The 129,509-nt window shown below is 40.1% G+C and overlaps 1 protein-coding gene across 1 annotated transcript; it reads left to right on the top strand.

Moving 5' to 3' along the window:
• The first annotated feature begins 8,105 nt into the window (after positions 1–8,105).
• Positions 8,106–76,889, top strand: ANO6 (anoctamin 6). The gene is made up of 20 exons (XM_058022062.1): positions 8,106–8,246; positions 34,965–35,041; positions 44,212–44,340; positions 52,257–52,322; positions 53,891–54,169; positions 54,524–54,637; positions 56,490–56,605; positions 57,039–57,173; positions 58,457–58,562; positions 59,785–59,845; positions 63,140–63,285; positions 64,707–64,784; positions 66,241–66,466; positions 67,349–67,518; positions 68,064–68,161; positions 68,801–68,931; positions 69,722–69,927; positions 73,960–74,159; positions 74,620–74,725; positions 75,649–76,889. Exons 1-20 carry the CDS (start codon positions 8,156–8,158, stop codon positions 75,853–75,855), a joined length of 2,742 nt encoding a protein of 913 aa, XP_057878045.1. The 5' UTR covers positions 8,106–8,155; the 3' UTR covers positions 75,856–76,889.
• Positions 76,890–129,509: the final 52,620 nt, after the last annotated feature.

Raw genomic sequence — 129,509 nt, 5'->3', positions numbered from 1 at the left:
GGGTAACTTGGTCTGTGGTCCCAGCTTCCTCACATATCTGTCTGTTTCCTTTTCTGCTTCTACCTGGGGAATGAGATCAGTCTTACCCAACTAACACCTTAAGGCTCATATAATCTCACTTTCAATAGAAAATAAGAAAAGCAAAATAACCCAAGGAGAGTAAAAAGAAGCTGCTTAAAACTGACTCATACCTTGAGGTAAGGAAATTCTCACACTCTGTGTATATCTATATCTATCTATCTATCTATCTATATGTATGTATATATGTGTGTGTATATGTATATATAGATACATATTTAATGTTTCGTAGTAAATAAGAGTGGTTTTCTTTCTTGGCATTTGCAAGACATGGAAGACATGTGAAGAAATACCCATTTCTCTTTAAAGTGCAATAAAGATACTTTGCAGAGCATGTGGGTAATCCTCCTGGGGTTCCATACCAGCATACAGCAAAATCCTTTCTTCACATTCTTCAGGAGGACCAAAACTCTCCTTGTTTGCCTGTCAGTGTAATTCCTCCTTGGAGTAAATTTGAAATACAGTGATGTGCAACGTGACATAACAGAGTGGAGGAGGAGGAAGGACTGGTGACAAGATCACTTCCTTTTGCAGCAGAGGGGAAGAGGAGTTGATACAGGAGACACATGAGCTCCTCCAAGTCCTGTGCAAGCATTAAAGCCTGCCACAGAACGCTCTCACTTCATCAGTTGTGGAGTCTACTGATTTATACCACTTCCGTGACCACAAGCCAGTACAGACATAACATTTAACAGTGGAACAACCCAGAAACAGCAGTGTTACTGAAGATTAGATGAAAATTAAAACCATCCTTAGCAGAAGAGCAACCCATCCTGATAGAAGAAGTCTGATTGGAAAATAAAGGAAAGCCATTAAAGTGTTAAGTGTGCAATTATACTCATTCTTCAGCTATAAGTAAAGCCTTATGAAGTTTGTTTGCCAGGTTTTAATTAATGTCAGAAGGTCCTGTTCTATACCTGCAGGAAACAGTTATTGACAAGTTATTTGAAGAATGTTTCATGGCCACAGGATAGACCCAAATTATCTTTAAAATGCTGGGAAGTATTATGACATTCAGTCACTTAATTAATAGTGGAATTTATTTCAGAATTCCTCTTTCTTGCTCTGTCTTCAACTTTTAATGGAAAATCTGTGCTTGCAGGTGGTGGGGGAGATGTACAGCAGCAGTCACTGAAAGCACTTTGCTTACCACAAATAGAGAGCTTTACTGAAAGCATGCAGAAGTAGCACTTGCTTATCCCACTGGAATTGCAGTTAAAATGAACATTGGCTGAAGTGCTGGATGCATCAGCCACCACAATAAGGGGAGATGATGACAGTGAGGGCAGAGGATGTACCCTGCACAAGTAACAGCCAATGACCTTATCATTGGCTAACCTTTCTGACCTTATCATTGATAAACTCCCATATGCATATTTTTCATCAGATAAATCCAGGTTTTTCCTGGAAAATATCTATTCCACTGATAATGGAATGGCAAGTTTGTGACACACATTGCTGAGTGGGTTCTACAGAGTGGATCTTTCTCAGTTGCTCAGGAAAGGTTGTCTGAGTAAGCCAACATGGAAATAGAAAAGTTTAAAAAGTATTTTATTAAAAATAAAATATCATGGCTTCTATTACCAAACTTCTGGAAACATTCTCTTTTTTTAATGTGTGTTTTTGTGGCAACTGCAGAAAAAAAAACTGTAGTATTACCACAATATTATGGTCACTTCAAATTTTCCAGTAAGTTTTATCTCCTTATGTTCAAAAATTCACAAACTTTATCTTTCCAGGACATACAGCTCTTATTTCAGATCAGAAAAACTGTTGAAGACTTTATTGTATATTTTTTGTAGTCTGAACATTCAGCTATGGTTGTGTCATTTGTGTGTTGGCTTAGATCAAACATTTTTCCCAAGTAACTGAGAAAGTGACACTGTAAAAAACACTTAGCAACAAGTGTGGCAAATTATTTATCCTTTACTTTCCCAACCAAAGTGTATCTGCACTTGGACACAGCAAAGATGTACAGCATTATTCAAATTACTTTAACCATTTCAGTGGGGTTTGGGTCTGTTCAGTGGGGTTCAGGTCAGGGCTACCTGCAGCTCTTTGCATTTTTTCAGAGCACAAAGACAAAACCTGTTGGCTGCCCTACAGGTGTGGGCCATAACTCCCCCAGCAGTCAGATGTGATGCCCGGGTACCACAGCCAGTTCAGAGCAGCTCAGTGCATCCCCAGAACCTTCAGAGGTCCCAGCCCTGGCTTTGAAAGGCCTGGCCTTATTAGTCACAGCTCACCTGGACTAACCAACACATGTGGGTGTTTCCTGGGACTTAGAGATATCCAGACAGACTTGGGACATTTTTAATTTTTTTTTTTTTTTTTTTTTGCAAGTAGAATTAAAATATCATAAAACTAGAACAGCATATAGCCAAGAAAATGGCTGAATGTTATTGTTCATAGTTCACCTTTTGAAATAACCTCATTATCTCCCTGAAGTTTAAATATTTTGAACTATATGAGTTCAGATATTTGTGTTAAAAAAATAACAGTACTTGAACTCAATAACAGTACATTTAACTCATGTCTAATATACACATTGGACATGTACACACCTTTCCTAAGAATTAAAAGCTTGGTATTAAACAGGTTGGAAATATCAGACAAAAGGTTTCCCAGATGATTACCACATCTACTTACCATACTAAGGACAGCTAGAGAAAGAAGGCAAAAGGAATTCACAGGTAGCAGTCAGCAGAAGACTTGGCAGCCCTTACGAGACTTCTGCATCAAGTAATTACACACATCACTGCTCTGAGATCCATCATTTATATCCTCTTTTCTGCATTGTAGCTCATATTTCCTTGGTAATTGTTATTACCAATTCACTTCAATAGAGGGCAAAAGAGACTGAAGTTGTCATCTCAGACTAGAGGCTGCATGCAAGAGTGAGAATTAAGAAATCTGTGAGGATTACATGCAATTGGAAACATAACCGAGGTAAAAGAAAAATACTAGAGCTGTACAGAAATTGGGTAATTTAATTTCCCTTAATGATTCACTGCTCTCCCTATCTGTGAATCAGACTGAAATAAACATAAGAGCTTGATGAAACAAAATTATCTCAAAACTCTTCACAGTCATTTCTCTCTAGGCTTGAAGAGATTGCAAGCACCAACTTAACAATACAGGAAAAATACACAATGCAGTGAACTGGAAGAAGTTTCTTCTACATTTTCTTTTACTGACTGTTAATGTAGCAAATTTGTGAATAATTTGGTGCACTTAAGGGAATTTCTTGTGGGGAAATACCATTTTATTAAGTGTATATTATATTTATATATGTATTATTTATTATTTCTTTAGTTAGTTTTAATCTTCTCTCTGAATTTGTTCTTCCATTATAGCAGGGGCTTTGCATTTCAAATGATCTCTTTTCTCTTGCTGAGTTTCAAAGTTTCAGTAATGGTGCTAAAGTCCCCTGCTTTCAGACACAAAGGCACAATATCCCAGCAGTTATTAAAAAGTCTAATGTTTTATGAAATGTGAAATAATAGACTTTGTTTGGTCTCTAGGATAATTATTTCTTTCATTCCAACTGAGAATGCAGAGTAGAAAGACAGCTGTGTTCTCTGCTCTGCAATGAATCCCACAGTGATGAACCACTCCAACTCCTGTATCCTTAAAGAAATCCTCACACAGTGATACTTGTCTCCTGCTGTCTTTCCCAAATTTCATGTGCACTGATACAATATTCCAGTGTGGCCCTAATATCTTTCAATAATTGCTATCTTTCCCACAAAACTCCCTCCAAGGTTTTTTTGGAGCACACCTGACCTACCAGTCCTCCAAATCTTCTGACTGTTTGCTTTCTGCATGCTCATGGACTTTATTCTGCTAGGCTTATGGTTTAGGCCATATGAATTTTGTCCCCCAGCAGTTTGCTGACACCAAGAAAAACACTCATATTCAAAATTATCTTGAAAAATGAGAAAGAACTGATCAAATGAGGAAATATTATAAAAACAAGGGTAAAAATGTCCACTTAGGAACAGAAAATCAACTACAGAAATACAAAATGGGAAACTGCCAGACAAATTGATCTAAGACTTATTGCACAATGCAATAGAAATATGAGTTTACAACTGTGGAAAGACAAAAATGAAAATTGTTGCTGTGGCCATGTTAGAAGGAAAATCATGTCCAAAATGGTACAGCAATAGTATTCACTGTGGATGAGTTCTTACTTGGAATACAGTACTTGTTGTTGAGCACAGTACATTAAAATAAAGGGTGAGGCAATGAAACAAAGTGTACAGAGGTATTGACAGGTAGTAGAAATATTAAGAGGGCAGAAATGAAGGATAAGTGGATATAACTGCATAAGCATGATAAAAATGAACTATATTCTATTAAAAAAATGAACTATATTCATATTGAAGGAAGGGCATAGTCCCCAACAGAAAGGGGGACTGTTTCCTGCATTTACCATTCCAGTCAAATGAGACCACAGATTGCCTGCCAGCAGAAAGCTCTACCTCTAACAAAAGAAAGTAATATCACATCACATCAAATACACTATTCCTTTTATTTCCAGCCCATCTATAACACAGACTCTGGCCTTAAGGAACTCAGGCCAGACTTGCCTAAAATTTATGGAGGTGGAAATAAGCAGAAGTACAATGCAAAAGAATAATGTCGTAGTGATTTTTGGTTCTTGGGTACAAAACATCTGTCCCAAAATTAGTTTATCATTGCTCAGGGGAGATGATGAGGACCTGATACCTGGCATCCCTTCCCGGAATCACAGAATGGCTGAGGTTGGAAGTGACCTCTGCAGGTCATCTTGTCCATGCCCCTTGCTACAGGAAGACCACCTGTGCTGTGTCCAGGTGACTTTTGGGTATGCCCAAGGATGGAGCTCCATGGCCCCCTGGTCCTCTGTGTTGTACACAAGTGACCCTGCCCAGACCACCTGAACATTTGCTTCTTGGTTCTTGTAATTGTGTGGATGTGAGAGTGTAAAGGAATGCAATCACTGAGAAAAGGACTGTGAGTGGGTAAAGCCAATGTACTTAAAAGCTTTTGTAAAATGATATCACCTTCTCTTACCATAAATTCTCACACTGCATTTTTTACACTAACTTGCAACAGAGAGAAAAGCACAGACAGTGATTTGTGCTGGAAAACCTGGGTTTGTGTAATCTGGATGAGGAAAGCTTCAGAGGCAATAAGGTGATAGTTTTCCACGTGTAATATGTCATTATCAAGAGAACAACAACCAGCTGCACTCACAGATGCTGGGAGAAGGACAAGAAGAAAATTTCAAAAGCTGCAAAATTCTTTTGGCTGCGTACCAACAGGAGTGAAACTAGGGGCCTTGTGGACTCCCCACCAGACAATGTGAAGCATGTGATGGCAAATGTTTGTCACCAGTGTCTGGATATGTTCAAACCTGCCTTTCTGCTGGGGGCTGGACCAGAGCAGTGACTGACAGCAAGCTTCTGATGCTCAGTGCCAGATCCTTTGTCAAAGGCCCTGTGACTCAGAGCTCCTGGTGCCAGCCCAGATCCATGCCAGCTAAAGACTTGGTGCCTGCGCCAGAATTTTGTCACTACTGGGCTAAACAATCTCTTTTACTCTCTTCCTGACCTATATTGTTACAGTTGCTATGAAACCCTTACCCGTGGAAGCAATTTTTCCACTGGCTCCACGAACTGTCTCTGTTTCTCACCACCAGGAAGTTTTATTTCTTCAATAAAATTGAATACAGTCATGTGTGAGCCGGGGTGGGGATTACTTAGCCTAACTTTTTCATTTCAGATGACTTTTGAAAAACTTGGCTAGAGTTAACCCAACTGCAATTCTTTGAGTGGATCTTTTGCTATTATCCATCTGACAAAGAGATGGCAGCAGGGTGGTGCTGTTGCATTTTTGTCTTCATTTACTTTTTTTTTTTAATCTGTTTTTCGGTAATAACAAAACTGAGCTTCTGAAGCTTAGGTGTTTTACCAAAACTACTCAAGAAGTATTTTCATCTGGTACAAAGTCAAAAAACAAATAGCTTTTCATTTTCCCAACATACATGCTTTTCATGTGAATTTTGCACACAATATTCTCCTTATTTTTTAAGATACCTGCAAAACTCAGCTCTGTAATCTATGAAATTAAACATTCACATGTTGAAGGCTGAATGAAGCCTACAAAATCTTTATTTGTATTATTACAATCTATATTGTAAAATACTGGGAGAAATCTTTATGCTGGGAGCAGGAGGTAGATCTTCTACCTGTATTTTTAGTAGGATCAAGTTAAAAAAACTCCACATTTTGTTAAAGCCTGGTTTTGAAGTGTTCTTTCTTTTTTTAACTTAGCTATTATTGGATTATATTTTCATTCATTAAATGTGAAAATGGGAAGTATGTAACCAAGGTAACAATGATGTCCCTGGAGAGTATCCAAGTGCACAAATCTCACGTCACCATCCTAAACCAAGCTGTACCTTGACTGTAACCTGCCCTCTTCCCATCATTTGTGAAACAAGATCTCACCAGCCAGGGCCACATTTTGGGGAGGACCTGCAAGAAAAGGGGGCAGCTGAATGTTACACACTACAGGTATGTAAAGATGTTACTGCAGCTGTGTGCCAGGCACATCAAAACCATGACGTGTCTGCAAATGAATCATCTTGGAGTGACCACTCCTGGCTGGAAGCAACATAATTCACTCCCTCCCCATAAGCTCACAGAGTGTGAAACCTGACAAGCAGTCACGGCAGTGAGTGAGGCATGTTCTTAGATGGTCAGAGGCAGATTGGATGTGTCACAGGGCAGCACACTATGCTTCTAACTTAGGACACAAAAGAACAAATCTTGCTGTGCACCATTATCCCCCCATCATATTGCCCCCCTTCTCTGGTTCAGTTCTGTGAGTCTTTCCTAATCTGAGTGAGAAAAATGCAGTGTCAGATGGTGCAGATAACCATAATACCAGTGAGGCATTATCAAGAGGGCAAAACAAGTAGCTTCTGTTCTGATGCATTTGCAGACCACTTCTGTCTTTAAGCAGACTATGACAGAAGGTCTTTGCCAAGCAGAGCTGATTCAAAACTCTGCAATTAAATTTCTGAACTATTTTTTTGCTGAAAGTGCTTGCACTTAGACTTGCTGTAATACCAGGCCCTGCTGTGACTCTAACCACAGCTGCCTGACAACAGATAACCATATTAACAAGCAACAAGCTTATCTGACAAATGGCTTTTCATCCAGTTTTTTGTTTGTACTTTAAACATCCTGAGTCCTGTGAGTCATTTTGGTATCAACAACAGACTGGAGAGTGAAAATAGATTGCTTATAGGGCTTTTACTGCTTTCTGCAGGAAAAAAATGCCTCGAATGGTATCTTGTGCTTCTTATCTTCTCCTTTCCCCAAATATTGCTCCTCCATTTCTTCAATCCATTTTTACAGTCTTATTTCCATTTCTTCCCACTATACCACCTCAGTCCAGTTGCTGTCTGGGCACTCCTCCAGATGTCTTGCAGTTTTAGTATCGCTTTACTTGCTCCTGGAACCAACACATGTGAGTAGATGAGTATATTGATGAGCACTTAAATCCCCTTTTATAAGTACTTCTGCCCCCACAGTATTCCTGCTTAGTGACGATTCATCATTCTCTGTGTTGCAAAATTCCCCTAGGTTGTGTCTGGAGGCTAAGGTGGAGATGACAACAACCTCTTCCCTCTGAAATAATCAACAACGAGTTGAACACATTACTAGAGGTCTGGAGATGGGCTTGTTATTCAGTCCTTGAGCATTCTCCCTTCAATTTCCATTACCTTTTCCAAATAACTCTACTTGTTGCTTTGGAGCTTTTTCCATCCGTAGGCTCCACGTTTCCAGCAGTATTTAGCAGTGGTGCCTGGGTGCGCATTTTGGCACATTTTGAAAGCCCCAGGGTTTCAGAGGGCTCCGGTTGGAGCGGGGCCGGGCCGGGGCGGGGCGGGGGCGGCCGTTCCTGCCGGGAAGGTGCCGTGGCCGCCCCCCGCGCTCCGCCCCTGGCGCTGCCCGGGCTCGGGGCGGGCTCGCTCCGGCGGCGGGGAGCGGGCACGGGGCACCGCAACTTCGGCAGCATGAGCGTGGAGAACCAGGATGTGCTGCTGGATCTGGAGGGGGAGGAGGAGGAGGAGGAGGAAGATGATGATAACGATGATGGGGAGATCGGTGAGTGGGGGCTGGCGCGGGAGGGTTCCCCGGACAGCGGGCTCATCGCGGGCGGTGTCGCTCGGCGGGGCTCGGGCAGTCCCTGCGGGGCCGCGGGCGGGAGCGCACCTGGCCGTGCGGGCTGGGGCCGGCCGGGGCCGGGAGCCGCCGGCAGACAGCGAGCCGCGCCGCTCGCCTCCTTCCGCTGAAACCACTGAGCGTTTTTCCGCGGAAAATTCGGGATGGCTTTGTCCCTGCGGGCGGGTGTGCGCCAGGTGTGGCTGCCTTACGGAGCGCAGTGGCGATGGTCCCGCTTCTATAGCATCGGCACGGCTCAGTGGGCGAGAAGCACCGAAAACTTTGCCTGTTCCTTTCCCTGTGAGCTGAGGAAACGCGTGAGAGGGGGCAGAAGCAGCGCTTTGCAGGGAGCGCGGTGCCGGAGACCTTTGGGGCGGCAGTGACCTCCCAGCGCGGGCACAGCCCGTGTCCCGGTGCCTCGGTCCTTGGGAAAACACGAACGTGCCATCCCAGTGCCTCGGTTCTTGGGAAGACACCAAGGTGCCATCCCGGTGCCTCGGTCCTTGGGAAGACACAAAGGTGCCATCCCGGTGCCTCGGTCCTTGGGAAGACACCAAGGTGCCATCCCGGTGCCTCGGTCCTTAGGAAAACACGGACGTGCCATCCCGGTGCCATCCCGGTGCCTCGGTCCTTAGGAAAACACGACCGTGCCATCGCTCCGGCCGCCGGCGCTCGCAGCATCCCTTTGCTCCCCGCGCTGCCCGACTGGGGTGCCTTAGCTTCACACCGAGCTAAGGAGAAGGGTAATCACAGAACGGCTTGGGATGGAGAGAGCTTGAAGATCGTCCAGCTCCAGCACAGCTGCCGTAGGCAGGGACACTTTCCAGCGGACCGGCTTGCTCATAGCTCCATCCTAGCTGGCCTCAAACACAATCAGGGAAGAGGCATCCACAACTTCTCTGGGCAGCCTCTTCCAGTGCCTCACCATCCTCACAGTAAAGAACTTTTCCCTAATATCTAATCTAAACCTACCCTCTTTCAGTGACACCACTCCCTCCCTGCAGAACAAAACACCCAACAAAACAAAGTAAAATGTAAGGAGGAAATTGGCAAAGCAAAGAAAGATAGTGATTTTGCTGGAGGGAAAAAAAGGCATATTGTGTCTGCCAGAAAAGCAGACATTAAAATGGACAGAGAGTTTTAAATTCAAAGTGTATGTAAGTCTTGTTCCAATGCCAGTAGCCCAGGACAATGACATTGTATTTACTGTGGGAATGAATTCTGTTAAAGTATTTCCAGAAAACAGCCCAAAAGGGGTTGTTTCTCAGCTGGTTCAGACTGAAGGGGTCTGTTCATTTCACTGAAGAGACACAGATTTACTTCAGTTCAGAAGCTGTTTTTCAGCTGCAGTAGCCAAGATATTCTAAAGCCTTTTATTTCTAGTTCACTTGTTAAAATAAATCTAACAAATAAAGAATGCAAGTAAAAGTCAGTTAGACAAGCAAGTAGAAGCTGGGCCTGTACATATAAATTTTAACAAATAAAAAAGGTTTCTGCTCGTTATTTTCCAAAAGGCTGTGAATCTTTTTGCTGAAAAGCACATATTTTGATGATTTTTTAAATATTTGGTCTGAGTTTCTGCATTTGTAAAAAATTTTAGTGACATTAACTCTCTCTTTTTCATTGCCTCCAAATATTAATCCTTAATAATGGTAGATACAGCCTGCCACATTTGTTCAGTTAGCTCACTCCAGAAGTGCATAAAGTTTGAGCCTCACCCAGTGTCTGTGGAAATCAGGGAATGTCTTTCCTCCAACATTATTAGCCTTTGTTTCAGATGGGAGTATCCCTTGACTTACAGTAATAGTCCAAAGACAAATCCAGTTTTCCATATGAAGTGCAGCAAAGGTATTGTTTGACTCCACTCCCTGAATTTAAAGGGTGGATCAGCACTGCAGTGTATTAATCAACAGCTGTCTTTTCCATTCTTCACCCCAGAGAACAACTGATTTTTTTCCTACTCATAACTCTTTATCCAACTTGGGGATAGTTCAGCTCTCAGAGCCAGCAAATCATGAGTTTCATATACTGTATACAACAGTTGGGAACAACTCATACTATGTGGCAAAATTGCCTAAAAATTGTGCAGTGATGATTTCATGAGTTGTTGTGTTATGCAGAGCCTGTTACACAGCACCTGGCTTTGTCACATTTGCTACTCTTCCTTGCAAAATGCATGTAACTGTCTTAAGGTTTTTATATTAGGTATAATTACAGGAGAACTGTTTTATTAGTATGACAAATATATTAATCATCCATTTACCTCCAGTTTTATTTTGCAACTTGCATCTGCAGTTTTCCCAAGGACATCATCCCTGGTTCAGTAAGTAATTTCTGATTTCTGCACTCTTTCCAGTTCTATTCAAGGTTAATCCAGGGTGTTTATATCTCATCAGAAAAGCATTATTATGGAATGTCAAAGTTTGCAGCCATGGCACATAAAGGGAGCGATCTGTCTCGTTTTGGCATACAGTTGGTTTTGGTTGTCCATGCTGATGACCAGCAAGCCACTCATGTCAGAGGCAGTGTTGGGCAGGCATCCAGAGAGAGAGCTGTACTCGAGTCCCCGTCCACAGGGAGGTACCAGAGCTGCTCTGCCTGTTGTACAGAGCTTTGACACTAATTGTTTGGATCAGAGTTGTGCTTAGGGAAGAAAGACTTATCCTAAGGTTAGACTTTTTGGCAAGTTGCAACTTTTTCTTTCCAATGCTTAAACAAGATGGACAACTTTTTTATTTGGACTCAGGCTGTTTTCAAGAGGATTTTTACATCAGTGGCATTTTTCCTCCCCCATAATTTATTCTTTCCCTAGTGCAAACTTCACACCATATCCAAATTGGTTTGCTTGTGTTTGAGGATTTACAGGATATTTGAGTACGCTTTCCAGAAAAATTAACTTGTGCAGACAATAACCAGAGGCATTCCTCCTGATTACCCATCCAACAAGAAATGCTTTTGCTTTTGTCTTCATAGGGATATGTTAGCAACTTGCTTACGCTTTGTGGTCTTGGTTTTACTCAAATATATATCCTATTTGCTTCTTGAGCCTAGAGTCTACATCTTGTCATCTTTTGACACTGCTGCAATAATGACCAGACTGTGCTTTCTAGATGACCAAGAAAAGGATGTTTGTATGTCAGCCTTTTTCTTCTCACACAATGTGCTGATGAGGATTCAGGAGGAATTCCAGCTCTTCTTTCTAAGAAGGCTTTCATGCTGCTGTTCTGGACACATTTTCAGCAACTACAATAAAAATGTACAAAAGTAGTGGTTTATTCAAGCAACATAATAACTGTGGAGCCTAAGACAAGCAGTTTTGTTCAGCCCACTGTACAACTGGAGCCCTGCCCTGAGGGGTGATGTTGTAATCCAAATGGTGTAGAATAGCTATTCTTCACCTCCTTACTTTTGCTCACTGTTATGTTCTCTTGTTTCCTCATGGCATATACTGCATTTAGTCATGCTGCCTGCCCAGAGCTTTTATTTTTTCCATTTCAATAGTTCCAATAACATGATGTTCCTTGTATGACCCTACAAATATTGTTGATATCATATACTGTACTCCAATATGAAAATACAACATACCCACAATGTCCTCCAAATTACTCCATTTTTCCTTCATGATTCTCTGAAATGGGCAGTTCTCTACAGAATTCTTCTAAAGGCAATGGAAAGCCTGAACACTTAAATTCGTTTTCTCAGAAGTATGGCTTTGTCCTGCAATTTATTAAGTATAATCTCCACCTTTGGAAAATTTCAAAGGGGCCAGAACTTATATTTTCTTAACACGCAGGGCTTTATAAGTAGATTCTTTTTAAAAAGTAGTTTTGTTTCTGAATGGACACTTCCTTCCTTTTCAGTCTGCCTACAGTAGTAGGGAGTAAAACTGCCCCAGTTGTGTCTTTTCACACCTGGTTTTCTTCTCTTTTGCTTCTCATACTTGCAATCAACTTAAAAAATGATTGAGGCACATTGCAATTCTCCATTCTCCTGAAGATGGCATGAACTGTCTGATGAGCTGAGAATCAAGAATTTCTGCTCCCTGCACTCTGTTTGGGACCCTGCTCTTGTGTGGACATCTCATGCGTGTATGTTCCTGCAGAAACAAGCAGGAATGTAGACACATGGTCTCAGTTATTCTATTCAATTACTATTGGAGTTACTCTTGGGGCAGCAAGAAACTCCTCCTCGTGAGCTGGGACTTGCACAGGTCCAGGAAACACTGGAGTGTTACACTGGCCAACATCTAAACCACTTTTCATGCCTTCATGTCCTTTCTCTTATATCTGTTACACTGATGGTTTACCCACATTTTTTTTGTCTCTTCATACTTTGTCATTTTTCTCTCCCAAAATTCTGCCACTTCACCTTTGCAGAATCCAGGCCGCAGATGAGGATACAATCCAATCCGCACAATGACACCAACCTTGTCACCAAGTGTGGTCCCATTTGAAAGTACACTGCTGGTACCACTCACTTGTTAAGGCTGATTTATTTATTTTTCTGCAAAACTCTGAAAAACCAAATGCTGAGAATATAAATCTTTAATTGCAATATAATTACCAGTTTGCAGCTATTTATAATTCATAAATTCTGGAGGAGATCAGAGATTCAGGCGGGAATTTAGGAAATTTATACAACCTTCATACATATACCAAATTTAAATCTATTTTTAAAGGGTTTTTACCATACCTGAATTCAAAGTTGTCCATTAAAAACTTCCTGTACTGTGAAAATATTCTTTCTTCCTGTATTGTGAATTTAGCTGTACTGAACATATTCCAGGTAAGTCTACAAACTGTAGGAGGACTAATTTGCCGCTGTATTAGGTTGTGCAAATTGCACAACTTTAATGGTAATAGTTTTGTTTCTTTTCCTAATTATTAAGTAATAAATTTTATGGTGGATATTTATCACATGTCGTTCCCTGAATTTTTTCCTCTATTTACACAAGCCACAATTTCCTTTAAGAGGAGGAATACTCTACACTGTTATGCTCAACAACTTAAGATTTTTTAAAACTACCTTTCAAGCATTACCATTTGTAAAAAAGAAAACTCATTAAATTCAATATGTAGGGAAAAGCCAGAATTTTGTTATGTGGTACAGAACTCCAGCAGTTCTATAATGTTACAGTTACTAAAAGTAATGCAATCAAAAGCTCACAAAAAACTGCCCTAATATCAGTTGATTTGTCCTTTAGGCAGAATATGAAAATGCAGATAGAGAACTTGAATTTGAAGAGATCAGAGACTTGGAAGGGAAGATGTACACATGCCACAACAGATGTTGTGTTTCCACGCAAAAGGGCCTTTCAAGAGTAATTAGAGAAGAATTACTAATAAGATCTGTTACTATATGCCTGGGAAATACTTAGAATCACAGAATGGGTAAGATTGGAAAGGACCACAGTGGGTCACTGATCCAACCTCCCTGCTCAAGCAGGGTCATCCTGGAACACATTGCACAGGATTGTGTCCAGATTGTTCTTGAGTATCTCCAGTGAGGGAGACTCCACAATCTCTCTGAACAATCTGTTACAGAGCTTGGTCACCTGCACAGTAAAATTATTCCTCATATTCAGGTGGAACTTCCTGTGCATCAGTTTTTCCCTGTTGCCTCTTGTCCTATCGCTTGGTACCACCAAGAAGAGCCTGGAAACACCCTCTGGACACCCTCCCTGCAGATACTGATAGACATTGACAAAGTTCCCTCTCAGTCGTTTCTTCTTGAGGCTGAACAGGCACAGCTCCCTCAGCCTTTCCTCACAAGAGAGATGCTCCCTTCCCCTGATCATCTTTGTCACCCTCTGTGGGACCCACTCCAGGAGCTCCATGTCTCTCTTGCCCTGAGGAGCCCAGAAGTGGGCACAGCGCTCCAGATGTGCCTCAGCAGGGCTGAGTGGAGGGGCAGGATCAGCTCCCTGGACCTGCTGGCAGCGCTCTTCCTAAGGCAGCCCAGGATTCCATTGGCCTTCTGGCCACAAGGACACTGCTGGCTCATGGGCAGCTTGCTGTCCTCCGGGATCCACGGGTCCTTCTCCACAGAGCTGCTTCCCTGTAGGAGGACCTCAAGGCTGTCCTGGTGCAGAGGGTTATTTTTCCCCATGTGCAGTATCCTGCATTTGCCTTTGCTGTATTTCAGACACTTCCTCTCTGCCCATCTCTCCAACCTCTTGAGATCCTTCTGCAGGGCTGCACAGACCTCTGGGGTGTGAGCCATTCCTTCCAGCTTTCTGTTGTCCATAAAGTTGTTATAATTTATGCCATTCAATAAAGTTATCATTGAAATCTGTGACGGTGGTCACAGGGGTTCTTGGATGAGGGAAGAGACAAAAATGTTGACTCTATGTTTAGAAGGCTTGATTTATTATTTTATGATATATTACACTATAACTATACTAAAAAGAAATAGAAGGAAAAGGTTCATTTCAGAAGGCTAGCTAAGAATAGAATAGCAAAGAATGATAACAAAAGCAGGTCTCTCAATCTCTGTCCGAGATTGCTCGGCCTTGATTGGCCATTAATTATAAACATCTAAGATGGGCCAATCAAAAATCCACCTGATGCATTCCACAGCAGCAGATAACCATTGTTTGCATTTTATTTTTGAGGCCTCAGCTTCTCAGAAGGGAAAAAAATCTTAAGAAAAGATTTTCACAAAAAGATGTCTACGACAGAAATCACCTCATCATGCTATTTCCTCATACCTGCCAATTCCTTGGAAATGATGGGTGGTATGCTGTGCACTTCAGATATAGTTTGCTGCTAGACATGTGGCAAATCTCAAGGGGAATCTGATACTAAAATGGGTGTTTTCTGCTGTGATTACAAAAAAAATACAACCAAACACAAGGGTGCTTTTGTTTTACATGGCATAAATTAAATAGTCTTGTACCCCTTACAAAAGTCAAATAAAGTAGCATTAGCCTAAGCTTGGGATTAACTGGTGTAGCCAGGAAAAGGAGTTACTGACTGCTGTGCTTTTTACGTAATGCACAAATAATAAAACTAAATATTGTCTGCTTGACATGAGAAAACCTTTAGAAAAGGTGCTTCAGGCCTTAAGCATATGGAACTGCTAGGATTGCGTGTTTAACATGATAATTTATTTAACAGGGAGTGAATGTCAAGGAGGACAGCTCTGGAGAAGGTGCCATGGGTTGGTTTATGTGCTGTTCTCATATTGAGGAAACAAAGGTGAAGGGAGAAATATTATGCAAGTGCTGAGCTCTGTATCCTGATGAATAGAAAAAATCAGATTATTTTTAGTGGACTGTCACTAGTGCTACAGTGCATGTCTTTGGCATGGTCCTTTCTAACAGTCTGAAATATTGCTCTACAAAATACATATTATTAAACTGATATTTGGTATATATATTTTAATATGAAATGTCTAAAAATATTCACTAGGGCCCAAATATTCAATGGGCCTAATACCACTTGCAGTTTTTAGGGTTTTCTGTTTCAAACTCAGTCTTAGTGTGAGTGTAGGTGGAACAGTCTTACCTCTGAAGAGGGTGAGTTAATCTGCTGCATTGGCTGTGAGGAGAGACTGCTCAGGAATTGCTGCTGTCTGGTGTTCTGGTTCCAGTCTGATGGATCTGGAAGCTGAAGTGAAAACTGGAGGCTGTAATGTCACAAACGAGTGAAGCAGCACAAACTGGTTTGGCCACAGAAAGTATTCCCACCCCCAGCCAGCCCACAGCAGCAGCCCAGGTCTCCTTGGCACTCTAGCCCTGTATTTCACTGGGGAGTCTCAGTGCCAGTGTGGTAGCAATGCAAAGCTGCAGGGAAGGACACTGCACACTTTATCTTCTTATTGCTGCTGTCTGTGGCAAATGAAAACTGGCAGTCATGTGCACTGCCACCAAACAATGGATTGGTTTAGGTAGTCAGTCTAAGAATGCAAGTATCTAAGCATAGATCTATTGTCTTTTCCACCCCTCACAATTTACTCAGGCATCCCACATCTCTCTGAAGGCTTTGTGACAGAAGACAATCAATTCCCTTGATTGTATCCCAAGGGAATACACAGCCATCTGAAATATATTTTTGCTTAATTTGATGGAATTACTCTCTTCTTACCTGCCCCATTCTCAAGTATTTGATAACAGCAGTAGACATATAGACAGGGTTCCCTGCAGGGACTTGAGAAGTGAGCTTCTGAGGCATCCTTAATGAGTGCCAGATTCAAACTGGAAAATTATTAAAATATATTAAATTGCAAACTGAACTTTAAGAAGTTTAGTTGCAAGTCCGCTGGACCATAAACATTCTTTTCATTGTTTTTGTGACTCATGTGGTAGAAACAGCAGCTTAGTTTCAGAATGTAAAGGCACTTCAATTAGTGTAAAGGCACTTCAATTTAGTTTTTACATTAAATACAATTAAAATAATTTCCAACTAAACCACTATTCATCAACATCATTTTGACACAACTGAAAATTAAAGTTTTGTAAGAACTGCCACCAACAGCAGATTTTTCTTTGCTTTTACTGTTTCCCTTCCTTTCTTTTTTTTTTTTTTTTTTGTAGATGGAATTCATCTGGCCCCATTAATCTGGTTAGTCAGGTTCTCCAGCATTTTTTAGATATGATTTATTATCGGACATTAAATATTTGCATAAGAGACTGCTTACATTACAGTCATCAGAATGAGCTGAGCAGCAGTGCTCTACTGTAGGAAACAGCTACTACCTCTTGTGTGTTCAGTGCTGCTTGAGACCAGCTGGTGCAGCAGGATAAATGCCTGGAAAACTTGAGTTCCCCTGGTGTGTGCCTGTCCTGCAGGCTTCCAGCATGGGTGGAGATAGATCACGGAACCACAGAATGGTTTGGGTTGGAAGGACCTTTAAAACCCATCTAGTCCAGCCCCACTGCTGTGAGCCCCATCTTCAACCAGATCTGGTTGCTCAGGGCCCCATCCAGTCTGGCCTTTAATGTTTCCAGGGATGGGACATCAACCACCTCTGGGCAGCCTGTTCCAGTGTGTCACCAACCTCATTGTTAAAAACTTGGTCCTTATAGGTAGACTGAGTTTACCCTCTGTTAGCCTAAAACCATCACCCATTGTCCTGTCTCTAAAGACCCTGATAAAAAATCTGTCCCCATCTTGCTTATATGCCCCCAGTTTGTCCTAAAATGACACAATAAGGTTTCCCCAGAGCCTTCTCTTAAGCTCAAAAGCTTTTGGCTCTTTTTCCATGGCTGCAGCAGAGACTCTTGAGCTGTCCCTCTACTAGTTTGGGAAATTGCAGTCAGTTAAGGAATCTTCACTGTCTAGGAAGAGTGGGAGCAGGAAGAGCTTTTGTTGAGATACCCTGCACCTCCTATGGTGTGGTGATACTAATGGACTTGTGTCAGGAGAAGGGGATGAGATTAGTGACTTTTCAGTGCGTGAAATATCATGGATTCTTTCCTTCCTTTGTGGGAGGAATAGTAACTAAAAAATGTCATCTGGGCTGCAGATCAGGTTGGAAAGAATGAGAAGTGATTGTTAAATTTTGGTGGTGTAGCAATCCTGCTAAAGATGCTGGCAACTGATATTAGTAATCCAAGGGTGTGCTAACACAGTGGAGGAGTTAAGAGCCATGACCAAACAGCCTATGGAGAAGCTGTGGTCTGTTACTGTGATTCAAGAAAGCCTGAGAAAAGCACCAGACTTGAGCTTAGATCAGTGGAGAGACTCGTGTAGCACAAAGCAGGGTCTTACCTGAAGGCTCTCATAAAATGTGTTGAAGTCATGAAAAGAATGAGGAAATGGAAGTGAAGACGAAACATATGAGTTCTGGGTACAGACTGAGAAAGACAGAAAGCAATTGAAAGTGAAAGAGGAAGAGCTGCAGGCAGTATTCCCTGGGGAGGGCTGGCAGTGCAGCTGTTAAGGAGCAATTGTTTGCTGTGGGTGCTGAGGCACTGGGGCTCCCCAGAGGAGCTGTGAGTGCCACACGCCTGGGGTGAGCAGGGCCAGGCTGGATGGATCTCTGAGCACCCTGTCCAGTGGAATGTGTCCCTGTCCGTGGCAGCGAGGTTGGGAACTAGATGGCTTTTAAGGTTCCTGCCAACCCAAGCCATTCTGTGATTCTATGATTCTGTAATTATATTCACCTATTTGTCTGGTCAGGAACTTGTTAAGCAGTGGCATAAAGATTCTTCCAATTGAGTCCATCAGGAAAATAAACTGCAGAAGGGACTAAGATAATATAGCTGTGGGTGCAGTGAATTGAAATAATTCATCTGTGCCATTTTCATGTGTTTTTTAATGTATAACAAAAATTGAAATGTGTTCATCAGTAATTTATCTGATTAAAATCAGGATAAATTAGCAGGAAAAAAAATTACTATCTTTATACTCTTAGTTATTTGCAAAAAAATTTCCACTGCTGCAGGTTTGGCACTGCAGTTAGAGATAATAAGAAGGCTGAGATGATAATCCAGAGGGCTCTAACAGTGCCAGAGAGTTTTATTAGTTTGTGTGCAATATTAGTAAGATTATTGGTGTTCTTTTTCTGTGTTTTTTCTGTAAGTAGTCTAATGGAGTTTTTACAGGCATTAATGAATAAGGATGAGGTCAAGCAAGGCACACTTTACCCTTGTGAGCAGTCCCTTTGACTAGAGTGGGAATAGCATCATTTTTGTAAACAATGTTGCAAAAGCAGAATTATTCCCTAATCGAGGTAATATCTCTATTAAATATTTCATCATCTCCATATATGCTGATTTATTCTAGGAAAAATAATTAAATTCATTTAATCATTCTACTGTCTATAAAATACAAGAAGGAATTTTGCACTAAAGCACAATTTAATCTATAAAATGATGGTAGTGCTTAAGACACAACCCAGCAATTGCTCCTACAATATTTGGTAAGGCTTAAACATGTAATAAATTTTTTTTTAATGACCTGAAGAATAGAAGAATCAATGCTGGAATATATTTTTTAACTTGTTCCTTGCTGATAACCAAGTAAGGAGAGAGAAAACTTCAAGGGCAATGCAGTCCAGCCAAGGAGAGCTCCAGATGTTTTTGTAAGTTTATTGGAGTTTACGAGAAAAGCAAAGTTCATCTTTCACAGAATCACAGAATAAGCTGATTTGGAAGGGATCCACAAGGATTATTATTAGCTCCAGGCAGGACAGCCCCAAGAATCCCACCATGTGCCTGAGAGCATGGTTGAAATGGACCCTGCCAACCTTGGTGCTTGCCCACTTCCCTGCAGAGCCTGTTCCATCCTCTGGGTGAAGAACCTTTTTCTAATATCCAGCCTAAACCTCCCCTGACAATAACTTCAGGCCATTCCCTTGGGTCCTGTCACTGGTCACCACAGTAAAATCTGGGGAGTCCTTTAATTGTTAAAACTACAATTTACTCATTAGGAAACAAAAGTACAGTTTGTTTCTAAACTCTGAGTCCAACACCAAGAACGCTTGCAGGCAGAGTCTTTGCACCGACACACAAGCTAAAAAGTACATCTAGATTTTGACTTATTTTCACTGTTTTTAAAGTAATTAAAAGTATCTTTTTGGGACCCTCCTATAAACACACTGTCTAACATCAGAGTGTGAGAAATACTTTAAAGCAAACATGCTGAGCATCTCGTTACAGAAATTCAAATATATCTCCTTTGAGACATGCAAATTTAATAGCAGTGGGTATCATTTTATAAATCTAACTCAAGATTTCTAATTAGATAGTTCATTGATCCACAGGCATTGAAGGCTGACCAAACAGCCATCTGCAATTACAATTGTATCAATTATGTCAGCTCCCAGTGAAAAGTCTCCATAGCTGCTGCCTGGAGATTTGGCATTGGTGAGGAACACCAAGGGCTCAGCTTGGCTGCTAAAAATCCATAGCTTGGCTGTTATGTTTGGAGCTTGGGGCAACTGCTGTGGGAGGGCTGCCCTGGAAAACACAAGGAAGGCAGGGTATGCTAGTTCCCTCTGTAAAGGGGTAGTGTTTTTGACAGTATGGTTGAGGTTGATCTTGGCAAATTTGTCTCATGACAAAAGCAGAAGTAGCTTGTCTTCTTTATATTTCCTGCTTCAGGACAGATTGTTTTAGTTGATCTGGGATAAAAACAAGCAAACAAAAATAAACCACGTTGTTTTAAGCAATGAAGAAAACACCTTCTAATTCAAGAAGGCCCTTGGGGACCCTCAGCCCTGGAGGAGGTATAAAAGCAGCTTATCAGACTTTTGACCGGAGGCCAAACTCAACAGTCCTCTCCAAAGCTGTGACAGTCCTACAGCGAGTCAGCCTCCAGAGTATGTGCATGTGTACCATGGTTCTGGGCATGCAGGAGACGTAGGGGAGGGAGAGTGTTCACACAGAAACAGTAAACAGCTTGTGCTGCTTCTTGGTTTCATCCTTTCTACTTCTTAAAGTATCAGCAGTACTGTGTTTTAGCAGCTGCTTTAGATAAGATCTCACTAACTCTTCTGGAATTACTCAGGGAAAGAAAACATAAAACCAATGATATTTTATGGAGTTTGGGCTCAAGTTTGGACTCAACCTTTTGATAGCTGTTACACTGCCACCATTCCAGGTACTTGTCTCAGGCTGTGGTAGGAACACTGATTTTTACAGGATTGCCTGCTCCTGTAGTTCTCACACAACAGCCTAAACTTCTGAGGTAGCAGGCTGCTGCTCCTTTCTATGTTCCAGTCCATGTAGGGAAGGATTACAAGTCAAACATGGAAATTATTCTTTTGAGATGAGTGGATCCAGCAGAGTCTATGTAGTTATCTAAGTGTGTAAATGTTGCAGTCTTAGTCCCCAGAGCCTGGGGGTAGCTGTTCAGTAGGTGTTTTTCAGTGTGGGGTTTTTTCAGTTGTTTATTTTCCAACATTTTTCATTATGAAAGCATAAATAATAATAATACTCCATTTATCATTTGTGGTTTGGTTACTTTATTTTCATTTGTTTCTTCAGAATGTAGGAGAGTTTAATTAAATGCATTGGGGATAGATGTTTATCCTGTGCTCTAAGATCAAATGTGTCCATCAGAAGAGCTTCTGCATCTCTCACTGTGTGTAGTTCACCAACCAAACCCATTAACCATTTGTCTCATCAGAATGTTCCTTAGGAGCACCTTGCATGCAAAAATAAACATTAGAGAAATCCTGTTTGCTTTCATGATGAGTCTTTCTGTTCTTTTCCATATCCATCACAATCTTCTTTGCTGTTTTCTTGTGCCAGCTTTAGGGCCAGTCATTCTCTTGGCATTCAGAATGCCAGGTTTGAGTCCATATGACCAGATCTGGCTCTTGCAGAAGAGAAATGTCACTTACAAGTGGCATAGGATATTCTTCAGGTCCAAACTGCACGGCTGAAGTGCCAGCCTGGAGCAAGCAGGGATAGAGGAGTCATTCCATGATTTCATGTTTCTGTTTTTCTCCAGTTTGGTGATACTAAACTAAATTAAAATCTGGAGGTAAAATCCCCTGGTTTGTGTTCAGGGACCAGACTGGATGACCTTGCAGGGATCACTGGATGACTAGAACCTTCCTAGTCTTGCAGTCTAGGAGCTGGATCCACACATTTTAAAAGGTCATTTTTCTTACCTTTGACACAAAAAATGGAATCTGCAGTAAAGCCTTTTCAAAAACAGAACAAATCTCAGCATATATATTATCCCCATATAAGGGATAATGACTAACCTCCTAACAGCCCATCACACTTGCATTTTCCCTCCTGTAGTAACGAGATGCATAAGCGTTCTAAACTCAGCTTAAATGAAAAACAACTCTCTAGAGGCTGCTGGTTGGGTTTTGGTTTTATTTCATTGCAAAACTGATTTTTTACATTTTCTCCCTTCCACAGTTTTGAAGAAATGGATTAGAATCTCAGTGGAAATGAGTTTGTGGCGAGGGCCATCGCTGGGTCTCTCAGCACTGGTCTCTCTGATGGAGATCTGTAATGTTGTACAAAATGAGCAAGCCCTGTGGCTGTTCCTGTGTTACTGCCATCTGGTATATTCATCACATCATAAAACAGTTTAGCAGGATTCTTTACAATTCTTTACAATTCTTTTCTAGACACCAAAGTAAAATGTCTTTCCCTGCTTGCATGCATTTCCTCTTCTGGGGGCTTTTTAAAAAATTTCATGGAATTACACTATGGTGTAGGTGAGATAGGAGTAAAGGAAGGGTTTGGCTTTTTCCTCCTTATTATTCTTGCTTCTTGGTTTCGTTATAGTTGAACAGTATCTAAGATCTGATGCTAGTAATTTTTCATCAGGATCATTACAGTATAGTCCTGAGCTCTGTTAGCTCCCTCCTCAAATACACTGTCAAAATACACATTTTTATTCTCTGTGCTAAGCAAAAGGAGATTTGTATTTTTAAATTAATGAGTATTCCTTACTGATAGAGAGAATTTACTCAATCTAGGATGGCTAATTTTCTGTGAAGGAGCAGCAATTGCTAGAGAAATCTAGAAATGGCACTTTATGCCAGACCATCATGTGCTTACTCTGCTGGGTCTAAAGCTGTCCTGCTGTTCCTACTCTGAGAGGCTTGTTCACAATGGTGGTGGGTGACCATACTGAAGTCTGAAGTACAACTCCAGCCAGGTATTAATCCTTCTATTTGGGTTGCTCCTAAGCACTTAAGCTAGATACCTTATACTTTATTAACATTGTTGCACGTCAAGCGATCAAAAAACTCTCCTGTCCCATGGTCAGCCCTGTTCTTATATTTTCTCAGGTATCTTTGGCATCTCAGACCTTGTAGTAGTGTGTAATATATCTGGGAATATTTCTAATGTGCCACTCATGGATAGGTGATTAGAAACCTGCTGCTCCTCTCTCACCCCAGAGCCAAGACGTGCAAGAAGCAGCTGCAGGCTCAAAAGCATTTATGATCTAAAAAAATGTACTGCTTCTGTCTGATTCTGTACGTGGGATGTTCCCTGCCTCTGTACCCTCATTTTACACTTTGGGACCCTGAATGGTGGTTCTGACCCAAAGCACCACTGGATTCTCTTGGGGCCTGGAGGCTGGGCTGGGTGCACCACTGACCTTGTGTAAAACATGGGAACAGCCTGAGTGTTCACTGGCTGGTGAAAAGGGGCAGTAAGAACTGCACAGGAGGCAAGATGCAGGCCAATGACTCCTGTGAAATAAAGCTGGGGTCTGGGAGCAGGCATTCTGCCCAAGGACAAGGGCCAGGAGCTAGCACTCAGCCCTGCAGCTGAATGACCACGAGGCAGTAGTGTGACATCATCTGACAGAAAGGACAAGCCACCAGTTGGGCTTACAAACCAGATGACAGAGCACCCATCCCAACAAGAGGCTGATAGCAGCCAAAGGCAGGGCTTGATGGTGGCATCACCTTAGAAAGCTAATTGTCAACCCTGCCTAAGCTCAGGGCTTGGCCTGTGAATGTGCAGTGGTTGATCTGTCCATTCAGTCCCCTAAACCTGGGGGCTCTTCACCAGTGACTAAAATGACCAGGGTCTTCAGCGTGCCATTCTCTCTCCAGAGAAATATACTTAATTTTTTCCATCCTTGTCTTGTTACGAGACTGTAATGCTGTTGGGATCTTACATCCTTCTATTTCTGTATTTTCAAAGTCCAGGGAAAAAATTTTGTGCTGTCTCTAGAACTTGCTTTTATTGCCTTCGTGTTTTTTTGAATGTATTTGTGTATAAATTTGTTGAGTTGGTATTTTCATATGCATTTATTTTTTAGTTTTAGTTGAAGAGTGGACTTTTCAATGCCAGGCAGAAGGAGCATATTCTTATTTTCCATCAGACTGCCCACACTACTTATATTAGAAAGCTGTGTGCACACATGCATCCTTCTTGTTAATGCCTCTTTTCCCAGAAAGGAACTTAGAAACCTCTGTGTCTTCAAAGCCACAGGGTCTGTGGTATGTGATCATCTGTCTGGCACGAAGCTGTCAGACCTTACCAGCTGCAGTTACTGGGCATCACAAATAGAATTTTCAGCAGAAACCAGAATTTTTATTCATGGTGATTGTAATGAGCTAAAACAACCATACTTGGTTGGTTGTGGGTTTTTCCATCATGGTATTGAATTTACACTAATTACATTATTCTGAACTGACTTTTGAAACTTAATAAATTTGATCCGTGAGAAAAAGTGTCCATAGTTACTGTGATTACTTTTCTTGCAGTGCATTTTGAGATTACTCTGCAGCAGCACAGAGTGCTGCTGCGTATGGACCACTAATCAAATTGCCTGATTAGGTGAAATTCTAGACTTTCAGCAAAGTTTCCTCATGCCAATTGCAGCAATAATTATTACATCATTTCTACTCAAGGGAATCACTCAAATGCTTCAGATATAATTTCATTTCTAAACTGACTGTATAATTAAATAATACAGTATAGCCAGTAGTAATCTTTCTCCGTATTTAAATGCAAATTTTACCAGTTACCAGCAGGAGCCATAGCATCCCTAATTGGTTGCAGCTAATAATATATTATGACTAAAAAATGTTAACATTAAGGCTATGAAGTCAAGCACTTAGAAGTTAGGCAGTGTCAGCATTAGTATTGCCCAGACAACTTCCATTTCCCTGCCATTTGTTTAAATGCAAGTTACAGTGTTTATGTACACAATCATTGTTCTTTTTTCCTCTTAGTAAACTGGTAGCAATTGCAGATTTCTTTTTATCTTCCTCATAAACAGCATGGCTCCACATCTTGTTTAACTCAAATTATCCAAGCATTGCACAGAACATTTTCATTTCTTTCATCCTCTGTGTTTCTATGGTGCTTTTGCCACACCTGAACACTATATCCAACAGGGATGTCAGTGTCAGGTTGCCTAAAACTCCTGTTTTTAGGGAGTCATGGAGTTTCAGGCTCTTTTCAATGTAGGAATGTAGGATGCTGAAGCGATTACTAAGATGTGGGGAAGGTAAAACACATCTGAATGGATTGTGCAAGCGCAAGATGCTGAACAGAGAGATCCAGATTGCACTGGCAGGAATCCAGTGCAATTGCAATGGCAGGAATGCATCTTCTGCAGGGCCACAAGAAAATAATTAATTTTTAACCACTTTTGTACAGTCAGATCTTAATCCCATTCTGTGTTTATAGTTTATAAACTCCCTGCTCTTCTTAAAAAGTTGTCTAAAAATGTTCACCAATGCCAAAAGCTTTGGGACACATTTTTCAGAAACAAGAGCATTTTCCACTTTTGCTATTATAAATACCATACCACACTTCATCATAGAACCATCATAGAACAGTTTGGGTTGGAAAGAACCTTAAAGATCATCTTGTTCCAACCCCTCTGCCATGGGCAGGGATATCTTCCACTGGACCAGGTCGCTCAGAGCTCCATCCATCTTGGCCTCAGACACAACCAGGGATGGGACATCCACAGCTTCTCTGGGGAACCTGTTCCAGTGCCTCACCACCTCCACAGCAGAGGATTTTTTCTAGAATGTGATCTAAGCACTCTCAGTTGTAAGCCATTCCCCCTGGTCACTACATGCTGTTGTAAATGGTCTCTCTCAGTGACAAGCGCCCAGCTGTGCTGTAGAAGTGCTGAGCTCCCTGGCAGCACCACCCTGGGCAGCTGGCTTGAAAACTCTGCTGAGAAACGCTGGGCCAAACCTTGTTTGAGCAGCTTGCTCAGCACCACGGGTATCGCATCCTGAAGCAGGGACACAGGCCCCTTCTCTGAGGCTGTATGCAAATTCTTTGGCAAAGAGATAATCTTTCTTCTTTCAATCTTCCGACAGCCCTATATACTATCTGTCTTTTACAAAAATTACTCAAAGTTCTAGACAGACAAGTTTTACTTAGCCAAACCTGGAGTCATCATCATTGCAGCCCCATCCTGTATACAAAAGAAGGTAGGGTCCTGGAGAAAAAAGTTTGGGATTTATACTGAAAAACTATTTCCTTTGCCTTAAAATCTGCTTACATCTCCTGGGCTAGATCAAGTGGTATTACACTGTACCTTTTACCTTTTTTGTAGTCACAAAAAATTCTGAAACAGAAAAACCAGGATCCAGTCCTTTCCTTTGTGTCTTTAGAATGAGGATCTGCAATGACAAAGAGTCTCGAACCAGAACTATTTCAGTGTTCATGAGTTTGAGTTTGGAGTCTTATCGACCTGCTTGCTTGCCACATCTCTCTATAATTTTCTTTTTCAGAAGAACCCTGAAAGCCATTAGAGCCACATTAACCAAAGAGGAATGATTGTAGTTACTGATTTAATTCATGGGTTGTAATATGGAGCAACCTGAATTTTTATTTTAAAGGCTGTCTTAGAAAAAGAAGTTTTTCTTGTTTATTGGTAAAGAAGCTAAGGCAGTAAACCCCTTGTGTTCTACTGTGTAATGACATTTCTGAGGGCACCACAGGGGCTGTACCCAGTCTGGGTATAGCAATTCCCTGGCAACCCCCAGGGAATTACCCACAGTGCCTGACAGTAAGGCAGGAAATTCCTATTAGCTAGCAGTTGCAAAATCATTATTTCAGTTTGTACTTCTGGAACTGAATGTTTTGATTTCTCCCAAGTCCTGCTTTAGGGGCCTACATCTCTTCTTTAATTCCATAGACACACGTTAATTTCAGCAAGTATATGGCTCAATGCTCACTTTCTTTGATTTTCCATTTGTTGATAATTTCTTTCTAATCTACTAGATAATTCCTATGTAGTCTAAACTTGTATATAGATGCATCTTGTTGGTAAGTAGAGTTAATATACCATAGAGAAAAATATGTTTATTAGTTGACTTAAAGATGCAGTATATTTTTTAAAAGTACATTTATGAAACATTTTGCATTTAAAATAATTTATTAAGCAAGAGAAACGTTAGTAATTTCATTTCATTATAATAATGAAATTGATGTATCAATTAATGAAATTGATTCTTTCTGGTCATTAAGGGCCATATGCTATGATTGATACAATTTGGCTTAAGAACTCTCAATCTGCTTGGGCATTTTGGAATACATCAGCAAGAATTTATCTGTAACTTTAAATGCCTACTATGTTCTGCAAATCTGTCCTAATGCCCTTTGGGTTCTTAAAATTTGTCTATCTCACCCTTTACAACCTGGATTTTATTTACTGCAACAGGAAAAAAAAATGCAGCCAGTTCTTCTTGATCCCTTTTTCAGGCTAAAACAGATTATTCCAAGAAATTTTTCTCTCAGAACTTTCTAACAGAGCTAAAAGTCAAAGTTGTCTGTAAGCTGGTGCTGAATTCAGTGACCCAGCTGATCTCTTTTGTCTTATGTTCTTAATGTGACTGAGGTAATTATTTTTCTCAGCTCTAGAAACTATGAACTTACATTTTTGACAGTAGGAATTATAATGTTTTCATTGTTGTTAAAAATGAAAGAAATGAAACACATATGCATGTAAGTATGCCTCAGTTTGTAGGAGTGTGACAGGATCAATCATGAAACAGGCTCATTTGGCAGTCAACACTACAGTAGTTTTCTACCTGATTCCATATATAATTAAACCACAGCAGCCCTTAATTGAAAAATTTAAGAAGGCTTGTTTGTTGCATCATTTTAATACATTTAAGTTACTTACTCAATTATAAAAACAATATATGTGGAGAAAATTATTCAAGCCCATAGTCCAACTTGATATTAATGCCTGAAAAGTATATCAGCCTGGTGCCTACTGACTTAATCATTGTATTCCATTACTTTGACAAAGCAAGCCATGTGTTTGCCATGCATACAATCAGTTTACACTGAAAAGCATATAGAATATTTTTTAAAATTATAGCAGGTAGACATGCTAATACATTCTAAAACCAAAGGCTGTTTATCTTTAAATTGCCTATTGACAGATGAGAGCCAAAATAATTCTTTCTGACAGCCATTCCAACTGAACGTGAGTAAACTGTTTAGCTTGAGAAAAACCATGTGGAATATTGTAATTAGCAGCTGAATTTCTGCAGTGATTTACGGTCAGCTGGAGTTGGATGTGGATATTGGATGAAGCCAGGTTGGTTCTGACATGCACTGCAGCAAGCAGTGAGAAACAGGAGCCAACACTGGCTTTTCAGCAGATTACTCTGAAATCACAGAATTGTAACTAAAACATCATTAGCCCGGTGTTTTGTTTCTGAAACTGAGGCTGGGGCTAATCCAGGTCTCACTGAAATGTTTTAGGATTTTTGCCACAGATTTTGGGCAATTGGCCCTCTTTGAGTTCTGAACACATAAGAACTGTTTTACAATTACTGAGCCCCCTAAACTTTGCAATTCAGTGTCTCTTAAATATTTAGGTACTGCTATCAGCAGAATCATTTCCACAAAGTCACATTTCTTGGTTTTATAACTGCCTGCCATTTACTTTATTATTTTTGGTGAACTACAGTGACCCAGACTTGCAATGGCCTATATTATATAGCCAACTGAATGTTTTCCTGTTTAGGGTTAGCCATGAAAGACCGTTTATTTTTTAAAGTCATTCCACATGTCCCCATCCTTTGTTTGCACAGCTGTAAAAGAAGATAACTTAATGGAAAGAATAGTCTTTCAAACAAGAAAGAATCATCTTCTAAGACAGCCATTTCACTTCCTTTGTGCTCCAGCAGCATCTATAGCTTCATTATTAGGTTTCCTCGGGCTTCTGAAATGAAAATCAATGTTTTCCTCATTATGAGGCATAGATTAGGTTTTTGGGTTGATGATACCTGCAGATCTGCTCTATGTAAGTGTACAAAGTGTGTAATTTATTGACAGCTGGAAAGCCATTTTGGCATTACTACATTTTAACATTACTAATTGTCACCATGTTTCTCACATGCTGTAAGGCTGCAGGTCACACAAAGTGAGCAAGACTTTCACATGGAAGGCAGCTTGTAAATCTCTTATTAACTGTAAATGATAAGTTATAAAGCATAATTTGATATAAAAATAATTTAATTTCTCTCCAAATACTTAATTTTTCTGAAAGTGAAGAATGTGGGGTTTAGTAGCATGACTTTCAATTCATTGTTGAATAATTTCTTTCTAAGAAATTATCAAATCATTCTTCAATGAGGTATGAAATGAAACTAATTTAAACATATTCTAATCACAGAACTTAGCAGAATGAATGCTACTAAATGCAAGCCAGTAGTATTTGGTGGGATGGGGTGAAACCATTGATACTTTTATAATGTCTGCTCTCATATGTGCATGGAGGAAATATCATAGCCCAGAGAACCACTAGTCAGGAAAAATCGGCATCTGGTCAAAGACCACAGTCTTTAGATCTTCTTATTTATCCCAGCAGATGGGAACAATCTGACTCCATCCAGTTATTTGAGCCTCACTGTGGCAAACATGATATGATCTTTTCATTTGATTTTCATTAGAACACGTAGACTTTACTAATCACTTTTTTTCTTTTCTTTTCTAATGTGGTGACAGTGCTGTCAAATGTGTCAGGAAATGTGTCAATTCAGATAAAAATTGCATGTAAATATTTCCTGATATTTTCCAGTCAGTGATGTATTTTGTTATTATACTGATTTTCTTTGCAATCGATTTGAGGCCTGAGCGACCTGAGCGTGTCCAATTGTGTACATAGTGTTCACACATTTCTGTGTGCAGTGAGTGTTGTTGCTCCAGGCATGGCTGTGTGAGGACAGGACTGTGAGGGAGCTTGAGTGGGGGTTTGAAATACCATCTACTCAGTTCTCCTTCAGCAAACGCCTGCTGCCCATTCCTGCCCTGCTGCATTCCCACCTGCTGCTCCGTGCGTGCAGAGATATTTCTGACCAGTACTGCAGAGCAGTTGCTGTGCCCCAGCACTGTGGCCTGGCTTCGCAACATCTCATTTTCTGTAACCACACTGTAAACTTCCCTCTCTGGGGAACAGGAACTCCATGCTGCAGGCAAGTCCCACTGAGGGGCTGAGCAGATGTTCTTGAGCACATCGGGTTTGTACTTGTTATATTAACTTATTTTTCTCCCTGTAAGAAGAGAATTTAGACTGTTTAAAAATTCTGTGAGAGACTGTCTCATCACTCTCCCAAAACTCTGTGGGAAGTGAGAGGTGATGTGATCTCCATAGCAAAGCAGCAAAGCCTGGGCATTCCAGAAGTCACTTCCTGGCTTTGCATTCTTGGTTGCTCGTGAGGTACCATGTTCAGTGCCAGGGCTGAGATCTTGTCCTTAACAATGCCTCACAGGCTTGTTAGATACCAGGCACTATGAGTTTAGTGTTGTGAAATCTTCTTGACCTCTCAGAATAATTTGGCGCCTACTAATTTGGGTTCATGCAGGTTATTTACAAGCCAAAAGAGTGCTGCAGCTCTTTTTTGCCTCTGACTGTTTTCATTTGAGAGGAAATCAGTGATAAAAATACATAGAATTTCTTTGTCACAAAAAGATTGGCATCTTCAGACACATTTGACAATGTCCTTGTTACAAAGCCAAGCCCAGTGGTCTTTTCAAACATCAGTTTATCCAACATTTTTGTGGTTTTCTTGTCATTAATTTTTTTGGGACTGCATCATTTTTCACTTCTAGATACTGCTTTTTTTTCATTCTCAGTCCTCTTTAATTTACAGATGCAAAAAAACCTTTCATCCATACTGCATGTGCTTTGGACAGCTTCCATTATTTTGCTATTCAGACCCCAGGGAAAGATTTATTTCTTTATATTTAATTCTTCTTTATAGTTTTACAAAGGCAGATCATCTTCCATGATTATCAGGATGCCATAGCCTCTCACCTATAGGTAGAGATTGCTAGTAGAAATTATCATTAAAGCCTTTAAATTTGAATTATGCAATGAGAAATCACCGAACTTACAAAACCATCCACTATCAATAACAATTAACTAATGAGAAGACTGGAAATTTTGCATTGGCTATCAAGGAATTTTTTGTCTTCATTCAATCCAGTCAGAAATTCTGGCTTACCTGTGAAAAAGCAAAGCTGTAGAGAAAATTCATTTTAAAAATATCTGGTAGAATAAGCAGCAGGATTCATCTCCCATGGCCTGGCCAAAAGAAGGGATACACAGAGGTTATAAAAAAGTAGTGTGGGATTAACATGGACTGCTTAGTCCTTCTGCATAGGCATATTTGAGGGAAGGTGTGAGGTGGTGACAGCTCACTTCAGTGTCCTGCATTGAAGAACAATCTCCAGGCAGCTGGAAATACCCCTGGCAAATTGGCAGCTCAAATACCACCGAGATGTTCTTGTAAAGTAGTTTGCACATTTTCAGTACTTAGAATTTTTACAACAGCATCTTTTGAGAGGACTAGATCAAAGACCAACTGGTATCATTGAGCAGACACTCAGAATTATGACTACAATAGAAAGAAATTAGGTTAAGTGTTCTGACAAAAGCATATGTTGTTGGATTGCTTGAAGACAGAATTTGATGTATCTGTCAATTAAAATCAGAGTATGCTGGCACAAAGCCAGTAGATTTCTTTGTTCCCTTGAACCTCCTTTGCTTTAATTGGCTGGGTGGTAGAACACAAACATCCAGCCTTGATGTACTGTAACTCAAATATTAACAGGAGTGGTAACATTTCTGAAGAAGATATCAGTAAGAAGAACTATTATTTTAGAATAAAATCTGAGCACAGCAGCCCTTAGACATAGCTATGAGAGCACTAGGACCAGACTTAGAGGAAACTGGGTCTGGGGAGAGACCTCGAAAGCTCCTCCAGGCCAACCTCATAAAGGTGACGCCAGATTCAGCATGGCCTAAATTGTTCCAGGGTATTTAATTCCTCTCTACTAAATAATCTCTGATGTTAAAGACCTCACATGACCTCACCTGCCTTCCCAGGCACTCTCTTCTACTGTTCTTGCTGTTAGGAGGGTTTTCTTAGTGTCTAGCACCAAACTTTTATGCTGCAGGTGTTTTTCCTTCCATACTTAAAACTGACTTTACCGTAATGCTGGAGGGGAAGGAGGAGAAATAAATTAAGTGATTTTGGGGGTATAAAATGACTTTGTGTGGGTGCACCTTTTTCTGGCAAAGCTGAGTTTTGCAATACTGTTTTTGTATTTCTGAGAGACTAGAATGGTCTCTTCCAGATAAAAACTGCACAAATTGGCACAGCTGCCCTTGCAAACCACTGTCAAAACAAATCTTATCTAAGTACCCATTCAAGTAGTGTCAAGGCTTTGTAATTTTGGATTCACATGAATGCTAAGCTGTAATTAACTTGAGAGAAGTTCTTGGCTATTGTCTCATGAGAGGTGAGAGTGGCAGGCCTCTTTTACATAAGTTCTTCCTTAGGGACAATAACCCAGGGACTCTCTTGAGCATTATTTCAAGTACAAATGTGTTAATGTGTTAAACATAGACCCAATTTTAAAGTTTCCATGACATTCAGCATATCAGGAGGAAGGTATTCGGGACAGAGAGCCTGATGCAGAGGCAAACTGTACTCACAAATTTCACAGAGATGTTTCTGACCAGCTCCAGATCCATCAGGATTTGGGAGAGTTGGAATTCTTGTGAATGCCATGTTCCCAGCTTCAGTTCTGTCTGAAGGGTTTTCTAGACAGAACTGGTGATGGGGGTGTGGTTACTTAGCAAAAAGGCAACTTTAACTCCTGATTCTGCAGTTCAGTGGCTGGAAGTCTTCATGTCTGTGTCCACACCTGCATGTTTTGTGTTGTGGCACACAGAGTTTCAGAGCAACTGTTTATATTTCAAAACAAGATGCTTATATTTCTGCTTCCCTCTGTCCATTCATTACATGTGGGCAGAAACATTCTTTCTTCTGTGGGTTTTCAGAAATACTTTGTATCCGGATATCTTTGTGTCCACACAGAGAATAAAGAATGAAGGAAATGCAGGGAGATGTCCATTACACTGACATTGAGATTATATATTTCCCTTCTCACCCCAGTCTAAGCTGAATCCATTAAACCACAATGATGCACATGTTCAGCAATTTTTCAGTAGCTGCTGAGAGGTGCTTGTGTTTTCTGAGTCTGTATGTATTGTTTCACCATGTGACGTTTGAATGCTGCACTAGTCCACATTTTCCACATTTTCCATCTCTCTCTTTTTTTTTCTTTTTTTTTTTTTTTTTTTAATTCTGGGAATGATTTTGAACATTTTAATGTTGTTGATGTTGTTGAGAGCTCACAGACCTTGATTATTCAACTGGGCACACCTTTGGGTTATGGCTCTAATATTTCAGAAAAGATTAATTGACTTGGTTTTGTCTTCTCCCTGGAGCATTTACTATCACCAGAGCAGAGATCTGGAAACTGACAACACCACCTGGAACTGAGTCCCTACCAAACTCTATGAAGGGGTACTTAAACAAGAATTTTTTGCTTGGAGGCCATGAGAGAGTTCTGTTGATTTCTAATCTTGTTGTGCTATTTTTCTAAGTTTTGACATATCTTCAGCTGGTATAAATGAGCATCATCAGTGAAAAAGAAAAGCTTCTTAAAATGTCTTGAAAATGTGGCCATTTAGCAATGAAGGTTTTAAGCCAAAAAAACCCAAAACCAAACAAAAAAAACCTAAATTAAACCAAAACATAACCAGGCATATCAGTTGTGTTTTTCCTGGCTTTGTATCTAATGGGTGTTGAGCTATTCTAAAAGTACTATAGGCTAATTATTTTAGAGTCTGGAGGACTTCTTCTAGTATTACAGTATTTTTTGGTAGGTTGAGGCTATCCTTTCCAGACAACACTGGCATTTTAGTACCTGCATTATCCATGGCCCTTCCTCAACACAGGACAGACTTAACTAAGATATGTCTCAGATTTAAGGATCTAAAAATAACAGATGGGATCCCCATCTGCCTGTCATGCATAGGCAGGAAGCAGCCTGCTCCCTTCAGCTACTTGATGTTATCTTCAGCCTCAGGATGTTATCTGACTTCTCCTTAAGAAACAAAAATAGTTGTGAAGAAACAAAACCTTGCAAATACCTTGCAGCAATTGTAGAGCTTCTGCACCTTATTTCCAGTAGTTTTATTAGGATGGATTTGTGTGTTATCTGGGGCTTGATTTGGTAGCCAGCATTCCCAGTATGCTTGGTAATGGCTTCATGCAGTAGCATATTTGACAAAGTCATTTTCAGTTCATGTTGTAATATCAGGAAACCAATTCAGTTTCCAGGTTGTTAGTTTTTAACAAGTTCTGATGGAATGGGTGAGGAGTAGCTGAGGCATCAATGCCCACTGAAGCTGTATGTGTGTTTTTAGGTTATGTGTTACTGAGTGAATGTTACAGCATCACACCTGTGTAGCACCCATTCCAAGCCTTGTGAAGAATTCTTTGCTGCTGTTATTTGTTCTTGCCTGACGGGTACAGCCAGTATGAGCTAGGGTTATTGGCACAGCTGGAGCCAGTGCTGACACCTTTATTCATTGAAAAATAAACTTCTGCTACAATGTCCCTGGAGTTTCTGAAACACTAAATAACTAGTAAAATACTAGCAAAGGGATGCTGTTTGCATCACTGTAGGGATGCATCACTGCCAAAATGTTCTCCTAGCATTACCTTGTCATCCTGGTGTTTCATTTTCTTGCCACCTGCTGATTGTAACTGAAGTGTGACACACAATTGTTCCATTTCTGAAACACTAAATAAGTGCAATTAACTGGCTTCTCCATCAAGCATTAATAAAAAATAATTTTAAAACTATAAACCCATAAAAAGCCATAACACAAAAAATGCTAACACATTTTCATTTTTTATGTTTAATTTTAGTCTTGGAACTGAACCAGGTGATTATTCCCACTTACGGAACTGTGCCGGACCAGCAAAACCTTCACACACCTGAATGGGTGGGTACCTGTTTACTTTAACTGTGAATACCTGTAAAATTCTCTCTTTAGGTATGCAGCAGTCCAGTAGCTGTTCCAGAAGACTAGCATTCCTTTGCATTTGCATCACAGGCAGTTCATCTTTGTGATTAAATCTGCAATGCTGTAATCCCCATTTCCCTAAAGGCACCTGAAGTAATTGGCTCAGATCTGAAAGCACAGCTTGTCACAGGCACTGGACTCAGTTATTAGTGACCCATATAAACTCACTGTAAACTGATACATACACGTTCACCTCCTCTCTCTACGTAGTTTTGTTCACAAATGCACAGGATTTCTGTGTGTGTGTACAAGAATAAATGTTTCTGAACACACCCTACATATAAACACACGTACCCAAGAAAGCTCTAAGAATGCTTGGAGACACTAAGAAATTCCTTACTCCAGAGACTGAACTGACAAGACAAAAAAAAAAAGACCTGGAGGTGTCCATTGCCTTTGTCCAAAGTTCCAGGTTCCCAGCTCACCTAAGATTTTCTGCAGCTAGCAGGCTGCTGGCTCTAGCTCAAGAACCCCTGCCCCTCAAATCTCATAAAAAGCCAATATCCAAAGTAACTTTGGAAATGAATTTCCTTCTGGGAGGTAGACATCCTCATCTCCCCGACCCTGAGTTTTACAGCAACATGTTCATTTGAAGCTGTTTAAACATTGTTGAAGCATGAGGTGCAATCAAGAGCTTCCATTTCCCAAATGAGGGCCTAGACTTTGATGTTATAAAAATCCTTCTTGGAGTCTCCTTGTGGTTCATTGATTTTTTAATGTATTTTTATTAAGTGAAATAGCATCAAAACAGCTGGAATGTCGTGTACCTTGTGGTTAGAACAGTCTCCTCTGAACCGTCTTGGTAGAATTTATTTTTATTTCTACTGAAAATTGATGGTCAACATTGATTTTTATTTTTGGTAACTCATGTTTACCAGCAATTGTAGTTTCTTCTCAGTTTTAGCAGCATTTCTGCACTGTTCCTTCTGGGTCAAGTCCTCCTTGTTGATCTAGATAGTTTCAGTGTGTTGGAGGAGACAGAAAGATATAATTGACAGCTGCTGAACCTCTGCTAAATGCATTATTGCATATTGTTTCTAGTTAATTGTAGCTAGAAACAGAGGCTGAAGAGGAAGCCTGATCTGAAACAGTTGAATAGAAGGGAAGTACTGTGCCTTTTGTCTAAACTTAGATCATGTGTTGCAGCCAGAAGTATTCTGGAAATTTGATTTGATTCTGCAAGTTCTTCTGAGGAGCCAAAACTAAGTAAATTATTGGCTAATAGAAACAGTCCTGTTCTTCTTATGCTGCTTTCTCTAATTACAGGATCATAAGCTAAGTTTGCCACAGGATCCCTGCCTCATTTGGCACATGAATAGGACAATTATCTCCAAAAAGCCAAAAATCTGTGAGGATATTGTTTGTGGTACTTCATAAAGCTTTAAATGTGGCAGGAAATTGCAGCAAAGGAATGAAAGGCTCTTACCACTAGAAAAACTGAGTTCAGTCCTAGATAATTGAGCAATCCCTGCTAAAGGATTTTTGTGCAAGACTTGTAGAGTTGCAGCCAGATTTTCTTTTTCCTGAGTGCCAAAGGAGAACATCATGGCCCTGTTTGCATTTGCAGGAGAGTGACACGTGGACCTGGAGTTGAGTGTATTGCTCTTTGAAGAGAGACAATTGCTGAGCTCTCTGGAAAGACGTCACTGTCCTGCTGTATAAAGCTGTAGCTCCAAACTTAGGAGACAGTGAACAGGTTTTGGTGTAGATGTTTAGATGCCTGATGACCATTAAAATGAGAGTTATACTGTTGCTTTCTGTCCTGGAGGATCTTGTAAAATTTTCACAACATTTGCAAAACATTGAGGAGAATACCAAAAGCATAGTCAGAAGGAAATCCTTATTTTAAGCATTTGAGCTATTTAAATGAGGTGTAGCCAAAAAAACAAACAAGCAAAAAAAAAAAAAAAAACAAAACCACAAACAAACAAAAAGAAACAACCAAAAAAACCCCACCAGACATTAAATGAAGACGATAATAAGGAGTATTCCATAGCTACTACAAGGAACACAGACAATTTCAAGTTATGCAACAATTTAATAATGTATCATAAACAACATGTACAAGGAAGATGAAACTGCACAGAAAGCATTAATTCAAGGCTTTTCCTTGAAGTGTTTCATTTTGCAGTTTATCTGCTTTGTAGGTAGATAATTTGAATTGGCATGTAACAAAAATTTGAGAGTGAATATCTGCAGGGAGAAGGTTAACTTCTTCAAACTTTCTATTACTGTGCCCCTCACATACAATGTCTTTTGCAAGAAGGCTTCTGGGAAGCTCAAAAGAGTGAATTTCCCAGCTCTTGCATCCCATGGATGTTGCTGAAAAGCAGGTTCTCAGTGAGCACTTTCTTCATTTTCTTTAAAAGCAAGGCCATTTGGTCTCTCTCTAATCAGGAGTGACTGGAAATCCTCCTGCAGCAGCAGCAACCTGACGCTCAGACAGGAAGTCAAGTGGGTGTCTGGTCCAAACTTAGCTCAGGGGACGAGGCATCCCAATGCCTGGCCAGTTACCAGCTGCTTTCTGCTGACAGAAATGCATGACTGTAGTGACACCCCATATTTTTTCTACTTCTCTTTAGTTTCAGTTTATTTCAATTTGTTACATAGCTGAAATTCCTTTGCGTGGTGAGGAAAAGAAAAGAAACCTTCTTCTGATGAAGTGCTTGCTAATATTCGCATTATTGCTAGAAAGAGAATGAAAACAGTCCTCTGTTGTTATTAAAAGATATGAATAATAAAGTAAAATGTTAAAGGCACAGCAGTTTTATGGCCCTCCAGAGATGGACCAACATTATTATGCAATATGCAAATAAACTTACATCTTCCAGTACTATCTCATATATTATATATATCAATATAATCCAGAAATAAATGCTTGTGTTGTTCTTAATGCAGAAAGTTGTCTCTATAGGTTGCTCAGAACCTAAAGCAATAAAAATCTTTTTATATGGCTGTGATAGTAAGAAGAACTTTGTACTTCTGTAACACTTTCTTCAGATGATCTCAAAGTCATTTATAAATAATTATGTTTCCTGACACCCCAGTAATATAGATTGTTTTCTTTTTATTTACTTGTTTTCAAGTTTCCTGAAGCAGACAGAGAGAAATAACTGTGCTCCTAATTAGTCACTCTGAAATTTTCCCCTTCATAAAACCCACAGCTGAAGTGCAGCCTGCAGATCCCCCATGTGCCTGTCTCTGAGCCCGTGGGAGGATTTTTTACAGGTGCCTATCAGCAGAGGCAATGTTACACAGGCTCTGCTCTGCTCTCCTCTTTCCCAGTACTGATTTATTCACTGGCATGCTGCAGGATGCTATTTTGAAGCATATCTGAATATTATGTGAGGTTGCAGACAAGTAGTTTATCCCTCCAGTAATGATTACATTTGGCGCTATTGACAGTCACACCAAAGGCTCTTGCAGGCAAAATAAAGCACTTCTATCATCTTTCCAGTTAGCTAAGTCATTCCTGCAGAATCTCTTGTTATTTAAAAAATCCAGCTTACAATACTGTGCTTGTTCAGGGTATAGTAAACAATAAATAGCTGCAATTCCTGTGCACATATTTTTCTTCATGCTTGTCTCTGTGCTGCCCATCCCACCATTATCCCCACTGAATATTTAACTATATCATGTCTAAAGAAGCCTGGAAAAGTGAGGCAGGTTTCTTGGAAGTGCAGCCATTTTTCCTCCCTGGAACACAGCTGCTGCTGAAAGGAGCTCTCCTGCCTGCACATTCTCCTGTAATGTGCTGCCGGCATCGTGTGTAGCCATGGCTACAGGAGCAGCTCTGAGTGACACACCGCAGCTCCCTTAGACACCTGCCAGCCTGGTTACAGTGAGGAGGGCATGCAGGAGTCTCCCTCCTGGTAACTCTGAGTCAAGGGGCTGAGGGCACCTGCCATGGGGCGGGCATTCGAAGCCAAAACTGCTCCCTCAGCCTTCTGTGCTGGGGCAAGCTTGTCTGCCTGTCCCACTTGCCCTTTTCCAAGTGCTGCTGTGTCCCGGGTCTGGAAGAGCTGGTGCTGCTGGCTGGTGATGGCTTGTGCTGGATTATCAGAGGGCAGGAAGCTCCTTATTCCTCTGCCAAGGTGGCCACAGGGGAGCACACTCAGGGAGCAGGAGGACAAGGTGTGTAAGGGAAGGGGAGTGCATGGCAGGGCACTTTTGGCACTGATGGCACGGCACTGCCTATGACCAGCACGTTCAGCGTGGCTGCAGCAGTGCAGCGCGTCCCAGCTGCAGCAGGGTCCCACACCCACCACCTGGTGTGCATTGCTGGCACTGAGGCCCCAGCAGTGGGGCTGTGGAGAAGCATTTGGTGCTGAGGAGGTGGTGTCTGCTTTACACACATTTCTGCGCTTTTGGTTGCCACAGGCTCCTCCGGTCTCATTCTCTGGAGTGAAGAGCCTGTGATGCTCTGATCTGACCTGCTCCAAACTTAAACACAGAGGTACAGCTACATGGACGGGGCCATGCTGCCTCTAGACTAACCCACAGAAGTGTAACCTCAGTGTTACAAAAAACTTTATTCATGACCAGGTCCTTCTCTCCTTCAGATTCCCTCTGTTAAAAAAGCAGCTGATAGTTCCCTGGTAGGCAGCAGTTGGTTGTGCAGCTCTTGGACAGTTATTAAAGGCTGCAGATTGTGTGCTATGTATAATTAGTGTTTCACAGCTACATAGATATATATTTTTTTATTAGTGGTGTTAATCAGTATTAACCTGCTGTCCATTAGAGTATTATTAAAACATTAGAGTGCACAACTGATTGCCTCCACCAGTACTTAAAAACTCGTTTATGCCAAGGCTGAAAAATTAAATAGTGCAGTAAATAGTCCTGTGTTTTAGAAGAGGTGCCAATGGGCCTGTTGGTTATTTGGGGCTGTAATTTGCTACTGATACTTTAAAAAACTATGTATTGAAATTTCAGCCCCATTAATTTGTCTATGCATGCAAGCTTGTGTGGCTTGGTATGATAGTAACATTTGTAAAACTGTCAAATAATATTACATATTAAAAAAAAACCAAAACAAACATTGTCTCAAAGGAAATGCTAACTTCAAAGTACACTACATATTTTTGGTTTCCAGTACTGTTTTCCCCTGGGTAGTTATGTTGAATAATATATGATTTTTCATTACCAGCTATCCAGTAGGGATTACAAAATACACCACATATGTAAGTTAATCTGGCTGTTGGAAACTTGGCTATTTCTTTCTCTTTTACATTTTACTTCTTAATTTTAATTGAGCAATATTTAATTTATTATAAGCTACATAACAATCTATTTTTATAGGTCTAAATCTTGATCTCTTAAGTATTCAGGCTTCATGAGTCTATTCTTTATTATTTTATTGATATATAAAGTGTCCATGGAAAGGCCAAGTGAGCAATGTCCTTGTGATTAAAAGCAATGGAGATTACATATAAGAAGTTAGCTCCATAAGTATAAACTTCTGTGTATCTGAATTCATGCAGTCCAATATTTAATAATATTTCAGCTATATTCAATTTATATGTGTATAGTGTGTGAAAGAGAGAGATAAAGGTGTATGCACACAATAACAGTTATACACACATGTGAATGTCAACACTTATGTAAGTAAATTTATCAGTCAGAGTGCTGGCTAACAGGCAGATTTTATTTTATGAATTGTTTTTTATAACTATTGTATATATGGTTTTTAATATGATAAATTATTATTGATAATCCAGTTATCACTGCTTTTTAACCTTAGAAAAGACTACATTTAAAGGAAAACTACTCAGTGAAATTATGCAAACACAAATTACCATCAAATCTTCCTCTATCAAAACTTGATTTGATGTTTACTCTTTTCCATGTCTTTCTTTATCCTGAGGACAGGTCATATCAGAAAATGTGCTAAAAGCTGCAGTGGAAAGAAAAGTTACAACTATTACTACTTTTATGTTTTTGAGTGCTTGACTTTCACAACTAGACTGCGTGTCTTTAAACAGAATTTACTATAATGATGTTTCTAAGATTCCAAAGAGGAAAAAGCCCAGTTAAAAGACCTTGTGCTTTATGCAGTGGCAACCCTTCCCCCTGTTACTCATTTTCACGGGATCTGGGCCCTGTGTTTCCACATTGCAACGTGGAGCCATCATAGCTCGTGATGTGCCACAGCCTGCTGGGGTCCCAGGGGAGAGCAGCAGCCCCCAGGCTGGGCTCTGTGCCCGCTGCTCAGGCACCTCCCAGGCTGTGTCCCAGCAGGGGCTGTTGGCTGTTCTTGGTGCTTTCCTCCTAACAGCGAATCTTGTCAACGTGAAATCATCGTGGCTATGTTTTAAATGAGATTGGAAATTGTGGGAACCCAGAACATCCTTCTGGCTGTCCAGAACGGCCAAGACCCCTGCAGGGGGCTCAGAAGCCCTGGCATGGAGCCCAAAACACCTGTGGTTTTGATTATGACCCATGGAGCAAATTACCATCCTTGTATGAAGATCAGCAAGCCACAACAGTTTAGGTAGAATAACAGTGAAGTTATCACGGGGTGGAAAAGTAGATTTTGGGGTTTCTGGAATGGGGGTTCAGGAGGTAAGATGGGCTTGTCCAGCCTTTCTCCTTCTTCTTCTTCTTGGCCTCCATCTTCTGCTGTGATGTTGGCACTTACAGATTGGTTTAGAGTAGAAGCTCACTGTCTAACATAGGTGATAGGTATTGGAAAGTAATTGTAAACATTGTGTACGTAGTTTTTAGTATAAAGACATAACTCTGCCCTGGGGGCAGGCAGTGTGCCTGGAATGGTCCTGCTGGAGGGATCTTGGCAGGGCAGGAGAAAATTTTTTATAGATAAGATGCAATAAACAGCCTTGAGACTGAGAACTGAAGGGCTCTGACTCATTCTTCAAGCGCTCAGGCTGGGAAAAGAGACTTTTAACAATCTTGGGGTCCAAAAGATCCCAAGAGGCAATTATAGCAGCAAAGTTGTGTTTTACACCTGTGACTAGTTCTCAGCAGGAGGAAAGCTTGTCATGGCCAATTCTGATTTCTTGATAGGACTATGCTAACTTCATCTCTCCAGAATTTAGAAATTCACACTTGTGACTTGCTTTGGCTGATAGAGAAACTCTGTGTCATTGTGGTTGGGTGATGTCATCTGGAAATTGAATGCCTTTTTTTTCCTAAAACTTTTTCCACAGTATGCGATTGTATGTTGATTTGGCGACTGCCTAGGTAGTCTCTAAATCCTATCCCAGGCTGTGAAACTAACATGCAGAATGTGTGTACACTGGCCATATGTGTATGTGTGTCAGCAGCTGCTTGCTGTCAGGTTTGTCACAAATCCCAGCACACAGGTGGCATTCAAAGAAAACTGTTCTATTAAAAAATCTGCTCAGACTTTTGAAGCAACTAAGTCAACAGGACCTGTTTGCAGCAGGTCCTAGCCTTTGCACATGCAACATAAAAAACCTTGAGTTTAAACTACCCAAGTTTATTTAAAATATGGAAATTTTGTCATAATTACAGGAGGACATATCTTGGTTGCCTGTTTTGGTTCAGCCAATAAACTGTTACAATATAATCTACACGGAGAGGTTTTGCAAAAAAACATGAGAAAATTTGTTTTGGAAAAACTGACACGTGGTTCCTAAAACACTATATGCTCCCTGGAACTTGGGTGCTCCTGACTGAAGACTGACATTCTTCTTGGTTCTTCACAGTTGAAGAACAGCCATTTCAGGCTGCACTGCTGGGGTTTCTGGCACCATAACCACATTTCTGTGGTCTTTTTGTGGACCAGACATCCTAGACCTCCAAAACCTGACTTTGCATGTCTCACGAAATTTGGTCTGAACTGACAGGGGAATTCCAGGGATGGGACATCTGGGAATCATTGCTACATCCACAGCAAATGCAAGAGATTATTCTGTGTCATTTTTCCTGACCTGATCCCAGCTTGGCCAACCCTCCATGCCCAGTCGGCTGGAGGCCAAGGCTCCTCTGCAGTTCTGAGTGGGAGCCTTGCCAGCTTTGAAGATGTTCCTGTCTCTGAAGCCATGCTGAGTCCCACTTCAGGCTTTTGGGATCAGCTCCAGTGGCACCACCTCCGTTTACACCATGGACAGATTTGGCCAAGTACCTGAGAGGCTGGTGCACATTACATAGCATGACTTGGATAACATTACAGCTGTACATTACCTGAAAGGAGGGGGGTGGTAATGTGTGATATTGCCCCAGAGTACTCTAAGAAACTACAGAATCATTATTCAAGCGTTCAGGTTTCCCTGTCACCAAAGTGTCTGTATCATTTCACGCATGAAATAACACATTAAGATGTTATTAGTGGATATGACAATCTATCCTGCTTTCCTCCAGGGACTAGATAATGGCTTATGGATATATTAAAACTTTTGATTTTGGCATCTGTTATAACATGATGGATGTGTGGCACACAACAATGTGTTTTTGCTTGCTGAGTTGTTGCAGATAAAATGAGAAATAAATCCACATAATATGTGTCTGTTTGGAGATCTCATCTCTGCTCTGACCATGTTCTTTGTTCTCTTGGCAGTGGTGGGTTTAAGTAAGCATGCATGAAACAACTGCTTTTTTTTTTTTTGCTTGTTTTTGCTTTTTTTTCCGCTTTTTTTTTTTTTTTTTTTTTTTAGTAATTGCAGAGATGCTTACATTTGTTCAGGTAAGGGAACAGATGGGAATGCACTAATTCTGAGACTCCCATCAGGCAACAACAATTTTCTAGACAAACTATCTAATGATATGTCCATGATGGTGTACAAATTACTAGACAGATGCATTATTTGGTACTGGTGCTGCTTCCTAGTGCTTCTCTCATTATGAAAATGTAATGTACCATTTTTAAAGAAGAAAGTTAGGTCAAGGTTCTGTAGATTTGATGTCATGCAGAGACCTGACAAATTTCTCTGGATAATTTATTTTTCTTCATTTTACTCTGTGCAATTTTGCCATTTTGGGCTTCCCGTTACACAAGGCTGATTTATGTTGAATTTCTATGTTCAGTGAAATACTGTGTAAAGGGAAGCAAGTAAGGAACTAGTGAGCAAAGATCTTCATATTAACCTATGGCACCTGCCTTTCAGGTGGATTTTGATGACAAGCCTGACTCCTTGTTCTTCAAAGATGGGCAGCGAAGAATTGACTTTGTTTTGGTGTATGAAGATGAAAGCAAGAAAATGACTCATAGGAGGAGTGATCGTAAAAAGCAAAAGGTGAGTTATTTTTCGTATACTGGGTGTTAGAGCTGTGGGCAGAAAGAACAGTGCCCTCACCCAGAACAGCAATTGCTTTGCCTTATCCTCAGAGTACTCTTGGGAGCTGGGAGGCTGAAGCCCATCAAATGAGCAGAGAACAGGGCTCGAGGTGTGAGATTGCTGTGAGGGTGGGCAGAGCACGGCACATCCTGTCGGCCAGTGTGTGCTTGGGACCTCAGAGCACCCTCCTGCATGGGAGGCCCCCCTTCGGAAGATGTGAGCAGGAAAATGCCCGTGTCAGGTTAGAGTTGGACACCAAGATCTTCACACTGGGAAAATTTTCCATACCTACAGTGATTCAATTAGGCCCCTAATGGACTTTGGTAATAAAATCAGAGTATTCAGAGGAACGCAAAGGAGGGACATGACCAGTTGCTCCAGATCACAGTTATAAACACAGCTGCTGACATTCTGCTGACTTTTGATAACATAGCTTAATTGTTCAAGGGAAATAACTGCACATCTGCCACCAGAATTTTTCTTAATAAATCTAGATAATTCTTTCCCTTGGCCCTTCAGCAGCTTCACCCTTGCTAGAGACCTTGCAAAGTTTCTGACTCAAGCCAGTGACTTCTTGATGCTCCTTAGCATCCACAGCTCCATAGCTCCTTAGCAATGAAGCACAATAATAGAGTAAGAATTATTCTTTAATAATTTCATCAGTTCCATCAGAGGACTACATTCTTTATGGCACACAGGGTCACAAAAATGAGCTCAGCTATGCCACTGAACTGCCTGAGAAGTAAGCATCCATGAGATTGTTCCCTTGGCATCTGCACTCCCCCACCCACCCACATCCTCCTCTAATTTAGTAATAGTCCATGTCCCAGCAGCAGCCTCTGGTAGAGACAGGCAGGGACAAAGATATCACTGAAGGCAGCTCGTATACAAATAATAATTTGCAGTTAGGAAACAGAAGAGTAGGAGTTTGAAGGCCTGTAGCTAAGCTGGTTGATACTCATTACACAGTGTTGTTGTTGGCATTAGGAGGACAGCCATAAGGAATGTCGTTAGTAGGGTTTGAGGGAGTCCTGCCGTGGGTGGGTGTTGTATTACACATGATCACAGGATCAGCAATATAAATTAATTGAAGGGGGTAATTAGACAAAAAAGCTGCCCCTTTGGAAAGAATTGTTTTTATCAATTAGCATTTTACATTTATGTTTGTAATGCTTGGCCATTGCCCAAATATATTAAAAATATAATGAGCATCTTTTCTAAGTAGTGATGGAAATTAAATGTGAGCAGTGGAGTAGTATTTTCAGTGCAGCATTAATGTTAAGACATTAGCCAGAATGAAACCATTAATAGTTAGACCAGGAGATTGTGGGTGGGTGCTTGCATAAAAATTTTACTTTCCAAGGTCTTAGCTCCACAAAGGTCTGCAGCCAGGTTGGCTCTGTGGTGCTGAGGAAGAGGAAGCAATCTACCCACATGCAACACATGTGAGCACAAGACCATATCAGACAAGTGACCAGATAAGGGGAACACTGAGTGGCTGGGGAGCAGTTCTGTGGAAGAGGCCCCAGTGGTTTTCGTGGAGAGCAAGCTGAACAAGAGCCAGCTGTGCAGCCTGACAACAAAGTGGCCAACAAAACCTGTATGGACAGAAGTACAGCCAGGAGGGTGACACACGAGCCTGGGGTGACTGGGATGTGTCAGAAGGAAGCCAAAACTAGTATTTCCATAAGTAGAAGCTGAAGCAACAGGGGAACTGTGCACATATAATTTATATCTGAGATTGAAATTAAGATTATATTTATGGTGCAGCTTTACATTCTTAGAATTCCAGGAAGGAAATTAACATTTGGCCTATCACAGTTCCCAGAATAATGTGGGGTTGGTGCTGCCCAAGATACGCTCAGATTTCATCAATGTTGGCATAAAACCTACTTTATAGCTTGTCTTTACTGACATTGTTGTTGATTTGGTTGTAATTTTTCTGAGAAAAATTGCTTCCACCCTTGTGATGAAATGGAACCAAAATAAGGAGCATTGCCATGTACAATCAGTTTTAAATGCTGCATGCATCACTGTCTGATCAATGATGAACTGAAAACGCCAAATTTTATAAGTAGTATCTTGTGTAATTCAGGGTGCTTTAAACATGAATAGGTTCCTTGCCCATGCTACTCTTTCTTTGACTTCCCTGACAGTTTTATAGAGCTTTATTGTGCACAGAATTTGGAAAGTCCAGATTACCGAAATATGGAAGATTCAGTGAAGTCTGTTCTTGTAGGGTGACATCCTCAAGTCACTGGAGTCAGGAGCAAGTTTTGCACTGGTTGTGTGCAATGTTACAGGTCTCTGAAATCTAGAGATTTGTCACTGGGAAAAAATCTGACACACACAGCACTCCACCCAACTGAATGATGTGGAAGTCACTTCAGAATTCAAATTATTAGTGGACACCTGTAGATTTCTGAAGGGAAATGTTTTGTGTGCTGCATTGGGTGTTTTTTTATGATACATTATGAATGTTGAGAAGTCCCCAGATTCTTACTGAATTTAGGCAGAAGGATTTGAAAATCAGGCCGGAACCTAGGTATCCAATTGACCAGATTCAGAGAAACAGGGCACAGATCCACGTGTTCTTCTGCAGCAAGAGAAGACTCAGATCCTGGGAGTATCATTGTATTGGATTTGAATGGCTTCTGCTCTTTTTCTGAATAGTTGGATGAATGTAATGGAAAGGTCCAGCATTAATTTATAGTAGTAAGCAATATTCTTGGGGAAATAGCTCAGAGGACAGCAGGAAATAAAACATGGGTGTGATTTGATAGAAGGAAAAAAATATATGGGATTCTGAAGCTCTTGGAGATCCACAGGGCTTCTGTTATTTTCATCTGTTTCTGAAATCTGGTTTTGGGCAGGCAAAGTCAAACTAATGAAATGACAGCCTCAGGGAAGTGTCTAACATAATTTATAGATCCAAAAGATAGTCGGTAAGTTTCAAATATGCAACTCAATTCAAACTCCAAACTTTTTAAAGTTGGTATACAATTAATTTTGCAAGCACTAGCAAAAATGAGATTGCCAGGAGAAGATTCCAGAAACTTTACCTTGAAAGCAATTGAAATTCTTGCCCAAAGCACATCTTTTAAATCTACAATTTATGTAGCTTATTTGTCAGGATAGCTTACCATCAGAATAGAATTTAAATATCGCCAGTCTCTTCAGGAATGCTCCCAAATACCAGTTTCATCTGTTGAGATCCTCAAGGAGCTCACTGTTGAAAGTCAAAGGATCAGGGCCAGAAAGGTAAATTCAAGATAAATCAATGCAGAATGTAATTTTAGTCCATCTATTCCCCCCAACAGAAATAAACAGAAAGACTGTCAGTAATTTAAATCAGAATGTGGGCAAAACCTTCATTTCCAGCCATGGAGGAATCTGTGCTTCTCAGAAATAGATGGATTGGGTTTTTTTTTCCCAAATTGAATGAAACTATCACTCATGGAGAATATTGCACACATCTTGTTTGGGTTTTTAAGTACAGTGTTTCTGACAAATTCATCAGAGCTGGAGAATTTTGTTCTCATAAGCAAACAGTTCCTGCCTCTATACTTGTCTAGTTCAGATAACCAACAACAATAAAACCACAAAAAGAAAAAACATGACCAAAAATAAGCTTGGGTAACTTTTCAAACAAGAATTATACTTATCCCGCTGCTTAGCACGTGTCATACCTGCAGTGAGAGAACAGCACTCGGGTTTACAGTAAAAGGGTATCTCTGTGCCATTTTATGCAGTGATGTGAAGCAGTAGAGAATGACAGGCTCTGCATGCCTGTGGTGTGCTCAGCCAACCTACTCAGGAAGTCTGCTAAGTATGGAAGGGACCTTTGGCACTGGGAGGAGGGCAGTCACACCTGCCTTCATCTCAGCTGGATGGCTTGGTTTGAAGCAGAAACTCACTGAAGTAAAACCTCTGCTCCTGAGGCAACCACAAACCCAAATTGTACTGCTTTGGAGGGAAGGATGGCAAAAAAATATGAAGACAGATAGAAGGAGGGAGTTACTCTGCAGTTACTACGTTCATTTGTAAGAGAAATGGCTCTTTCCAGACAGTGTGCCTGGAAGCTGTTGTTGAGGGCAGGGCTGGACTGCAGTATCACCAGTTCTGTGTGGTCATGGATCAGGTTGCAAAAAAATATGAGCTGGCTTAAAATCAAAGGGTATATCAGAAAATATGTATTTGGAGTTCTTTGGGTTTGCATTTTTGGGGGCTTATTCTCTATAGCATGTCCTGCTTCTAATTTTTATTATTGTCTTCAAACATAAGGGAAAGAAGCTTACAGAGCAGAGCTGCTCAGTCAATTAGTTTTCTGATGCTGACAGCTGGGACTTTGAGGAAAGCTTCCAAACACCATCAAAGAAATTGTGAGGCAGCTAATATTGTTACAATGATCCTCTTCACTTCCTTCAGCTGTTTTTCATAGGGGAGGCTTTGGGCCCCATGTACTTTCTCTTATTTACTGTGATTTATCTGTTGTCTGTCAGATGAGGCAGAGGAGGCTATTCAAGCTCTCTTTTTGATTTAGGATTTTTTCCCTGAGCCCACATGGATATTGTGATAGGGAACTTTCCACATTGCACAAAAGAAACTTAGCAAAGATATGAGTTGGTGTTCTGTCACTGCAATCAAAGCAAGTCTTCCCTACCATTTACAACGCACAGGGGGAAAGATGCTACTGGTCTGCTGCCAATTTCCAGACCCACAATCTTGTTAATCTCCTCAGCTTGGCAAGACAATAACCAGAAATTGAAAACACCTTGGTTCACAAGGATCACAAAAGCTGATCCTTCCACATGCCTGTAATACTTGGCATTTAGCTACATTCTGCTTTCGTTTTCTTAAGACTGTGTATAATTATGCATCCTAGGTGTCTTAGTCTATTGACTAGCCATTCAATCATCAAAACCTATGTCAGATTTGAATCAGCAGCATTGCCATGATTACTTTATTATTGCAACTTAGCCTTGCAGGTAGCTGAGCAAAATGCCAAATACTAAAGTAAACTTTGGATGGTCTCCACCTTCCAGCCTAATAAACTGTTATATATATATATATTGTATTCCCCAGTCAATGCAAAACCACTATAGACTCCTCTGGGTAAAAGTCTAGCTCCTCCATAGATCATTATACACATAATTCAATCATTTATATAAAATAGCAAAGCCCCTAATTAGCAAAGGCTCCCAGAGGCTTTTTTTCTCACTATTTGAATTTATGCATTATTAGAAACCTTAATATTGTCAACATTCATCTAAGATTTTGAGGGCAAATTTAATTTTGGGAACTTATTGCCATAATCAATTATTAAAGGAATCTGATTAAAAGTTTTTTAAAAATAGTATTAGACTTCTACAAATGAGAATTGCTCTACATGTATTTTTATGCTCTTTAGAAAGAAAATCAAACAGGTATTTAGCCCCGTGCCTATTTGATTTGCTGGAACAAAGCAGAACTTGGGTTGAAATACTTTCATGACTGAGTAGTGTTCACTTTAAAAACAACCACGTGAATATGGAAGAAGCAAAGTGGTGGGATGAAATAGCAGCAGAGTTACTACTAGAGTGACAAACTCCTGTGTTGTGTACTACATATATTACTGGACTGGGAAGAGGGTTGAGTTTTGATAAAACAAAAAATTGCAGAGGAAATCATTATATAGTTTACTTAGAAGCCAAGGTGGCTGAAAACCTTTAGCTTTAAAGGAGACTGGAGAACATTATTATCTATGAAAGAGATAGTGAATATCTTGAAAATGCAAGAAAATGTATTACTGCAAGAAAAACACTCATTCACATTTGTGATTTTAAATACAACAAAGATAATTAGATGTACACATCATAAATGTCTATATTACACACACACAGATAAATATATATATATATATATACATATATATATATACAAGGAAAAAATATAAACAGCATAATACTCTCTCAAATAGCCAAGTGAATTTCTGAGACATGGAGAAATCCCTCAATGAAGGGTGCTATCAAAGTCTGGGTTTGTGGTTTTGTCCTGAAAAAAGCAAGAAATAAGGAGAAAGGTGATAAGTGTTGATGAGAGAAAAAAACAACAGATTCAAATATTTGGCTCTTCTTGTGCCTAGCTCGAGTAGAAGGTGATATTCACTGGAACAAAAAGGCAGAAAACCCAAAACAGATAAGAAAAATACTTTTTCACAAAATACGAAATTAGTCCATTGAGATCATTTTCTCATGCAGCTGCTGCAGCTGGGAAATGATGAGCTATAAATGGGGTAGGCTGTTCATATTGTTATTCAGTTCTATAATTATTAATTTCAAGACTTGCTAGAGTTTTGGAAAAATAGCATTTTCTTGTTTGGGGACTTATAACCATCTTAAAATATTCAAGAACTGGATGAAACTTATTTGGGTACAGAAACTTATTTGGGTACAAGAACTGACCTGTTCCTGTGGAACTTCTGAAGAAGTTTTCTGAAACGGTTTTTACCCATTTGCTGAAGAATCTTTTTGCCCCTAGACTGGGTGAGCTTTGAGTCTAGCCCCGAGGACCACTTTCTGCATACCTATCAAAATTCCCAAGACTTTATCTAGAGGGTCATTAATTGACTCTGATTGTTCATGGTAGCAGCAGGTCTGGATCCTGTGCACAGATGTTAAGGCAGCTAGAATTGCTATAGAGAACCACAAGACAAAAAGCACTGGGACCCTCTTCTTTAAGTTCCTGTAGTGGGAGATGCCAATTCCTTTAATCAACAAAGAAATTGGCATGAAAGGAATCTGGGAGAAAGAAAGTAGTGTGCCCAGGTCACTCTGAGAACCTCACTGCAGCCCTAGTCTAACCTGGTACAGGAATAAAGCTCTCAGCTTTACATTAAATTCATCTTCTTCCAGCAAACTGCTCACTTAAGAGCCCCAGCTGCCCACAGGTGCCCCCCATTACCCAGGCTGGTATTTTGACATGCAGTCTGTAGTTCAGAGAGAGCTGGCTACCCTTGACTCACATAAACAAATAAATCATTGAGAAACTACCCATTTGGTGTAGATAGCTTTAAATTTGATTGCTTCACATGGAGTTTCAAAATTTCTTGTAAATCCCATATGGATTTGAACATTTTTTATTTGAGGGGAAAGGGGATGTTTCTGTGTTTCTTGGGAGGAGGTCATCTGTATGGAGAAGCAGATTCAAGATTGGAAAGACATTTCAGGTTTTTTGCAATTAACTATCTGCCAAGTGATGGTAACTATGAAATGAAATTAAAATGATCCACAAATTTGATTTTTGCTTAGAAAAACTTCTTATGTCCTTCTGGGGACAATAAATGCTCCTGGAATATCAACACTGACTCTACAAGTACTACAGCTCTCAGTTTCTTCCTTTGGGGATGTAGTCCATGGACTAAAATATAGTGGGATGTTACAGTTTGAACCACTGTGTGAACACATATGATTACTGTGAAAGAATCATAAAGTTACAGGTTTCTGGAAGGAAAATGGGGTGGAATGCATTTTAGATAAAGACTTTCTAAAGGAAGAATAATGTAGTTCACTTAGTGACTAAAGGTGAAAGAGATCAAAATTTCAGGAGTAGATTTACAAATTCTCAAAACCTGAGTCATACTTACACCTCTGAAATGTACCAGAAACTGAGAGGATAAGTTGTCCACAATTGCATTTGAGGACTATATTGCATATCAGACAAAAAAACGGATCCAGGTTAATTAGTAGGTAGGACTGTACATATTACCACAGTAGCTATCAAGTGTTATAGAGATAACATAATGATGGTTTTGGGAAGCAATTCCATTTTTCTATGCATACATTTTTTGTGAAATTTGGAACAGATGTTTTACAGTGTTCAATATCTTTTAACAGAGGAAGAGACAAGTATATGAATCAAACCTGATAAACAATGGCTTGCAACTAGAAGCGACGAGGTCGGTGAGTGCTGTTCTCTGTGTGAATGGCTGTTCTGAGAGCAGAGCTGCCCTGTGGGATTAAGGAAACTGGATATAGTAATTCACTGTAAGATTTCTCTCCTCTCAAGAAAAAATGGCCCACCTTTCTTCCATTAGCAGTTTCTTTGAGATCTGATGCAAAATCTTTTTAAACTTATGTCTGCTCCTTCCTCTGCAAAATAAAAGAAGGGAAGCTGGAAGATTACATCATGAAACTTGGAGATTACATAGGTCATGTTTGCTCAGAGCTTGCAAGATAAAAATTACTGTGTATACCCGGCAGAGAGGTACTTCCCATACTCTGGTTGTGTAGTACAGGTGGGAGGCTAGTGTGTGTCTGGGGCAGAATGCCCCTGCCAGAGGAGAGGGATGACCCTGCCTCTCGAAAGGCCGCGATGTCGCCTGCAGGCAGCTCCAGAGCACTGAGGTAATGCACACCAGCTGCAGGGCTGCTGTCTCTGGCAGAGAGGATTATAGCCCCTCCAAATGCCTTCTCTTTTTTCCTACCCTGCAGGGCTGCAGTGCTCCAGCTGTGTCTCCCTCTCCAGGACAATCACTTCCATCTAAATTTGTTGTCTGGTAGTCTATAGTGAGCTCCAGAGATGGGTGCTTTGCCCCTTCCTCCCAAATTACCCAGAATCTATAGCATCACAGTATTTATTTGTCTGCTGTGAGGGCTCCTGCTGCATGTCCAAGAATGCAGTCTGGTTCTTCACATTCATAAAAAAGTAAATGCTTGCTGTCTGGAAGGCTGCTGCAGACCTGGTGTGATACTTATATTTTGCTTCAATAGTTCTGCTGTGATTATGACTGAAAAACATTTGAAACTGGACATTTCCCCAGGCTGGATCAGATATCTGACCAGTGCCCCTGAGCCAATGGGCTACATAAGGAAATTTCATGTGGCTGACACTCACTAATGCAGGGCAGCAGTAGGACTACAGGCCACGTGTGGACAGGAGGCAGGAGTGGCTGTCAGGTTTCCCACTGCATATTCCTGCTGGTCTGGCCATTCTCCTGGGAGCAAATGTGCCCCATACTGTCTTTTTCAGCAGTTCCATCTAATTTCCCTTTCCCTCTCCCCATTCTTTGTAGGAGGTTTGGAATTCTTGTTGCACAGGAGCACCCATGAGTGCCTAGCCTGCTCCCATCACACCGGGCTGTAACTGAGCTGCAGGGGAGCTGCCTGCCTGCCATGCCTGCCCTGTCAATCTAAAAGTAAAAAAAGTCCAAATGACCCTGTATGGGCAAAGTGTTACACTTAAGTTGCTTTGTAAAGTACTTTGCAGACATGTAAACATTAAGCATTAAGGGAAGATTTAATTGTCTTTTTTATATACCTTTATATACCTTCATTTGCCTGAATGTTTCCTCATGTCAGCATTTTTACAGAAGCCAGTGATATATTTGCTGGGATGGACAATGAATGCAACTTTGAGTGGGTCATCTATGAGCTGCAAAGAGAAAGAAAATTCTAGATAGTTCAAGAATTGTTAAAATGATAAGTTCTTTGCTTACATATTTATTTTCAATATTTTTTTTTAATCTCAGGTTTTGGATGAGAAACTTATTTTTGTGAAGGTGCACGCACCTTGGGAAGTGCTGTGCACGTACGCCGAGGTGATGCACATCAAATTGCCCCTGCAACACAATGACCTGAAAACCCGAAAGTCTGCTTTCAACTGGTTCAGTAGACTCTTCAGGGTGGACGAAAATATCATCAAACCTGAGCAAGAGTTTTTCACTGCCCCTTTTCAAAAGGAACATTTGTCCAACTTCTACATCCAAGACAAGGACACATTTTTCAATCCTGCAACCAGAAGCCGAATTGTAAGTCAATAGAATAGTTCTAGCATTTACCCATAAAAAGAAACTATTCCTTTTATCTAATCAGTGTAATTACCTTCAGTGGAACATCCTAAAAAATTAAAAATGTTTGGGATGCAACAGTCCTGTGTGATTTATTAAATAGCCTGGGCAATCCAGAAGGAAAACTTTAGTTACATTTATCCTATTTCTCTTCCACCTGAATTTTAATGAGGGATTTGAATGGTTTGTACACCCTGTGCAATTATTTTTGTCTACACTGCTTACTCTTTCTTAACTTGATTGTATACTGATACAGGTATAGCTGTATATGATTTTTTCAGGTTGCAAGGACACAATTTTTTTTTTTAATTTCAGGTTCATTTTATCCTGTCCCGTGTGGAATATGCAACAAAAAATAATGTGAAAAAGTTTGGCATTAACAAATTACTGGACACTGGAATCTACAAAGCAGCATTTCCCCTTCATGATGTAAGTCTGGTGCTTGTAACTAAAATACACTTTTGAGACAGAGGTCTGAACTATATCTAGAGGTCTGAACTGTATCTAGATATATATATCCTCGAGGTATATCAAAGAATAGAAGCACTATTCATTGCCTTATTCCTGGACTGGTATTATACCTACATAGAAGAACAGGATGTGGTTTTGCTAAAGAGATTTTCTTCCAAAGCACTTTTGGTTAAAAATGTGTTTCTATAAATGAAAAACAATATATTTCACTTGAGAGTTCTTAGACTTGTATTTTCTGGGAGATGTATTTCAGTAAAGTACCTGGACTGAGAGATAGTTCCCATGACACACTGCATTATCAGTCCTAAATCAATGTTTCATTAGTATGCAATTTTCCAATATTAGAATTTCTGTCAACATTGTTAATAAAGATGTAGACTACAAATCTCATTTTAGGATGTGTGAAAGTCTTGCACAGTGAGAAGCAGTCCCTTGGTTCCCAAACATTGCAGCAGACATGCATGAGACTCAGGTTTCCACAGGAGGACACTGCCCAGCCAGTCCAGTGCCTCACAGGTGTTGTCAGAATCTTGCAGATAAAAGCTTCACTGCTTTCAATTTCAGCTTGCAATAATAAAAAATCCAGCTTTTGCAGCTATACTTCTGAAGCTTTTTAAATTATATAATTTGAATAAGAAAGTTATTCTGAAAATTGTTTTGCATACTGAGGCTAGCAATAGCACTAAAAAAAATCAAGGAGAAAAAAATCAGATTTCAGAATATTTGACAAAGAAACAACTCCATGTGAGGCTGTGAATGCAAAGTGAGCAAAGACTGAGGGCTAATTTTCTGTATTCTATCTATTGCATAACGGCAACATCCCAACTTGTCCCCCTCAGAGCCACCATTCTGTGTCCAAGGTGTGTTCTGTCGAGGAGACATTGAGAACATGGGAGGTCAGGAATGATAACTGCTTCAGCCGCATGGACTTGGCTTAAAATATTTAGGAGGCCTCCAAGGTTTTCACAGAATTTTTTAAGGCAGAATCAAGACAAACCATGTTTCTTGTAAGTAATTGGATTTACAGAATAGATTTGTGACTAGCCATTTTTAAGGTTTCCTTTTAAAGATTTAAAACCTGCCTTGCAGGATATTTCTATCATAGCATGGGAAATTTGGACTCAGTATGACTAGTAATTAATGACTGTCTTTTTATACAGTTGAAATTATACATAACAGCTATGCTGAAAATGAAAAGTAGCAGATAAATTTCTACAAACATTTCTCACGTTGTTGCATCACAGATATAGAATGGAAAATATCTCAAACAAAGCAGGTTTTATTGGAATAGCTTTTTTAATAGCCTACTAAGAAATACAAAGATTATCTCCATATGAACTCTTTTTTAAATTTAAAACAGATACTAGAGGCCCTGGATTTTTCTCTCAGTCTTTCCAGCCTGTATTCTAGTACAGTATTGAAGGAAAGCATGTGTAGCATGTTAAAGCTACTTAAAATCCATTTTAGTTCAGTCCTGTTCTCTAATTAGAATGGATCCTTTTTTATTTTCTATTCCTAAGTGCCAAGATGCTGACATGTGCTTAGATTAAGTTCATGATGAGTCCCTGTTATTTTCAGCTCACATATGTACAGCATTTACTTTAGCATTCAGTGCCTTTCTGACAATCTTCTATCCTGAATCCTGGTGTGCTCTCAGAGCTGCTGCTCCTTTTCCTAGATTTGCAGAAAGACTGTCTAAAAGCTACTCCAGACTCTAGCTTTGTGTCATAGAAGTCATCTGTAGAGATGAGAGAGGAGCAGCTCTGGTTAGATTTTAGTGCCGTCTTCTCATGCTCGTTCTGTTTTGCAGTCAAGTTTTAGGCACCTGTCGACTGATCCCAGCTGCCCAAGTGAACGGTATCTCCTCTACAGAGAATGGGCTCATCCTAAAAACATTTTTAAATTGCAGCCCCTGGATTTCATCAGGTTGGTGTGACTGGCGCTGGACTAATGCAGGGAGAAAGAGAAATCTACATCATAGGTCTGGTTTTGGGGAAGTCAGAGACACAGGTCAGTTCTGAGGGAAGATACATACACCCAGATCAGCTCATGCACAGGAGCATAATTTGAGACTAGTTTCATGATGAGCTGATTTATGAAAAGGCAACCACTTTAAATTTTTCTTTGCAAGCCATGATCTTTTCTCTTTTTCCTTTCCCCCCCCCCCCATTTCTATCCTTTTACAAAAGCATGCAATGTTATTCCACCCCAAACTTGAAACCAGAGCACTATGACAATATGGGTTGGCATAAAATGTGTGAATTGAAGAGCCATTTGAAACAGAAATGCAAATTTACTTGCATTTCAGGAAAAAAAAAAAAAAAAAACAAAAAAAAACCAACACTTTTCTCCTCTACAGGAAATACTATGGAGAGAAAATTGGCATCTACTTTGCTTGGCTGGGCTTTTACACAAATATGCTGACTGTGGCTGCAGTTGTAGGAGTTGGCTGTTTTCTCTATGGATACCTGACAAGGGACAACTGCACATGGAGGTACCTGGTTTAATATCACATACAATTTTGGTCAGTCCTGTACACAGGGGGACAGTACAGGGCTTGCAAGACATTGCTTAATAAAGGAAGCAAAATTAAAGGGCCCGAGAACAACTGCCATGGTGGATTTGAAACAAAGGCATAAAATATTAGATAAATAATGGATATCCATGGACCATTACAGTGATAGACATCTGGGAGTTTACTATTTCATAATTTTATTTCTGTTTTGCATGAGGTTCACCATACCTGGTGTAGAAACACAAAGAAAAGAGTGACAATCAGAAGTCAATACGAATTGGCATAATACATAATTTTCACTGTGGTAATCCTACCCAAAGATGTTAAAAGTTTCTTTCCTCTAATTTGGTAAAATATAGGAAGAGCAACAGCACAGGGGCCTTCAGCTGCTTAGGATACCTTGGAATGCAAGGCATAGCCATGACACAGATCCTCTCATCAGAACACAACAAAATTCAATCATGGCCAAAAGACCCAGGGAAAAAAAAATGATGGCATTGTGTCAAAGGACCTACAGACCATCCAGTTGTAGATCCCTCCTCGAAGGGTGCTCACATTCCATGCTGAAGGGCTATTCCACAGCTCCACTCCTGTGCCCAATTTTTACCCATTTAGCTTTTTGCCAGAATTATAATTCATTTAAACAGCTCAGCTCCCTCCCTGGTGTTCATCCCCCGATGTAAGGTAGGAAGTAATTACATTACCTTTGGTCTCCACCATGCTGGGTTAGCATGTGTGAGATGGCAGCTCTTTTGCCATCTCTCAGGAGATACATCTGTAAACCCATGAATCCTTGCAGCAGCTCCCCTCTGCACAATTTCCAGTCTGATCCTGTTTAGGAGACCACAGGGCCTAGGAAGCCCTTGGGGCTCTGCAGCTATTCCTTGTTCTGCTGGGCAGTGCTGCTCTTCCTTCTCCCTTTAGACTTGCCACAATAGCAAGCAACTGTGGGCTTCCTACTGAAGAGAGTTAGATCTTTTAAGAATTTTATTTAAGAGTTTTATTTTTAGTGTAGGCAGTTTTGAGAATTATCACCATGTACAAGGGATGGAAATGATTTTCCTCATGTGTCATCCATTTTTGAGGTGAGGACTATGAATGGAAATAGGGATGTGTTGCCAGGGCAAGGGGTGGAATTCTTTGGTGGAGATTACTGGTAAATTATTCCCTAATTCCCTGAGATTATTGCACTGTCTTCATGTGTGAAAAAGGACTAAAGAATTATTTAGTGTTGGTGAGTGACTGACTAGTTTTGTTTTTAGCCAAGAAGTATGTGACCCCAACATAGGAGGTAATATCATAATGTGCCCTCAGTGTGATAGAGCATGTACCTACTGGAACCTCACCATCACTTGTGAATCATCCAAGGTAACTCCATTTACAGCTTCTAGACATGATTTTGATCTTTAGTTGCACTTTCCCTAGAGCTACATATAAAGCAATGTTGGTCCTCCATCAGTATCCTGAAGAACTGCTAAAAACGTGCAAATAGTTGTTCCTTTTGATACAGTGACTCAACTTCAAAAAGTAACAACAACAACATTAATTGCTCCAACTTGATCTAAGATGAAAAATTTAATCTTTTTTAGTTAACATTGTTACCACTATTTGATAGGAGAATAAAATTATTTCATTTGAAAATTGGTTTCATTTGGGGGTACTTCATTTTGAGGGAAGGAAAGATTCAGTTAAAGCCTTGATCCAGTAACTGAATCAATTTTCCTAAGGAAACATTTAAAGCTTATTTTGACATTTCTAATTTCTGCCTCCTCCCTGCATGAAGAAGTTATCTGGATCCCTGCCTTGAATTTGATCTGTGTTGCCAAGGAGAAGATGGGTACAAGGGGAGGCTGGTGTTGGCTATGACAGAAGCTGTCACTCAGCCACGTCCTGTTGCCTGCTCTTTATTCCTGTCAAAAGGAACCTCACTTTCTTTCCCCATTACCTTGTCTCACTAAGCTAATGTTAGCCTTTCATCATTCCTCTCTGTAGATTCAGTCCCAAAACTGCAATTTTTCAGCTATTCATCAAAAATATTTTGCCCAACTTTAATGTGCTGCATCCGCACACTTACATAGTAAAAGAAATAAGATTGCAGGGAAAAAGCTATAATGGAAAAAAAAAAGGGAGATAGTGACCACAAAGGTATTTCATCAGTGTGGTTTTACTAACTAACTTATTTGTTATCCTGCTTATGAGAACCAGATGTGCCCATGGCCTTAGTGGCTGTACTAAAAATCCATAATTCTATCCTGCGTTCCCAAACCAGAAGCACTGTTTTTCCTCTTAGTAAGCACCAGATGGAAGGAAGTTTGATAGCACTCCATTTTACTATCACTCATAATGCATATATGGCTTTTATTTTTAATTCTGAACTTTGCATTTAATTTCCTTTATTTACTGGAGAGTGGTGTGCATGGACAGAAATTGAGGAAACACTATCCACAAGGGTTGTTTATGAAACTACACAAAAACTGAAAATCAACATTTTCAGTAAGCAGCTTCTGGGTTCTGTTCTGGGTTAGTGTAGAAGAATAAAAAATGGTCAGTTATATTTTAAGATTTTTTTTTTTCTTTTCCACTTTTCCAGAAACTCTGTATATTTGATAGCTATGGAACACTGGTGTTTGCAGTATTTATGGGAATATGGGGTAAGTCAGTTTCAACAACTGTGGTTTGTTGTCTAATTTTGGCCAAGCCTCCAGCATCAGCCAAAGATAAATTTGCACTGACTTCATTTGCTAGCACTTAGGAATTCACTGGAAAGTAGTTCCATAGAAAACAAGCACATTCACAGAAACTCATCACAAACAAACAAAAAATTGTAGTCTTAATTAGTCGTCAGTATCTGTTCTGTTTTGATGACTTGAAGAAAAGTCTGAGGGAGGTGGTCAATACTGCTACATGTTCATCCAGCAGGAGCCAGCCACATGCTTAAGTATATCTGTCAGAGGAGCTGGGTTTTTTCCCAAAGACTTATGGAGATGCTTGTGCTATTAACAGCTGTGTAACTGCACAATGCAATTGAAAAATAGTCATTTGTTATACTTCCCAGGAATTTTTTCCTTCTGTCTTTAGTTAAGAAGTTGATTGTAAAAAGTGTAGTAGGTTATAAGCACTAGATTTATCTTTTAGCGGAGAAAATATATATGAAACCAGGATGTTTCCCACAGGTGAAAACACTTAGTGCTAATATTCAAGGGATTAGGCAAGGTTTATTTCCCTAGGAAAAAATTATTTTATTCATATTAGCAGCTTTGTTAATTGGCTTTTATTGCAATGTCTTATCCAGTAATTGTGGAAGTTAAGTTCCATGTTAGGTCTGCATACCAGGTGCTATAGAGAATGTGTCTCATGTAATATTTTGAATTCATATATAGGCTGACAAAAATGCAAAATTTGTTTCCTTTGTAAAACATATTTTAGTTTTATTTCCCTATGATGACCTAAAGTGCTTCAAAATAACTCTTCCTTTAAAGAAATGTAAGATGAAATGTATAACTTTAAAAGGAAGTTTTTTTCCTAAACATATGCTGAAGTCAAAATACCAGCAGGGAATTCACTAAATTAAAAGTTATTAGAAGTTTGATACTAATGTAATCTTCTCCCATCACGTCAAGAGTTAATTTATTGGCAATTTGGTTTTTAATTAAAATTGTGCTTCCTGTTTTGAAGAATGGTTCCAGGAGCAATAATTACAAAGTTAAGCTTCATGGTTATAGAGATGGCTGCAAGGTCTATTAGTATTCTTGTTGCTAAGTCCACTATATAAAGAGGTGAATTATATTACAGAAATTCAGCCAAAATTGTACTGCATCCAAATGACCCATGGTCCTGGTGTAATTCCAGCTGTAATTTTCATCTTGCTCTATTACTTTTTTAGACCTCCTTGTCCAAAACAATTAAAATTAATACTAGAATCTTAGATATATTATTGCATCATTAGCATCAATACACTTTAATAAGAGCATATTTTCTTGTGTGTATTCCCTTCAAAAATCCTAAAGCACTATAAAACACCAGGAAATTTGGCCTCAGGAGTTAGCCCTTTTTATACATTGATGCTCTGCCAATTCTCCCTTTGCTGGTGAGACTAGATTGGCAGAGGTCATGAGCATGAGGCAGCTTCTGCTTCACTTGCTGCCATTCCTGGGTCCCCTCACTGAGGAAGGTCAGTTAAATGTTCTCTAGTGGAGGCACTTCTTGTCAGACCTTGGTGGCACAGCTTCAGAGGCAGAATACCTGGGCCAGCCTGAAGGGCAGTGTTGGGGAGCACACAAAAGGGGACACCATTCAAAATGACATTAAATGACTGCTTTGATCTCCTGATTCTGAAATGTCATGTGTTTCCACTGCTGAAACAGTCTTGCTTCAAAATAAAAGGAAAATGGCAAATCCAGCAGCAGCTCCTTTCCTGCTCTGGAAGACACAACACAGCTAATAGGGGAGAGCTGTCCCTGTGTTATGTGCCCTTCTGTCACAGTTAGCATGTGAGGCTATCATCACAGAAGGAGTCCCTGCACTTCTGGGCTCTCCAGCAGCAGCTGAATTTGCAGCTGGAGCAAATCAGTGTAGCCTGTAAACTCCTGTGATTTGGGCTGGGCAGCAATTAAAGTTTTATGGAAGACTAATGTCCTTGCTCTGCAAGAGAAAGCAGATGAGAATCTGGTCCTCCACTTGCAGTTCCTTGCTGCTTCCAAGCATGAAGGGGTGGGGAAGTCCTCGTGAAAGCGGCCCCTGAGGAATCAGGGGAGCAGGGTTTTCTGGAGTTTTGCATTTGCAGATGCCAAGGTCATCTCACAGCCCAGCCCATCGAGTTTCCTGTCTTTTAAATGTTTCAGTTTGGGATTTTTCAACCACACCTGATTTTAGACATAACCTTTAATGTTCGGACTTGTAACTGCATGCTGCTGAGGTTTCATCATTCAGAATGAAGAGCCAAACTAGGAAAAAAACCCTAAATTGTAGGGCTAATTACTCCCAGACAATGAGAGCAATGAAAGTGCAGTGGTTGGGTACTACTCCTCCTGGAAACAGTGCTGCAGAGCCGCACCACTCATTTAATCTGAGACTGCACCCTCTTCAAGAATGAAGCATCCAGGTGTGTGCCAGGGAGCAGGGTACTGACACCCAGCATCCTGAGCTCCTCCCAGCCTTCCCATCTGGCTTTGTCATTGCCTCTGCTGCCAGATCTGCCTGTGTAATGTCTTGGGACAAGGTCATGAGTTTGGCTGCATTCATGTTTAACCATTACCACTTAGGCATCTGTGTACCTGATCCTCAGCACTTCCAGCTGCAGGAGCACAGTCCAGGAAAACAGCTGGCCCAGCCCAGGGAGTTTCTAAGCTCCATGCCATGTCAAAGAGCTGCAGTCTCTTTAGGTTTGTGCTAGCAGAGCAGGAAAGACAGCTGTATTTAAGCAGTTTTACCTGAACAGACATTGGTTTTGTAGCCTGCAAATTCATAACTTGTCTACACAAAAATTGCAGCGTGAATGAGCATGAGCTCTTCCCTGTGACAATTTTTCAGATACTGAGTTTAATTTTTCTACAAGTGTGCACTTTCCAGCATTTTGTCTTCACATTTCCAAACAATTTAGTTTCTTAAGTATCCCATGTTAAACGTTTTCAAAACAGTCTGTAATATAAAATCCAAAGTGCTCATATTTTTGCATCAGGCAGAAAGAAAATACATAGATAAAGTATATACATTCTTTAGCATGTGGTTACACCACCATTTACCTCAGGTTTCCTGTATTAAAGTACATATACAACCAACTTCATAATTGCCTATAGGAGTAGATCCAGCTGTTTTCACCCATTGCATTAGCCAATAAAGGTGTTATTCCATGTCTGTGAAAAGCTGTATGGAATACTGAGCCATGTGTTATAGCCCAGAGGGGCAAACTGATGTGGTATTGCTCATTTTGTCTGTCCTTTGGGTAGTTACCTTTTTTTTGGAGTTCTGGAAGCGACGGCAGGCTGAGCTGGAGTATGAATGGGACACAGTTGAGTACTTGGAGCAAGAGGAGCAGGTCCGCCCAGAATACGAAGCTCGCTGCACTCACATAGTGATGAATGAAATCACTCAGGTAAGGAATATTTTGACAACTGGTGTAGGCATGCTGTGAGCAGACACCATGAAAATGGTGACTCAGGACTGGAGCTTCATAAATCAGCAGTGCCTCAAATTGGTAAGCTGGTCTGAAAAGAGTGACTTGATAAAGTACAGATGCAGGGAGAGGGAATTGAAATCTAACTGAAAGCACTTTAAAGTAGTTGCCTGTTTGAGGACATTGAACTGCTGAGGTTCCTCTGTCTTAAGTAAACAGAAGTAGGCATCATCCCCAGCTTAGAAGACTAAGTCTACTTTATTAAATGCCCCAAGAAATTGTTAATTGTTGCTGCCAGAGGCCAAGATCACAGAGCATTTGCTATCTTTACCTAGAAATGCATCAGGAAAAAAAAAGTGAATAAAGGGAAACAATGCATTATTGTATATTATGCCAGGAATGTTTTTTAACCGAAGATGTTTCTGTTTGAAACATGTATAAATAGCTATTGTTGCTAAGTGCATATGGATGAAATTATGATTAATAACAACAAATTTGCAGAGACAAGGATAAGCCTCATTTCAATGACTGAGGATTCATATTTATGAGGATTTTAGTTTAGATTTCTATTTATTATACATTTCGGTAGCTTTAGCTTTGGCTGCTTACTCAAGTTCAGTTTCACTTTTTATTATTCTCTGTCAATAGATTACTCTGTCTTTTGTGTAATCATTTGCACTGCTTTCACATTCCATCCACGTTATAGTGATGTTTATTAGAGGGACTTGAAAAGTTTCAAAATTAACTGCCATAGTTGAAGCTATCCTATACAGGTCTTCTTTTTATATCTTGTGCTATCAAAAAGGTTGTAAACCTATGCCACCTTGAATATATAAAGTCATAGCTAGAAAGTTCCTTCCAGACAGTTCAAAGAGTGAAGAATATGCTAAAATATTTTATTTTGATCCTCAGAGATTCTTTAAAGACTCAGTGAATTTTCACACTACCACATTGAGGTAGTCATTTTCCTTGGGGAAGTCATTCCATTGTTCATATGGAATACATTGAGAAATACAGAGATCAAGGACCAAAATTTTTAGTGCCTGCTAAATTAGCCATTGAAGTTTGAAAGATAATTACTTTGGATGCCATGATCAGCCAAGAAGGATGGGTCCATTCAAAAGAAGTATGTACTCTGTAATGGCTGAAGTCAATAAGATCTGAGGACCCTCTACCTCTATAGAAATCATTTTTGTCTTAGAAGGGGCAGCAAAAAAGACACCTATAATCAGGCAAGACTTCTGAAATTGTGAATAAATGTTGAGTTTCCAGGAAACCAAAAAAAGGTACTTTTTTCCTTTTTTACTTCCCTCAGTATAATAAAGAGTTCAATTGGAGCACACAAAAAAAAATGAAAGAGGATTGTGTGCTTCCTTGATCTGTTTCCTAATCTTTTACAGCAAGAAGAACATGTGCCATACACTGCATGTGGGAAGTGTGTGCGGATGACTTTCTGTACAAGTGCCATCTTCTTCTGGGTAAAGTTCTTCTCTTATTCTTTCCCCTCATAAATTCACTTTTCTAGTAACTGTCCTCCTGAACTGAACAAAAAATGAGAATGGAGCAGGTTCAGCTGGATTTCCATCTCATGCATAAATCAAGCCCATAAGGTATGGACCCACATGGAGAAGGTAGCTGTGGTCACCCAGTAGTCATTAGCGTACAGTATCAAAATATCCTGCAGCTGTAGCTTGTGAGTTATGCTTGTGAAGGTGGTCCATTGATTTTTCCTTCATTATTTTAAGACAAATGCCTTTGCTTTTAGGGGGGCAGTAAGGGGAAGACTTTGGTTTATATGCTTTCCTCCTTGCTAGTTTCTGTCTGATTTGTTCCAGCTGTGTTCTTCCATATTGTGTCTCACAGTCCATGACCTCTTTCAGGTTTTGTGTTTCACTTAACAGAGCAAAGCTGGGAGCTCTTGAATCTTCCAGAGCTGCTACTTTAATTAAAACTAAACCTTGAAAGCATTCCAGTCAACAATGACACAATATATAACACAATGAGCAGGCCTAGAGAGATTGCCTTGAAAAGCTCTGTGTTTTAGCATGCTCCTCATCTGTAGCACATATAGCAGCTGGAAAAGACCTCATTCTCAGTGAAAGGATGCAGAGAGGAGATAGAGTGGTGTCTGGCAGCCCAGGAGAGCCTCAGCATTGGCACATTTTAAACACAAAGGAAGAAATACCCATTTGCAGTTGGATTTAAATAGGGCAGACTCCGTGTTGCAGGGAAGAGATTTGTTCTGGGTTTGTCACTTGTGTTACTGCACAGTTACTGAGTGCTGGTCAGGGAAGGTAGTTCATGGCAATTTGCTGAGATAGTGAAAAGAAGATACACAGCCTGTGGACCTTAAACTGAACAATAGCTAGAGAGCTAGCAAAAAATAAAAGCAGGAAGAGACACAGAAAGAGGAGATGGCAAGCAAGATGGGGTACCTGGATCATTACTGCAATTCCTGCAGACTACATGACTTGGCTTAAATTTTTTCTTTTCCTTTGATGGGGTCTGTAGTCTGTAATAGTATCATGTGGAAGAGAAGGTGCAGCCCCCTCCATAATCAATGTAGACTCACTAGTACATTTGCCATCCTGCCAATTGTCCAATATGAAGAGTTTTCTCCCATCACATGCCTCGAGGTGCAAGATTTGATTACACTTCTTGTTATATTGGCTTACATCAGTAAAAACCCTTGTTCTTAGTCATAAAACAGACCATCTCTTTTCTTTCCTGCAGATTTACTGTGTTACATGAAAAAAATGCTTCTTTCATGGATTCTCTATTTATTGCTTTGTATCTTATTTGATCATCCTCTTGCAATAGAATGACAGGCACAAAATTACTTTCCTTTTGCCTATCATAAAAAGTGTTTTGAACTCACTTTTTCCTAACGTCGGTGGTTGAACATGAATATATTTTCTTGCATTCCCTTGGCAGATCCTTTTGATTATTGCTTCAGTTGTTGGAATCATTGTCTACAGGCTCTCAGTTTTCCTGGCGTTCTCCTCAAAGCTGTCGCAGCACGTCAATGGGACGGAGGCGCTCCGCAAGTACCTGACTCCGCAGACGGCCACGTCAGTGACCGCCTCCCTCATCAGCTTCGTTGTCATCATGATTCTCAACATCGTCTACGAGAAAGTGGCAATCCTGATCACTGACTTCGGTATGCTGCTGCTCTACCTCAGGTGGAAACGTGGGGTAAAACAGCTAGGAAAAAATAGCATTTATATGTATAGTAGGTATTGCAGTAGGTGAACACCTGTACCACATCTCCCAGAATTTTCCCACAAAAATCACATGATACCACCTAGAAATTTTCTAATATAGATTTTCTCAATGTCAGAGAAATATGATATTCAGCTCTTTGCCTGAAAAGGCCTTACATAGGCAGCATGAAAGATGGATTGTTTACAGTTTTGTGCTTGTGAAAAATACAAAACAAAGAAAATTACTACAACAACCAAGCTTTATGAAAACAGATCAGTAAGGCATAACACGTTCAATTATGTTAGCTTTTGTTTATGGGGAAAATAGCTATTTTCTTGTAAATAAGTGAACTAATATCACCATTCCAAAGCTACATACCACTCTGATGTTCTTAAACAGATAAACAGTAACAAATAATATTATTCTCTATATCCAGGCCATCAACATCAAATAGCTATTTTACTTTAGACGCGTGTAGTAGTTTGGTGTTTTCACTTAATACTGTTTCATCAGTTCAAAGTGTTACATTTGCATCTTTGTTGAGTCCGTTGGATTTGGGTGCTTTTTCTTCCCCTGAGTTATTAGAATTTTTGCTTCTTCTCTTTCTTTATTGTCAGGGAACAAGTTCTTTTCTTTTTACAACCCATAGAGTTTTAGAATTATATAATGGTTACAGTATACATGGGGATTAGGTACAATCTAAATGATAATGCTCTCAGTCATATAAAGGAATATGAGGCTTACAGATACTTTGCAGCTGAGGCTCTGGAACAGCTTGTAGGTTACTTGTTGATTGGGTTGGGTTTTTTATAATTTATTTACTTTTTTTCCATTGCAGAACTTCCAAGGACACAGACTGATTATGAAAACAGTCTGACCACAAAGATGTTCTTGTTCCAGTTTGTCAACTACTATTCTTCATGCTTCTACATAGCCTTCTTTAAGGGTAAATTTGTGGGTCACCCTGGAAGCCCAGTTTATTGGCTGGGAAAGTATCGCAATGAAGAGGTAAGAATGTAGAATGTGTAATTAATCCAGGTATTGTGCTGCAGTTTGGAGTGTATAAAGTAAAACATAGTTGTACATATTTAACCTTAGGGTTTAAAAGTGACTGCCTCCCAACTTACCTCCTTACAAACCCCTAGCATGAAAGAGTATGGCACAAGACCAGTTGGGCTTAGAAATGTATTGCACATACTCAGAAAACCTGTATTTTACCATGGTCCTACAATCTGTGACTAGGCATAGAGAAAAGAGAGAATATCAGTGGAAGCATTCCTGTTTTGCTGGGTGACCCTGACCTGGTGATAGCACAGAGCTGCATGACTTAACCTGGTATTTCACTCTTCCACTGGTATTCTGTCAACCTACCATATGTGGCCTGGATTTGGCTTTTGCATACCTTACTGGAAAAGTTTGCCTAGACAGTCTTCTTTGAATGGTTTCAGTAATGTTATTTTAATAAATCAGAGATGCATAATTTTAAATATTTCATGCATACTTGAAAAGTTACCCAACCTCAAAAAAATTTTCCTGTCTTTCCCAACCTTCAGTGTGATCCAGGTGGATGTCTCTTGGAGCTCACAACCCAGCTTGCCATCATAGTGGGAGGGAAAGCTATCTGGAACAACATTCAGGAAGTGCTTGTTCCGTAAGTTCAAATTATTAAGTAATCTGCTCTTTCATAGTTGAAAAACACTGTTTTGCTTGATGCCTTCAGGCATTTGGTCACTGAGTTTGGTAAGTGCATATTGTGTTCTGAAAGAATAAGACTTGTCTTCAGAGTCTTTTTTGGTCGGGTAGTCTGGGCTGCTGTCTCTGTTGTTTTAACTGATTGTAATTCTAATCAGAAATTCTTCCTTCCTCTGCACGTCAAACTTGATGTGTTTCAGGTTGCATATTCAAAACTGAGGTAGTAAAAGCTATGACAATATTAAACTGAAGACTTGCTTAATACTGATTGGAATGATTTGTTGTTATACATTGGGATTTTAAAAGTCATGTATAAGTTACTATTTTAACTCATTTAGTAGATATAAATCACTGTGATTCTGGTATATTTACACTCTTATTTATGGCTTGTAAAAACCCACTTGAAGGGTAAGGCAACAAAAGTTGCCTTTCTTAGGAAGAAAGTTTTGAATAATTCATAAATAAATAAATCTGTTGTTTAAATCTACAAGCAGAAATGTAAAAGCAGAAATGCAATTTTTTTTTTTGTTTTTTGAGTTTACTGGACTTCTTAGGTTCTTTTACCAATGTTAGTGTTCCTTTTCTCCCTGTCTGATAGTTTGGTCAAGAATCTAATTGGAAGATATTCTGCAGCTGCTAGATCAGAAAAAGTTGTTCCCCGTTGGGAGCATGACTACCACCTCCAACCCATTGGAAAACTTGGACTATTTTATGAGTATCTTGAAATGGGTAAGGAACAGTTTAGTCTGGATTCACTACCACTGCTGGGTACAAACATGTTCTAAAGAAAATCTTCACACAAGCAATGTGGAATATGGTGGGCAGAGGAGACATTAATGTTTTCTGAGACAAGTTTTGATTGAGCCATTACAGGTGGTATTACAAGCTTTTATTAAGCAGCTAAGCCTTAATCCATTTTATAACTAGGAAGCAGCATGTGATTGTACAAGGAGGAGTGCTGCTGCTTCCTTGCCTAATCCTGTGAGAAATGCATTCAGAGGGCAGAGCCCTGTCACGTTCTGGTGCTGCACAGCAGAGCCCTGTGTCACACTGCTCTGCTGGAGCTCTGCAGTCGCCAGGACTCGTTGCTGGTAACCTCGGAGCCGTGGCTGGTTTGTTGCCACCATCCATTGTATGACAACGTTGCCAGTGTGCTTAAGACAGTACCCAGACACCAGTTTGATGATTGTTGGTTTGGGCCTTCCAGTTCAGTACAGATAGTCATGAGATTTCCAGGTCTTCATGATAAAGATGTCAGAAAGAAATGGATATTTGAATACCCAGAATAGTTCCTCATGCTGTGTTGTGATTTGTAATATTTTCCTGTTGCCTTCACCTAGCAAGTTTCTCCGGTACTGTTGTGCTACTATTTTCTCATCCCAAAGAGTCACGAGGAATCGAGCTACGCTTTCTTTTTTCTTCCACCTGAATTTGGAGTATAAAAACCATACATGCCTGCACTTGCTTATCTCCAGGAAATGAAAGCCTCATCAATGCATGTAACCTCTCCCTTTCACAGTTATTCAGTTTGGCTTTGTGACCCTGTTTGTGGCGTCGTTCCCCCTGGCTCCTCTGCTGGCTCTCATGAACAACATGCTGGAAATCCGGCTGGATGCGTGGAAGCTGACCACGCAGTTCAGGCGCATGGTGCCGCAGAAGGCTCAGGACATCGGGGCCTGGCAGCCCATCCTGCAGGGCATCGCCATTCTGGCCGTGGTCACCAACGTAAGTACGGTGCAGCAGCTGCCAAAGAGAAAATGCCTTCTCTGCAGGTGCTGCATCCAAATGTGGGAATGCTGTGTGTGGCAGTGCAACTGAAATGATCCTTAAGGCACACGTTCTTAAAACAGAAATTCAGCTTCTTTCTTGTGTGCCGAAAAATACCACGTGTGTTCAAAATTGTGTACCAGAATGAATTTTCTGAGAATTTGGACTCTAATCTGTTCTTCAGTTGTACTTAATTTTTTAAGTACACAATAAACTGAATTTTAAGAGAATTTTTCAATAGTTTCTTGAAATTATTAAGAAAAAAATTCTGATCAATATACTTCTAACAATGAAATTCAGACATTTCACTTTTTTTGTATCAATTCACCATTATTTAATTTGTAGGCTGCATTGTGGGAAGAAAAATAAGCCATTATTATTTATCACTGTGGATTATTTGTGGATTACTAAACAGGAGCTAGTATGTATTAACTTACAGAAAATTCTTGCTGCTGGCCTTTTATAAAGGAATAATGACCACTGCTTTCTTCTGCAGGCACAATAACACCTCAGACTATCCATGGGGAATAATAGCCTTTTTCAACAAGGTCACTGTTTTCTTCTGTTTTCAGAGAGATCCAAATATGTTATGCTATTGGATAACTGTAGTTCCTAGTCAGTCCAGCTGGATCTTGTAATACCAATATGAAACTAGAAGTTGAACATGTATCTTAAGATTGCTTTAAAATATTGTGCCTTATCACAGTTCACGTGATATTCAGGGCAGAGTTACAGTGGCTTTGGTGACCTCACGTTGACTTGGCCATGTGTAGGCCTCTGTGAGGAATGTGTTTGTGCCCTGCTTTTGGCAGGTGATGTCAGTGTGCAAGCAGGGCATCGGCCGCTCACTCTGGGGGCTGTGGCGTGCGAGGGGCTCAGCTCCAGAGACTGCCACGTTCCAACAGCCCCGCTGCACGTGTTGTGAGGACCTCAAAGAGATTGGTATCTATTGCTAATGAAGTGTGGGCCATGAAGCCATGTGCTTGAGCAAATGCTAGAAGCTGTTTCCCTCCTTTGAGTGTGTTTCTTTCCTTGTTTGACATCCAGGAACTGATCCAAGTCACCAGTCTTTAACAACCCTGCCTTGATTTTGCCTTACCTTACACACCTTGGGTAGTGTATCATCTTCCCCTTGGTGCATCTTCTCCTTCATGCATGTTACCTTTGTAGCAGCTGCTATCAACTTTTGCACAAAGCTACCAGTTTTGTGAGTTGCCGTGAGGCACTGGACTTGCTACTGCATCTGTTGTTGATTTGAAGACTGATTTTAATTAGTTATGGTATAAATGGAAAACTGTGTGCAGTAAGGCTTGGGAAGCAAAGAATGTGCTGTTTGTTTGTAGTTCTCCAGTGCAATAGTCTGAAATGCAGCCCATAATTCAAGAGGAAAAAAGTTTTTCCTTTGAGAGGATGCCGTAGGATTAGTTCTCGTATTTCTGTCCTTGAAGCTCTCCGGAGCACATCTGGAGATCATTCTGAGAGAGGGAGGAGAGTGAGACAAGGCTCAGATTTAGGATGATGAGAGACCTGGGGCCTTGCAAAAAAGATTCAGTAAGATCAAATATTATGCTCTGTAAATACCATATTCCAGTGTCCTTCTGATACAAAGAAGCAGCATCAAACTCATTTGGTCCAAAGGGAGAAGAAATTTTTTTGCCTTACTGTTAAGTTGATAATAATTCATTTATGGTCTGACTAGATGAGCTAATGAACATAAACAAAGTTTATTTAACAAAAATTTTCTATGCTTGTAATTCAGACTACAAATACTCTACTTGTACTCTACTTTTAACTCTACTTCAGAGTTAAAAACAGAGTAATTTACCTGTGAGGTCGTCTCCCTGCAGCTGCAAGACACAGTACTATATACTTCTTGTCAGTCAAAAACTCCTACTCGGCATGTAAATATAAACAACACATAATTTTCACTTCATTTCACACTGGCATGTAATGCTTAAAAACAGTTTTTAAAAGTGCATGCCAACTACATTTGATTTAAGCCAAAGTGCAGTACAAGAAAAACACCTTATCCTTGAAAATTTTCAATGAGTTTTAGACCTAGGATGCCTTCTTTTTATTTCTTATCAGCCAAACTTCCTCTCAGCTGAACTCACTTGTAACCATATTCTGGAGAACTAAATACAGATCTTAGTCTCAGAAAGAATGTTTCTGCAACTTTTATCTTAACTACAGTTTAGCTTTTCTGGTTCTTCAAAGTAAGCCAACTCAAAAGGTCAGACACTAGGATATTATTCATCATTTGGCAGTGGTGCTACCTGAGGTAGGGTGGGTCTTGCCCCCTTTTCAACTCCCTGCTCTTTCCCTTTGCTGTCCTTTCCCCTTGGTCCTGCCTCTTGCATTGTGCTGGCACAAGTGCTGTATAGACACATGATGAATCAGACCAGGGAAAGGATCCAGTGGTGATTCCCAGTCAGATCAGCATCTTCATCTGGTCTGCTGAATGGGCCCAGGACTGCCCAAGCCAGCACAGAGCACAAGTCAACTGCTGGAGGCAGATGCAGGATGTTGATTTAGCTAGCACTGCCACCAAAGCATTGTTCAAGGAACTGTAGAAGAGTTATCCACTTTTTTTTTCACCCTTTCCCCTCTCTCCCCTTCTCTTTTTCAGCAACTGCTACAAATACCTCCTCAGGCTGGGATTGTCTGGCTGGAAATGCTGCACAAAAATGGAAATTTTTTTGTCCTATGTCATCAAAATAAGGAAATACAGATCTCATTGATTACAGACTGGCATGATGGGGAATAGGAAGCAGATATGAACCAGTTTTTGTGCTCCTCTGTTACCCATTATTGCTTGACTTTGCCCCTAATTCTGTCCTATGATTTTCCTGTAGTTTTTTCTGCCTCTTTTATACATCTGTGCCTAAAACTCCTCACGCCTGATCTCATCAGATCCCTACTTCACACTTTTCTCTTCCTTGTCTCTGCCCTGGTTCTTTCCATCCATGTTGCCAAGTGGGTATTTTTATCCTGGTATGGGACAAAACACTTCTCTGGGGCTGCTGGAGTGCAGCTGGTCGCTCCTTCCCAGGTGCCAGGCACCAGAGACGCCTGTTGTCATGAGCTGGCTGGGCAGCCTCTTGCTAAATACTCAGCTGCAGGTCTTGCCAGTGGAAAGTCTTCCTCACAGGGAAACCTTTTGAACTTGAAGTAGCAGGGGAGGAAATTGGATTAAACATAGTTAACCTGTCCTCCAGAATAGGATGTTTTGGGAAGCTCATGAGTTCAGAAAAGACTTCCCACAACAAACCCACAGATCGTATTTCCTACCCAGTTTGTGACTAGCAGACTGAGTAGGACAGGGACTCTCTTGGGAGCAAGATAAAAACAAATGGTCACGTCATGTAAAACAGCACTGTGCAGCTGCTGCTAAAAAAATTATCTTGGCATCAAGAGTAGTTTCCACATGTACTACGCTGTAGTAGGAGGCAACAAGTACCAAGATGAATTTGGGCTGGCTAGCACCTCAGAAAGGGTGGGAGGTTTCTAGGATCAGAGATGGATCAGTTATATATCTAATTTATTTAATTCCTTTACTCAGACATCGGAGAACCTGGTGACATTTAATTCTCTATTACTGAAAAACTCCTCTGTTGTTTCCATTAGTTTAATCAGGCAGAATTTCTTCAAGCATCTCATTAGTACTCATAAGAAGCACATTTGCCGATCTTCTCTGCATGCATGTGAAAGAAGTGTTTTATAGTATAGCTGTTTTAAGACATTCAGCAGAGCTAGCAGAATTTAGGAACTGTACAGAGTACACATGCCAGAAAGGGATTGTTTTGTGCCCATGAGAGACTTACATGCTCATTTACAGAATGAACAGCCACTGATGAGAAAAGAACATATTTTCTATTTTTAGCTCCTATGCTAACTTTTGAGATGATAAGTATATGGCAAAGGAATGCATATTAAAGCTTATTTCTTTAATGCTGCTCTGCTTTTTTGTCTTCTCTGTCTAAAACGCAGGCTTTGATCATTGCTTTTACATCTGACATGATTCCTCGTCTGGTTTATTACTGGTCCTTTTCTGTCCCTCCTTACGGGAGCCACAGCACTCACACTATGGAGGGGTACATAAACAGCACACTTTCTGTCTTCAATATATCAGACTTCAAGAATGAAAGCAAGCCTTCTTCCCCTTGGCTCGGGAAACAAACAACTTGCAGGCAAGTGTCAAATAAGTATTTGTCATTTTCCAATTACAAAAATAGTTGTTTTTATTTCTGGGCCATCTAATTCAGAAAACAATATCCCTTAAGAAACATTAAAACACAGGAGAACCCAGCTTATTTTGAATGGCTGAATGGAATGGAAGTATTCACCCATAAGTGCTACTCAGAAAATTCTTTTTTTTTAAATTAGGCTTTCTCCTAGCTGATAGTTTTCCAAAAAAAAAAAGCACCTTACAATTTTTATCAGTAATTCTTAATAAAATGGCAAAAAAAACCACGACGTTTCAGCCAAATATAGCTTATCTGGCAGATACGGTTTTGCCCATCGCAGCAGTTCCCCGAGCTGACTGTTCTGGACACGTGAAGCAGGGCCATGTCGTGCTCCATCCTCTGGCCACAGTGCCGTACTGCACAGATGCCAGAGACAGCTCCTGACTTTCCCGTTTGCTTCCAGATACCGGGATCTCCGCTACCCTCCTGGTCACCAGCACCAGTACGAGCACAACATATACTACTGGCATGTCATTGCAGCCAAGCTGGCTTTCATCATCGTCATGGAGGTCAGTGCATGGGGCTTTGAGCAATGCCTATTCAGTCTCTTCCCTCCCTGTGGAGAATCCTTCAGAGGCTTTCGGTCCAGGCACAGCTGTGATCTGTGCTAGCATGAGCAAGAACTTGGGAGATGTAAATTAAGAGTAGCAACACTGGAAAAATAATTCCCTGAAATCATGACATCAGCTGAAGATTGCCCCACAGAGCTGCAGCTTCTTTTCTCAAGAACTGTAGAATAATTTTTAGTGGCAGAAATAGAATACATGTATTTAGAGGAAGTTTGCACACAGCGTCCTGAATGCATGTGCACGATACCTGTTTGTAATGCACGTACATAATGCAGGTACAATACATGGCAGAGTGAAGTCTATAAAGACAGTCCCTGCAAGAAATGATCTTCTCTAGATGACCATCAAAAAATAATTGCTCTTTCCTCTTCAGCTACAGCCTGGGCTTACGAAAGATGGAAATCAGTCCAAGACGAAGAGAGAGGAATATTGAGTATTATTTAATTATAAAATGTGTTTAGGTCCTGATACAGGGACTACTGAAGTAATCAGAAACTGGTTCGAGCAGATTTCCTGTATCAGAGAAAAGTAATTGCCCCAGAGTGATTTGAACAAACATAAAAAATCTTATAGGAAACTGTACAAAGTGTTTCCATGCAGGAGGGAAGCACTGTGTACCAGGGTTTCCCCAAAGCAGGCAGAGAAGTCCTTGCTCAAATCAGGATTGGAAAATCAGAAATTCTTGTTTATCAGATAATTATTCTATCTTATTAGTCATGTCTTTTTGAAATCTTTTTCTACAGTTTTAGATACTGGCACTGAGTCAGCTCAGTGTCTTAAGACAAAAAGTGACATTTCATTTATCATGATAATAATGTCCTGTTCAGCCTGACTGACATTTTTTTCATTTTCACCTTTCCCAGCATGTCATATACTTTGTGAAGTTTATTATTTCATATGTAATTCCGGATGTATCGGAGAAGACCAAGAGCAAGGTCAAACGAGAGAAGTACCTCACACAGAAACTATTACACGAGAATGATCTCAAAGGTGTGAAAAAAACCATGGGCAAAATAGCTGACAAAATCATCAAAGGAGCAGACAGCACTTTCCGACCTAAAGATGAATAAGTACTTTTTCATATGGAATAACAGTACTTGGACAGCTGATATCTGTCCAGATATTACCAATAGCTATCAAGCACTTTGGATGTACTAAACATTGTTTCTTGCAGCTCTTACATACTCAGTTTCCCTTGGACAAATGCAACCACTGCAATGCAGACAAGAGTTATCTTTTTTTAAAACAGCTTTTCAGAACATATTAAAAAAAAAATAAAAAAGAAAAAGGGGAAAATTATTTATCCTCTTAAGAAGATGCAGATTAATTCCCAAACACCTAGGCTGTTTTCTACTTTTCTTAGGCATCAGCTATTAGATAACTAGTCTAACTTGAATAAACCTTAAGAACAAGAATGATTTGCTATAAGAATACCATCGCATCCAATGAAGGAGTTTTGATTGCTTGCTAATACAGACCTCAGCTATAAAATGAAGAGGAAAAGCCAAAACATGAAGGAAAAAGGAAGAAAATACAACTCAAAATCCCACTGTTAAGCCATTGGAGTTGACATACTAAGCATGGTTGTTTGCTATTCTGAATTAGCTATGCATACTGAGACTTAAATGGATAACAAGATATTTCAATTAATCATGGACTTGGATCACAAGAAGCAACAGGACTGTAAGCCCATCCTGTTCATCAATCTCTGTGTAAACAGGAGAATTGCCTTTGAAATCAATGCATACAAACTGACCTTACAGCACGCCAAGTGAGTAGAAAACTCAGGCATTTTATCTTTCTGCAGTCAATGTTCTTTCATTAGTTCACTCGCCCATTCTGAGCTAAATGCTCATGGCCCTGAAGGTCTCCTACCTGTAAAAGCAATAAATGTTAAAAGTCTTTTCACATACTAAATCAATATTTGTGGAGGGCTGTCTTTTGCATTTCTCTCACGCCAGAACGTGCTCTTCCCTGAGGTTTTGACATAGGACGAATGTGCAGCTGAACATTTTGATACAACATTGCGTGATAAAGTAAATTCTGACAAGACTATGAATCTGTTGGAATTGGAGATTGGAATAAACCATTTCATAGGCCTTAACCATGCTGTGAAGCTTTGAATAATATGGAAGGATGTCAGGGGTATGGAGGCATGTGCTACAGCCATCAGTCATCTTCAAATCAGGCTGCCGATCTCCTCCCTTATTTTGGCTCCAGCTGCAAACTGGGAATTAGGGAATTACAGATTAAGCATGTGGAATGCTATTTTGTGCCTGAAGAAGTGATATTGCAGATTATTAACTTGCTTTCTCTTTTAACAGTTTTAATGAACAAATTTATATAAATCATGAAAACCAAAACCTTTTAAAAAAAGAAAAATATGCCTGTGCTCTATAAACCAGGTGATTATGTTTGTAATTTTGTACTCTTCTTAAATGCAATAGATATGCAGAATTATTAGGCAGATTATTCATATAACTTTTTAAGTATGAAGTCCATTTACAGAAATTAAATAGCATTTGGAAGATGCATTTTATCCAGTCAATAATCAAAAGGAATTACACCTATGAACTTTGCAGCAAAATCCCCAAATACTCAGTGCCATGTAACTCAAGCCTGTCTTTTGAAGCAAACCCTATAGAATCATAAGATCATTCAGGCTGGAAAAGACCTTTAAGATTATCAAGCCTCACCATTAACCTGACGCTGCCATGTCCACAACTAAGCCATGTCCCTGAGTGCCACATCTACATGTCTTTTAAATACCACTCTCTGAGCCCGGCCACCCAGCCAGTTTTTTATCTAGCCAGCAGTAGGTCTGCCCAAGCTGTGAGCAGATCAGCACCCATTCAGCCCCAGGGACTTGTGTCTGTCCAAGTGGTGTAGCAGGTCACTGAATGTTTCCCCTTGGATCATGAGGGCTTCATTCTGTTCCCTGCCCCTGTCTCCCCTCCTCCCAGGGGGCTGGGATCTCAGAGAACAATTGGTGTCACTGCTAAAGACTGAGGCAAAAACAGCATTGAGTACCTCAGCCTTTTCCTCATTTTTGTCTGTGTGTTTTCCACCGCATCCAGTAAAGGATTGAGAGTCTCCTTAGCCCTCCTTTAGTTGCTGATATGTTTATGGAAACATTATTATTGTCTTTTGCAGCAGTAGCCAGATTAAGTTCTAGTGGGGCTTTGGCCCTTCTAATTTTCTTCCTGCAAAATCTCATAGCATTAGTCTTCCTGAGCTGTCTGCCCCTTCTTCCAAAGGTCATCAACTCTCCTTTTTTACCAGTTACAGCCAAAGCTCCCTGTTCAGCCAGGCTGGTCAAATATTCTTTTGAATATTTCCAGGGATGGAGACTCCACAACCTTTCTGGGCCACCTGTGTCACTGCTCAGTCATCCTCACAGTGAAAAAATGTTTCAGTTTCTGCCTCTTGTCCTGTCACTGCATAATATACCAAACTTTCAGTTAAAATAAAGTTTTGTCCAAAAACTTTATTAAGGAACAATTTTAGTGAAGTAGTCAGGATTTCCCTGTGGAAAATGAGTTGGTTTAAAAAGGACAGTTGGCTCCTTTCATACTTGGAGCTTTTGATTTTAGCTTTCAGCTGGACCTTTCTCATTTGCAGTTGTGTTCAGATGAGAGATGCCATTTTTATTCCCTCATCAGTGATCACAGTACCAGTGTGCCTTAAATACCTTTCCAGGTGTGGTGTTAGAGGGCAGGTAAGGAGGCATCCTGTGATAAAGGGGTGGAAATGCTGCACAAAATGGACCATTTCAGGTTATTATTTGGTCTTAAGGAAGCTCTTTGAGAGTTGAAGAAACTAGGAAACAAATTAATTGTCATACTGTGAGCAGTGGCAGGGCTGAGGGCTGATTTTCAGAAGTGCCTAGACTTATTCTCCCTGTGTGATACCTGGGGAGTCTCCAAGTTGTTTCTTCCTGCATCAGTTGTCATCATTTCCTAAAGGGAGAGTTCGCCCTCAGTGTCATGAAGAGTTTATATTCCTGCCTTTAAAATAACAATTAAAAAACCTGCTACATCAGCAAAGCCTATGTGCCTGTGGCTTGGGCTCCTCCCATAATAAAATCCTAATCAGCCCTGAGTGTGTTTCTATGTAACCTTTTTTGTTCAGATGACAAATGTGCTTTGGAAACCGGTCTTCCACTTGTCTCCATTTTCTGGGGGGCATCACAGGTTAGTCTGGGCACACATGGGCTGAGTTCCTTTTGGTTCCAACTGACCCAGAAGGCAGCTTTAAATAGGCACTTAATGGTCACCAACAGGCCTTTAGTCTGCTGAAACCAGAGCTGGGCTGAAGAGTGGTGAGCTCTGCATGGGCATCACCCAGCCAACATGAACTTTTTGCTCGAGTGATTTGCTTCTGAAATGCCACGCTCCTTGCTAATGTAGCTGTAACATTTCATTTCAGAAGACATTACATCAGGAACTCAGTTCAGTTTGCCGTGTGCTCAGTGTTATTCACAGCAGAGTTCTGAATCAGAGAAAGGAGAGGGAAACCAACACAGTGCCTAATAATTGCATTTTAATAGTTTGAGTTAAGCTGTGCAGTTTCTGAAGCCTCTACCTCCAGCTGCTGAAATGTGCTCTGCTTGCGTGCCGGAAGCTCTGCGGAGGCTTAAGAACAAAATGCTGGGGGCCAGTTGCCAACATATGAGTATTTGTAATTTTTTTTTCTTTTTTAGCCTTTGTCACTTTAATTAAAGATCTGCTTGAAGGAAAAATCAGCATTTGTTTTAAACTCTGACTCCATTTTACTTTTTTCTACACTTGATACGTAGACCAGACTCCTACCTTGTACAGATCTATTGAAGTCAGGGTAAATTTGGACCAGTGACCATTTCATTGCCTTACCAAGCACCATAAATTACAGACTATCACCACTGTTTTAGACTCTGTGTATGTCAATAAAATTCAGAATGTAAGAGTGTATTTTTTATTTTTTCTAAGAATGTTTGCAATTAGTTTCTGAATATTAAGATTTCTTTATATTTATTGTCATTAAATAAAGTCTATTTTAAAATATCAATACATCTGATGTTGATTAGTGTTGTTTGTTTTTCCTTGAATGATACTGCTGCTCCCAAATGCTACACTTAAATTATTACAGTGTCATCCCTGTCTTAATTTCCATATTCATCCTCCTTTTCAATCTTATTCCATTAAAGTGTTACTAGTGCTGAAATTTATCTTCTGGGTTTTTCTGCATCCCCTAGATGGAAGTCATTCCTTCCAACACCACGTTGATGACAAGAACCATTATGTTCTCATACAAATAAACAGTTTAGGTCTTTATAACCTTTCACTCCTGTCATGATAAACCCTGTGTTATGTTTCAGAGTCATCATTTATTTCTTCATCTGGATCGAGTCTGGGATGTTCCCACTTCCAGGCAACCCACTCTGTCCCTCTCTCCCTGCCTTCCAGCCATCAGTTCTCTTCTGCTTCTGCTCTGGGTCCTGCTCTCTGCTTCTGGGAAATCCTTTCCTAAGATGTAGAGAACAGAAAGGTTAGAGGGTAATTTTAAATAGATATTTTCTTTGCACTGCAGTGTGTTGGTTTTATTTCACACAGAGATTCTCAGGATCTGCTTCCAGCAGCTTTATGACAGTTGTAGAAGCAGAAGTACCACGACTTCCAGCCTGGTTTCTGCTGACTAAGGGCTACGTGTCTTACCCATGCCACTACCCACATTGCCCTGCCATTCTTGCTTCAGTGTGGCTTTGTCAGAGCAAGAACAGCAGAAACTTTAGAATAAAGTATAAAAGGATTATTGTCCTACAAGCAGAAAAATAAAGTATCATCATAGCCCAAATCCATATGAGGATTGTGCAGTTTTGAATTGACTTACACATTTAAAATTGTTCAAACAACAGCCTTTAGTTATTTTCCTACTTAATATAAATAGCCAAAGCATAGAATTTTATTTCTGGTAATGTTAGAATGTAATTCTTTCTGTCATAGAACAGATGAAGTGCACTGATTTTGGATAGTCAGTCTATACCAGATGAAAGCACACTGTGTTCTGCCCCACCTGGAACACCCAACCCTGTTATTGTGCTCTGCCTGCACATCACCAGAGATGTCAGCAAAGGTATGAGCAATTCACACCAAGTCTAGATTTTTCTCTGGTATGCCTACCTGTCATTTCCAGTCTGTTACATAAGGCTGCTTTTCCAATACAGGGGAGCAAGTGATGGTGGCTGCAAATTTTATTTTATTTGCATTTTTGTGAACCTGAAGCATGGATCGGCAGCAGGTATGCAAAACACTGAGAAGATATGGATGTAGTTAGTAATAAATAACCTCAATACAACTTGGAGCAGTATTTTCCTCGTAAGAAAATAATGTGTTTTAATAGCCAGATAATAGTAAAAAATTATTTTTAGGAAAGTTGAAGAAAGTGGTTTTTATTTACAAGCTGGAAGTGCCTCAAAACAGGAGTCTTTTAAAATTGCTTTCTACAATTTCTGCTGCATTCTCTGATACATCCTGTAAAAACAATGCTAATTGCTGAGATTAACCTTACAGTTAATCATCAGGAATTGTATCAATTGTATCAAGATATACTCTTCTCTAAAAATACGTAGGCTATGGTAATATCCTAAATGCTGAAGAGAAGAAAAAGAAGAAAAAGTACACAACACAGACCAAGGAGAAAATCCCTCTGCATTCCACAGTGCAGCATGCACAGGCCAGGACAGCAAAAAGCCACCTCTAGCATATGAAGAGAGTTGGGGGGAGAACAAGGTGGGGGAGAAAATCATATCTTAAATTGTGCTACACAAGAGAAATTACAACCAACTCTGACAGCATTAACATAATATCAGGACAGGGGATGTTAGGTATTTGCATAGTGTCCGTGTAAGTCTCTCACATAATTTCTCAGCTTTTTGAGAAATTATGATTGCCACAAGCGCCTAAGTAAGCTGTGCTGTGATCCCCAGCCCCCTGCAGCTATTGCCTTACCCTCCCATTCTCTGGGATCCCACTCGGTGTCCTGTTACAGCCATACTGTGCTCATTCATGCAGTCATGCTCCAAACCGGTCTGGCTGCTCCGAGGGAGCAGTAACGTGTGAGCCTCCCTGGACGGGCACTGCAGGACCTTCGCTTGCTGGAGCCAGGAAAGCCAATGGAAATTGTGACTGGCACCCCCAGCCTGGCATTCAGCCCCCAATACCCATCCCCTCCACTGAGGACTGAGGGTGCTTGGGGTTTGTTGCGTTCTTGAGTTTTATGGAGCTCAGAGTACTCAGGCTGCCAGGGGTTAAGATTACTTGTCCTGTGAAAATATTTTGGCAGCCATGCCAGCATAAGGAGGCAGGGGCTCTGCCTTCTCCCTGCTGCCCTGGGGCTGCCTGCTGCCAAGCTCCTGTTTGTGCAGCTGTGCACTGGGCAGGGGAGGGTGGCTGCATGGATGGCCGTGCTGGCACGATGGCCGTGCTGGCACGGTGGCTGTGCTGGCACGGGTGGCTGTGGCCACAGGGGGTCACACAGGGTGGGAAGTAGAGATGAGATGGTGGGAGAGGTAGCCCAGTTTCAGGGCAGCCTCTGGCCCAAAAACTCTACCAAAGCACAGCCAAATGGGCTCCTCATCCCACAGTTATTTTAATGAGTTTAAAAAAGAGGGACCTGCCTGCCTGCCTGAGCTGGTTACACAGATGAATGGGCAGGCTTGTGCCTTTAAGAATCCCCTGCGCAGCTGCAAACAAGCAGGTCTGGTCTTGGCACCTGCTCTGTGTCCTCTGAATATCCCTATTCAGGTGGAGCTATTGTGCTTTGAGCTCAGCCTTCACCTGAAGCCAAATGAATTTTCCAAGTTCAGACATGCTGTCTGTGTGCTCATATCTTTAACTATATAGATGATTATACAGATGGCTAAAAACTCACAGGATCGGGCCCTTTATCATTGTCCTAAATGTGGTTTTGCAAAAAATATGTCATTGTTCTATCAGAGACTGCCAGAATGTCACCTGGACTCCCAAAGGCCCAGGACAATGTGGGAGTTTCATGCAGCAAAGTGAAGGAGCCAGCCGTGCAGCCTGGGACAGAGGGGACACCACACAAGGGGACTTGCAGGAGGTCTTGGCCAGAGGCAGAGGTCTCAGGGCAAGGGCAGCAGCAGCCCCCTGCCCAGCCATGCAGCCCCCTTGCCCAGCCATGCAGCCCCCTGCCCAGCCATGCAGCCCCTGCCCAGCCATGCAGCCCCTGCCCAGACGTGCAGTCCCTGCCCAGCCGTGCAGTCCCTGCCCAGCCGTGCAGCCCCCTGCCCAGCCATGCAGCCCCTGCCCAGCCATGCAGCCCCTGGGTTACAGCACTGACAGCTATGCCAAAGCAAGGACTGAACACTTCTTGCCATATCTGCTGTTAATTAATAACTACTTACTTGGACCTGGGAAAGGCAAAAACTGATCTGCCTCCCCTGGAGTACTGTACCTCCAGATTAATGATAGGTTATAGACCTGTTACTGCTCACAGCAGCTTTCTTTTTAAAATATGCTTAAGTATTTCTTTTTATCTCTTGAAAAGGTATAGGCACATGAACATTTAACATTATATCACTGGTTTTGCACATGACTACAAATAAAAGAAAAAGGGTGATTTTGTGTTTTCCATAGCTTACAGCTTTTACTGAGAAGCATAGATATTTTTTGTTTAAATGGAAAAACAAAAGAAAATAAAAAAGTGCTAAACTGATTTTCTTTCCTTGTCAGCCTGCTCCTGTATTTTTTCCCCAGTGATCTATGAGGGGAAAAAAATATGTCGCCATCCCCCAAGAGGAGCCATTAACAAATCCTTTCTTATCTTGGAGTTGAAGTAATGACATCTTATTGACAGTGCAGCAGAACAAACAATGTCTTATTGAAAGCTCCAGTACTGCAGGATTTGGGCTGTCTTCAGTACCTGAGACCTAGTAATGAAAACAGGTTTTACTGCTAAATCACAGACAATGTCTGCTCTAGTTCTCCAATGGCCTTTAGCAGTCCCAGGCACACAGAAGGTGTGCATAGTTCACACCCACACCACAAACCCAGTCAAGTACAGAGACCTGACTACAAGAGGTGTGCCCAAAGTAGCAAGCAGTGAAAGTATGATCTATGGTACGTATGGGAACAGAGCTGGAACTTTTCCATAACACTGTACTTGACACATGGATCAGCCTGGAAATACAGGTCCATCTATTTCTTGCAATTTCATTTAGTCTTGTCAGAGTCTATGACAAATTATTTGCTGATTTCTGTACCTCATCAAATTCTTTAGACCAGCTGCAGATATTTTTGATGAGCAAACATGAGTTGGTGATTTGGGTTTTAGTTGTCATGTCTGTGTACAATCTTATTAAAATTAATAATGTACCTTTGTTCTTGAGATAGATTCACCTTCTTGTAGCCTGCTCTCAGTATCTTGTGGGTACAGAGTTTTGCAACCCAGACATCAGTTAGGTCCATTGTATACAAATGGCTTTGTGCAGATAAAAAATCAGTCCATTTCGGAAAATATAACTGTGCCTCTCAAATCCACCAAAGCAAAGGGGAAACAAAAATGCAGAAAAGAGGTTGTTGTAGCAGTGAAGCCTACAGCCTCAAGTAATCTAAACCACCCCTGTTAGAGCTCAATCACATCCTGTGTCCCCATGCTTTTCTGCACATTTTTCAACTATCACTTGTGTTTACTTGACATCCTGAAGAATCAGCTCAAGATGCAAAACTGGGAGAGACCTAACTAAAATCATACAAATACTGAATATTCTTCTACCAGCTCATCACAGGGCCAGTGGACACAACTGCTGGAGGACATAAAGAGCAAGGCACCATGTCACTGCAGAGCAGGGTAGGACAGCAAGACGCACTTGGAGCGCTTTAAAGTCTTGAAGATCCTGGGCTCCTGGCTAGGGAGGTGGAAGAGGCAGCTAAGGGGGTCTAACAGATCTCTACTACCTAAGAGTCATCATTCTCCCTCTCCATCAACCTTCACTACAGGCATTCCTCAGGCCCTTTGTGAAGATGATTGAACTCATTAACCCAAGTCAAAATCCCCCCATTTTCATCTCTTCAATTTTATTCTGGATAAGTGAGTCAACCTGGTTCATTACAGATCCAAACACCACCAGAACCAGAGCAAGAGCTGAAGGAACACAGAGTCAAAAGCTGAGGGATCAAGCCCTGTCAGGGTTTATGATATATTAGATCAACTGAGCCCATGGAATGAACTGCAGCTCTCAGAGTTCCATTATTTCACAGAATAGTTACTTGGCTTGAAAATGCTTTTTTTATTCTTGTCTTTTTTTTTGTGTTGTTTACAAAGCCAATGCATCACATCTATACTGCATATATATAATAGATTATAAATGTGACTGTGAATGTATGAATGTTCAATGAATGTGAACATACATTAAGAAAGTGCTCAATTTATCAGTATTAAATTTAACAGGTTTTAGATTAACAGGTCTTAGGTTAAACAACTTACACTGTTAAGTAAAAAAATATTAATATTAAATCCTGTTTGTGCTAGAGCAGGAGAAAGCAATGTGTGACGTCTTAACTTGTGAATACACATCTTCAAAATGCATCAGTGAGGCCAGAAGGAAAGTGGAAGGAGACCAAATTCAAGCCCTCTGAGGAAGATGAACATCTACCAAGGCTTGGCCAGGAGAATACTGAAGGACCTGTGACAGAGCAAGCCCTGTTCTCATGACTGGCTTCTTAAAAAGCCGCTAATAATGCTGGCAAACATCTGGCTCAGGAATACCACTTCATTTTTCAGATATCCCTCTTCAATTAAAGTTGAATTCTCATGAAAATAAAAACTTATTTATTTAAATAGATATTTTAATAGAAAAAGAAATTCTTAGAATAATGAGTCAGGACATCCCCAGTGGTTCTTCTCTCATATTTGGTACCGTAAGTCCTACATGGGTGCTCGGGGCTTTGTGCAACACCTTCCAAGATTATTCCTGGTTAAACGTGCAAGAGATGATCTGCAGGTTCAGACAGCCAAGCCCATGTGTATTCAGCATGGTGGCCAAAAGGTCTCCCAATTCCCTCTTCTTCACCCAGGAATAAGATATAAGTGTGCCCAAACCTCAGTTCTGAACCAGAAAGGTTTTCCTTCCCTCCAGCTGCAGAAATGCCAGATTTGTACATATGACTTAATAAACCACCTCTTATTTGTCTGGCTTTTGAAAAAATTAGAAACACCCAATTTGACCACTTACATATCCCATAATGAGTCACATTTGTGCAAAATTTCGCAAACCTTTGATTTCTCTTGTTGCTTCTGGCTTTTACTTGGTCTTCAAAAGAAGGAGGACTGACTATACTTGTGCTTTGCAGCTTATGGTCACAACAGCATGAAGGAACTTCTTCTCTGCCCCACTCTGGTGCACCCTCAGCAGCAGAAAGCTCATAAGAATCCAGCCACCACCACATCTAAATCCAACATCTGGCTCCAGTCAGCCTCAGACATAAGCCTAAACACCACTCTATCTTTTCATCCTTTTTTTTTCTTTATCTTTCCATTGTGACAGGAATTTCATGTCTTCAAATATACACATGCCTTGTCTTTAAATACCAACAGTCTCATCTGGCCTACCTATAATTAAACCATTATTAGAGTAACCTTATTTCATTTCACAAATAGCTTATGGAGTACAAACAATCCGACAGAATAATGTATGGTTATTTACATTGATTTCATTTATTCCTGTTGTCTGACTTTAAATAGGATTGTGACTTCAAAAGTCAGGGTATCCTGTAGATAAAATTTTTGATTGCCCAAGACTGGAAGGGCTAGCAAACTATAAGCACATAGTCTGAAAAAGAGGACATTCCATGCTCGGTATAGCCAAGTATGATGAATCCCTTCTGCTCCCTTTCCTCCAACAAAACCACTGGAGGAGTTGTTTGCACTCTATATTTTCAAAGTATCTTCTCAGTCAAGGGCATTTCAATGAAGGATGAGTTTCTTCAAAAGCCTCTGGACATGTTCTTTGCAGAAAGATCAGAAGAGCCATCTTTTTACTCTTGTAATTTGACTGACAAACAAACCTGGGCTCTATTGCCTTCCAGGTTGAGAAGATGCATCTCCATTTAGTCACAGTGAAACATGTGACAGAAAAATTGGGGAGGATTTTTATTAAGTAAAAACAGCAGAGAGGATAATCCCAAATATTAATGAGCTTCAGATATACTGAAGAAACAAACTAAATATCTCAAACACTGATTTCTAAATTACCATAAGTAAAAGAATATCAGAAAGGACACCAGTAGTCTGGTGAACAGTTCCACACCTTGTCCTTCTCTGGAAGATCCCACCTCTAAAATGACACACAAATTTGTAATCCTTTTTTTTTTTTTTTCTTTCTTTTTACTGCAAAACTTCTATAACCAAATGTCTTTAGGTAATGGCTGGGAACACAAGGTTGGTACCGATCTCCCGAAGAGGCAAGGGGCAGGGCTGGGGACCGGGCATTCCTCCAGCCTGACAATGGCACCGCCACTTAAGAGCACAATAAGGAAAATGGGCAGGGAGGGCAGAGGGAGAGGCTGCTGGAGGGCCAAGTTTCACCTAAATCAGCATAATAATCATATTTCTTCACAAACATTGACCTTAAGAGAGGTTGTTCTGAGCCTGGTCCTTAATAAAGGGGATAATAGCTCAGGAGAGCAACAATCACAGGACTGATTTTTCTAGTCAGCTTTTGTTCCTGTACTTGGCCAGTTTATGTGCAGCCTAAGGGTATAAATAGAGAGGCTATAGAGGGGATTAACAGGCTTCCTTTCTAGCAGGGCTCATGTGCCAAAGCGATGACTCTATTAGCATTGTTTCCCCTCAAAGGTTTGCTTCACTCAGAAACCAGCACAAAGGCACCGAACTCCTTCTGGGGCCCTGTTTTTCCCCCTGAAGAGGAGGGAAGCCTCACTTGTGGATCTAAATACTTTGGTGTTTTTCCTTCTATCTGGGATAAGCCAACCAGGTTTTCCACCTCCCCTTTGCAGGAAGGCCATAGTCAGAGACAAGGTGTCTGTGGAGATTTTACACCCCTGCAAGCTCCACATCAGCAGCCACTTCTCCACTACAGCATTTTAGCACATTTATTTGATCAACAGGTTGTTAGTTGTGCTGTGGCCTTTTACTCTTCTGTGTACTGGCAGCCTAACAGAACACTGCAGAGAACAGGGAATAGAGGAATTTAAAAGGTAAGCCTCACCTCCTCGAGTTTTAGGGCTCTGGAGGGTGGACATCTATACTTGAGAAAACCACCTCAGGATCCATTTGTAATTAACAGAGAAAAATTGGCACTTCTCACGTGTCATCTTTCTGGGCCATTTTGATTGACATTGGGATGTGGTGGATGTAAGTGAGAAGTGGCTGAGTTGTCTGCAGGTGACCAGACAGGGTTGGATTTCTGCTCCTCTTCTATCTCCCATGGAGAGCCTCTCTTACTCAGCTCCCAGCTACTCAGTTAATGCCCAGCTTCTAATTTTTGGGGTTTTTTGTTTGTTGGTTTTAAATACAGTCTCATTTTTGCAAGGCTTTTTAAAAATTGTAATTCCCTTTTTAGGGATAGATCTCACACAAATGTAACACCATAGAGAGCTCAGGGAGGCACAGCAGAGAGTGCAATGACTTTCCATGGAATGAACAGCTGGAGAACGATAACATGAACATATCCACCACCAGAGGAGCAACAGGACTTTGCTCTGTACTAGGCACTCCACAGGATTCACCAGACTATCTGCACATGTGATTAAATTAAATACGATCAAGTTTAGATGTTTGTTTGGTCCAGCTCTAAGTTCCAGCATGTCAAAGCATGAAGCTCTCAGTCTGTGGCTGACACCATTCCCACAGATGCATCTTTGAGCAATTTAAAAAGTTAATAACTCTGACTATGACCATCCATGTGGTGGGCCATAATCAGCTGCATGATGCTGTCCAATATGTGCAGAGCTCAATTTAAGCAACTGGAAACAACAGTCTGCATGACAGGATAATCATTCATCCCAGGTGCCTCGTGCACTGCCAGGATGAAGGCTGGGAACCATCTAAACAGCTTAGTGTGAATTACTACACCATCATTCAAAGTCACTGCTAGCTTTTATTAATCATTTATAGGGCTGTGTATTATTCATATATGAAGAAGCCACTCTCTCTCTCTCTCTCTCATGGAATTTGCTTTTGTGAGTGATTTGGGGGAGACCAAGGAGATGAAGAACCAGAAGCCCAGCAGAGCTTTCCCAGAAGAGCAGGAGAGCTGCAGAAGTAGGTCACCAAACCTCTCAGTGACAGACCGGTCCTTCCCTCATTAGGTTATTTTTAAGCACACATGACCAGCTCCTTAGGTAGCATAAAGGAGTTTGGTACCATTGATTCCATTTCAGCCAGACATATTGTCACTCTCTGAAAATTAGGGCCATGATTATTTAAATAGAAAGAAATACCCTGCAACATTCCACAGTTACAAGCCCAAAAGATACCCTGAGTGTGCCGTAACATTAAGCAGGAGAGGCAATGCACTGCAGTAACAGTAACACTTTAATGTTCCTCAAGACATGGGGCCAAAGTGCTTTTAATGCTTCACGATGAATACATTATAGAGGTGAAGCTGTCTCTATGTATTTATAAAGCAGATACTGCCTTCTTATTCACTGGTCCATGATTTTTGCTTGCCAACACATTAGAGCTGTCCTCTAGGACTTCTTCACTCAAGGACTGAATCCCTGAACCACTATGAAAGATTAAAAGGCACTCTTGGTTTTACAGAAATCCTCTTGCTTTTACAGAAATCAGCTCCTCCTATTTAAATATCTAATTAATTTGATAGCAAGCATTTCCCACCATTTTTTCTTTTCAATCTATTTATTGGCCTGTTCTCTGCAACACCTTACAATACAGCAAGATCAGCTTGCTTTGTCTGCTAACATTTGTACTATACCATGAAAAAGCAATTTTAAGGAATGAAGTATCTATCTCTTAGCAACCTTTATAATTAAGCAAAAAAGAAAAAGTTCTTTTATTCTTTTTTGTTTTGTTTTGTTACAGGAGCTGAATAGGAAATATTTTTCCTCCCCAGATAGTTTCTAAGAGTCCAAACTTACATATTTTGCAACCAAAGGAAAACCCAAGACCTTGGGAAGCTTTCCACAAACATATTTAAAAGTCTGGAAAAGGCTGGAGTAAAGCTTTTCCACCAGGGCTTTGGGGAAAGCAGACTGAGGTTCTATGCCAATGTCTAATTATCTAAAATTATGGTACAAAATTATTTCATTAGAAGTAACTCAGTGAGTCCTTCCCAGTTAATTCTATCCCAGCTACCATCCAGCATCTGGGCACGCTCCTGCCAAGTTTGAAACCAGGGAAGCTTGACTTCAGTCAAAGATTTCAGAATCCCAGGGAGGGGCCTGGGATACTCCCCCACAGTGAAGGAAAGAAGAGAAATGTTCCCTCCTGCTCTCCTCACTCTTCCTCCTAGCTTGGCCCAGAAACACCTCACTTTAGTCAGGAGCCTTTCTGTAAGCATTTGTGTGTGTTCATAAGAAAAAGAATATTTTTTCTTAACAGCTTCAATTTAGAATGATAGGTTTAAGAGACAAAAAAAGGTGAAAGTGATTGACTCCTCAGAAAGTGCATCAATGTGGAAAAAGCTGTGCTATCCCAAAGATCTCACAGTGTGAAAATTAACATCATTTTATAAACATTGTTGCTAAGACACATCTAAGTCCACAACATAGAGCAGATAAGAGCTGAGACCTAACTTTTCCTAGTTTTGTCATGCAATTTGATGGAAAAATCAAGTTTTATGTGACCCTGTCCACTTAGTGACACTGATATATGTTTTGAGACCATTTGCAGCTGGATGTTAAGAATCATCATTGTCAACTTAATTGTTAGAGGAATTTTCAGCTAAGACATCTGAGCGTTTTTGGATCTGGATTTTAGGAACGTACCAAATTTAACTGAACAAATTTCCAGGATTTTAAATTAGGGAAAAGGACAATTCACAAGGAATCTTGTAATTTGAAAAAAAAAAAAATCACTTGGTTATTTACACCATTTACAAATGTATGCAATATTTTCTGATCTTTAGCTTCCCCTTTGAATGAGAGTTTAGCTGACAAATAAAAGGAGATGTACAGATACTGCATGAAATGAAGCACTGGTTTGCATTGCTTTGCAAAGGTTGTGGAAAAGTCCTCTACAGCACCTGATTTACAGCTTGCATGTAACACACAGCAGGTGTAGCACACGTGTCTCTCTGTAATGGATAAGAAGATTTTAAAAGTCCTTGCTCTAAGCTAGATGACTCACCCAGACACAGGCACCACTGATGACTGTTTTCCAATCCCAAAAAACTAGGAGCTGAGGAGAGACTTGGTTGCTCTTTCACACCTTTGTGATCTGTTTCTTCAGGAATATCTCTCCAGGCCTAGGTAATGGTAATTTAATGGGCTATTTCCTCCAGTATACACCTTTTACTGGCTAAATGCAATGCAGTTCACCTGGATGATGGATTAGGAGAGCAATCCCTCCTTGTGTAAAGTACAGCCTGTAAGTCACAGACAGCTCTGCTCTTCACATGTAAGTGCAGTGTGGAGTTTCGCTACAATTTCAAAAGACAGGGTGAACAAGAGCAAGGCAGCAACTGAATTATTTTTTTTCTGTATTCATTTATCTATGGCACTTCTGATTTTAGGTGCTTCCTTTTAAGTGAATTTAGTTGTCCCTTGGCTGAAGCAAAAGGCAGCTTTAGTAAGGTTCAGAAATGTCTCTAGATCAGAGGAAAACGTGCTGTCATCCATCAGTGTGTCCCCCAGTGAAGCAGAGCTCAGGACAGCGGGGCACTGTTGCTGGTGCTGCAGGGCTGTGTGAGAAATCCCTCCCCATCTCCATGGATGCTGCTCAGAGGGAGCAGACACTGCCACCTGCCCACCACAGCATCCACACCCATCAGCTGATGCCTCAGAGTGGCCTGTACAAGCGCCCACTGAGGCAAAAATGAACGCATCTTATTTTTACGCATCTTATTTTTGCCCTCTGGAATAGAGACCCATATGATGTGATCTAATAAAGGGTCTATTCCTAAAATTTGAAAATGGGCTGCAAAATAATGCTGTTAGTGAAAGTTTTAAAAATCAACAGTCACTAACAAGAGTCTTTCAGCTGAGTACTAAACTGTATATGGAATGGAATAAAGATGAGGGCACTTCACAACTGAGGAAACACAAGTTACAATAAAAATTTCAATATGCAGCCATGCTACATGACTTAAATTATTTTTCCTATGTTTGTACTTAACAGATGTTTCCTCTTTCATTAAACATTCTCCCATGCAAAATCATTAAAAGCCTATTACCATGAAAACCCAATCAACTTTGAATGTTAATGAAATACAGATTGTTACACTTGTCTTCCTTCTTCTATCAGAATAAGGAAGATGAAATGGCCAGACCCATTTCTAGAGATTGGCTGTTATGGCAGAAATGGTAAATACCTATCCCTCCTCACTTGAGCAATGCGGGGCAGTTTTCTAAATCCATTGTAAAAATAATTTGCCAGATACCTTTATAACTTAACATTTGCATCCATATTCTGAAGAGGAGCTTAGGAACCTCTCAAATTGGGAAAATGTCACAAGAAAAAATGATGAATATGCCATATTTCCTACCATTTTCCTACTTAAGGTCCTTGAGAAACTTTTGCTCAACCTAAAAGCAAGTAATTTTATCCTAGAAAAGAACAAATACACAAGATATCAGCTCAACAGATGTGAGAGTCTGGGATGGAAGAACTTATGTGTTCTTAACTATATACACAAACACTAGATTTCAAAGCTCACCTGAAAAAATACTGCAGTTGTTGCACAACACTATTATTTTTAGAGCTGACTTCTCAAATAATTTTCACATGCATTAAAAAAAAAAAAAAAAAAAAAAAAAAAAAAAAAAAAAGAAAAAGCAAAAGGCAATGTGATATTTGGGGCATAAGTAAACATTCCTACACCTAGTCACCAGAAAGCTCATCCTATGTGCTTTAGGACACACAAACCTGTTACTTTTGCCTGGGCATCTGAAAGGCTATTACTTTACATATTCTGTTATTCTACTGTTATTTTTACCCACATGTATACACTCAATTTCACACAAGCATCCCAAATCCACCCAACCATCCCCACAAAGTAAGATCTGTATGACAACCTCAATTCCTTAGATAAACTCCCCTAAGTAAGGTTACCATGTCCAAAGGCCTCTGGGACCACCAACAGGGGCACTCACAGAGGGCTACAGGATAAAATCTCCCAGCTTTTACAGCATTACTCTGCTACCTCTCCTCAAATCCTAACTCTACAAACCATTTCAAGTGCAAAGACATTAATTGGGTCAGGAAAATGAGAAGTAAAAGAGAAATATTATAATATAATAGAGCAAAGGGAATTTTTAAAAATGGAGAAGTGCCTGTGGAATGCATCCCATCCAGCTCCAGCTGCTTCACTTTGAACTTGGGGTTGCCCCAGTTTTCGCAGGGAGCTCACCTGCAGCCTCAGCCCTCTCTGGAGTCAGGCTGAAGCAGCTGGGGGACTCGCTGCAGCCAAGCTTTTTGATATCAAACGTGAAGACTTTGCAGGAGGAAAAAAGGGAGTCCCTTACACACCTACAATCTGTTCCTTTTGGGAGGAGGTTGTTGATAGCGTATTTGAAGTGATAAGCACCATCAAGCTTTGTGTCTAGGGCTCTATGCTACATATTTAAGCTAAAAATAGATTTTAAAAGCTAATCAGAGAAGGCTGTATAACATCAGCTAGGAAGTGCAGAGGGTGGTCTGATAACTTTTTCTTCCCATGAACACTTACAAATTTAAATTTGCTCTGAAAACAAAATTATACTTCCAAACACAGGAGATTCAAGAATAAAATTCCCATTAACAGCTATTAACAAGAGTGATCAGTGTAAATCCCTTCATATTAAGTGAAGAATAAACTGGAATTGAAAGACTCTCTAAGGAAGAAGGAGAAGCTAGAAAGAAGAGCCCCAGAGACTCAGATCTCTCACCAGGCTCGGGAGCAGGGATCCTCTGTCATCTCTGGGGCTTGGTCCCACAATATCCCAGGAACTGCCTTGATCCCTCCCGCTTCCCAAATGACAGCCAAGTCTGTAGGTCTTTGTTGGGCAGTGAGGAACATGCCAGAGTACCCAGCCCAGGCACAAAAGATGGATTTATACAATTTCTGGGGCTTGCTGGGATACAAACCCAGGTGTGCTGTGAGTGAACCACATGGTAGGAAGCAAGGGCATGGCAGTCTCCATCCACACTGCTGCTGAAGCCCTGCAGCAAAAAAGAAATACTCATCAAATAAAGTACACTGCCATGAAATTGAGTTTGCTGAGAAAGTACAGCACTATCATCAGCTGCTTAGGGAACTTGTTTGGTGACTCCTCAGAGATGGTTACAATGGTTGCTGCCTGTGAAATACAGAGGCACGAGGTGGCTTGTTTTTAGGACTTGGTCTTGTGATATTTCACCATCACCCCCAAGTTAGTAAACACCAGCTGAACCATGGTAACTGATGGCTTGTTTCTGCTGCCTGTCTACTGCAAATGCATGAGAAACTGTGCTCACTCTGACCAAGTTTCATCCCTCTGTGAATGCTGCTGTCCGCACTGACCACAGGCTAGGTTCACAAGCTGGGCTGGCTCTCTTGGCTCAGATGATGCAGGATGATGGCTGGACTCGGGCAGCTGACTCCCCAGCGTGGCTGAAGCCTCAGACACCTGAGCCTTGCCTTTTCCTGGGAAGCGTGCTCGCTGCCAGTCTTTGTGTGTCCCCTTTCCACCCATGGAGACGCAGCATCCCCTAGGCTGCAGAGCTGCACTCAGCTTCACCAGCAGCTCTTATAAACCAGAGAAGTCTTGTTACAAACCACAATAAGTTCAAACACTATTAATTGCCTGGTTCCATGGATATTTGATATGGATATACCACGTTGAAAGGTATCTTCCTTTCCTTTGACTTGGAATAGTCCCAGATTTTCTGTGGCTCTCCCTATTTTCTGTTGTGTGGGAAACAGGGACAAGAGCTGCTACTTCCCTATATGGATGATTTTTAGCTTTTATAGCCCAAAAGACACGAGGCAGAGAGCCCAACTTTCATCCAGCTGGCAGGGAGCAGCAGGTAGCAGCAGTTTAGTTCAATTCCATGGTTGTAGGCCTCTAAAGGGCTTTTAGTACATCACAAGGGGTACATGGATGAGTCCTTCTAGATTTCTTTTTGTGGGCCACCTTTTGATTTGTCTTATCTCTAAGAGAAACTATTCCAACCTCATTAACCTCCCTTCATATGAGAGTTTTCCTGTGCTCCAAGTATGTTTGTCACCATTCCCTGAACCTTTTTTACTTCTTTTATCACCTTGAACAAAGATGGATAGAAGAGCAGAAGTAGAAGCAGTTCTCCAGGCACACAACTTGTGAACTACCGGAAAACAGGTCAAGGCTAAACTTGAACTTTGGATCAGCTCCAGCAAGGTCAGTGGAGTTTCCTTAGGAATGAGTGTACTCCTCTTCAGCTGTTTCTTGTCAAATTCACATTCTTTAATGCTGCTTAGGCTGTGAAAAGCAACTGTGGTGACACCAGGCTGTCCATGGCACATGCAATTGAAGTCATGTTAAATGTATTTTAGCTGGAAATGTGGATACACAAAAGCCTTCATGAGCATTTTAGCAAAATGCTTAAGCTTGACTGTACAGCATGGCAACAGGTGACCAGAGAAATGATCTGGCCATCTGAAACTCCTGTTCAGATTGCTGCCAAAATGAAGGGACATGAAATCTACTGCCAATTAATTAAGGCTCTGCCTTTTGTTCCTATGGCTTGTGTCATCCAGTGCTGCCTGACAGGTTTTAGATCTTCTTATTAACCATACAGAGATTTCTCCTTGCTTTTATTTTTACTAAATCCTTCATTTTGATGAGCCAATCAATACCATAAATTAATAATATACCACTCAGGATATGCTGCTTTTCACTTCCATTTCAAATTACCTTGTTTCGGCATTATGCTCAAGAATAAATAGGAGACCTTGATTTTCTAAACATTTACTTTTTTTGTGCATCTTCCATTCCATATTGACTCTATTCATACATTTACTTTTTAAATTCGCTCTCTGAATCAAGCAGCTGTGGTCCCTCCATCTCTATATGCAGAAATATTTCCTGGCTTTTAGATGATGCCTGTTGGTATGGCAAGACTCTGCTTTGTCCAATTACTCTGTAAAATAAAGGAAACCTGGTGCAATACAACCAACTGCCCATTAAGTACAATAATGAGTTATCTTTGTGTATGTCCTTAGGCTTTAGTGACTTTCAATCAGGCAAAAAATTTAGACCAGTATCTTGATTGGTGCCATCTCTCCTACCACCCTATAGCTCTTGCACAGCACTTAATCTAATCTGTGGCAGCTGGCAGTATTTCTTCCAGATCCTCTCAGCTCCTAAGGCCTTTTTCATCCCACAGTTTATGGGAATGTAGAAAAAGAGTGAGATGGAAGCACCATCAGAAGAAGTGAACTGAGCCACACAACAGAATAGTGCTGGAATAACCATAAATGGTTACTGCTGGAATAACCTCACAGCAACAGCTTCATGGTCTGGACCAGCAAGATCTTCCCTCAGGCAGATGTTTTTGACTTGGCAATGATTATAATTGCTTTCTGTATTAAGGGTGCACAGCACAATATGGTAATTTCTATTCTGTAGAGTCAGTGTTCAAAGAAAAGAAACCAGCAAATGCCAGAACAGATTTCTAGTGATGTGTGTGTTAGTACTGAGCTCAGGAACGTTTCCCCAATCCGCAGTTTCTTCATCAAGAACCAAATAAAAGGCTGACAGTGGTCCAGGTTTCATGAGCCCCTGCAGAGATTCTACTCTCCAGCTACAACCACAGCCCCTCCCCAAACTGCACCAGAGCTCCCACGTCCTCCCCCTCCACGGGGCTTGGGACTGACCTCCTTCTCTACGGATGCGGAGAGCAAAGGGCTGCACAGACACAACATGCCAGTTCCCAGCTGGACTCTGCTGAATGAGAGTGTCACAGATCTCTCTAAGAATTGCAGTCATAGCCAGCCAAAGGCATATTCATGAATTCTCACTTTGAATCCCATTCCATTTAAAAAATGCTGTCCCCTTGAGGTTTTTTTTTTCAGTACTTGCAAACCTGCCAGCTTTTTTAACATATAAATAGGAACATTTAGTAAGAAAACAGGGACATGATTCTAACTCTATCAAAATACATCTGATAGAAAGAGCTTTCAGGAGAGAAAGAATTGAAACGATTCACTGCTTTTAAAGAATGGTTAAAACCCCATCTTTCATTACAGCAAGACCTAGGAGGAATGGCTTTGATCCCTCGATATTATTGGACCAAAGGCAGTTAATACCAGCTTCTAGAGTAGTGGCATTAGCTATTTTACAGAATTCTTTAAATTACTTCCAGGGCTATAAAAGTTAATCGTAAAATATCACTGCATTTACCTAACCAAAAATTTCCCCACCAGGTCATTCCACAAAAGCCTTTAGAAGTTGCAATATCAAGTGTCGCAATTCTGAACTTCTGACACTTTCAGCCGGCTTCATCCCACTAACTTTGGGAACCTTAGCCAGAAACAAAGGCCTTGCAGAGCTCCTCTGAAGGTAATGGAGAATTCCAAGCAATAATTCAGGCTGACTCTTACATGGGATGAATCCAATATCTTTTCCCACATAGAAACATCCAGCCCTGAGTTATATACCTATGCTCCCTGTTGTATATGTGGGGACATCCATGTGTCTCTGAACAGGAACTGGGAAAGCCACCAGAAGGAATACAGAACTCTCTCATCTAGCTGGCACTGAGCTGAGGGGGAACACCTTTCTCCCTCAGCCCCAGGAAGCTTCTGATGCAACCTTCTTGGTTTCCTTGCTTTCTAGGAGCAATGAGGACAACCATCCAGGTCTGTGGGAGCCCTGCCCACTCACCTCTGCCAAGGCAGTTTTAACTTAAATCTTGTTGTGGCCAGCAACATATATCTGTATGTCATTCTCCAGTTTCTTCAGGGTAATTTTTACTTAAATGATTGCATGTCTGTTGAGCTAGCAAGCCAGAGAATGACTCTAATCTAGTCACTTGGAGAAAGCATGGAAAACTATGTCATTACAGTTTCTGCTCTCAAAATTATTCAGTTTTTTGATATAAAACATTGATTGGAGAAGAAATCAAAGCACTGATCTAACAGAAGAAATTGCTATGTTTAGTGGATATATGAGAACACCTAGTTGCTCTCAGCAGTGAGATGGTGTCAGTCAAGTTCCCAACATATTGTTCAAAAAATTAAGGATTTTTCTGGCAGAAATGTAGATGCCTAGAGACTTATGATTCTGCCAGGGTCAGCTAGCAAGAGAAACAAGATTTTAAGTGTTTAAATTGCAGTTTGACATCCCTATAAGTGTGTAGGATGTGCTAGGAAATCCTGCTGCTTCCATATTTCGCAATGTGAATCTTAAGGGAAAGTCCAGTGACTGTAAAAAAAGAGGATTCAGTCTCTTTCCCTCTCCCACATATAGATGGAAGCATACATTTAGAACACTGCCATATATAATTAAAAATTGTATAAATAAGTAAGTCATTTTTGAATGACAGAAGGAATGAGTTGCCCTGCAATCTACATACCACTCCTCATGGCATACTGGCATAGCGTGTTTGCCAAATAAGATAAATAAATAGGGGTTTACCCATTAGTCTGAGAAATAAAGCTCACCATGTTTAGATCTCTTTCAAAAATGTGAACATACTATTTGGAGACAACATTGTGCCACTTATAAGGTTACTAGGGCTACATGCCAGTCTGGGAAAAGGCTAGACAAGGTAATATGGAGATCACCACAGAGGGGAGTGGAAAGTCATGTATTTAAGCAAGTAGGCAGCCCAATGAAAATGAAACATCAATACAAAACAATGACAAAAGTATTGGCAGAATGATAAAAATGACAGTATAGGAACATAGAAATAGGAAAAAAAAGAAAAGAGCTATCAAGGTCATTTTTATGTACTTGTACACTGGAAAAGAACAGTCTTCTATTCATTTAAGCATACTGTGCGTTTGTTTCTGATTGAATAGCACTACAAAACGCTTTTGCAAAATATATTCCTTATTCTAATAACTCTCATGTAAACTGCACGCATGCTCAATAAATGGATATATATTACAGCATAATAACTCATTCCTTAACCTCACTGTGAAAATGTAAATTGTCTTTCAATAATAAAGAAGAGAATCAGATTCAGGTTAATGAGAAGATTTGTCTGATTAACCTTCGCCACAGTGAATGACTTGTAATGGTCCATCACTCATCCATGCCTAAGTAAGGTTTCCAAAAGAATTAAAGCCATGGTCAAAAACATATTTATAGAAACAATCACTGGCCACTAAATAAAATCTGGAGCCTTATGTTAATCAATGAGCTTCAGGAAAGCATATTTAGTCATTTAAACACCTAAAGATGCACTCAGGGTGACTGAATTACTAGAGTTTACAGTCTTTCTGGAATTATATACCCAGGTGAGAATTGGATCATACAAAGAAAAAGGGTTACAAACAATTAAAAATACACATAGATTTCCCCTTGCTAATAAAAACAAACCTGCTGAAAGATAATAGTGCTTAGCAATTGGAAAATTGCTTTCCTGTATGTAAAATTAGTCTTAATCCAGTTAGGAGCAGTGAGAAGCTAGCTGCATCTTGTGCTCTGATGGAAAAATGTCTGGAGTTTGCAAAACAAAAATGAGGAGGTAAGAAAGATTTCATTTCCTCTGTTAATGCTGTGGTTACTTTGCCCCCATAAAGCTGAGTGGGGAAACTCCTGCCTTTCCAGGACCTGTCAAAGAGATAAATAAAGATGCACTTTTTTTCTGAAGATGCCAAGTAAATACCATGAAAACCCATTAACTCTTCTTTAAAAACTAAGAACAGAACCAAACCCACCATGTGCAGGTAGAACCAGGTCTTGGCATTTCAGGTATTCACAGGAGTCATTTTAAGAAAAGATGAGTTGAAACACTTGGGACTTTCACTGCCATGTTTCAGGCTCTAAATCAGGCAGTAGCTTCCAGAGATTTAAAACTGTTCCTTTGTGTGGGTTACTACATAATATGCCTTTGAAACATAAGGAATTGATCACTGGTAACAGACTCATCGCAGTAGACGTCTGCTAAACTACAGCAATTCTTCTGTTCCCTTGGTTATCAACAGAGCAAGAACAATAACTCATTGCCAGTAATTTACTGGATAATTCTTGATTCTTCTCTTTATGAACTGTCCCAAACAAAACTTTCAAATATTATTTAAAATTAGTTTTTATTTCTATAAAGTGTCCCAGAGATCAGAGTATTCATTAAGATAAAGTAATTGAGAGTATGGATGCATTGGTAGGCCATACTAATGGCCTTGTTTCAGGCTTCAGTTGGGCTCATATCTGCAAATATACGTGAAAGGGCAAATGGAATATTACAAATTAGTATGTGATGTAAAAATAACTTTTGAAATGAAGAACATAAACTATGCCTTTTTTTCTTGCTCATGATGCAAAGCTCAAAAAAATTGACTGCTTAGAAAAGCAAATCATAGTACATGCTGACTTTCAAGTGCTAGATATTCAGACCCAAGAATTTTCTTTTTCTTGTTAAATTCTGTCTTTTTCACAAGCCCAGCCAAAGGACACAACCAGCCTACCAGCTGTACTAAGGGAAGCATCTGGCCGGTGGCTTGATTCTTGTTCTTCAGCACCCCCGTCTTAATTATATTTTGCTAATTATGTTATTGACCTTCCTCTGAGGAATCTCCTCTCTTGTGAAAACAGTATTAACTCAATTAATTTAAAATGGAAGGTGTTTCTTCTTTTTTTAATGAAGCAGAGAGCATTCTAAAAATGCCATGAAAAGGATGGGTACCAAAGAACAAATACCTCTGCTGCCCAACTTGGGCCATCCCAAACTAATGGAAAGCACTCTCTTTCTTGTTACCAAAACTACCAACCATGAGCAGAAATAGGCAAACTACACCTTCACCATAATAATCAGATATGTGCCTAATATAGGTCATAGCTTCACTTAATCTAATCCACTATTATCGGAATATTGTTTTTTTCTACAAAACAGAACAAAAAATATTTTATCGATATTAACAACATCAAAGACAAATCTCCAGGAAGTAAGTGTAGATTGTGTTCTGGTAAGCAAAAGGTAAGATCATAAGGAGTCAAGTCTGAAAAACATTTTGAAGACAATTTGCTAAAAAATCCAAAAGATGTAGTGAAATATCTCTCAAATTTGCTGTGGGCAATCAGGGAATCAATAGGGCCAATGGGGTTTCTAGAAAGAGGAAAGCTAGGTGGGCTTGGTGACCCCAAAGAAGAACTCAGGGACATTCCCACTGCATAGGCTTTCCTAATGACAGCAAATAGGAGCAGCTCAAATGCAGTAGGGGACTACTTAGGACAGAACAGTAAAATAGGTAGCAATGAATCAGCAGAACCCTAAGGTATTTCCCCAGAGTTGTAAAAGAACTGCTTAAACTGCTCAACCCTCCCCTTAAAAGGTAAATGTGAACTCAGTATTGAAAAGAAAATTAGAAAAGGTTCAAACACCTATAGATGTGTAATGCTGATGTAGGAACACCAAAATAGGAAACATATAATAAAGCCTAGAACTTCTGTAGGGAGTAAATCTTACATCATAAATCCACTGAGCTCCTTGGAAATAGTCAGTGAGAGCAAGATTATGGTGGTGCTGTTAAAGAAGCATGCTTGTGTTTCCGAAGTGATTTTGAGAACATCCTTCCTAAAAGATTGTTAAATAGATAAAGCTCTTACAGTTGGAAAGAAAGGATAGGAACAAATTGTCATGGGGGTTTTCTTGGGTTTTTTTAAAGGAACATTTCCAGGGCAGTCCCACCAGCATCTGTGGACTTGTGTGGCTGTCCCATTCACACAAAAATCACCTGAGAAAAGCAAATAGCAGCATAGAAGTGTTTGTAGATGATACAAAATAGTTTAGGGCAATATGAAAAAGGACTGTCTGCAATGTGAAAGAGACAGCTCACAACAGGTGGGATTTATTTTACCTAACAACAGCATAGCTGTTAGAGAAACAAAGAACCACCAGAGGCTCATTTTGTACTCAGTGGAGAGAAACAGGCTGGATTCCCCTGGTCTGTTTGGGATATGTACATTAGACTTGGAGGAATCAAGGCCCTGGAGATGCCTCTTTCTCTCTGCTGCCTATAATGGGAACACATGGTACCTGGCTCAGATGATGTTTTCCTACATTTATTCTGATGAACAGGCTCTGGATATGCAGGCTGTAAAATAACAGACAAAAATTCAATGGCAATAAATGCAAACCAGTGAATATGGAGGCAAACAATTTTAACTAGGCATATATAAATTAATGGACTTAAAATTGGCTATTACCATACAGAACAGAGACCTAGGAGTCACTGCTGGTAGGTCTGTGGGAAGCACTCAGTTCACTGTTAATAGCAATCACAATGACACATAGTTTTGTCAAGTGTCATATCTGGGGATACCAAGTGCTTCATAACATAAGTATAACATAAGACAGGTCAGAGGGGAGTTTATTAACCATGACCACAGGGAACAAACATTTGGACAGCATTGGTCTCTCTGCTCCCCTCTGCTCTGCCGAGTGATTGCACCCAGCCAGCCTAGAGACTATGTCAATATGTAAGAAAGGAATAACAGTAAAACCAGAAATTATGGTGTTTGAGATGAGGTAAAATTACCCTTACTGGTGACAGTTCAGGTCCAGCTATTTAAAAAATCATCATAGAGATGGTACAGGTGTAGGAGAAACACAGTGGGGATGGTCCAGAAGTGGGAATATCTTCCAAATGGGCAAATATTAAACCAGCAGAACTCATTATGTGCAAAAAGATATTTAAGGGGAATGAAATGAGGAGTGGTGTGGACAAGATGCTGGTTATTCATTCTTGCAATTCTATCAATGTCAGAACTGGTTTGTTGTCACAGGCATCATGTGGACAACAGCACCATGTGGTACCTGGGGTAGTGTTAACCATGGAACACTGAGGCACTGCAGCCAGAACCCAGGAGCAGGGTGTGGGTGGGAGCATCATAAACGTGTTCCAACCTTTAGGGGAAACTAGAGATTGAGAGAACAAACAGAAAGCTAAAAGGAGCTAAAACCATACAACACTTGACTGGAGAGGCAGGGGACTGCCGGGAAGGCTGTGCACAGTGAAGGATCCAAACAGAGAGCTGAGAGATATGTGGATCTTGGAGAATCCCTGCGTGTAATGGAAGATAAGTCAAATAAACATAGTTTCTTAACCCTCTAACAGCATGGTGTCAAAGTAGAAAGAGAGCATTCTTGCTGGGCTGTTGTGTGTGAATCTCAAGGAAGCACATTCCCTTGCTGAGGTTAAGCATCCAGAGTTAGCTTTAGCACAAGGACAGGGAGCCTAGGGCATTGCTTAAGGGAAGAGGCTTAAAAGGGTCCTAATAACTCACTGTGAAACTGAAAACTATGACAAAGGGTAGAAAACACTGAAAGACTTGTAGATCTAACAGATTGATCAGAACTGTGAACTTTCCACAGCAGATGACCTGAGAAAAACCCAGCAGAACTGAATTATGTTTGATATATAGCATATGTGATATAAATATATATTTATATATAAATATAGAATATTTTAACAGTTCTGAATATAGGCATTGGGGAAAATGTCTAAGCTGTTGATTGAAGATTGATTCTTCAGAACTGCCAAAAACTAAAAATTTAACAACACGCAACAAAAAATTGTGAATTAGCAGTTTCCATATTGGAGACTTTCCAGAAACAGTAAGACTATGAAAAAAGTCAGAAGAAGAATTAGAAAGAAGCAGAAATCTTGTTCCATGTACTTCAGAATGGGTATACAACAGCTCCATGCAGGAAAGAAAGATGTATTTCCAGATACTGCAATCACTTAGAAATGCATCAGATTCTATTCTATCCTTCTTCAAAGAAAATAGAGCCAGATAAATATTCAACTGTCCTGTACTCATGTGGGTTTAAACACAATGTTTCAACCACAACCTTTGCAGAGACTGGAGAAAGGCAGAGGTAATCCTTGCTGGAGAGAGGCATAGCTCAGTTTTCTTTATGGACCTTCTATCACTTGCTCCCAGAGCAGGAGAGGGAGCAGAAGCCAGGCAGGGGCAGGAGGACGGGGCAGAGGGACAGTGGCAGGGGCACAGCAGTGGCAGTGGCACAGCAATGTCAGTGGCACTGGCTCTGGGGGCTCTGCTTCCTCAGTTCCCACCATGCCACAAGGGAAATGTTCACCATGGAGGCAGGAATTTGCCCACGTCCTCCATGGGGATGTAAAGCAGGGGATTTTTTGGGGTTTTTTTTACATTTCCCTTGTTCAGAAACTCATGCTGGATGATGTAAACCTTTGTGGTTAACAGCTTATTTAATAAAATATTGATTTCTTTCTTTTCTCATACTTCAGGAAATAGGATCTTCAAGAACTTTGATTAAGTACTGTAGTTTCCTCAAACTCTTTTCAATGTCTAACAAAGTCCTAAACTGACTCTTTCCTTAAATTATATCCACATTTTCCACAAGTCCTTTAAAAATAAAGTATGCCCACCAAGAACACTGATGAAGGAGAATACCTCAACTTTTCTGATTTATCCAGCAATAAAAGTACATCTACAGCTACACATGAAAAAATGTCTAAGTGTAGTTTTGAGAGGAAAATACCCTCACTGAAAAACAGAAGTGTGAATAAATAAAATCTGTCATAGTTACTTGCTAAATAAAACTAACCAAAGTGGAAAATAAATGCTATGTATATCTCAGAGAAAAAAAATTAGCATAAGTAATTTAGATTGTATAAAGTAAGTGTAATTAGACAGTATGCAAAATAAATGTGTACATTATTTAGTTCTAGTTAATGAATTATAACCCTAGTACTACAGATGAATATGTATATGAACTAGAGTTTATAAATTTATGTCTTGAAAAATTTTGAAAACAGAAATCATCAATAACTTTTAATCATAAATGAAAATAAGATCACCCATAGAGTTATGAGATATGATTTAACAGATTTTAACCTGATGTAACAATACACACAATGGAATACAGACAGCTATAGAGCACATTTTTCAAAATACCCATGGCAATCCTATTAGTGTTCATCATAATGTAGCAAAATAGAATTACTACAAAGAGTAAGAGTGCATAGGAATTGTAACTTCAAACTGACAAATTTTGAAACAAAGTATCATAATCTGAAACACTGCCTACAGAAAGAATATTTTAAGTATTTGTCTGTTTCTTTCACTGGTGGGTTTGTAATTTTACGGGTCACATGAAAATTTATTTTAAATCAAATTCTACTTTTTCTTTTTCCCCCATATAAATTCTGTGGAATTAATATGTTTTTGTTTTTTTTTAATTTCTATCACTCAAGTAGGAATAAATGGGTTCTTGGCTAATTGAGCTTGTGATGTTTGGCCATCTTTAAACTTTGTTTAAATTTGAGATAAACATATTCACTGCACATAACAGATATAATTTTAAAGTCAGCGTACGCATGCTGATTTAAATTAGCTGAGGATCTAGTCAGAAATATTGTCCAGAGCACACACAGAAACCTTATGCAGATTGCCTGTCTGCATGTTTTCAGCACAGTCTGTAAGAGATTGCACTGGAGTAAGCCATAGGTAAATGCTCTTATCTTCTGTGTGCTATCTGCACTGGCTAAACAAATGTGTTATGGCCTTCTCTTCTCTTTACACAGTCAAGGCTTGTGGCCATTAGAAGAGAAGTCTGGATAAGAAAAGAAGAAACATTCTAGCACACAATGGTTTTAAGAAAACTTATACAATGTACTAAATGGCTGAATAAAAAAATAAAAGTGAAAGATCTTCGAAGTATTGACACTACTGCCAAACAAAATGCACATCAGCTTGGAAAATGCACATCCTGGAAGGAGCACCTTCAGCTTGCTCCTTTTACTGTGACAGGAAAATAGAAAAGTATTAATTTTCTAGATCCAGACACTATCTGTCTGTGTGGCTTGTCACAGCAATGGAGCTGCTAGATAACAAAAGGCTTTATTTGTGGAAGAGAAAACATAAGTGCTGGAGTGTTGATGTAGAATCATAGAATCTTGGGATGGTTTGAGTTGGAAGGGACCTCAATGATTATCATGTTCAAACCCCACCACCATGGGCACAGGCACTTCCTACTAGACCAGATTGTTCAATGCCCATCCAACATGTCCAAGAACACTTCCAGGGATGGGACATCCACAGCTTCTCTGGACAACCTGTTCCAGTGTCTCACCACCCTGACAGTAAAGATTTTCTTTCTAAAATCTAATCTAAACCTAAAGCCTTTCAATTTGTCCCCTTTACTCCCTTGTCCTGTCACTGCAGTTCCTGATGAGGTGTCCTTCTCCAGCTCCCCTGCAGGCCCCCTTCAGATACTGGGAGGCTGAGATGAGGTCTCCCCACAACCTTCTCTTCTCCAGGCTGAGCAGCCCCACCCTCACTGCACCAAACTACATAAAAAGGAAATGTTAAAGAGTGTATGACTCCTGAAACAGAACATTCAGAGGCTTCATCTGAGGAAGTTCCCCATTGGTTCTATCCACCCACAAACTACAAACATGTCTTGAAGGCCCACACTTTTGCTCAAACTCAAACCTGAGAAATAAGTTAGATACACATAAAATACAATAAACTTGAGGAAAATGCTCTAAGTTTTCCAAAGCCTAGACTAAAACCAAGTATCACCCAGGACAGAATCAGTAGCTTTGCCTTGTTATTCTTTTTTATACTTGATAATCATTATTGGTGACTCTAAGGAAAAAACAATACATTAGCCTTTCCCAGCTCTATTTAGATTAATGTCTCTAGTTGGTGGGTTTTGTGTTTACCAGAGACAGGATGAGACACAGAGAAAGGAGTTTGCTTTGTAGGGACAACATGTGCAGCTCTAGACTGAATGACTAGAAAAGTTACCCCTAAAGTAAGTTCTCCCCACAGAATTAAAATTGTTGGTGGACCTGGCTTGCTAATAAAGGGATAAAATGCAACTTAGCAGTTCCATATGATAAAAACAATGGAAAGGAGGTTCTCTGCCACATGATGGATACTAAAGCCTCATAGAACAGTGCATGGAGTTGTGGGTACAGTCAGTCCAGGACATGCTACTTCATCACCTCAGTGTGCTGAAACTCTCCCTTCACAGCAAGAAATAATTTTCCAGCACTGTTTTATATCACTATTGATTCTAAGGTCACTAAAACCAAAATACTGACTGCACCAAGAGTAATATTTTAGGACTGTCTTGTGCTCTGCAGGAGCACTGATAGAGAGGAAGTGTTGCACCCAGTGCTGGCACAGCAAAGGTGCTGCACCCAGCCCCAAGAAAAGGTAAAGGGGTTTGAAAAGCATGATTCCAGCTCCTGAGGGAATGAGGCAACCAGGACTGTGAACAGGCACTCACATCCCAACATCCTTGTCCTGCCTCTCCCTTCCAGTCTCCAAGCCCTCCTCCAAAGCCTCCCACCTGAATTCCTGAGTGGCAGCGACGGCCTCCATGGGGCGGTCACCTTGACATGGGATGTGGGGAGCACTCTGAATACAAAAAACTTGAAAGACCTTGGTGAAGGCCATTCCTGACATGTTTCATTCCCATTTCCAAACACAGCACAAGAGTCTCTCCTCTCTTTCCAGCTGATGAAATATAGCTGTTGTAAAATGCTAGCTAACCTCATTTAGCAAATGGAGATAATAAAATAAAAATGAAACTATACTTACTTAGGAAAAACAGTTTCCAAAACACAGACTTTGGCTAGAGGCTGTGTTTTCTTAAGAGTCTGCCAGGAGATCTGTGGACTGTTTTGTAAACAGTTCTCAAACTGGTGTTTGTGGGAGAGACACATGGGAAGGGGATGAGAGACAGATGGACATATGAAATGTATCCCAAAGGAAGTTCACCAGGAAAGAAAATGCTCAAGAGCAGCTTTGATGGGACCCAAGAGAACTGCACACCATGGAAAGAAGGTGAACGGGGAATTGTTCATTTCCCATTGTTTCCTGGTACACAAGAGCTAAGGGACAGCCTCAACTCTGTCTTTAAGTCAAACACAAGGAAGCATTTTTTCCAACATAACAGAGAATTTAATGATGTAATTTATTGCTACCAAAGTTATAATGAGCTATAAAGGAATTTAGTGAGTTTGTAACCAATGGGATTACCAGGACTGTTCAGCAGAGTGGTTTAGGTGGAATTGAGAGCCCCACCAGTCCAAACTCAGTGACTGCTGAAGATGAGATGGTGTCCTGGGGTACCAGATGGTGTTCTACACAGGAGAACCCTTCATTTATACTCTTTCTAATACTCAAACCCTAGTCATCCTACACATAAGATTTAGCATTATGTAGCAGTCATAATCTGACCTAATTTGTCCTTCTCACATTCCAGAAGAGAATAGATCTTTCAGGGTTCTGGTTCTGATTCTTTCTGACCTAGCTGAAAATCTGTAAGCTGAAAAACAGTAAGCCAGAGCTTAAATTCTTCTATTTTATTCCCTCTACTCACTTCCTTTGACATGAAGTGTTTCATTCCTCTTCAAAAGGGCACAAAAACCTACCCAGGGAACTGCAGACTGCTCAGCCTACGGTTGTTTCCTTGGGAAATCATTCAATGAGTACTCTTGGAGTGGCACATGAAGGAGAAGGTGACTGGGAGCTCTCCTGGGCTGCATTAGTCAGTAGTTTGAGGGAAGGGATTTTCTAGATACTGAGTAAAGAAGGACATGGGCAAACTGGATTGAGTTCAGCAGGGACCCCTAGGCTGGGTGGGGACTGAACCATTTTCCCTTTGGGAACAGAGTGAAGGAACCAGCTTGGTCAGCCTGGAAGAGACAAAGCTATGGGAAGACCCAGGAGCAGCCTCCCAACACCTCTGTGGGAGTTCTTAGCAAGAGGAGAGGTCTGGGCTCATCAGAGTGGTACATGGCAGGAGAGCAAGAGGCAAGGGACAGAATCTGAAATAGAGACACTCAGGTTAGTTGAAAGGGATCAGGTATTCCCCAGCACACTGTGGAAGAGGCTGCCTAGAGGGGCTGCAGAGTCTCCTTCTCTGGAGGTCTTCAGGACCCAAATGGGCATATTCCTGAGCAACCTGGTCTGGGCTCAAGGGGACTCTGCTTTGAGCAGGAGGCTGGCCTAGTGACCTTCTGAGATCCTTTCCACCCTGAATTATGCTATGAGTCTATGATACTATGACAGGAGTGAAAATACTGCCTTTCACTCAGTTATATAGATTTAATTAAATTTTTCTATCCCGGTAATTTTAGATTAATTGTTTTAATTTTTCCAAGAAATGCATTTGATGTGTGCTTTTTTTGTGAGTGATGCTTAGTGTCCTAACTTTTGAGCTATTAAGCTTGATGTCCTGCTATGTAGCACTGCCATTATTGAGTTCAATTGCTACTTTCAGTTAAAGCAATGTTTCTTGCTACTCGAGTCTCCTGCTAAGGCAGGAGATGCTGTCCTCTGCTCTGGTGAGACAAAGCAGAGGTCCAGCAAATCAGGTTGATGGACCAGGGCTGAGGGAAGCTGTGGCACCACGAACTTTTGGCTTCTCAGTCACTCCAAACACCCGTGCTGTGGGGGAGACAGTGCAGCACATATTCTGGCGCAAAGACCCTCTCCAGGATGATTTTGGGGACAGCAGTAGTTCTTCCTTGTATAAAAAGGGGGTGCTGACTCTTAAGCTGTGGTGGGGGGTGTGAGGCCTGAGCAAGGGAAGGATGCATCTCCAGATTCACCTGTCCCTGCTCAGGCTTGAGAGCTACCTACCACCTTTGAATGGCAAACCTCTCCCTGGAGAGAAGTGTGTACATGATCTTCCTGTTTCAGCTTTCCTACACAAGCATTTTTAGAATAGGGAAACAAGTAAGCTTTAGGTTATTCACAGGCTAGGAATAAATCACTTCAGTAATTTTGCTCAGGCAATTTTATATTTTTGAATTATATGGAAATAAGAGCAATTAGCTTTTAGACTATTGTTCCTTTCACATATTTTACCCACCCATTTCCCATTCTTCTTTATAGGGCAGCTAATAGTAGACATTTTGCTCAGATGGCTTTTAAGAACTGGAATGCACAGAATATAAAATTGTACTTTCTTTTCACATTTTTCCCACTCATCAGAAGACTGCCCAGCACACATTTTATACCATACTTGTTTTGTTTTTTTTCCTTTCATACTCTTATGGTTGAATGCATTGGATTAGCTTCTATAAAACATATTATTATTTAGAAAAAAACAGAGTGGACTGTTACATCACAGATGCAGATCGATGGGAGTGCCTTTTGCATTCTTGAGATTTGTGACTAGAGACATTTTCAAAGTTTTCCCATTGCACCAAGCAACTTGTTGACATCAGATACAAGCAGATACATGCAAGTTTCTATCTTCTTGCATACAAAATGGGTTGAAAAAATCCACAAATTTTCTGGTAATTCAGCTCACCAAAACCTAATGCTTAATATTTAAAGATATAAAATTTTAAAAGTGTTTTTGGATTTTTTTTTAATGTAATGGTTTTGGACCCTGTACCAAAAAATTAGTAAACCCCAAAAAGTACAAAAAGCAGAGGTTCTTCCTCTGCATGGACACCCTGAGCTGAGACTGCAGGGTGGTGCCAGACAGCACCCAATTGACTGGCAGGGTGCTGACCCTGGGCTCAGCTCTAGCAGGAAAAGCAATCTACAGCTTCCACATCCTGGGGAGTAACTCTGCTCAGCCACCTTTTGCATTTATCTCTTGTCAGAAATATTAAGAAAAAAATTGTCTTCCAAGTGAAGAAGTGAAGATATGCGGGAAAATCATTAATAAATGTCATGTCAAAGAAAATACATTTAACCATAAACTTTGGTTGCATGGGTTTTCTTATTCAGCCCCCTCCTCCAGGAGAAGGATAGGAAAGAGAAATGATTGCAATGTGTTCTTGTAAATTAATGTGTTGAAATTAGAAGAATGGAATTTGGAACAGAATGTAGAATTACATACCATTGTCTTGGAATCCACAAAATCTTGTACATAAGGAAAAGCGACTTCATATTTTTCCATAGTAAATCTGAATTTATGTAGACGAGTATGTAAAGATTGTTTCAACTCTGTTCAGTTAGAAACACCTATAATTTTAGAAGAGAGGGACTGAGAATGATTATTAGTATTTATATTTTAGAGTATCTTCTTCACACGGAACACATTCCTGGGCAGAGCCTGCACAAAGCTTGTGAGGCAATTGTGGACATCCTGAACTGCTTTATGACACAAGAGCCAGGTTTGGAAGAGGTTCGTTTCGCAAATATGAACTTACCTGTTGCGCTCCCTTCGTTTTTTTCCCTACCTGTCCCCTGAGGACTTGTGTTACAGCAAAATGTGTGTTACAGCCACACTGGTGTTTTCCAGTGTATTTGCCTATTGGCATTCCTTGGCAGATGATTAATCACAACTTATTGTACTATGTGTACAATGTGTACTATGCCTACTGCACGTTGTGGGATTCTCAAGTTGTGTCTCCTGTAAGGACTAGGAAAGATCCATCCATGCTGCTTACCTCTTATGGAGAAGCCTGCAAAATATATCGTCATTTGTGCTGGAAAGCACAACGTCATTTTAATGAAGTTCTTTGGTTTAGACTTTGCAATAACAGCAGGAAAAAGTAACTTTCCTTCCACTGAAGCCATTAAGCATTGTTCATAGCAGGAAGTTTTTGGGAAATCTTGTGGCACAGGGTATATCCTTTGTGTACTACCAAGTAAAGACCAGAGTTATTATTTGGGCTCTATGAGATTTCTGAATGCATAAAGCAAATAATTTTTATATTTTCTCCTTTGTTTTTAATGCAACAGAATGTGGTCATGGTATTCAGTAGCAGTGAAATTATATTTGGTATTTAATAAATCTCAGCATCACTTAGCTTTTTTAAATGATAGAGATGTATTGATAGCTCATTTTGTGGCCCTGGTATTAAAGCATTCACAGCCTCTCATTTCAAACAATTCTTCATAGTAAAATGAAAACAGTTTTAGATGTGGTCTAGATATCAGCCAAGATGCACCCTAGGGGTGCAATTATCACTTATGGTATTAAAGCAAAAAGAGGATGTACTGAGATAAACAAGTATTCTAGAAAAAGCATTGTCCTAAGTTTACTTTTACTTTTTCCAGGAATACTCTCTAAACAATGAGACACACAGAAAAAAAGTTAAGTATTTTTTGGCACAGGTTTTATTCTTTAACTTTTGGAGTCATTACTAGTGGATGCAAGATACCTTGGACAAAAGGGATTTAAAATGATTAATGATTCGAGATATTTATCTGTAACAAATAATTTCCAATAAAACCAGATTGCACAGAGCTGAATGGCAGTCATTACCATGAGCCTCTTTGCACCTGCTCTTGTAGCCCTCCATGAGCTCCAGGTACCTGAAGCATTCAATCCGCATGGCACTGATTAAACCATCAAGGTCAAAAATAAATAGCAGACCAGATAATGGAGGAAAACCAGCTGAGGCATCAGTGCTTGCAGACAGTACCTTTGCACATCAGAGACCATTGCACATTTTCTGCTCACTGTACTTCCATAGCTTCTTCAATTAACTCATTCTGTACATCATTACACGGTCCCTTGCTGAGAAGGATCCAGGACATGAAGGAGCCCTACGACTTCTGGTTGTTATCTTCTCCAGTGTATCCTTACTGCCATGAATCATAACCCTCTATCAACTTTGCACCTGTAAGAAAATATTTAGGAAAGACAAAAAGACTCATCAGTCAATGCAAGCCACAAATAGCTTTATTAGTATCAATGTGTTCAGCCAGTGCAGTTCAGACAAGGCACAGCCAAAAGGTCTCTGAACAGTTATTGCCTCAGTAATGCCTTGCATGGTGAATCATAGACTTACAGATTTTAGACTGGGCAGAGATTTTAAACTGACAAATTGCTGGTAGATTAATGGATACCTCTTTTCCTTGGTACTTTCCTTCACATGAAGAGCTGCAGTAAAAGTTCCAGGGGGATGAGTGATTGTACACTGTTCTTTTGTAAAAATAATACAGGATACGGCATGCTTTATGTAGTAAGTGCACTGGGACCTTCTTTGGGGTATATTCTGCTCCCCACAGCTTGGAAGTGCCATGAAAGTGCAGAAAACACGTACAGAGAAAACATCATTCAAAGGTATCTAGTGACTTAGGTTAGACAGACAAAACTCAGTTTCTGCAGTCTGCCAAAGAGAAGGCTCAGGGGAGACAGGATCACAGAACACAAATACCTTCAAAGGAAGAGGATTATTTGCATTACCAGAATATGACAAAACAAAGAACAGGGGCTTCGAACTAGAGAACATAAAGTGCAGCGGAGCAATTAAGCACTGAATGAAGCATGGCGCCAGTGAAGAAGGGGCCAAGAGGGAGGAACAAGGTCAGAAGAGAAGACTGAAACTGACAGAGGAGGAGAGGATTACAGGCATAATTAATTAATTCAGTGTTCAGGAAGCTGGGGGATTAGGAGTCGGCAAAAGCTGTATCCTTCCTCCCTCCACAGAAGAGCTCTATGGCCTGCTGCACATTGGCCACCACAGCAAGACATCCTTGTTTTCAGTGATCTTCTCCACGCAGGTACCGCTTGCCCGGGAAGAGCCCAGCTACCAAAGGAGGGCTGGCTCGAGCCTGCACGCTGCACCAGCTGTCATCAGGGCTGTACCTCACCTTCTCAACTGCCCCAAGGGCGGAGAAAGTTCCTGGCCTGATCTGATCATCCCAGGGCTCAGGTTTTGCTATACACTTCCCTGCCATCACCACAACATATTATACAGGGAAGTGCAATCGAGCCGCTTCCTTTAACTCTCCAATCCTTTATGAGAGCTAAAGGCTTTTTATTTAAAAAATTCTACATTAATAGTATATTCTTAGCTAACATTTTAATATCTTACAGCATTTTAAGATTCGTGTAATTTCTTTCCCCTTTATGGAGAACTCCATATAGGCAAAAATGAATCTCCATTTTAAAGGAAGAAGGAAGTAGATTTTGAAACAATCAATAAAGACAGAAAAGTCATTGCTTTTGAAAGACAAAGAAGAATGTCTAAATCATTGACAATACAGGGTCAGAAACAGTTATATGCCTGCAACAGACACATATCCTTTTCCTGACTGAAGCAATGTCAAAGGTGAAGAAGAGTTCATTATAAAATAATCTTCAGAATAAAAGAATTGATAATGCTTATTGGAAAAGAACTGTGCTCAAACAACAAAACATCTTTGGAGTATCAGAACAGGGGTTCACACAAAAAAAATATTCCTTCAGATACATATTAAAATGGCTTTCTTGTTTAGGTTTTTTTAGTTAAGTCAATGGTTCCAAGACAGACATAAGTTTAAAGTATTGACATGAAGTAAAATATGCACTTGTGTTTTGGCTAAATAAAGAAAATTTCAGAAAACAGCCAATTATCATAGTCAAGAACTATTTCTGGAAAAGCAGTGCCTGATTAGTCCATATTTTAATCAAGTAAACAGAGGACAACCAATTCTATAAATAATATTGGGGTTTATGTGAGAAAAAATTAGCAGGATGCAATCTTTACAGACTCAGTTGTTTTCAGATTAATTGGAATACATAATGAAAGTAATTACACTCTGATATTTTGGTGCATGTCTCAGTGTACGTTGGAAGGAGTCCAGTAAGTTGTCTGTCTATATCTGATTTATAGAATAATGATGTATCATTTTAAATTGTTTCTTATGAGCAATAAGCATGGAGTATTTGTACAAATAGTAAATGTCTCTTGATTTTTATCTTTCTGTGCCCCCCAAAAAGATGTCACTAAGAATAAAATATCAAAAAAAACCCTGAGCGATTTACTAAGAAGAAAGTACCTTTTGAAGCTAAAAGGTGAAAATTGGCTTGTTATTCAACAGGCCTGTGTATCATGCAGACCACCCAGGCCCTTCCCCATGACAGGCTGTGCTCTCTGCGCCCAGGGGGATGCAACTGGCAGTGTCCTGGCTTGCTGCTGTCCAACCCTGCTCGGCCAGCATCCTACAGCAGCTCCAACTATGGGCACTGCCAGAGCAGACCACAAAGTTTCATTTTCATTGGTTGGCATGTTCATTTTCAATTTTTGTTATAGTTACGTTATGTTATGCTATGTTGAACTTAGTATTTTTAAGCTGTTTACATATTTTTGATCTGTCCCACGTACATTTATTTAGATGATTAGTTGTACACATATGTAGATGTATGTGTATATGTGTATGTGTATATGTGTATGTGTATGTGCATGTCTATGTCCATGTCTATGTCCATGTCTATGTCTATGTCTATGTATATGTATATGTATCTATTTATGTCAGGTAATAGTGATGGACACACCTCCTGGTGATTATTTTGTCTTAAGATTTTTATAAGTAGTATTCAGACAAAAGATAGAACTAAAATTTTAAGAATACACAAAAAGAGCCTGTTAAAATTGCTTCTACAGGTAAAATAAATGACCCCTTACAGCTGTTCCATAAAAATGAAGCTTTTAGACTATGCTTTGTATTTAAAATTACATTATTATGCAAAAGAAATATTAATTGCAGTTAGTGAAATAACATATTGCTTCTGGTCAAAATGGGCCTCACTTCTAAAGGTATTCCCTGCCTAATAAAGGAGTTCATTACTTTGTGGGATTTCAGAATTGCTGCAATAGGCCAGCTGCTTTTTCCCCATCAAAATCAGTGCCATTAAGATGCTGAGGCACTTCTGAAAAGCAGCCATACATGCAAGAATATTGTCACAAATATGTCTATATATTCTTTAATTTTCAGATTCAACTGATTATTTTTTGCCCATTTGGGAGTTTGTTTGTAAACTGTAAGACAGAAACGCCTTTTTCTGCCTTTTTAACTCAGTCTATCAGCTTTAGCTGAAATAACACAAATGAAGAAAATATTGTGTTTGCAACTCACAACTAAAAATTCCACTGGAAGTAATTCAGGAAAGCTTCAACCAATGCAGCAGAAACTGAAAAAACTCCAAAGTTTCAAAAAAACCAGCAAACCACAATACACCAAACAAACCCTCTTTTCTGAGAGACTTATACAATGTGAAGATTTATTAGGCCAAATGCACTTTTGAACTCATTAACATCTGAGAATAGTAAGAGTAAAATTATGCCTTAGAACAGTCTGTCATTGCCATGAATATAAATAGCATTTTTAAAGAAAAGTGTTCTTATTTTAAACTAAGACCTTTCAATTTAAAGAACAAAGGATGGATTTTTATGTTGGAAAGCATGAACATAAACTCTTATGTTTATGGGTTTTACCTTGAGACTACAAATATTTTAATCATAAGTGATAATATCTACAAATCTAAATGTAGCCTGTTCCATATTGTCTGAGTAGATGATATTGTGCAGTTTTAGGTACATGTATAGTGACAACAGCATTACTCCAGGAACAGCAGCAATTAATATCTTAATCAACACAGGACAGGACAACAGAAACAGTGGGGTAGACTTTGGTATTCAGATACACAAGCAACCCAACAACATTTATATAATGTGTTGGGGCTGAGTGTAAGTGATAATAAACTAATGTGCATTCATTATGATGACTCAGAGAAACAATATTACATTATAAATTCCAAGTAATATGTTTCTGTTCAGAGCGGATGTGGTCTTGCTAAGAAAAATAGTACCTTTGAAAGTTGTTGCTTTGGGCTAAAAAAGCTGCTTGAATTCTTGAAGATAAAGATTACTGGAATGCCATGCAAAGACCTCTAAAAGACTTAAAACTGAAGAAGAGAAGGGGAAAACAAAGCAGATTTTTCTTTTTAATATACAAGTGATTTTCTTATTTTTCTATCATAAAAAATTGTTACAATCAAAGTTTGGGGCTACAGGTTGGAGTGGGAGATCTGGACAATCCAAGTGTGTAATAACACTTGTACAGTTTGGAACAGGTCAGACAGTTTATTAACTGTGATCACAGTGAGATAACATGTGAACAGTATCATCCTCACTGTTCCCATAGGCTCTGCTCAGTGATTGCAGCCTGTAATCATTCTAATAGAGGCTGTGTCAGGGAATAAAAAAAAAAATAAATAAAATAGGTGAGGAAAAATGTCATTGTGGTGTTAACAAATTCCAGTATCCATCTCCAACAGGAGGACAGACTTCTTCAGTAGCTTGCTGGCTGCCATGGCTCCAAGAAGGACTCACACAGTAAATAAGGTAAGGACATGGAGCTGATACCATCAGGTATACCCTGTATCTCCTACAATTAGCACTGGGGAGGGGAAACAAACAGGCTGCAAGCTCCTAGTTGAAAGGACTGTTCTTTTACTTAGGATGAACTTCTTAGCCAGAACTCTCAACTATCAATACTCTTAAATATCAATAATTTTACCACCACACTGGTAAAACATGACCCAGGATGTTGACTCTTACGATATGTCCAATCAATTTTGCATAATCAATCACAAAAGTCTGGCTTTTCTATTGTCCCCTGACACCTGCAGTTGGGGGATGACTGTGCTCATAGTGAAAATCTGTTCTCTGCAATGTGCTGGTATAAGCTTTCCAGTCACAAGAAGTTCACCGGCTCATGTCCTGCAAGTGTAAGGAAAACACTTCCTTGATGATGCTCTTCCTCACCCCCTTCCAAATAGACACACCAAATATTCTAATAAATACCTCAATAATGTCTTCCATACTGCATTTTCCAGTTTTTATGGACCTGTTGTAACTGGAATGTGACTGTGAAATAAACAGATAGAAAATGACTGACAATTCTCAAAGATGGAAAAAATAAGCCCATTTTAACCCCAGGCTGTTAAAATAGTTCCTGCATGGTTTCTACAAAGTATTGCCCTTAACTGAAGCTAAAGAAACACCTCAAAGGTGAGGCCCTTTGGTTTTCTTTTTAAGCCCAGACTACCAGAATGATAACCTTATTAAAAAAGTAATGGCATTGTTGCACCTGGTATTTCTATGAGCACAAAGTAAAAAAACCCCCGAAACCATTTGTATCACAATGATACATACTCCTTTTTATACAGTCTTTATAACTTATTTGCCCTGACAAGTACACACTGGGTTTTTTATTTGTGACAGGACTCAGGTTAAGATAAGTCTGTGTCTTTCTCACATTAAATTCATATGACTAAAACCAAATCAAACCAAAACTGTAAACACACTGATTCTACAGCTGGAAGTTATCAGCTATGCAAATAACAGATAACACTATTCCTACTCATTCCAGAAAGATTAATAAACTAAAAAATTTCATTACAGGCATTGTGTACTTTACACACACAAATAATTTCTGCTTCTTAATTTGTCATCAAATACTTCCATAAATGCTTTTTGCAGTGGGGTCTTCATACAAACACTATATACTAGAGCTACTCAACCTCTTCATACAAATACTATATACTAGAGCTACTCAATCTCTCTACCCCCATGATCCAATTAAAAAAAACAAAACTTCTGCATTCCCTGCTTACTAGGGACTGTAACTCTGGCAAGAATTAGGGGTGGAGATGATTTTCAACTCACAATTTGGGAGAAGCAATCACAGACTGAATGGTGAAGGCTCTTTGGAGTTAATGCTGTCAAACTCTTCCCAGTAGAAACCCTTCATTTCAGTTGTTAAAAACTCTTCCAGAATTTAACTGTTGGGGCTGAAATGTTCCAAGTCTGATTTCCAAAAGAGTGTTAGCATCAATTGTCCAGTTGTTTTCAATAATAAAATCAACAGAAAATATATTATTTGCCAATCATGCTATTTACCAGTGATTACTTCAACAGTTTTGTAAATAATTTCTGGCAGTATGATGTCTTGAGGCATTGAATAGTCTTTGTGTGATGTGCAAGTCTTTTGTTGTGCATCTATGTGTATGGTACACATCTATGTATAATGTGCAAATATAGACAAGTTATAAATAAATGAGAAAATATCTGATTGCATATGCTCAGTAGCAGTTGATAAATAGCATTTCCAAGGATTCCATCCATGCTAAGCCTATTTTCTTTCTGACCCCAGGATAAAGGAGGCTAAGCCCAGGCTATCTCCACAATTGCCTTTCCCAGCTGTGCTGTGCTAGAAGACACAACCAAACTAAGGTGGATGTTACACAAGGTGGTTGCATCAATGGGATCACTCCCTGTGGTTGGTAAAGGAAAGGCATGGATCTCCTTTCCAGGCCTTATAGCCAGCTAACCTCACAAAGCCATTCCCCAAAGCATCCTTCCTCAGCCAGGCATCAGCTTGAGAAAAAGACTGTGGTGGTCTTGCAGAAGTGTGGGGTTCTCACACCCACACCTGACACCAGGGAGGGCTGTACTGTGAACTAATAAAATCTGAAGAATACTGGTCTCTTGTTTTTTAACTCAGTGTCCAAAATTTGTAATTAAAGTTATTATTCATATTTGTCTGCTTCAGCTTATTATCTGAAAAATGGGACTAATAATACTCTTCATTGCAGCAAACAAGTATGGCAGGAAGTTCATTACTGCTTGTGAAACAGCTGAGTACACTAATGATGAACATGAAAGAAACGGTTGTAAGGAAACAAATAATTCTGCATTACATCAGTCTTGCACAATGTGAAATGAATCAGCATTGGATGCTCCTTGAAGACAAGGGTAAAATCAAATACTGAGTTCATTAATGGACCATCTATATGAAACATGCTTCCATGCCAGGGGTCTGACTTGAAAGAGTTCCAGTAGAAGAGGTTCATTGACAAGAACAAAAAAATGTGTGTTCTTTTAATTAAAGACTAATCACAGTGCATAAATCCAAAGGAAGCTAGTTAAAATTGCACAGATTACTGCCAGAAAGAAACAGAATTATGTTTTACTGCTTGATTTTCTAAACTTTGTGTCCTTTAAACACTTTTTTAAATACATAATGTTAACACATGCAAATAGCAACAAAATGCAGAATGGCTACAGTGAAAATTATAATCTTATTTTTTGAAGTGCTGATATGCTTCCCTAGGAACACCATTTAGACTAGATGATTTTACAATACATAAACATAGTACATGCAAAACCAAGATATGATTTAGTACCTAAAAATATGTTCCTGAAACCTAGAACATACAAGAACAAGATCAGCTTCAAAATTCTTGCAGAATCAGAGCTTTAATGTAAAGAAATGCAAACGAAATTTGGGATGATGGCAGCAACTTTTTCCATTTTTCCTGAGACCTTTCTGGAGTTGATGTGATTTAGTACTGAAATACAATCCAATGGCAAACAGTAAAAATCTGTCCTTGATGCAATTTCACAAAGCAGTCCTCTTAAGCAGCAGGTTTTCCATGAACACAAGGTGACAGCTGAAAAAAAAGTCAGGCTAAACCTAAGACTTTGGTTAAGAGTCTCTTACCTGGTAAATAGGTTCCAGGCTGGAGGTCACCCATACATTTTAATGCTTCCAGCATCCCCCAGCACTACCTCCACTGGATACGGTCTCCACTCCTGTCCCACAAGACTCCACTGTTGGACAGACAGCCTCCCTGTACCATGCCATGGCCCTTGGGAAGCCAAAGTTCAGCTTCACAGCAAGGCAACAGCGTCACTTCACACAGCAGCAGTGAGCTGGGGTCGTGGGAAAGCCACAGGCAGCTGGAAGAGATGTAGAGCCAAGTGTAGGGTGGACAAGGGCAGCCTATGCCCAGTGGGCAATAGGTCAAGCATCTTCTGTGGTCTCACTGTGAGGATGTGTGTGAGGTGTTTAGCAGTGCAGGGGCAGTCCAAGGACCCTGCGCCATCTGGGGGACCAGACTGCTAACAGGGGCTAAGGGTTTCCTAGCTCCTGTCTCCCAGTTCATGCCTCTCACTGGGGAAGCTGGCACCCTTGGAGCTCCCATTCCTCAGCTCAAACCATCAGTAGATGATTATGGACACAAGCCCCAAAGGTTTTCATCCTTCTTACCATCACAGCCTTTAGCAAAATGGAGGTTTTTGGTGGCTTCACCTCTGTCCTGTGTCCTTTGTCATCAAGAGATTCCCAGGCACTTGTCACCCATGCGTGCCTTCCCTTGTAGGGCCTGAACTTGGAACAGGGATTTGGAGCCCACGCTTAATAAATTAATCCAGTGATTTACAATAAGAAGATTTCAAACACTCCTGCTATAATTCTTTGAAAAGTTTCCTTACCATATATTAGCATAAAATGATAAATATGTTTTGTGAGATGCAAATGATACATGCTGCACTGTGCTCAGGACAGCGACTTATGCACGTCACTTGCCCTTCTGCCACATGTGTCTTAAGCTGCATGTGCAAGATAACCTGGTTATCTCAAAAGCTGTGATATAGCTGGACTTTCCAGTGAATTCAAGAAGCATTTATAATCATGAGTAAAATTAAACTATCAAATATTTCTGCCTTCAGTATGGCAAATGAGTACTAATCATTGCACTACATTCTGTCATCACTTAGATTTTTCCCAGAGTAACTGGAGAACTTCTTGAATATTGCATTCTCTAGCATGATTGATTTTAATGCATCAGTCATGTATTTTTCCTCTTCCAAATTACACTTGCTGAAGAAACAGAAACATGCTGAGCAAGGAAAAAAAATTATGTACTCAAAAAGAAAAGTACTCTCAGTTTTGAAAATGCAATGAATTCCTGGTTTTAATTTACTAATAAAACAAAATATTTCTAATTATTCTGAGGTTAGACATATATAATAAGTTTCCTGTGGGACAGCTATATCTATACTAAGTAGATGACATTACTTCATTGCCTGAGGTCCCAGGAATGTGGAATCACCCCTGATTACTCTTAGCTCAGTCCTATGAGGTACTAAACAACTTTGATTTCATTTCAGTAGTAGCCAAAAGTGTTTTGCCATTCTTAGGAATAAGCACATGACAGATCCTTCTCTAAATTAGCTGAAAAACAGTTCCATGCAAAATTTTACATTTGTTTTTAATAAGAAAAGTTAATTCCAACGGAATAGGATGACTACACAAAGAGAACATTTGATCCGCCAAGTTCAGAATTTCCTTCAGTTTCTCAGCAATCTCCCATAACAACACAAACTGACTTCTTGTATGCACACTGTCCAATTTTATATCAGAAGATTTGTTCCCAGTGCTCACAAAGGCACTATAAAATGTTTTATTCCAAGTATAATGTCCACAAATAACTAGCATAACTTTGTTATATAAAAATTTGTTGACATTTTCATCAATGAAACAAAGAGAATTGCCATTCATAATCTGCAAGCGATCCACTAAATGAGATTTGTTAGTATGAAATTCTCAAAACATGAGTAATTATAAAGAAAAATCCATTACACTACACATTAATATTGCAAAGGCATTCCCGTTTTCTCCCTTTTTTCCCCATCTTCACTTCTTTCCAGCTGGAAAGTGTTTTTCTTTTAGGAGTTTGCTCACATTCTTGGTCAGTAGGAGTTACCTGAACTTCAGACCCTCTGTGAGTGCCTCTGCTTTCCCTCTTCGACACCAGACACATTTTCAACAATGGACTTTGCTGAAATACTGATAATCAATGCAGGCTCCCTCTCGTCTTCTGGGCCTACACAGTGGCCAGTGCTGGACAGACTAATCTGACTGCACTTGTCAAAAGAGTTGTTGCTGTTGCTAGAAGAGAAATTTTTTCCATGAGCATAAATAAGCCAAATACTTATGTTATGAAGACGTTCACCAGGTCGGGTGGAGGTGGACTTCACTAGAACAAAAGATGACAAATGTCACAGCAGAGAGGAAAGACATTTCATTTAGCCCTTCCACAAATAAGACTTCTGAAATTCTTTTAGGACTTCAATTGTTTGAAGCACATTTTTGATATGAAAATTGGTGTTTGTGCTTTGTAGATACTTTTAAGACCTAATTCTCCATACATTTTCGCATTTTGAGCCGTCAGCATTCCAACAATCACGTTCCGAGCCTCTAGAAGCAGCCTTTAGTATAGGTCTTACAGGTATAAGTACAACACCTTGGTTCATTCTGTGTTACAACTAAACAAATTTTGTAAGAGATACAGTGGCATTTTCTACCTCAAAAATGTATTTTAAAAACCCCAAAACCAAAAGAAAACCCAACTTAACTTTGCAATTCCAATGTCCCAATGTATTCTTTAAAACTTGTTTGATGCAAATATTGAGACTACACATTTTGTTTCTTCTACTTCTCTCCTAATACTTGTCTTTAGATTCAGCCAATCAAGAGTATCTGTTCACCTAAAGAACAAAAATTATGAGGTTGCTGATGCTCTTTTTGCTTGTTGTTGGTTGCTGTTATTTCAGCTCAGCAGAGAGCTGTTGAATGTGAGAGGATAAACTGAATGTCAAGTCTGACTTGAACAAAGTAGACATGCTGTCTGTTTTACTGCCCTGCTAGTTCACACAAGGTGAAGAATATAACCTAGCTGTGGCAGGGTGGGGGAAAGAGGATTAGTCCTGCAGCACCCATTCATACACTCAGCAGATCTGCCATCTGCCATGAATAAAAGGTGGGATGAGCTGCAGCATTTCACAAGCACAGTAGGAAAAACTGCATTGTAATCTGATCACTGTAATCGCTGCAATTACCCAGCTCCGTAGCAGCACCAGGCAAGTGGTCAATAAGTTCCTCTAGCTGTTGAAGAGCACAGTGGGCTCACAAACAGGAGGGAAGGACAGAACAGGTCGTACTCCTGCTTTAGGCTGTACCTGCCTGACACTGCTACCAGGAACGGGTGGCTCAGAGACCAAATGTTTCCTATCACAAGGCGTGCAGCTCCCACGGACACAGGCTGCTCTGCCCCAGTAGCCACGACACGAATAACAATGAGTTTGTTATCAATCTAGAGGTAATTGCCAACACCCAGCTGCCATCCCCTGAATTTCTGTTACAATATAATGTGTAATTTCCCTTTGCAGTGACATCATGGTTCAGATAATTTCAGAAGCATTTTGTTTGCTGGAGTATTTACGTGTAGTATCCATCTTTACTCAATCAGAAGACAGCTAATTTCTTTGCTGTGTTAATTGTGCCAGAGCAAAGCACAACATGTTTACGCTTGTTCTTGTCAGCCAGTTTGAGAAAGTGATTCCCTTTGAGTGATTCTATCACATAGTTTCTGATGTTTTGTTTGTGGACTACCTAATGATCTGTTCCTAAATTTCTCTGGAGTTGTGCATGCAGTGACATGCAGGCAGTGCAAGTGTAGTCCACAGAGGGCTGGTATTGTTCGCAGCAGCCTGTACATACCCAAAGCGCAGAGTAAGCTATAATAGTATCAGTGCCTGGTATCTATTCATACTCCACATGCCTGTGGTTACATGTGTTGACTTGCAGCCTGAGTCACATAATGATGGGTTACATCTCACATACACTATCATATAAGCACAGAACAGGATTGGGAAGCATATATAAATATATATACAGCAACACACCCAAAATGGTTTTATGGAAGCAATTATATGACATAGCTGCTCACCATAGATGAGGAGTGGGCTTCCCACCCCAGAAGGTCCTCTGAGTTGTATAACATTAAAACTGAAAATGAAGTTGTCTTTGGAAAAATGGAATTCCTTTTACAATTTGAGTACTGAATTTGAAATTTGGGTAGCAACCAGAATGGACATATAAAAAACCAGAAATTACAGAAGTTGTGAGTAAATATAGGGATCTTCATTGGCACTAACACAGTCTCACCATATTTCTTCCAGTTTTTACTTTTGGCCTTGCTTTGGCATCCTCTCACATTTTTATCACTTAACAGGATAGAAATAGTTGGGGAGGAATACAATCCCATTGCTACCTGCAAGGCTGAATATTCTGTCTCAGAAACCAAGTTTCCTGAGCTAGCCAAGAAACTGATAGTGGGTTTGTCAAGCCCACAAGCTGTGGTGAACAGAAGCACTCTGGCAGGGTCCTGTGCTGCTCAGCAGAAGACTTCTACTATGAAAAGTAGTACTACTACTACTACTTCTACATCTGTGCATCAGAAGGGGGAGCCTGGAAGTGTCTGCAAGGGCAGCGACTTCAGGGAGCAAAGAGGAAGCAATGCAGAATTCTCTGCCATGCACACGTCTGGTAGGGGTGGGAGGGGTTTGGCTTTGTTTTTTATGAGAGAGGTGAAGGTAGGAAGATTAGATAGGAAGGAAAAACAGATAACTCAGGAATTTCAAGAGTTAAACTGTCCTTAAAACTAATTCTCCCACTGAGATGAAAGGAGCAGCTTGCACGTGGCCTCAGCTGTGCAGCTGCATACCCAGGTTTCCCCTCCACCAGGGACTTCATCATCTACAGCTTTTCAGGCTCAGTGCAACTTGAAATGAATGTGAGTAGTATCTACATGAGGTATACAATTCTATTCCTTCCACAAGGCACAGCTGTACCAGACATTCTGCTTCTACCCAAAATTTTTCTCAAACATTTTGTGTGCAGGAACCAAAGAGTAATGTGGAAAGAAACTGCCAGAGGTGCATGTGACTTAAAGCACCAAAAGGCTTTCTTAGATCAGTGTCCAAAACTGAGGGGATACAGCTGCTCCCCTGAAGATGCAGGGCTCTGTCCCTGTTTTTCATAGGCTTTAAAACCAGGATCCTATGCCAGCAACCAATCTGAGATATTGGCAAATAGACTCTGTAACCAAGGTATCACAGTCTGATTTGGGGGGGAAAACACAAAACAAAAGAAAACAAATGTACCACTAAAAGCGATTAAAATGTGCATGTTTACAAGTAGGGTTTAATTCTGCTTGTATCGTATTATCAACACGCAGCCACTTTTTGTGCTGTCTGCTGACAGCATTTGATGCATTTTTCCTCCTGTGCTTATTTTTAGTTGCCATAGGAACTTTCTTATTTCCTGTCAGCTGATGTCCTTATTTAGTACTATTAATTGGATAAAAGGGTGTTGATTCTGGTACTTCAGATGCTGAAAAAAAGTGCAGTTTACAAAGACAGAACACACATTTCAGTTTACTCAGACTTTTATTCACTTATTTCTATCAATATTAAATTCAAAAAGCTGGGTACAGTAATAGCAGTTGTTATCACATCAGTGGAATCTGGAGTAGATCCTCTCCAGTCTTTTCTTCTTGATCTAAGTTTGATCTAAGTTTCCCTCCCACTACCATAAATATACTTACATGAAATAGTATCTTTTGTCTGTATAGCTTGTAGGTTCATTCCTTCTCACTTCCCACATACCTAATTATCTTTTTTTCCAACAAAAAAATCCTCAAAACTGCTGTTAAAATGCATAGGAGTGAAAAGAAAATTTTCCAACATATGAAGAAACATAGTCTGGAAAAACATTGGGACCTGAAGGGGGGTTCTTTTTGGCAAATACCAGTTCTTCTTCTCTTACATATAATAAGATTAATTTTCAATTAAATTTATTGTGTGGCCATAGAGCAATAAAGAATGACTGGAATTGACTGAGAACTACAGCAGCTTAAACTGGCATTTTCTTTATGCACATCAACTATGAAATTTCCACAGATCTTCCCATGAACTGGTCACATATTTGGAGAAAAAAACTTGTTTAACATATATATTTGCATTTGAGTTACAATTCCATTGCAAGCTTATTCTAGTTGTTCTTTGGAAAAAACTTAGAAAAATAGCAGAAATGTACAAATACACAAATGTATTCCCTTTTCCAGTTCATATCACTGCTCCTCATAAGATGGAGAAAAACAAGTAGCTTGGAATAAAGAAACTGGCAAATTAGCAAGCATTTAAAACTTTGGAAAATAATTCCTGTGGTGTGACTTAAATCATGCAAATGCAGTCTAAGGTTTTATTCAAGCATCCTAAAGATAACTTGAATCTCCTCACTGACTTCTGGGCCTGCAGGATTAGTCCCATTGAATGGGTAACTGGGGTATTAATGAGCTTGCTGTGGCACTAGGAGGATAGGAATTCTGTTTGGGAACAGTCCCAGAGCATATGGTGTATGCTCTTGCTGAGACAAGCACTGTCAAGTGTTTTAGTTGCTATAACTCAATGGACATCTGAGGCAAAAGATTTCCAGCCTCATCCTGGAAGCCTCAGCATTAAGGGTTCCTTTTGCAGAAGTCCTTCCCAGCCTCCTCAGCCCAGCCCCACCACCAGCAAAACTGTCATCAATTGACCCTAGGACAAATTGTTGTGCAAATAGTAATGCTGACTTTATTAGGCCTTGCAAAATTAAGGAAAAACATCTATTCGACAGCAAAAGCTTTTATTATTTAGCAAAAGAAGAATGTACCAAGCAACTCTTTTCTTCTAAACAGGAAGAACTGAAGGTTTTAGGGATTGGAAATTTATTCTTCTAACCAGTTTTTTCTTTTAAAAATGGTTTTTAAAAGCACCTTCTTTTGTAAAAGAAAGTGTACATGTAGATGGAAGTTGGTTTAATTTATTAGTGAGAATCAGAGAAAATAATTAGGTTCATTACTTCACTGTAAGACTGTTTGGGAGATTTAAAGACCTGGAAAATTAATTTATATGTCCAGATATTGAAATTTAAAACTGAACTTAGAAAAAAAATTCTTAACTAGAATTTGCCCATAATGCTTTTTCCCAAAACAAATCTCCTAGTTGAACCAGGAGTCAAATAGTTACCATTATATAACAACATTAAATTAAATAAATATTAACAGTAAATAATGATACTTAATTTAAGTTACCATTATATAATAATGGTAAATTAAACAAAATAAATTATATAATAATGGTAAATTAAACAAAATAAATTGCTGTCCCTAACAATTGGCAATTTTTTATTTATTTTCATTAATAAGCTACCAGCCTGATATATTTTAACATATGGGAGAAATGTGGATCAATCTATAAGGGCAGTCATACCAAGCTAAACAGACAATCCCAGTTGTTGTTACTAATATGCAGTAGCATTTATAACATTATACAAGTATAACAGTTATAACATTACATTAAATTTGAAGGAAACTGCAAATGTATCAGGCTTACTTGCAAAACCATGGCTCAAGATCTGGTTAGAAGTAGATTAGATGGGGAAAATCCACCTGCAACTGAAGTGGATGTTGACTTTCCTTTTCCTTTCCATAGAACCAACTGTGTCAGCCAGCACAGAGCTAAGTGCTGGGAGGCTGTGAAACACAGTTTGATCTGGGCAGTGCTCCGTGGGGAAGCTGGGGTGGGCCCTGGGGGGTGGAGTGCCAGGAGGTTCCAGGGTCAAATGAGAGATGACTGTGACATTCAATCAGTTATGGCCACATCCCACTGGGAAGGGAGGGAGGGAGGCAGGAAGGAAGGAAGGACAGACAAAGCCAGGTTCACTGTGTGACAGCAGCCAGAGAAAGGTGAGCATGAGAACAAGCCCAAAGCACCCCATGAAGTCAAAGGCCTCAAAGACCAAAATCACCTCCAGAAACAAAACTGAAGTATTGCTCTTCCTCCTTTTTGCCCCACTGCAGTGGGGACAGGAAAGGATCGTATTCTCACCACCTTGCTGTGGGGCTGGCACTGAGCATGAGAGCACGTTTGCTTTTTCTACTGAGCAAACACTGGCCCAGCAGTGACTCTGTAAGATTTGCCAAAGGATGAAGCAAGTTATGAGAACCATGCCACTAGACTGAGACACTAATAACATTACAGGGACATCTGAGGATACGGTTGTACTTACCAAAGTATGAGAAGCAACGTCACCCTCTCTAAGTTATACAAATGAAAGAAGGTTATTTAGTGTCCATCTGGTTTTGCTCAAGAGATAGTAAATTACTATTCCTCAAATGTCTGCTGAAGGCTTTTTGAGCTGCCCGACAACAGGATTTTTCCTAGCCTACAGATGTCACCTTCCATGTTATCGGAGATCAACATGATGCATTCCCACTTTTTATACCTCTTTCTTTAAGGCAGCGTGATTGCTTGTTTACAGAACATGGAGACTAGTACAGCTCAGGGAACGAAAAATTAACAGGTACTATCCAGCAGAGGGAGCACAGTAACGCAAAAAATCCTCAGCCCTAAGGTGAGGAAATTTTCTATTAAAACCCACAATAACTGGCAATCTGAGTTTACTGTTTTAGCACATGGCATGGAAGAGACAGAATTTAACTAAAAATAGAGAGATGTGAGAGAGGAATGTCAAACAAATACAAGTAGTAAAAGAATTTATTTCCTGATATTTTCATTTGTAATAAGGCAAATGCAACTTAACTGCTGAAAAAATTGAGGTTTAAAAGAAGAGATCAAGGATGATCTTGGAAAGAGTAATAACATTTATTTTAAAATCCGGATTTTAATTTAATAGAACTGGCTGCTTCGGCTGAAAGACTCAAGTACTGCTTTCAGTTTGATGGTGCACTTCCTCTTGCTCCTAATGAAGTCACATATCTCAGAAATAACTGATGCACCCATTCATTTGGAGTATGTGTAATTTTTAGAGTTCAATATGACAAAAATCATACTCGATATATGTTCTGTCTTCTGTGCCTGTTACACTTTCTAGTCTAATCAAGCTCAAATATTTGTGAATTAAAACAGGAAACAAGAGCTAATACTTATTTTTATAAGAAATTATCATCAACCAGAGAAAGAACCCATCACAGTTTGATG

Source organism: Melospiza georgiana, chromosome 4 (assembly GCF_028018845.1).
Source record: "Melospiza georgiana isolate bMelGeo1 chromosome 4, bMelGeo1.pri, whole genome shotgun sequence".
Classification (NCBI taxonomy): Eukaryota; Metazoa; Chordata; class Aves; order Passeriformes; family Passerellidae; genus Melospiza; species Melospiza georgiana.
This window is presented reverse-complemented; position numbering and strand designations above follow the sequence as displayed.

Excerpts from the sequence above, each read along its gene's own strand:
- ANO6 (XM_058022062.1), top strand. The coding sequence starts at position 8,156 with ATGAGCGTGGAGAACCAGGATGTGCTGCTGGATCTGGAGGGGGAGGAG. Across the intron at positions 57,174-58,456 it reads AGGGACAACTGCACATGGAG|CCAAGAAGTATGTGACCCCA; the intron begins GTACCTGGTTTA and ends TTTTGTTTTTAG. Across the intron at positions 68,162-68,800 it reads ATTCAGGAAGTGCTTGTTCC|TTTGGTCAAGAATCTAATTG; the intron begins GTAAGTTCAAAT and ends CCTGTCTGATAG.